We start from the raw sequence: 126,824 nt of genomic DNA on the forward strand, positions 1-126,824 counted from the left end.
CACATAAGAAGGCACAAACCCTTCAGTAGTTATGGTGATACCAGCTTACACGTAAAAACTTAACCAAGAAGTCGAAAAAGGGGCATAAGTATGCAAACAAGAGCTGTCAGTAGGACAGCACGCTCGACTATTCTAAGTCCTTGATATTAAAGGAGCCTTGATAATGTTAAATTTAGAGCTTTGATAATGTTAAATTTTCTAAGTTCACAAAAGGGCTAATTTTTTTTATAAATTCATGTTATAGGCCCAAGAGAGAGAGTCTAATTATACAGTATTGGCTTGACTATTCGGAAGGTAATATCACAAGGGTGTTTTATTGAGTAAAATAATACTAATTACCTATGAATACATAAAATTGACAGAAAATGTACAAAGGCTTGTTATTAAGATGTTTTATCAAGTAAATCACTGCTTTATTATTATGAATGCATAAAATTGTCCCAAAAAAGGCACAAACCCTTCAGTAATTATGAAGATAACAGCTAACAAGCAAAACTTTACCATGTATTTCTAAGTTGAAAAAGGGGAGAAAAATCAGCCTAAATGCAAGATAGAATTATGGATCTTTGTCAGTGACCTACAATTATGACCCTAAATGCATATGTGAAGTTTTAAATAAATATCTTTAATAGTTACTGAGATATGTAAAACTTGCATGTAAACATTAACCAAGAGACTAAGTAGAAAAGGGGATATGAATCAGCCTTAATGCAGGATAGAGTTATGGAACTTGGTCAGTGACAAAATATTATGACCCTTAAAGTATGACCGTAAGTACATGTGTAAAGTTTCATGTAAATATCTTTGAAGACCTTTAACCTTTAACCAAAATTTCTAAGTTTCAAAGGGGCAAATAATTCTGCAAATATTACAGGCAGAGTAATGCAATTTTGCAAACTGATGTACATTGTTACTTTAACAAAGTATTTTAAATTTCAATTGAATATCTCAAGCAATAATTGAGATATTTGACTTTACAAAGAAACTTTAACCAAAATTTCTAAGTTCCAAAGGGGCATAATTCTGTCAATATTGTAGGCAGAGTTATCCAACTTGTCAATCTGATGTACCTTGTTACTATAAATAAGTATGGTACGTTTCAATTGAATATCACAAGCAATAATTGAGATATTTGACTTTACAAAAAACTTTAACCAAAATTTCTAAGTTAAAAAGGGGCATAATTCTATCAAAATTTTAGGCAGAGTTATCCAACTTGTCAATCTGATGTACCTTGTAACTATAAATAAGTATTGTAAGTTTCAATTGAATATCTCAAGCAATAATTGAGATATTTGACTTTACAAAAAACTTTAACCAAAATTTTTAAGTTAAAAAGGGGCATAATTCTGTCAATATTGTAGGCAGAGTTATCCAACTTGTCAATCTGATGTACTTTGTTACTATAAATAAGTATTGTAAGTTTCAATTGAATATCTCAAGCAATAATTGAGATATTTGACTTTACAAAAAACTTTAACCAACGCAGACGCCGACGCGGACGCTGACGCCGACGCCGGGGCGACTACAATAGCTCTCATATTCTTCGAATAGTCGAGCTAAAAAGCACATCAGAGTTATGGGACTTGTGCCAATCATGTTAGATAATTACAGAGAACAAGTGTGCGAAGTTTAAATCCATACCCCTCAGTAGTTATGGAGATACCACCTAACACGTAAAAACTTAACCACAGGGACGCTGAAAACGACAAATGGGTGACTGCATTAGCTCGATTATTCTGCGAAAAGTCGAGCTAAAAATGAAAGGAATAATGGTAAAATGTAAACTTATTTTGACTTTCACCTGTTCACTTACTATATAGTATATATCCATGGATGGGCATTATGTCACTTTATGTTGAAGATGAATGGGTGATGATAGCAGACAAGACAGTTCTTCAAACATATCTTAATTTAAACATATGATAAATTGACTGATATCATGTACATGAACATTTGTATATTGATGCAATAACTTCTTATTTCAGCCGATTCATATTTCTAATTTCTTAAATTTATTTGTTTAAAATCTATTTGAGTAAGTTAGTCACAGCAAATTATATTAGTTATCACTAATAAAATGTCTGTATATACATGTATATATCTCTATTATTTCAACAGTGCTAATTTTGACTTTGATATAGTTGGCTACTATTTCTGACACTCTCGTTATTTTTAGCTTTTGTCTTGTGCAAACTGATATAATTTCTGATCAGTAAATGTTCTTTAAACTGAAATGATATTCCTAAAATGACGTGAAGATTGGGAAAGTTAAAAATTATTAAAGTCGCTATAAACATTGTATAAAATACTGTGTGGGGTCATAAAATATAAATCAATCTGGGAGTTGTGTGTATGCATGTGTGTTTGGTTACTTCACCCTTGCATCTGAATAAACCATTTGACCGGGCATTTCAGTTGTTATATTCTATGAAGATATGTTTATGAAGATTTTTAAGAAAATATGCTCGAAAACAGATGTTACATTATTCTTTTTTAAGTATACATGTATAATCTATTAAGGAAAACCCTTAAAGTTATTACTTTTGATTTATGATTTCTTCTAAAAGTTTGTCTGTTTTGAATATTAAAGGGCTTATGCAATTTTTTTCAGCAGAAGCACAATGACGCATTTAAAGCCAAAGTCCATGTACCCTGAGTGACGCATATTATGGTGACAATTGTGTGTGCGTATGTCCTTTCATCTGTTAATGGATGTTTTCTTCTGTGTTAATATATACCTGCGTGCATAGTTGTTTATGCAAAAATACATGTTAATCATAAGACAAATGATCGTCATTCATGAATTATCATGTTAAACCTCCTCAATACAATATTTTAAGAAATGCTCTCATTTCAATGACAGATCAATAGTCAAATGTTACCTACTTTATTTATACATTCAGGTAAGACTATAAACACAGCTATATTTTTTGTTATAAATTTTTTTTTGACAGGTTATATGGCCCCAAATAAATGGTTGTTTGCATATATAACCAAAGCCTCTAGGTAAAGTTTATACTGCAAACAACCATTTACAGTATGTACAGCCATATAAACTGTCAAGAATCTTTGTAAAGAATTAATAATACAGCAAACTTCCTTTTTTTTTGGAGGAAAAAAAAAGTTATTTCTTCATAAATTCAAAGCAGCCATGTATATAAAACTATATAAACATCATGATACCAGTATCCAATAAAAAGTAACAATACAAACGTGCAATATCATAAAATCTGTAATCTTTATTTACGGTCTGCTAAATTGAATAAAATATTTTCTGCAGCAAATATAAATAAAATTATCATAACAATGAAAATGTCCAATGAAAACTGATGTTACAAACCAGCAGTATTATATACTTACAAATATTGATATGTAAAAAAAATACACTGAATATCTTAATATTAACAAACAATATATATGGTCCATGACATTTGTGTATGAAGATTTTGAAAGAAAACATGCATAAATTAAATGTTAAATTTTCATTTTTTTAAAATATACATGTATAATCTATCAGGAAAAAACATTCAAAATTATAACTTAGGTTAAGACTCCTTCTAAAAATTTGCATGTATGTTCATCACAGCACAAAGTATCATAATTCATGAAATATCATGTTAAACCTCCATATAATATATCATGGAATATTCTCATTTTAATGACAGAGATAAAACAGTCAAACTGCTTCATTTATGCCTCATCAAGTTTTGTTCAAAAAAGTATTTAACAGTTGATAAACATAACAACATGTATATGTAAGTTTAACCCCCCTCTCCCCGCCCCTAAAACCAACCATTGACAGCCAATTAGTGATAACATCACTGTATACTTCCCAATTAAAGAGGTATTCACTGACTAGTCTTTAACTATTTACTACAACCATCTTTTATTATCATTTATTCACAGTGTTACAGTCTCTATTCCTTTACAAGACACTACATATTTCATCTTATTAAAAAATACTGGTTCTCCTATCATGAAAACAATTCTGCCGGTAGCTGGCTTTTTGTAGGATAACTGGTCTGAGTCCCGGCATGCTGAACACTTACTGATGCTATCTGTATAGCTCGTCTAGCAGATTCCACAAGGCCAAGCTCTGGTCGGGTAGCTAAGAAATATGCTAGACTGCCTATAAATGAATCACCTGCTCCCTGAAAAATCAAAACAATGACATTGAAATATAACCTGTTACTGTTATGGCAGTTAATTTTGTATTATTTATTTGTGAAATTCAACATTTTCAACAATCATATCTGAATAGTCTGACAGCTTGATCCACCATGTTCTCTTATTTTTTCAATATATATAATGCCAATATATTCCAGTTAAAACTTGGGTTTCTTTAGCATTTTACTACATGTACCATCTTTGTTTGTGTACAGACATTCTTTCAAAATAACAATTTTTTGTGTTTGGGGTTGGTGAGTGATCTATGTTTATTTTTAACACAGAGAAATATGCATTACTGGTCATACTGCTTGAGAAGGACAAAAGCATCTTAAAATCATCCAAAAAAAAAAAAAAAAATATGAAATAAAAATATCTTGATTTTACGAAGACGTTGTAACAGAACTGTCAATTTGACCAGTAAATATTTTCAAGATTTAATTTTACTTTAAACCCTATTTTTTTTTACAATTATGTTTTGGATATTTTGGCTAAAACACAGGCATTAATGCCAATTTAACTTTCAAGTTTAATGAACATCATATGATCTTGTCAAAAAAACTGTTTTATCTTAAAATGCAACAGAGACATACATACTGTAGTGTCTAGAGCCTCTACTTTCGGTGCAGGTAAATGAACAACATTGCTGGTATTGCCCTCCATCACAACACAACCCATTTCACCGAGGGTAACAATAACGTCTCTACATCCAACATCATGTAACTTCCTGGCTGCTAATTTGGCATCATCAATTGTTTTTACTGGAATTCCTAGTAATAATTCTGCCTAAAAGGTAAGTGAATTACTATTTTTTAAAATGGAATATACAAGATTACTTATAAAAATAATAATTTACAAAGTTGATACATAAAGGAAAATATAAAGGCAACTGAAAATAGTTTTCTAGTGCCCATTTATCCATCTTCACCATTTTTGTATATCCTATTATTCACCTTATTCCTGACAGCTGCAAGACCATTAATTTTTATGTAGATTATTTATCCACATGTAAATATTCTATCTAAATTGTGAGTAAGGTAGTACAGTAATAAGAAATTCTCCCTAAAACTCTACAGACTTCATCTTTTTATTAAATCAACAATTTCTCTTTATCCTTTCAGTCCAATTTAACACTGTCATGACGACTTTCCAATATCCAGCTATCCTGCTGGATAAAGACCTTAAGTGCCTCTCTATACGATATTTCAGTCAAATATCACTACAGGTAGGGATAGATTCTTTACATGAAAGCAGTCCAGTAAGCTCAATAGGTAGTGTTGCACTGTGAATCGGGTGACCCGGGTTTGATTCCCGGACAGTGCCTTGTGATTGTTAATAAAATCCTATCTACTATCATTAGCAATGTACCTCCGCTCTGGCATGTACAGAAGTCTCTTGGGAAAGTGAAAGCTAGTACTGGTAAACTATTTTGACAGCATGACCAAGAACAAGGCAGTGGCTGAACTTTTCTCTAGTAAATTCAATGTGGCTAACTGTCGAGATCCTGAGTGAAAAACTACCAACACCCACTGCTTCTTCACATAAACAATTTCATAATCCCTGGATGAAAATCAAACAGTGGGGAGGGGCAAGTCCTTTGATAGATTATATAACAAGAGGACCATGATGGCCCTAGAATGCTCAAGGTCATTATTCTTCAATGCTGTAAAAGATCACAGGCTAAGCCATTAATAACCCAAATGGCATGATTTGTAGAACTTTTGTAAAGGTTCCATATATTAAGCTTGCTACATTTGAAAATTGTAGGCACTGTAGTTTCTGTTGAGAAGATTTTAGAACTCTGTATACTACACAACTTAATGTAACAAAAATTACCATGGGGTACCGCCATATTTGACAACAGGGACACAATTTACATTACGTCAACTAAGCACTGCTGCATGCATCTTAGTTTATATTTAAGCTTTAAAATATGTAACTTCAAAGAAGTGACTCCCAATTATGAGCCTCGAGGGATGATTCATACAGATTTTACAGAGGACTTCAAGGCAAATATAAAAACTGTGGGCATCGTAGTTTCTAAAGAGAAAATGTTTAAATCTGATTCTTATACATGAACAAGTCAATGTAACAAGTGACACCAGAGTGGGGCCATTTTTGACCACCCCTTTCCCCCAGGAATCATTTATATAAATTTCGAATACCTCTACTAAACAATGATATATGCAAAATAACTAAGCTCTTGGACATGTAGTTTCAAAAAAAAATTATATGCCTGTCCCTGTATAAATTTGAAACTTAAGTGACCCCAGGGATTGGATCAATTTTGAAATTAGATGCATGAATTATATAACTTTCATAGAAGACCACAAGATAATATTGCCAGCCATACATTTAATCTCTGAGCATTGTTGTTTCACACATGAGGAGACTTATATACATTGGATATCATGCCATCACAAAAGCTCATCTCTAAGAACTTTGTAGGGTAGCTAACAACAGAATATATGTTGTACATGATCACAAAAGCTCATCTCTAAGAACTTTGTAGGGGTAGCTAAAAACAAGATATGAGCCGTGTCACGACAAAACCAACATAGTGGGTTTGCAACCAGCATGGATCCAGACCAGCCTGCGCATCCGCGCAGTCTGATCAGGATCTATGCTGTTCGCTATCAGTTTCTCTACTTATATAGAGCTGGTAAGCGAGCAGCATGGATCCTGATCAGACTGCGCGGATGGGCAGGCTGGTCTGGATCCATGCTGGTCGCAAACCCAATATGTTGGTTTTGTCGTGACACGGCTCATATATGTTGTACATGCCATAGAAAAATACCACTTTAAATATAATTACCTCAGATTCATTAGGACATAAAACATCTGTGTAACTGTAAAACTCTTTGTCTAGAGGAATAGCTGGTGCAGGATTCAGTATTGTCTGAACTGAAAAATTGTGAAATATCATGATTATTATAAAGCAGCATGCCTCCAAATTCATGCCAATTTTTCATGAATTTTTAAAAAAAAATGTTTTGAAAAGTAAAATATTGTGAAGTAAACAAAGATAGCAATTGGCACTGCAAATGGCAGCATTTAAAGTCCACATAAATTACCAAAAAGGGGTGAATATATACACAAAAAAGACACGACTGTATTTGTCATGCAGTAGAAATATTAGACAAATTGTGCAAAAGCAGTAATTATTCCATTATAATATATGTATGTAAGTTCTTAATCTAATTATGAATCTTTTTATTTTCCTTTAAAACTTTGTACATTTTTCTAAAGTTTGATTTTCTGGAAACATTTTGGCTCATCTGGAGACATGCAGCTTTTAAAGAATGTCAACTGACATCTTCAACAGCTTTGATAACTTAACTACAAGTTGTGTGCTCCAAGTGTTTATCATACTGTTTTTAACATGTTTTGTTTGTTTGTTTGTTTTGGGTTTTACATCACATCGACACAGTACAGGTCATATCGCGACATTCCAGCTTTACTGGTGGAGGAAGACTTCAGGTGCCCTTCCGTGCATTATTTCAGGCACGAACGGGCACCTGAGTAGAACCACTGACGTTCCGTATGCTAGCATATGAAAGAATCCAAAGTCCCTGTCGGGATTCAAACCCACAGCGGTGAGGGGCAAGTATTTAACATGTAGTACATAATTATTATAGTTCAAGATATATATCTAAATGTCCTTTCAGCATGATATAGGTTAATAACCTGACCTACTGCTCTTTAAAGTCTTTGTTCAAATTTTTTGCAATACTCATTTCTATTAGCACAAAACTAAAATACACTAGTCATTGCTGTAACTGTTAATAGACATGACCTTTATGTTATATGATATTTAAATTTAAAAGGTACCTTGTGCTTCAGAAAAAAAAATTCATTTAGAAAAAGAATAACATGAGTATCATAATGTTCAAATTTTAGAAATTCTGTAATTAATTCTATCAATTACCAAAATGTTTATCCTCAACAACACAATATATATTTTTATTGATTTAAAAAGTGGCATATAAATGTTTACATGACATTGTATCAAAATATATTACTAATGTATTTACAAGTTTGTAATGTATATGTATATGTATATTGTATTGACTTATATTTTGTATATTTTGTTATAAAAGTAGCAAAACGTAAACAAAGTAGTATTTTTATTTCCATACAAAATGCTTAATCAATATAACTGTACTACATGTAATTGCCAAAAAAGCAACAGCAGCAAAAGGTGGTACAGTAAATTGGCCATTAGTTACTGTTGGAAACAATAATAGGATACCATAAATATAAAGCTTTTGAGAAATCAAAATAAAAGCATTTCTGAAGCATAATGGGCCTTTAACATAACATCTTGTATAATATCCAAGCATATCTAAGATAAAATCTTAGCAAACCATAATAACATATTTTTAAATGAAAACCATAATATTATTGCAGACTTCCCGAAATATCATTGATAAATTTAGATTAGGTCCGATGATTTTTTATTCCTGATCGGTCCATCTGTCTGGCTTTTATCCAAGTCGCATGTATACAAAATGGCATGGCAAAAGGTGCCTAACCTGGGAAAAACGAAAATCTACGTCAGAGGAGCCCACAGAACAGCAGTAAAAGGATGAAAAGAATAGACCTGAGACAAAATTTAATGAAAAATGGAAGCAGGACCATATATTGTTGGTGTACAACAGGGAGGAGATGAAAATGCGCTGTACGGACTATGCCGATTTTTACGGCCAAAAAATTTAAACCAAAAAGTGTCTTAGAAATACAAACACAAGTTTTCCTTTGATTTTGATTAATTTTATTCGGTCTGAAAGATTTCGTTTTGGTCTGACAGATTTTCATGGTTTGTCAGACCGAATGTCTGACACTTTTTTTTATCTTTCGGGAAGTCTGTTATTGTTAAAAACATATATACAATATATATGCATCATCTATAAAAAAAATAGAATGATATTGTTCCTGAAATTATAATATTTCAATTACAGCAATTATAGGCCTATATATGTACATTTTGAAAATATGTTGCTTCAACTATGTTGATTCAACAATCATTGAACCAAAAGTGATTATCCTTTACCACAAGTATAGAGCCAGGCCAGCCTGCACAGACCAGACTCTTTACTATTGGCAGACAGATTTCAATTTATTATCCTGATTTCCCCAAAATTGATGATAAACAGTAGGACCTATCCATATAGAAATTCAGCAAGGATAAGAGTAAATCAGTGACAAACATTATAATTATAGATACCTTATGTTAAAGCTATGTTTGTTCTTAAATGTCAGCATCAAAAATATATGATATGTTCAAATATTTGATAGGGGGGAAATGCTTTTAATGGTTATTTAAAGCTGATAAGTCCAAGTCTAAAGAATGTGAAGTTCAAGTTGTTTAATAATTAACCTTGTAAAACTGGATCAATAGTTACATCAATTGAATATTTACATTATTTCTTTTAAATTATTTTTGAAAATTTTCACTTTTTGTGAAACTTTTCAAATAAAGGGGCTTAACCATTGAGTTGATTTAAAATGTCTGCTTGAGTTATCTCCCTTCCTTTAAATGTTGATATTTGAAAGCATATGATTGTGTGCGAAGAAAACATTATGAATAAACTTAATGATTATTTTTAAACAAGATTGCATTTGTAAAAAATGCTATGCCACCGCATAAATACAACACTAAAATAGTAATGCAGGAACACATTTTTTTTTGTTTTGACCCAAGGGCTTTAATTTGAATAATCTTGCTAAAGGTTCACTACACAATGTTTACTGCAAAATGTCTCACCTCTAGCCTTTGTCAATTCGAGAAGGTTTTTACTATATACATGTAAGGAAAACCTATGACCCCGGGGCAGGGCTAGTTTTGACACTAGAGGCAAAATTTGAACAACTTTGGTAGAGTACCTATAGATGATATCATATACCAAATATCAAAGCTCTAAGCCTTGTACCTTCAGACAATAAGATTTTTTAATTTTTTACTATATGTACATAGTGAAAATCAATGACCCCCGGGGGTGGGGCCAATTTTGACCCCAGGGCTATAATTTATTCAATCTTGCTAGAGGTTCACTACACAATGTTTCACGCAAAATATCTAACCTCTAGCCTTTGTCAATTTAGAGAAGATGATTTTTTAAGTTTTTACTATATACATATGAGGAAAACCTATGACCCCCGGGGCAGGGCTAATTTTGACACTAGAGGCAAAATTTGAACAACTTTGGTAGAGTACCTATAGATAATAACACATCCCAAATACCAAACCTCTAAGCCTGGTACCTTCAGACAAGAAGGTATTTTAAGTTTTTACTATATGTACATATAGTGAAAAATCAATGACCCCCGGGGCGGGGCCGATTTGGACCCCAGGGATATAATTTGAACAATCTTGGTAGAGGTCTACCAGACAATGCCTTATGCAAAATATCTAAGCTCTAGGTCTTTTGGGTCTTTACAAGAAGATTTTTTAAATTTATTCTTATAATTCCGTTTGGTTGCCATGGCAACCAGAATTCTGCATGGAATGAAATTCTTTGAACAACTTTGGAAGGCCTTCACCCAAGGAACAATCCTGCCAAGTTTGGTTGAAATTGGACTAGTGGTTTTTCACAAGAAGATTTTTTAAGTTCACTATATAATCTAAATAACACACACACACACACACACAAACACACAGGTGAATCGCTATATGCCACCGCAACGCAGATGCTGCGGTGGATGCCACCGCATCGCAGCTGCTGCAGTGGCATAAAAATAATCATTGCAACTAGACTCGATATAGAGATTTTCACTGTATAAGCATAACTTACTTTGTACAAAAAATAAACAATATTATATTGTAAACAAGTATTTGAGTAACACTTGTATCTAAATAATTCACTTCTTATGTCTATGTAATGTGTATTTGGAAGACCTAGTATGAACTTACATACAGTAATTAATTATGTGACATTTTTTTTAATTGTTTAGAAAAAAGCTTTTTTTATATACATTTATTATTCTTACCACCATGTTTTCTTCCCATTTTTAATGCTTCTAAAGTTATTTTTGGATTGATTTCCAGTTGACACAACATGACCTTTGACCCTGAAATGACCTTTTCAGCACTGACAAGGTCATGTTCATCAAGCAACAAGTTAGCTCCAGGTATAATCACAATAGAGTTCTGACCTAGAATGAAAATAAAAATAAAATTCAAGTGAACATTTCATCAAATGCCAAAATACATTATGTAGATGGACAGTGTTCTTTCAGTCATTTTCAGGAGGCAAACTGCTTTATTTATGTAACTATTTATAAAAAGTCAACCATTCATATTATAAGTAGGAAATAGATATCAATTTTTAAATGAGTTGTTGTAAAATTTGCATCAAATCTGATGTCATAGGACATGTAAGCATTCAGTTTTTATGCTACCTATAAAATTTATAATAATGCACTTGACTGGCCTATCTGTTTAAGAGGGGAATAGTGTGAAGTAAGTTAGAATTATCAATTTACCACTTATTGCATTGACATTTGAAGAAAGCCATTTATATGTAGTTTTTTCATTGAACAAACCTGATATCAACTAAAAGTTCTGCCCAAGTGCTATTTCTAGCCTGAAATTATGTAAGAGAGACATTGTCTTGTCATTGTCCATATTATAATAAATGTAGTATATAACAGTCATTAACAAAGTAGTAACAGTTGGATGAACATAGAAATGTACTTGCATACCACTTTCATTGACGCATATTGGTGCCGCCCCTGTTGATGCCTCGGTTGTTGTGTAAACATAGTCTAAAACAACATATAACATACATGTTTATATCATATAACATACAATACATGATAACTAACAAATAAGTTTCTCAACAATATATACATTACATGTATTAGATTCTTTTCAATTACGAAAATATCAAAAGATGTTTGTAGAACATGACTTTTGTATGCACCACTTACTGAAAATAAATTTGTCATTTTACATGGACATCTTAGTTCATGTTAACCTTTTAAGGATCAAGAATGTTATTAAGGTAATGTTGATCTTAATGATTTGTCCTTAATGCAATGCACTGGTGACTATAAGACTTTTATCTTACACATTTCATAAAAATAAAGGTTTGTTTTAGTTCAGGGCACCATCACAAACTAACCTTTGATGGGGCATAATCATGAATTCATGATGTAATAATATTTTCTTTTGAAATGATGTCTCAACTTTGACATAAAAATCAAAACAATATATCTGATTTCATTTAAAATAAGAAATGTAAAGCAACGAGTATTGTATCTTGAGCATTGTTATATAATGTTTAACAAAAAGCAACACAGTAGTATCTACCAGTATTTCTAATTGGTTTTATGGTAAAAACATGTTCAAAAAGTGGTAAAACAGATAAGTAAAGAGTTATTTCAAAATAAATGAATATTATCGAAAGTAAATATTTCAATTTGGATATCTCAATGTGCTGAAATTATACCTGTACAAATGCCAACATCTTTGAAATTTTTAATATGACCATCTCCAAAAGTGTCTTTACCAACCTACAAATGTGTATAATAATTGATCTCAAGTGTTAGTTTAACACACTTTATGGACTCATATTTTCCCTGCTGTTGCATAATTACTAGTTAATTGGATTATAAAATCCCAAAGCTGTACAAAGTACACACAAATTAGTTGCTTTTAAATGTTAACTCTATATTCTACTCAACCATAGATATTAGCAGTAAATCAACACATGTGACTTTTTCTACAAACAAGAGGGCCATGAAGGCCCTTATATTGCTCACCTGATTATCAAGGCTTTTAATTAATTTTGTTAGCAATGAATAAAAAGCAGATAAACTATCATAATATTAAACTGATGTCATAACATACACATGTAACTATTTTTTAAAAAAAAAAGCAATATGCAGGGTTTTTCTATTTTAATCCCCGGACTGCTATTTTACAGAAGTATTGCAAGCCACGGAAACCCTGGAAACTCGATATCCATTTTAGAATTTCCGTACCTTCAAGGTAATTTGGTAACTTCTTTAACTTTTGTATTATTAGGCACATTTTCTATTCAAGATACTCAGTTTACAAGCTCTACTGTTTATCACTAATATGTCTGTCCTTGAAATAGAAGCTTACATCTAAAAAGTAGGAACAATCTATATATGTTTGATTAACTTGATGAAATTAAGTTTCAATATGGGGATTTAAATATGGGGACCCTTTAAAAACTTCCAAAATCTCAAACAAGGGTGTTCGTGGACCCGATGTCTGAAATTCCTAGGGAAAAATCCTGAATAATATCCACAATTTGAATAATTAGCATTTTCAAAACCAAATCTTTCTTATTTGCAAAAAACACGAGGATTAAGCTAGTCAAGTTAAAATCAAACTACATGTAGTTTATAATGTTAGTAGAAGATATGATCTCTCAAACCTTTGATATCATTGCAGATTTAGCACCAAGTTTGGCAGTCATCACACACTGGTTAGCTCCCTTACCACCAAAACCCATTGAAAACTTGGTACCTTGTAGTGTTTCACCTGGCACTGGAAACCTCGGAACATAGCTGAAATGTTCATAGAAGTATATTTATTTACAACACAAGATGAATCAGAAACTAACCCAAGGCAATACTTTTAGCTATGTATATGCAATATCAGCTTTAAAGCTCCCCAAGATACACTTTCTCGCTCACCGGATAAACCTTCTCCATCCAGACATCAACCATGTATTCTCTATATCCAAATTCACAAATTAAGTCCATTCCCATTGCACTATATATTAAGTCTTTTTATAATTATTAGAATATTTTGTAATGGAAACATTAGTTATTCCTGTGACATAAAGATGATTGGGTATAAATATTTCAAAGCAACATATTAAATGTATATCTACATCTATGTCTGTATGTTAAACTGTCAAAAAACTTGACATTTCTCTAACGGTGGGCAAGAAAAAAAAAAAGAAAAAAAAAAGAAATAAAATAGAATAGAAAGAAAAAAGGACACGGACACAGTTTTTACCAGATAGAAGTTAAAAGAAATGAAGTAGCAGAAAGTAGTTGTACACAGTTACTTTTCAGCCATCTAGGCAAGACCAATCCAGCTTCCATGGCATTGCCCAGGTCCAAGACCCCGCTGGTATAGCTGAAGCCCTTCATTTGGCGGTACAGGTCTAACTGTGCATCATAACTGAGCATGCAAGTCCCCTTTAGAAGGTTAGCTTCCACAGCTCATTCTTGAAGGATTCCAAAGAATGAGCTGCAGCAACAGATGCTGGCAGGTTGTTCCACAGAGGAATACAACAAGGAAAGAAGTTGAACTTCATAATGTCCGTGGACATTGAATACTGCAGGAATTGGGTACTGTGTGGCAATCCTGATCTGGGCTAAGTTGGTGTTAAGAGTGGCCTGGATCTATCTCCACAAGTTGATAGATGACTTTGTAAAGCATATTGTTGGGAGCTTTTGACAGCGTGTTTCCAATGTTTCAAAATTTAGATGATGTAGCATATCTGAGACACTGCTGGTGTTATGGTACCTGTTTGTAGTGAAGTGTGCTGCTCCTCGCTGTATCATGGGCTTTTATGATATGGGTTCCAAACAGTGCAGCAATATTCTAAGTCAGATCTAACAAAAGATATGTAGGTGTTGGTTTTAGTTTCACAGCTTGTGTTTCTCAAATTACATTTTAGGAAGCCTACATGTAGCATGATGATGTTATTAGCTTTTTTGGTGATCTTGTCAATGATTGTGTTGTTTCCAGCCGAGTTCTGATTGTAAGTCCACACCTATATAAGTATTACAATGACTGTTCTTTAACAGGAGATATACCTTTCAGGATATAGTTGGTCTGAAGAGGAGATTTCACCCTGGTTACTCGCAGGACGCTGCATTTCTGAGGGTGAAAGTCCGTGCCCTACAAGTGTTCCCACCTGGCTAGAGAATTGCAGGTTAGCTTGAAGCAGCTGCTGGTCATGGATGGACTTGATCTGGAGATATAGGATGCAGTCGTCTGCAAATATTCATATCTTTGAGAGTAGTCTCTCTGGAAGGTCATTTATTAATATGAGGAACAAAAGCTGTCCCAGTACTGAGCCCTGAGGGATGCCTCTTACGACTGGGTCTGGGGCTTCTTCAGATGACTGGCCTTGGACCAGCACCCTCTTATATATAGATACAATATGTCTAACATAAACATTGTCTATCCATTTCATCAATGGATCACAAATGATCCTTGAACAAATGTGAATTACACTCTGAGTCGTACAGACAATAATTATTAAATATAAGGACCGAATCGGAAATGGTTCGAATTGACAACGGTACGAATGTAACAAAAAACAAACCCAGCAAATCAAAGATTTTTCAATCTTTACATAATGACAACAGAGTCAGTGTTTTGTGAACGTATTATTTAATTAATTTGACGATAAGAGTGCAAGTGTATCACTTCCATGCTACCTAATAAGATCAGTATTACATGATCCAACAACTGTCACATCCACTTTGTCGCCCATTTTGACAATACTGCACTAGTAGTCTCCCTTTGAAGCGGATTTTCGCGAAAACATGGGTCCCAAACAGAAAACAAAAACACCGACTAAACAGACAACTGATTCATTTTACGATGAAAGTTTTTCTCCTATAAAATGTAACTAGAAAGCTTTCCATCTTCAAACAATAGTCACTTTACTGTATAATGTATATTCAGCCTAACTCTGAACTTTCAAAAGACAAAGATTCGTACTCAATTTAATTCGACCTCGAAGACCGTTAATTTTTTTTTATAATTATTTTTTAAAAACTGTTAATAATTCTATGTTTTATGTATTGTTACACTTATGTCACGGTTCAGAACTCTTCACTATTTAGGGGAGAAGATGTGTAAGTGGCCGGATAGCTCACTTGGAGGAGCGCATTACGGAATTACAAGGGTTTCATACTGTGGTGAATCGTTGTTTAACTGTGGCGAATCATTATTTGACTATGGCGAATCGTTATGTGGTGAATTGTTATTGTGGCGAATCGTTACTTATTCCCATACATGTTCGAGTTTAGGTCAGGCTGCATATTTTTTTCACCCTGTGACACTTACAAACTTAAATTTCGTACTTTATTATATCACCATCATAGATTTTATATGATTCAAAATTGTAAATGGCATACATGTAGATGATGCAGACTACAATTCAATTTTAATGATAAGTACTAAAGGACATCTCTTCAAATTGATTAAACTGTATTCTAGAACAACTCCTAGGAAAAAAAACACATTCCTTGTAAGATGTATTGAAAGGATGAAGATATCATTCTAAGTAAAAGTGTTTTATCTTTCAAATGTAAACTTGATGAAAAGTGACAAAATCATAGGTTCTATACATACATATAGCCTACATGTATATACCAATCAGAACTCCTCAGCCTAAAAGAATTAATTTCTCAGAAGACACAGAAGATAAATGAAGATGTATAATACTCCCTGCATTATCAAACACTTATTTTTCAGTTAAAGAATCACCTATACAAAACAGACAAGGAAACCTGACAGGAAGTGCTAGGAAATTAAAAGATGGTGCAGCAGATTTACATAATCTTACACAAAAATGGCAAGTGCTGAATGTAGATGGTGCCAATGTTGTCAGTGAAATAGCAAACATTAAACTGGAAAAGATGTAAGATACTACCAACAAATGTCATTGCTCCATTCAAAAATGTTTAACCTTCTTACTTTAAAGGGTATAAAGCAGTATCTGATGAAATAATTTTTTGAAACTTATAAAAAGGTAAATTTATGTTCCTTTTATAATTTTGTGGTCCATTCTCATAGAATGTCTGTAAATGAACACACATTAATTTTGTACATAAACAGAATAAAATGTTCCTGAACAATACTATTCAGCTATTTCAAGTCATATTTTGTCAGTGAAACAATGCATTTCTCATTTGCTCTGAAGGAAATATTCAAATATATTGTATATGCGATGTGGAAGTTTCATACATTTCTTTTGTATTCAACTACAGACGGCAAAGATACAGCTTTATACACTTTAAGGGATATTTTACATAGGCATTCAACATTTTGAATGAAAAGCCTACTTGTCTAGTGTAATATATTAATTACTCAACAATCTAGTTGAAATTTCTCTTTTTATGAGAACTGTTATGATTACATTAGGGACTGATATGCTTTCATATGAGAATCAATATTTGAACATTTGTGGACCATTATGTTTACATTTGAGGACCAGTATGTTTATATATGAGGGTGATATGCTTACATATGTATGATGACCTATATGTTTACATATGAGTACCATTATGTTAATGTATGAGAACTGATATGTTTACATATGAGAAACAATATGCTTACATATGAGAAACAATATGATTACATATTATGATGTTAAATATGTTTATATACCGGTATGAGCTGATATGTTAACTTTTCAGGAAACATTATTGTTCTATCTGACATTGAGCAACAAAGTGTTTTTTTTACATTGACATCTTCAAAGTTATCATGTTAATAATAAATAAAATTAATAACTTAAACAACTAATATCTCTGGCATGGCTTGTCTTGAGACCATTGCTAGCATGAGCATATTGCATCAGCAATGCACCTTATATCACATGTTGTTTCACTGTGCTTCAAACATTAAAATGATAAACAAAATTTAAACAGAAATGGTTGCAGTTGTTACTAATTCATTTACTACAATTTGTTATCTTTAGATTAGGTCAAGATGAAGAAGGAGAGAAGGCAAGAGTTATGTTACCAGAGTCACTTCTTCACCTTTGTGAGAAATTAGAGAATCTTCTTAAAAGAATGGTAAAAACTTTTGCAGATTATTTTTATGGTAGGGAGACATTAAAACAAGTACATGTAGTAATTACACCTTTTAATTTTGTTGCATAATGAGTGATATACATTGTACAATATAATCAGAATGGAACATCTAAAGTTCCGATGCTCTACTAATTAGCAATTGAGTCATTGAGCTACATTTGATAATATATTGGCAATGCCATTATCATAATTATAAAAGTCTTAATAAAATGTAATATTGAAATTAATTTTGTAACAATGTGACGTAGATTTTAAGTAGTATATCATAGTTAAAAAAAGATTAATCAAACTTTCAAGATGTGCTAGAGAAAGAATATTATACCTTCATAATAAAGTGGCTATGTATTTGAATGTTTAACTTTGTGGTGGCCGTAATGGCAAGAGACTTGTGACACCAGTGCAGATTTCAGCTAGCCTGCATGGTTAAACCATATTGTGGTATTTCTATATAAGAATACATCTTTTATCTAAGAGAGATATACTGTTTTAGATTTAAAATAAAAAAAGACTTATCCTTTACACAGATCTAGCATTACAATGTACATAGAAATTTTGTAAAAGACCTATTTCAAATATTAAAATATGAAGCATATATTGAAATAAGATTGAAGCAAATTTGTTAATTTAACAGTACAGACTTAACAGTGTTGTTTTATTTTCAAGGAGAAGATTTGTGATCGTCTGTGTGGACTGTCTGAAATGTCTAAAGGTGTTTCACAATTAGAACATCACAGTAACCATGACGATGATGAAATAATCCTCTTTCAAACATGGAATGTTGATAGATTTGGTAAGACTTATCACTCAATTGTCAGAGAAAAGGAGTTAGAGAAGAAGGATATTAGCAATTTCAGCCATCTTTGTTTAAAAGACAGATGATTTGATTGGTTCAGTTTCTTTTATTTAGCAAAAATATGTATGACTTAATTAAACAAGAGGTTATTAAGGAGTTGTAATATAGTTATTTCCGTCTTCCCATACTTTTCTGCTCTTATCTAGGGAATGGTATGAGGATATTTTGAAGAAGAAAAATCATGTAAATGTATTAATTTTTAGCTCGACTATTCGATAAGAATAAGTAGAGCTATTGCAGTCACCCGAGCGTCGGCGTCGGCGTAACCACTTATGTTAAAGTTTTTGTAATAGTTCAAATATTTTCAAAGTCCATAGACATATGGCTTTGAAACTTTGCACACTTGTTCACCATCATGACCCCAACCTGTAGACAGGAGGAGGTAACTCTATCAAGCATTTTGACAGAATTATGCCCCTTTTTCGACTTAGAATTTACGTTAAAGTTTTTGTAATAGTTCAAATATTTTCAAAGTCCATTGACATATGGCTTTGAAACTTTGCACACTTGTTCAACATCATGACCCCAACCTGTAAACAGGAGGAGGTAACTCTATCAAGCATTTTGACAGAATTATGCCCCTTTTTCGACTTAGAATTTACGTTAAAGTTTTTGTAATAGTTCAAATATTTTCAAAGTCCATTGACATATGGCTTTGAAACTTTGCACACTTGTTCACCATCATGACCCCAACCTGGAAACAGGTGGAGGTAACTCTATCAAGCATTTTGACAGAATTATGCCCCTTTTTCGACTTAGAATTTACGTTAAAGTTTTTGTAATAGTTCAAATATTTTCAAAGTCCATTGACATATGGCTTTGAAACTTTGCACACTTGTTCACCATCATGACCCCAACCTGTAAACAGGAGGAGGTAACTCTATCAAGCATTTTTTTTACTATCAAGCACTAAGAACAGACGAGCATTGCTGTCCTACCGACAGCTCTTGTTAGCTTGATTATTTGAAGAATATGAAGAGCTATTGTACTTGACACCCGGCCTCAGCCTCACACTTTGGGAAAGTTTTTGCATGCAAGTTGGTATCTTCAGAAAAGCTGAAGGCAATGTTTTGAAACTTAACAAATGGATTTGGGAACATAAAAGGAGGTCACTGTTCAAGGCCCACAACTCTTAAACATGTATTTTGACAGATTTAATATGGTCTTTTTTGAACTTAGAAAATTCTACATTATCCAGGCTCTTGTTTTAATTTCAAGCACTGTTAATAGTGGTACATTCTGTCCTACTGACAGCTCTTGTCTTTAAAGGAATGAAAATTTCTTTAAGATGGCTATGGATACAGTTTTGACACTGGTAGTTAGTTACAGTATGATATATGAGACTTATTTGGAAAAACACAGTTTTTCTTAAAGATTATTGTAATCAAGCTAATTATGTTGGAAACTTTCTAATATTTAAGTTGTAAAACTATGGTCAGATTGATCTGAGCAAAGGTCTATGTTATGCAACTAAATTTAGCACTGTGTGGTGTGGAAATCACTAAATGGAAAAAAAAAAGTGTTATCATATTCTTCAGTTTTGTGTAAAAGTGGGCAATTATGCTTGTTGTAGTGTAGTAAGATATTGCTTTTTTTTTGCTGTGTGCTTTTCAACATATGTCTTCTGCTATTTTTCAGCGACAGTGTTTACAGAAATTTCAGAAATGTACAGTAAGGAACTGAAATTGAAACAGTGTATCAGTGAGAATATATGTCATGGGAATGACAGACAGACTATCATGTTTTACAATGCTGCATGGGTACATGAACCATATATTGAATCTAATATGAAACTTTTGTTAGAGAGTATGCTAGTTGAAACGAAACATAAAACATGATTTAAATCTGAAACTGAGTTATTAATATCCCTTGGAGAAATGTTAAAATGGCTTTTCATTGAATTTATTAGCCCCCATCAAGATGGAGGGATATAGATTTAGCATTGTCTGTCTAGCTTTTTGTCCATCACAAAATTATCCATCACAGAATTCAAACAAGATATGTTTGTAAAACATGTATGCACCCTATCAGCAGCCAATTAGTCATGTGGCTAGATTATTGTTACTGACCTTTGACCTAGATACCAAAAAAAAAAAAGAGGTTATCTACTCACCAGATCAGTGTGACTGTTAAGGTTGTGTGCAGCAATTTTGTGCAGCAATTTTATGACAAAGTTGCGCTTCACAATTTTTCGCACTATAAAGGGCCATAACTCTAATATTAATATGTTAATTGCAGGGAAAATCAATCTTGACTTGATATAACGTACAAACATGCCAAATTATACAAAATCATCGGTATCTTTTAAGGAAACCAATTGTGTACGGACAGACAGACTGGAATTGCTATTCATTATACATGTACGTCCAGAAGATCTTCGACCGTATAGAAAACAATGAACATATTAAAAGGTGTACGTGTAGTTAGACCAGAACAGAAATCATTCCAGGAGTACATAGCGCGGGTTAATTATTATGCCTCCCTTTCAAAATAAATAGGGTGTATATTGTTTTGCACAGCATCTGCCAGTCTATTTGTCCGCACAGCACATCTTGTTAAAAAAAGCTTTTGCATACAGTCCGTGGATTTGGTTATAAGGCTGGTTCTAACTAGTAGATGACCCCTTTTGATTATTTTGTCAGTTGTTACGCTAGACCAGATATCACCGATTTCCACAATCGTGCAGACAACCTGCTTGAAACCTAATGTCATTCTTGGCAGCAACTCGGTATACGCATTTGCAAAAAGTTTCTTCAATAGGACTACTTTTACAGAACAACTGCACATTTACTTTACTACCAACCGTCCGTTACCTCATTAAGTAGAGCGTTGAACTGTGAATCGGGCGACACGGGTTCGATTCCTGGACTGTGCGGGTCACTTTCGTTGTGATTGGTCCTGAAATCTTTTCTATGGTCATTTGCACTGTACCTCTGTTCTGGCATGTACAGAAGTTATCAGTGAGTTTGAAGGCTGATAGTACCGGTAAACTGCTTGACAGTCTGCCCATGGGGACTTTGACCTTCGACAGACTAACCTGAAAGTCAAAAGGGTTAATTGGTACTAATAATGACTGACCTCCATAATAAATCTCAGGATTTTAGGTCAAAGTATTCTCTAGTTATTGGCCTAGACTACAACAAGCTTGTCCGACTAGAGAATGCTTTAGTCTACACTCCTTAGATTTTGTGTAGAGGTAAGTCATCACTGTTAAAGCGACCCTGTTTATATTTAGGGTCAAATGTCAAGGCCACCATGACCTTCACTACAAAAAATCTTGCCAGACTAATTACTAAAGACGCTTTGGCGTACAGTATTGAGATGGTCATGAGTAGCAGACCAACCCAAAATGACCCTCGAAACAATACCTTGAAAATATTTGGCCTGTGGTCCTAAGAATTAGTGTGGAGGTTGGTCGTGTTTGTTAAACGACCCCATTTTACATTGAGGTCAGCCAGTCAAAAGTCTAGTTTAACTGACGTGTATTTTTGTGCTTAAATATAGCCACCAGTGTATTGCAATGAAGTCAACATGTTAAGGTGGCAGTGACCATGTCCTGATCTTAAAAAAGTGTGCATATAAGAAGTCCATGTCACATGACTACAGTTATTGGTTATATTGTTAATTAAGACATATGAGTAAATATGTGTTATTTCGTTTCAAACAATGATCGATGTTTTACTATAAATAGTAAAAAGACAAGGTGTGTAAATTATACATGTATAATATTTCTATTAAATTTTATTTACTGTATTCCAATCAGGGTCTTCTAAGCATGATGCCAACGCATAGGCTACCGATTACAAAGTGCTATAATTGTGTTAGAGTAACGCATGAATGGTTCACAAAATATCATAAACAAGAGGACCAAGACGGCCTAGATCGTTCACCTGACCCATCGAACTCATCCGAGCAATTATCAAAATAAACTTGCATACCAATTTCCAGGATATTTGGATAACAACAGTAGCCACTAGAGAGTTAGCAAGATTATTCTATTTTTAGCTCCTGTGACCTAGTTTTTCATCAGAGATTACCCATATTCAGACTCATCCAAGCAATTATCTAGGAAACTTGAAGACAAATGAGTAAAAAATGTGACCACTAGAGTGTTAACAAGGTTTTTCCATATTAGGGCGGTGTTACCTAGTTTTTGACCCCAGGTTATCCATATTTGAACTTGATCTAGAAATCCTGATCAAGTTTGATGGCAATTGAGTTAAAAATGTGACCACTAGAGTGTTAACAAGATTTTTCTATATTTGGGCGGTGTTACCTAATATTTTACCCCAGGTGACCCATATTCGAAGTTGATCTAGAAATCATCAAAACACACTTTCAGACCAATTTCCAGCATATTTGGATCAAAACAGTAGTCACTAGAGTGTTAACAAGATTATTCTATTTTTAGCTCCTGTGACCTTCTTTTTCATCCGAGATTACCCATGTTCGAACTAATTTGAGAAAATACATAGACAAACATCCTGATTAAGTTTGATGGCAAATGAGTCAAAAATGTGACCACTAGAGTGTTAACAAGGTTTTCCATATTTGGGCGGTGTGACCTAGTTTTCGATCACAGGTGACCCATATTAAAACTTTACCTAGAAATCATCAAAACACACTTTCAGACCAATTTTCAGCATATAAAAAACAGTAGCCACTAGAGCGTTAACAAGATTTGTCTAATTTTAGCTCCTGTGACCTAGTTTTTCATCCGAGATGACCCAAGTTCAAACTCATCAGAGCAATTACCTAAACAAACATCCTGACAAAGTTTGATGATGATTGAGGCAAAAATGTGACCACTAGAGTGTTAACGAACATATGTGGACGGACGACAGACGATCTGAGCTTGCTCAGGTGAGCTAAAAATCTGTAATAGTTACCGTACGAGGAATAGGTCTGCATAGTATTTACAGACCCGGGTGGCGATTTGAAGACCGAGAGAGCGTAGCGATCGAGGTTTTTAAAAGGCCACCGGGTCTGTAAATATTATGCAGACCTATTCCGAGTGCGGTAACTATCTTACCTACATGCTCTTTTGTTTTTCTATCCATACATCAGTTTTTAGCTCAGTATTTATTAACATTACTTACAAGAAACATATTATTTATGTACTTTATCATGTTTAAAAAAGCATTCCAAAGCCAAGCAAAGATACTATCTGCTACGCTCTTGTAATTCATTCGTTCACAAATCAGGTGTTATTTGAATATTCTCGTGATTTTCGTGGGGTTTCGTTATGTAATTAGGTCAGGTAATGTACTTGTTGAGTTGAGTCACAGAAAATTAAAACAGAACTGTTCGAGTAGGGAAAGGTGAGATCATTATTTTGATATATGAATACATTACATAATTATTAATAATGTAAACAAATACTGAGGAAGATAAAAATGTTTTCTAATCATAAAAACGGAACACTGTATCTTTATATATAATAAATTTCATGGTAATAGATGATCAGGCTATTTCTTATATACTCAAATATACAATATATTCAAAGGAAAGTAAAAGACGGGGTTCTATGAATAAATATTAGTAATACATGTAGTTACACGTTGTGTAAGTTGGGTTTTGTTGTTGTTGTTTTTTATGATGGCTGATTTTAAATGTTCTTAGAATTTCATCCATGTTTGGAAGAATTTTCTTTCGGTGAATTCTTAATTAGCATCATCCGTTATAAGACCGCATGTGAGCACGCGGTCTAGAATGGAAGCGCAAGTCGTTTTCTTGGTACTGGTATACAAAATTAAAATTGTAATGTAAAAATAACTGGGGAAAAATGGGGAAAACGGTCTTATACTTAAGATGAACTATACTCTCACTGAAAGTAATATTTTGGGAAGGAAAGATGCAGAAGTTGACTTTGATTTGATATGCACCAATAATATAATCGTCGTATATATCCCGTAATGCAGAATTGTTAAAATAATGCAGGATTGTGCAAATTCAGACATAGTTGTGGAAATAAATACCGAAAACTAGTATCTTATTAAGCTATATAGTTCGGCAAATGTGTTAGGTATACCGAAAAGCAAACTATAAAGAAAGGCTAAATGTCCGTTGTTATACTCACTAATATCGACGAAACACAAAACTTCAATCCAGTTCGTTTTTCTCACAAATAATCTGGAATATATGTTATAAGGGTCCTTACAGTCGTATGCACTAATTTATTTCTATTAATCTTTAAAATATATATCGACCCTTTTTCCTATTCAAAGTGGTCATTATCCCCCCCCCATAATTCAGCGTTATTTTACGGTGAATATTGTTTACTGTAATGCACGAGTTTCTCGACTTCACAAATTTTCTATTGTATAGAGAACAATAGAACAAAAACAGGTCGGTATATATTTGCAGACCTGTTAAGCGATCGGTAAGTGATTTACTAGACCGCTTTTAACAAAAGAGCCGGTAGGTAATCATAATTCTGTAGGCATTCGTTATTATCCCGGATTATCTTTACATCATCTGAAGAGCAAACATTCTTGTATGCATGTACAAACTTGTTATGTAAATTGACCTGCTTGACCGCTCTTAACTGTTACCATACGATACTTACAGATTTAGTTAACGTTTATGACACTTAAATACCAAGTCGTATAAATTATTTTATAACAGCTTATCCGCTAAGGTTATTTAAAGCAGCACGCCTCCAGATTAATGCTTATTTTCATGAAAATTTTGAAAATGAAATTAAACGTATATTATTGTATAGTAATCATCAATGGCACTTACAACCCACGTATATGACAAGTAGAGGTAAAAATATGCTAAAATGCCCTTACTGTGTTAGTATCGCAGTAGATATAGTTACACATAATGAAAAATTCACCATTAATCACTTATAACATGTAAAGTATTACTTGAGTCTTTGCCTAAATTTTCACAAATTTGATTTATTGAAATTGAAATATTTTCGCTCATCTAGAGGCATACTGCTTAAGCCTTTAATATGTTTTGTTGCTGTTGTATCAGATAAAAGAACGATAACAATAAGATATTCTTAACATGTCAGTTAAACTTTCATAAAAGTTGAAAAAAAGTATTTACTAAATGGTACTCGTGTCTCATAAAACCAATCGCTATTGATAACGCGGGTACAGTTAATCAGCTTACTACAGTTAATCAGCGTATAAGCTCCATTTCTTCGTAGGTGGGGTGGTCATTCGTATATAAGATAGTTAAAATGTCATCTAAACCACTTGCAGGAAAAGTTTGTGTCGTCACCGGGGCCACAAGAGGAATAGGTAAAGGGATAGCACTTCAATTGGCTGACAAAGGAGCAAAAGTGTACATAACCGGGCGAACTCTAGATCCACCAAAAGGTTTAAAAGTTGGAGGATGTTTGCGCGATACAGCACAAGAAGTCGAGAGACGCGGTGGAATTTGTGTCCCAGTACAGTGCGACCATTCAAAAGACCTGGACATCGAAAGGCTGTTTGAACAAGTTAAACGCGAAAATGAGGGACAGTTGGATATATTGGTAAATAACGCTTATTCGGCTGTTAATGCAATCTTCAGCTCCTTGAATGTGAAATTTTGGGAACAGTCGCCAACTATGTGGGATGAAGTAAATAATGTTGGACTAAGGAATCATTATATTTGTTCTGTTTATGCTGCAAGAATGATGGTTCCCCGGAAACGAGGACTTATAGTAAACGTATCGTCCGCAGGCGGTCTTAGATATCTGTTTAATGCCGCTTATGGTATCGGAAAAGAAGCTTGTGACAGAATGGCAGCAGATTGTGGATATGAGTTGAGAAAGCACAATGTAGCATTTGTAAGTTTGTGGCCTGGTGCTGTTGGTACGGAAAATGTTTTATCAAAACTACAGGACAATTTGAGTAATCCTGACTTTGAAGTGGATAAAAATTTACCAAAGTCGTTGCAACAACCTGAAAAAATGTTAGAATACTTTGAAAAGGCCGAAACAACCGAATTCGCTGGGCAGTGTATAACTGCGATGGCAACCGACGCTGACTTGATGAAAATGAGCGGGAAAATCGTACAGACGTGTGATTTGGCGCGAAGGTATGGACTACAAGATGCTGAAGGACACGGACCTTTGGATTACCGACAAATTAACGTTATTTTGAGACAGTTCGGACACCCTTGGCTAGCAAATTGTATTCCCGACTTTGTTCGTATACCAAAGTGGATTGTCGCTTTAGGTGGAAACAAGCTATTTTAAGTTGTTATTTTGAAGAGATAGTGTGTTGATGATAATTGAGTAACCGTGTTTTGTAAAAATATGTATCTTACAGAATGCATATAAACTTAGGTAAATGAAAAAAATGAAGAGAAAACTGATTTATAAAGAGTGCAATATCTCCAAAGTCATTGTTATTTTTAATTATTCATTGTTGGTGTATAACTTTTTGTATTGACATTTAGGTATAAGCAGGAACCTTTAGCTAGTCATATTCCTGATATTTTGTTTGTTTGTTGAAAGTGCGTTGCATACAAAGTAGTTTATGTAGTAGTTGTGGCCGGAGCGTCTGTCAATGAGGCGATGCTTAGCTGAGCTTCTCAGACAGTTCTGGAGATTGTTTACTCTTTTGGTATTTCTCTTCCACATTAATGCATGAATGTTACTTTTTTTGGATATCTGATTGCACTTCAATTTTATTTTTTTCTTGTTTTTTTTTTAACACATGTTACAAGTTTATAGTCAGTCATTAGTGGCAGTGTCCGCTATTTCTATCTTTATCCGTTCTGACTTTGTTTAAATGCGTCAACTTCTTCTCATGAATATGAAAAGAAAATGGATATGTTTAATAAAAAAAATCCATTCCAACTGAATATGAATTGTTAGAGTTCTGCAAAGTTTCAAATTTTAGAATTTTTTTTGCAAATTAAAGCATTAAAACATTGTAATTTAAAGATATTTATTTCAGAAATTTAATTTGATATAAGGTAAATGTGATTGGGATATTTAAATAACTACATGTATATACACTTTCATTTCATTCCAAGTTTCTCACACCGTACAATCAAATAGGTCTTATAGCAGTTAAGTCGATCTACAGCAATTGCCGTTTAACCCTTTACCTCATACGAGTATAAACGTGAAACAACGCATTATTGACCCCCCCCCCCCCCCTCTTTTAGGCCTGAAAAATGTCCTTTTTGGGCCCAAAACACATGTTTTACGTTTGAGAGATGTTGTTAAAAAAGTGGTCACTTTTTCGGCGCCGCCCCATCAAGAATCGCCAAGAAAATTTTGGACTTGTGAGAGGCTAAAAATGACACCAGGTCGATCATAAGGTAACGTGCAACCCACGCTGAAGAACTATAACTCTGTCATGTCTAATTTTGGAGTTATTGTTCTTTATTCATTTTTACACTTTGAACTTTGTCTATGAAAAAGACAATTGTCGGTTGATAGATCTCATTTGGTAGATATACATTGCAAAAGAACCATAACCATGCCTTGCCTTATTTTTGAGTTATTGTTCTTTGTTCATTTTTACACTTTGAACTTTGTTCGGGACATTACTGTGAAACTGCAAGAGGTATCGACAAGAAACTTAGTCGGTAGATAGATGTCATTGAGTAGTAACCTTAGTTTTGAATTATTGCATTTTTAACTTTGTCTTGGGCATAACTCTGAAACTACATAAGGAATACATTTCTGTGTCCAAAACCTATTCCGGGAGCATCACCCCGTTCAACCGGCTCTTGTTTAATTTGATTGCATATAATGTAACATTTTCTGATTTTTTTTATTTGAATTAAATCATAATTAAAGAATGATCAAAGTTTAGAAAAGTGAGTTTCAAATTTTGTTTAGTATACATATAACTATTTAGCAACATTAAATATATAATAACGACTAAATGTTTCTTGGATTATCTTAACAATAATAATAAGGTTGCTCTTTATTATTGTAAAGATAATAATGCAATAATAAGTTGTGTAAAATTGACTTGCTTGACTGCATACTAATAATTACCATAAGCTTAATAATTCCGGTATACTGTAACGAACAAAACAGAAGGTTTATTTAGTCGTATGCATTGTACAGCATATAGACATATACAAACAATATATACATACAATACATGGCAATAATATTGTTATATAAATAAACACGAGAGTGTTTAAAGCAAAAATATATGACACATACATATGCAACGGTATTATGAAGTTTAGGCGCCCACCGGTTTCCACCGTCGGGAGAAACAGCGCAAGCAGCAGTAATAACCCAGTTTTTTTGGGAAACAGGTTTATTATCGATGTCCATTTAATCAAACACATAAGGGAAACCGTATGAATTTGAACAGCATGGTATTAGAGATGTTTTTGTTTTTTTTACTTTCTGAACAGTACATCAAATGTTTCTTCTTTTAAGAGAATAATTCCGAATACTATTTTCCCCGATGTTTTAGAGCTTCATATATAAAGATAGTTATTTCAATTCTATATATAATGATAACCGGACATAAAAAAAAAACAAAAAAAAAAAAAAAAAAACAAACATGACGGATAAATGTTAGCATAAGATATAATTTATCCTGTCACTTGTATCAATTTCGGCCCGATAACAAGGTGCCGTATATTTTTACTGATCTACGGCACTTGATCACGTGGTTTGCCGGACTTCCTTTACAGGCCGTTCCAGTGGTATGAAAAAAACTGTCGTTAAATCTTCTGTGTGCAGAATAACGAATTTTGGAAACGTTGATTAAACTTTGTTTGTTTATTTTATTTCACTTTATAATTTTTCAAGCGAAATAAAAATTATAAAAAGTGAAATTAATGTATAACTTAACTCGTTTGCGACATTAAAATAGCGTACTTGATTTGATTGTTTTGCACGTGCTGTTTGGCGCTACATTGTGACGTCACGTAAACAATACTTTAAACGTCTGTACAGCGTTAACGACTGAATAAAAGATATTGGTGTTCGAATTCATTTTCTTAGTTAGACTATTTTCTTTCATTCTAGATAGTTTTTACAACAAAATTCGACAAAAAAATGTTTTTATTTATCACATTTTTCAAACAAAATGGCGCCTTCAATGTGAAAATACACAGGGAGATAATAAGAACGGCGAGTGCATTGTTGTAGAATAATGCACGCTTCGGGCCTTCTTTGTTTATATAAAAACATTTTCGATAGTGTGATTAAAGGTAGTTTGCCTAATAAAATTCTTTAAAAAAAAACGGTGACAGGATAAATAGAATAATAGGTTGGTGCCGTGGATGGAAAAGTTTATCTGGTTCTGCTCCGGAATTTATTGGGTTCGCCTTCGGCTCACCCAATAAATTCCTCCGCCTCGCCAGATAAACTTTCTCCGTCCACGGCACCAACCTATTATTCTCTATTTATCCTGTCACTTGTATCAATTTCGGCCCGATAACAAGGTGCCGTATATTTTTACTGATCTACGGCACTTGATCACGTGGTTTGCCGGACTTCCTTTACAGGCCGTTCCAGTGGTATGAAAAAAACTGTCGTTAAATCTTCTGTGTGCAGAATAACGAATTTTGGAAACGTTGATTAAACTTTGTTTGTTTATTTTATTTCACTTTATAATTTTTCAAGCGAAATAAAAATTATAAAAAGTGAAATTAATGTATAATGACACGGCTCATTATTTTTATTATGCGTTACGTTTAAACCTTACATAAGGCAATGATATTCATTTCATTTTCGTGTGTAAATATGTAGAAAGGTTTCAGCTTCTAAGTATGTAAATAGGTAGAAAGATATTTATTCAGGTTAAAACACACATATACATAATACAAATACTTATTCATTTTTATATAATAGTTATAACAAAATTGAAATAATGTACAGAATAACATAAATGATGTACAAAAATGTTCTCACTTCCAGACATCAGGCAGCTGGTTATTTAAAAACTTTGCTTCAAACGGACAAGTAGAACTAAGCACGTATCTCGTAGGAGAAAATAAAAGAACCTCAATCGATTCAAGTAAACGTTCAACGAGATGGTTCTTTGATCCATGTTGGCAACTGGTGTATTCCAATGATCAGAACGGAAAGGGTAATGCAGGGTCGAAACAGAAATTGATGAATGCCATCAAGGCTGGGCATCGTGTCAAAGTAATGATTCAAAACAGACTGTCCAAAGCCACTTATGTTATTGTTAATGGAGATGTGGTAACTGCGTTTCTACCAAATATATTTAAAAGTCTAGTGTAGAAACCGTTGAGGACCCAGTAGTCGCTGCGGGGAAATGGGATTGGATGTTGGTTAACAGAAATGGTAAAGTAGAGAAAGCAAAATACCTTGTTGGTGACACACAGGGGTCAGTGTCAAGTTCGACTGCTGTTATGAAGTGGTTTGATGACAGTCGATAATGGAATATGGTACTTGATGTTGGACCCAGTTCAGTAAACATTGGCTCTAAAGAGCACCTGGCAAAGGAAATAAAGGTACGGACTGGGTAATTGAAAACATGTTTGAAATATAAACTCTTTTATACTTTTAATTAGAAAAAGTTGCTCCGTACTTCACTTCAGTGTTGTTATATTTCTCTGGTTCTTCGGAATCATTGAGTTAAGCACTTTAAACTTTTGAGAATTGAGTATCGCTGTGGGGCGTGAGGGATGTTGTACTTTTCATTGTCCCTTATGTACAGACTCAATCAAGCCGAGTCTGCAATTTTCAAGTATTTTTGCTGTTTTTACTGCATCAGAGGGATCACTTTTTTCCAGATATCAATATAAATAAAAATTAAAACGATATGGTCGATGAAAAACTAATAAATAGCATTAAATTAAATACATTGTTGTACATGTATTGATAAACACGATTAAGGACTTTTTAAATTTTCTTTTTTGCCTTGATTACATCCCCGTTATATTCAATGTATGTAACGTATAAAATATGAACAACGATTGCCCACGATAAAGTCATTTTAAGTCCAAACACACCTCTTTCAGAATGGAGCTGATATCCGATGCTCTGGTTGGGAGTTCACTTTTATGGAAGCTAACAACATTGTATTTGATGGTTCAAAACCAGATTTCGGAGCCCAACGCATACGTTCTGTGCTTCTTAAACCAAATGGCAACGAATACAAGTTTGATGTCACATCTAATAAGCTCACCTGGTTGTTTACAATAACAACTAACTCCGGCGTAGTAAGGAGCAGTAAATGGGTTGTTGGCGACCATGCATCCCGTGGACATTCCACTGCTAACTACAGGGTGATGTGATTTGTCGCCAAATAACTGCTAAAGGAAACGTAGCTACATGTATGTGATTAAGGAAGGAAGAATATTAGATTTATTTTGATAATTGTATTACACACGCTTTTATGCATGTATATATTCCTTTTTGCATTACAAAGTGTTTTATTTATAATTCAAGGAAATGATTCACTTTTTTTCAGAATACACCGGTATCATCTAGCACGAATATAACTGAATCATGTCCACTCTAGATGACAGTTTTTGTATTTTCTGATCGAAGATTAGGAAATACAAAGCTGACATTCAATCTCTGACAAAGCGGTTAACGACAAACCTAACAACAAGTAGTTCTCAAAACAGCTTAAAATTAGCGATTGAAAAGAAATAGATATTTTTATTTTGTTACAAGTATCCAACAAAATACAACACATTCAAAGTTTAAAAGTAGCGTTGGCTTATAGACTTGTCAATAAATGCACAATCACAAATTACGCGGATGAATATGATTTTAATGATAATGCTATTTTTAGCGATGTCGATTACCGGATACTACACAAATAAATCTGACTGTCGAGTAGTGTAATATATAGATTCCACATGTCGTACTGTTTTGGCGAGAAGATTTTCGCTAAATTATTTACATAAATTTTAAACAACAGGTTTATCGTGAACAAAATTTCTCGAAATTAATAAGGATTACAAACCCGAAATGCAATTGAAATTCTAAATTTAGAGTTACTTGATTTTATTCAGGCTTTGTTCGTATAACTTCTCCGCGGTCTTTTAGTATGAGAGAGGTCTGGGGTTCAAATCCCAGTCGAGGCAACTATTTTTTTTTTAAATTTTAAGTGTCTTTGTTAAGGAAGAAGCCATGAGGATAAAGTGTGGCTGTCATAATACATGAACATAAATGATTTTTTGATGCAACTCTAGTTATGCAAAATTCCGTATGTATCAAACTCTGGTGCCCTGCAAGATGAATTGACATTACGCCGCATGTCAATCAAGCTGGCAGGGGTCTTACAGATAAGCCAGTCGGCGATCATTATCAGTTTCATGCTAAGATGTCTGAGAAGTCCGCCATTTTCCTTAGACAAGTTATGTGTATAAGACAATGGTGCAGTAGTTGAAATTTTGATTGTTTTGTCAATTTAAAGCTATTAAAACGGTATATCTAAGTTAAAAAATATCCTGACATATTGACAGATGGAGCCTGTAAGTTCATTTTACAAAAAACAAAAATATCAGTAACTTTCTATAATTATATGAAGATAATAAGTTATATAGCAGGTAGGAAAGTTAAAACTGGCTATACCACATTGCATTAAACAAGGAAAAAGTTTAAACAAATACTCTATTCCTTCCTTCATTACAATAATGTCTATTCATAATCACATAATATATTATAAGGTCTCGGAATATCCAGAAGATATGACATTTTTTGTTCGTTTATAACATATTGTCAATAAAATGCTGCAGTAGAAAAAAGTACTTGCAAATAAAATGAAAAAAGAATGCAATAAATCTTTCAGGTGAAATTATTCTACCTAAATATAGTCTGATTTTATTGACCTGTCAATTCTGAATACATTATAGCACTCATCTAAATATTCGATACCACTTCGTTTCTGTCCGTTAAGATTACGAGAATTAAATTGGAGTATATGACTAATGTTTTGAAAAGATACACTATCTGAATGTTTGTATTCTGGTCATATCCGCTATAGAACAGTCGGTTGAGTAATTACCTCATGTATTAGAGGTCTGTGGTTCGATCCATACTTTTGCCATTGTTCTTTTGACCCATTCTTTCTTTATTTTTGAACTATGTTTTCATGAATAGGGCTTGTAAAATAGTCTAAATGGATATGGAACAACTTAGAAGCACAGATTTGTCTCTTTCGTATTGAGTTTTATGACATTGAAATTTTAATTCTTAATCAATGCTATTCAAAAAGTGTATGGTCTTTGCCAAAATAAGTGCAAAAATTTAAAAAACAAAATGAACAACTTTAAAACCCCAGTCATACCTTCAATAATGTGGAAAATATAAATAAGAAAAAAAAACATAGACAATCGCGGTCTAGATCTTACAACACATGGGAAGTTTATCCTATTGCGCTATAACGGTCAGTATAGCTATTTCATAGAAAAAAAACTAATCAAATCTTACTGGGTACATCTCACGAAGTTTACCGATCAATTATCGAAGATTAATATATTGTGTGCATTGACTGTGTAATCAGTATGCAATTGACAGGTTAATAAAATCAAACAATATTTCTATTAAAGCTCAATGAATTAAGATTAAAGATTAACTATTTAAATACATCTGCTTCAATAACATCATATCTGATCACGGTTTTAATTTAAAGTTGAGGTATGGTATAATTATGTGAAATTTATTTTGAAGTGAATAATATTGCGTTTTATCACGAAAATATCTAATGTACAAATAAACATATAATCATATATCATACAATAAAGTTACGCAAGGGCAATTTTCTCAATTAATTTTGATAATTTATGCGCAAATGCATTATATATAAGTGATTTCGCACATAAATCCCCAAAAACATTTGTAAATGTTACTGTTTCACTGATATAATTTTACTATTATATGTTCCACTACATCAATTTTAACTATCTTTGAATTTGTAAACTAAAATGATATTTTGTCAGTAACATCTTCCTTGAAGTCAATGAGAAATATAACAAGATCTTTGCCAAACGTTTTATTCATCATGAATGCAGTTATTTGTTACTTTTTGAAATACCATAATACATTTAACTATTCAATAAAAGCATTAAAATTTTATATATAACAAATGATATAAGGTAAATTCATTAGTCACTTAAGTGGCATGACAGTTTCGCGTAAACGTTGGTACCGTCTTTTGTCTAAGGTTCTGAATGACCGGGTCACGTGAATCAGTGGGCGGAGCAATCTCTTCTTTGGCGTAATGTCAATTATAGTACATAAAAATAACAGGAAAATACATACAGATATACAGTACGATTTAGATTGCAAAGATCAGAAAATACTACTACAGAGCTTGCAGCCCTTTGATTTAAATAATTATGTCATGAATCAATCGACATTTCAGCTTCCATAAAATTGTATTAATTTAAACCAAGAGATGTGCATTTTATTATGGTTGCATTTACAAAATTCTCATAGAAGAAACTTAAACTGTATAAGGAGCAATTATTACACATATTTGTACCTGTATATGTGTGAATGGAATAAATGCTTTGATTCATAATTGCTTCCTAATACGTAAATAGTGAATTGTATTTTATACATTATTCGCTTTCCAGTTCGATAACATTGTACAAAGCTCAGTATTTTTCATTTGGAAATGTTGCAATACCTCTTTCAAAATATTTTTGTATGGGACAATTCGATTTAAATGTTATCATATCTCATGTCCAGTTCATGTGCAAAATTGCAAATAGCATATGTTCAATAATGTATACCACATTTGTATTTTAGCAGTTTTTGGCTAAACAGTCAAGTAGGTTAGGTCAAAATACTTTGTTTCATTGTAGGGCAAGATTACTTCCTACATCAAATTGACGTTATTGAAATATATTTCAACTTCCTTTTTAAGTTTTCTTAACACACAAAACAAACACTTTTCTTTCAAGTATTAACAGCTACGTACGTTTAAAAATGTATATCTTTTTAGTCATATATATTTACGCAGTTTTTTGGTTAAACGATTTAGTAGGATAGGCCAAAATATTTTGTTTTATTGCAGGGCAAGATTACTTCTTCATTCAAATTGACTTTATTAAAGTATGATTATTAACAAGCATGTCATCCCTGAGATATAAAGTTATTGTCGAATGATTTCCTAAAACAAGCACTTTTTATATAAATGTTTGTTTATTGAAATATTAACAGCTGCAAATTGTTGAAAGAAAGTAGAGTTGCATTTGTGTGATAGCTTTGTTGTTTACCTTGGTATGTGTTTGTAATGTATATACTAAACATTAGTCAATCACGGATGTTAATAGATTTGGTACCGTGACGTTTCATGCAATCAGCCAATCATGGTTACATTCAATTTAACATCAAAACTAGTAAAAATGCGAGTCAGCGATTTGATATATATTAGCAATCAGCCAATCATGGTTACATTCAATTTATCCAACCAAAACTAGTAAAAGTGCAAGTCAGCGATTTGATATATATTAACTTGCGTCAGCGAGATTTTATCGACCGTACAAAGTGTTGTTAATTTTTTCAATGTTTTCAAAGTGATCTACTACCTGATAAACAATCCAAAGTATGCTAGGATGTGAATATTCAAATGAAATTGACTTGTAATTATTCAAGTGAGAATGGATCATGCTTAGTTGTTGAAAAATAGAAACGGCAGTGGTTAAAATTTGAAAAGAAAAAACTGACGCAGTGGGGGAAAACGCGCTATAAAAGGCTTCTTTCGCAAACCAAAAATTAAAAACTTGCATTTCGCGATGGATGTATGCTTACTTATAGTAGTAGGGACTTTTGTTGCGGGAGGCGTGGCAGCTGTGCCCAACTTGTAAGTAAATGAAAATATTTATGTCTTTAATTCATTAATTGAATATTTTTTATACATGCTATCTAGATGAATTTCAATTAATTGATAATAATAATACTAATAATAATGATAATAATAATAATAATAATAATAATAATAATAATAATAATAATATATTTCAACTTCCTTTTTAAGTTTTCTTAACCCATTGCTTCATGAGCATTTTGTGAAAAATGGCTGTTTTCATTGAAAAGTCTCCCGTTACAAGTTCAAATTGCTATAATACTATAAAAACTGCTTCAACACTAATCAAACTTGGCACAAATGTTGACTGGACCATTGCCCTTGCAACAACATGCTCAGGCTTAAATTTTCTGTTACCATGGCAACGAGGGGACATCTCAAAATTGCCAAAAATCACTATTTTGCGTTGATTTTTTCCATCAAAATTGATTTCAAAGTGCTGCAACTTCTCAATGGATTGAGATAGAGTCAAATGCTTTTCAGCGTTGGTTACACGTTACCTTATGATCAATCTGGGGTCATTTACAGCCTCTCACAAGTCCAAAATTTTCACTTGTTTTTGTTTGGGGCCTAAATAAGGCATTTTTTCATCATTTGAGACAACAAAAAGGGGGGGGGGGTGAAAAAGGCGTTAAAAGGCGTGTATATGAAGTAATGGGTTAACACACAAAACAAGCACTTTTTCTTCTTTCAAGTATTAACAGCTACGTACGTTTAAAAATGTATATCTTTTAGTACAGAACAGAACAGAACAGATACTTTATTTTTGACTTGTACAATCATACATCGTCATACATAAATAAACAATTTTACAATACATACTAACATAAATCACAAGATCGGATCTAAACATGTCTCTTTCATATCAATATAGAGGATGAATTATTAATATATTAAGTTGTATCTACTATATCTAAATTATTTCTATGAGACATCGCATCTCGTACATACAAGGATAAATTTAAAAGTATACTTCTATTGTTTGATTTTAACATATCAGTGAATTTAAACATACTAGGTCTTATATAATAGTATCTTTTTATATATTTTTTTCTTATATCAATATAACAAGGACAAATTAAAATGAAATGGTATTCATCTTCGACGTCATGTAGATTACAATATAAACAATAATCTTTCATTTCTAACAATTCTATTTCTATGAAACCTACCAGTTTGCACATGTAATGAATGCGAAGATATTCTAATTCTTGTAAGATACTTCCTTAAAGTACTTGGTATTATATCAAGATAATTTTCATATACAAAAGAATCTTTAACATGATTATACAGATACAAAACAGGACTGCTCTCTTTACCAGAAAGCCAACTTTGTAAAAAACAATCAATTACCCTTTGTTTAAATATTGGTAAAAATATTTTACTATTTACGGAATCTGGAAAATCCCAAATATCACTAAAACCATGATTACATAATAACAATTTAAGATTTGATAACCAATTTGTCTTACCATTATTACAGTCTTCAAGAGCAATGCTATATACATTTTTAAGAATGATATTATCTGTCTCAAGCATTTTAAACCAGAATCTTAAAATCTTAACATATCTTGAAATATATAAAGGATAACGTGCTAGTTCACCATACACAGCAACATTACATGAATTAACTTTTACATTTAATATTTTTTTACAAAATTTAAGATGAAGTCTTTCAATTTCCTTTGATTTAGTAAAACCCCAGATTTCAGCAGCGTAATTTAAAATTGAACCAACAAAAGAGTCAAAAAGCTGACATAACACTTTAGGTTTTAACTGATATCTATTACAATTAATCAATAGTACATTTAGAGCTTTATGAGCTTTACCAATCAAATGTTCTTGATTTAAACTAAAACTACCAGTATAAGTTAATATTGTTCCTAAGTAATTGAAGCTATCGACAATATCTAAATGTTTCCCTTCGTAATAAAATAATTCATTGTTTTTTAAACCTCCACGTCTTCTGAAAACAACAACTTTGGTTTTATCAATATTTACTTCTAAGCTCCATTTTTTACAATAATCATTCAATAACGTCAAACTTCTATTTATATCATCTGGTGTATTTCCTAAAATTACCATATCATCAGCGAACAGTAACAAAATCAAAACAATATCGTTTAAAGTCAAACCACTATTTATATCCCTTTGTAAAAATAATTCAAAGTCATTTAAAAAGAGGGAAAATAAAATCGGTGAAATTACCTCCCCTTGACGTAGACCTACTGCATAATTAAAGAATTCTGAGTAACTATTACATAACCTTACACACGATTTTACTTTACTATATAATTATGTCTTTTACTAGGCGTAACAATTTACCCCTAATCCCACAATTACTTAATTTTAACCAAAGCGCGTTTCTATATATACAATCGAAAGCTTTCCTAAAGTATACAAAAACACAATACAAACGTTTATTATTATTTATATAATTTTGAACAACTGTCATAAGAATAAATAAAGCATCAATGGTTGATTTTCCTTTTCTAAATCCAAATTGTGCATCTGACAAAACATGGTTTTCTTCAAAATATTGTATTAATCTTTTATTTAAAATAGATGTGAATAATTTCGATAGGCAACTAACTAACGTAATTCCTCTATAATTATTAACATCATTTTTATCACCTTTTTTATACAACGGTATTATCACACCTTCAGACCATGTATCTGGGAAATATCCGCTATCAAGTACATAATTAAAAATATCACAAATATGCGAGGATAAAATATCAATACATTCAATAAAATATTCATTTAACAGGCAATCAATACCAGGTGATTTATTTGTTTTTAAAGTTTTGATTGCTTCCAAAATTTCATTTACAGTAATACGTTTATCTAAAATATCATCCGATCCATTTAAATTTTCAAAATCATTGTTGCGTGAAAAATCTTCGGACTCCGTATTACTTGATTGGAATATATCATTACCTAATTCTGAAAAATACTTTAAAAAATTCATCTAATGAAATGTCATGATTTACTTTATTATTACATTTAAATAATTTCCAAAAGTCTTTTCGGCTTAGAAAATCGTAAGCTCTCAATTTTTTTCAACTTTTTTCAATTTAAACAAACGTCTCTTTTTCTTAACCAAATTCTTATATTTAGCTTTATAAAAAACACAACTGCTCTCTATTTACAACACTATTATCTACTTTAAAATTATTTAATGCGTTTATATACAACTTTTTAGCTTGTGAACAATCATTATCAAACCACTCCTTATCCTTAACAACACATTTATCAATAAATGTAGGCTGATTATGTATACTATAATTCTTACAAAATAACGGATTGGCAATTTCTTGTATCACATTGTTAAAGCCTAATAAAAGAGAGTCTATCGCAGAACGATCAGTTAAATCTACATTATGACATAATTCGTTTAATACTGGTAATTTTCCAATAAGATTCGACCTGAAACTATCTCTAAGTTCGGGGGACCATACATATTTAACAAAATTGTCATTTTGTTCCCCATGTTTACACTTACACGTTTCACTACAATTAATATTGAAAGAAATAGGGCAGTGATCACTCCATGCATTCAAATCGTGCACACTGAAATTACTTATCAGCGAAAAATTACATTCTTTTGTTAATAAATAGTCTATGGTTGATGACCCCTGGCTAGAAATAAACGTGCATTTACCGTAAAGATCACCTATTCTACCATATTTAGTCATATATATTAACGCAGTTTTTGGTTAAACGATTAAGTAGGATAGGCCAAAATATTTTGTTTTATTGCAGGGCAAGATTACTTCCTCATTTAAATTGACTTTATTAAAGTATGATTATTAACAAGCATGTCATCCCTGAGATATAAAATTTATTGTCGAATGATTTCCTAAAACAAGCACTTTTTATATAAATGTTTGAAATTCTTTGAAATAATAACAGCTGCAAATTGTTGAAATAAAGTGGAGTTGCATTTGTGCGATAGCTTTGTTGTTTACCTTGGTATATTTTTGCAATGCATATATATACTAAAAATTAGTCAATCACGGATGTTGATAGACTTGGTACCGTGACGTTTCATGCAATCAGCCAATCATGGTAACAGTCAATTTAACATAAAAACTAGTAAAAATGCGAGTGAGTGATTTGATATATATAAACTTACGTCAGCGAGATTTTATCGACCGTACAAAGTGTTGTTGCTTTTTTCAATGTTGTCAAAGTGATCTACTACCTGATAAACAATCTAAAATATGCTAGGATGTGAATATTCAAATGAAATTGACTTGTTATTATTCAAGTTAGAATGAATCATCCTTAATTGTAGAGAAAAAGAAACGGGAGTGGTTAAAATTTGACGCAGTGGTGAAAACGCGCTATAAAAGGCTTCTTTCGCAAACCAAAAATCAAAAACTGACATCTCGCGATGGACGTATGCTTTCTTTTAGTACTCGGGACTTTTGTTGTCGGAGGCGAGGCAGCTGTGCCCATCTTGTAAGTAAATGAAGATATGTATATCTTTAATGCATTAATTGAAAAAAAAATATGCATGCTATTTAGATGAATTTCAATTAATTGAGATAATAATAATAATAATAATAATAATAATAATAATAATAATAATAATAATAATAATAATGAAAAGTGATACAAACATTTTTTACGGTCTCATCGATTCTGATTATATTCCTTATCATTTACATTTAATTTATCAATTCACTTTTCAAATACCACACGTTTTCAATAAATCGCAATTTCATTAAAAATTTCGCAATAAAAAAGTTTGAAATAAGTCCTTTACGTGCGAAAGAGGTTCTCGTTATTTTTAGTCTTATTGAATTAAAAATGTGACAAAAGATATAATTTATCTTACAGCGGCCAAGGAAACGGTGTACAGTCGCATGAAGGACAGGTATAACTTGATAGAGTTTAGTACACACATTTTAAGCTTTTGTAAAATTAGGTTAGAATCATCTTGTATTGAAATTAGTAAATCTTATTGAAATTTTAAGTTTTGATCCCAAGCAAATTAGATTAAACTGTGGATAAATTCAGGAATTTGAATTTCTATCGATATTATTTATATTTTCATCATTTGGTGAAATAATTAAAGGCACATGATGCCTCAGTAATCCATATTTTTTATTATTTAGAAACGTGAAACATGTGTTTTGTTGAGGTTGTAATTTTGGATTTAGAGTATGATAGATGTGTAACAAATGAAGATGCTATGGCTAAATGGCAGTAATGTGCTGTAAAGGTAGCAAAAATTTTAACAAACCAGTATTTTTGACTTCCGTACAAAATGCTAATTCACTGTAAAAATACCAATTGCCAACTGAGTAAATGAAGCAAAGGCTAAATAGTAATTGAGTTTATTTGGAAACTTTAACAAGATAACAAAAATAAAAGTATTTTTAGAAATAATAATGATAGCATTTCTGAGTCATAGTGGGCCTTTAATTCAGATAATTCCGAGATGTGATGTTGGTGAAACTTGCACAATTGACCGGAACTGTCGGGCACCAGATGGGACAAGTTATTGTGTAAAGGACATTTGGATAAAAGGCAAGATACTAGTATATTTAAAAACCACTCATATTCTTCTTTAAGTTAAAGTTCAAGCTGTCTATTGCTAATTTCAGGGTTATTATTTGATTAATTAATTAACTAATTAAAGATGCGAAAAACATAAATTGAGCGCCGTGAAGGCTCTATTCTAGTTGCATAAGCCTTTTATGCCATCATCATAATAGTTATCATGAATTTATGACAATATTGTCGTTGTTTAATGATTGTTATTTATTTATTTCAATTGAAAAGTTCATATGCTAGTAGAATATGAACTGTATGTAGTTCTTTATAAAATCGAATGTAAGAGAGATAGATAATTTCTATTAAATATTTTTCTTATTGATACCATTTGATTTAGAGTGTCTGTTGATTTTTCAGGGTGCCCTGCAGGACAGTCAGAATGTACCCTGTATAACGGTACTACCGGATGTTCATCATGTTTGTGACGGTGTTCCAGAATGTGCAGACCTGTCAGATGAAGAGCCTTGCAATAAATGTAATTTGCATATTTGTTCATCAGAAATGGAAGAGTTCATGGAGAGCTTTTTTTTGTATAGGCGATATGAACGGGCTTCGATCGTTCATACGTTCATAATTCTTTATTCGAGTTTTCCTCTGAAATTTTGGATATAAATTTACTTTAAAAGTTTTTAAGGGTAACACCCTATCTGCAATAAAAGCATCCACTTCTTACAAACCTATAGAAAAATCGTCAGCAAGCTGGTTTTTTTTTAATGAATAGAGATTTTTCAGTTCATCTAGGTCAGCTGTGAAACAATAACTTAATTTAAAATATTTTGAATGTTTCAGATAAATGTAAAACAACATGGCGGATGGTATTCGAACATGACTCAAAGGGAAATGTCTTAGCTGGAAGTAAGCCGGACTTAATGAACGCTGTCAGAAGGGTTATGTTATTTTTACGCACACGATTTCATCAAAATAAATTGGTGATTCCATTTGTTTCTCTCATGCAATATCTATATCATTGACATTTTCATCTTAACATTGTAGACTGTTTTCTTTTTAAATAAAACCGATTTCCAAATCAATAAAATAATGTCTTTAAACGCAAACTGTTTTCATTAATTGTATCAGTAACGAAATAACAATACAATCCAGCGCTATATTTTTTTACTAACGTATATATTTTTTTTTGAATCATTAAATTTGAGTACAAAAAATATAAACACCCACATTTTATTCAATTTGTTATTGAGGTGAAAGAAAATAAATATAATATGTAATTATTTTAGGGCGCTGAAATTAAAATGTTTAGAGGACAATATGTTGACAGCGCAGACACGACTCTGATAGTAGGAGACGAAGTATGCGCACAGAGCATTCATCACGTTTCTAAAGCATCATGGGCAACGTTCCAGGTAAATCACACATGCATGCAAAGCACATTAAGTTGATAAAAAATTTTATTGCTGCTTCAATCAAGTGGGGATGAAGTACGGAAGAGCATAAGTGCCAAGTGTGTGTGTTTTTATTAACTCGAAATTTCGAGTTAGTAAATCGAAATTTCGAGTAACCTATCTCGAAATTTCGACTTAGTAACTCGAAATCTCGACTAAGTAACTCGAATTTTCGACATACTAACTCGAAATTTTGAGTTACTTATCTCGAAATTTCGATTTTAGTAACTCGAAATATCGACTTACTAACTCGAAATTTCGGACATACTAACTCGAAATTATGAGATACTTATCTCGAAATTTCGACGTACTAACTCGAAATTTCGACTTAGTAACTCGAAATTTCGACTAAGTTACTCGGAATTTCGACTTAGTAACATTACTAGAATGGTCAAAGTTATGAGTTACAAGAGTTAACATAATATAAGATATAGTGGGGAGTGCGATTGAACAATGGATTGGGAGAAACGTGTGCCTTGACAAACTATTAAAGTTAAACTTAAACTTATTAGTGTGGTCACTTTTGACAATGGCATGTACACGCCCGACCTAAAAAAACAAACACAAGGCTTCCTTTAATTTGTACTTTCAGGCGTTCTTCAGGCGTTGTATTGTATCTCACCTGTTCGAACATATCTTTTCACTAATCATATTCTTCTCATCCCTGTGAATAAAATGATCCTATACTTCACGAGTTGGGCATCTGAGGAAAGTACCGCGGAGTGGCCAAAATAGGGCGTGCTGAGGCCTACTGTCTATATTTCTTTGTAAAATCGGATGCTTTAATATTATCCCCAACATGTATATAACAACAAGTTCCACTTTTATCAACACAATATGATTCAAAGTCTTAGTAAATAAATGAATATAGTATATTGACACCCCCACACAAAAATCAATCAAGAAAATGGGAAGAATATGTTTGGTATGTGAGGACAATTTGACCCTATTTAATTGTTCTGTTACATGCATAGGTACTCTGTCAATGTGCAACAGCTTCATATGAAAGAAAGTATCTTGAATTCAATCCTTGCTTTCACCGGCAACCAATGTAAGTCGTGCAATGTAAGTCAAAATTTCGAGTAATAAGTCGAAATTTCTGGTAAGTAAGTCTAAATTTCGAGTAAGTAAGTCGAAATTTCGAGTTAGTAAGTCGAAATTTCGAGTTAGTAAGTTGAAATTTCGAGTTAGTAACTCGAAATTTCAAGACAAGTAACTCGAAATTTCGAGGTAGTAGTTCGAAATTTCGAGATAAGTAAGTCAAAATTTAGAGTTAGTAACTCGAAATTTCGAGTTAATAACTTGAAATTTCGAGTTAATAAAAACATACACCTGGCACTCATGCTCTTCCGTAATGAAGCCAATCCTATTAATGCTTTTTATGGACCAGAAAGTAATTTACATTTATATCTAAATGAGTAAATCATTTAAATAATACAACATATGTTCGAAGACATAATCAATTTAATTGATGCAACATGTAATGAAAGACTAAATCATTACTTCTAATTATGGTGCAAGTGTTGTTAAACTAAATAATTTACTTCAAAATGTATGTATTGTAAGACTTAGCCATGACTTTATAATCATATATTAACATCATTTGGAAGAATGTGCCTTAATTATAGCTATAAAGTCATTGAGCATGTGTTGGACGGCTGAACAATTACTTTATCATCACTTAAATCATCCGAGGACTGAACCACAGAACGTGTATTCGAAGACAAGATTATTATTTCAATAAAAAATCGTAGAGAAAATATTGGTGGACAGAACTATTACTTTACATTCATAACATTGTGTCACTAATACAAATGCAGGGAAAGGCATATTGGTGGTTTACGGTTGCTTGTACGAGCGGAGATTTCTCGATGTCACGGTGGTATGTTGGAGACCGCACAAAACCAGCTGACAGTCAGGCGGCTTATGGATTCAAGTGGTTTGCAAGGTATTTCTTTATCATGAAGAAAATAGTACAATTCATCAGTATCAAGTTTAATGTCACAGACTTTGGTGTGACACACTATTTGATTAAGATATCTTTATTTTCCATATTCTCTACTTATTCAAGATATTTCGAAATTTTGAAATGAAATATACAAACAAATGGTATAACAAGAATGAATGACCCAATATTTATCTTGTGTACAATGAGTTACATATTGATTTGAGCTTTATTTCGGTAATGAAAACAGGAAGCGTTTTGTCTGCAATAAGATATCTTTTTCATGTTACTTAATAAATTTATTTGACCAGTACTTTACAATGAGATATAAAAATGTAATAAACTTAAAAATTCAGTAAGATTACTTTACAAGTTATATCGTATAGTAAGCACACATTAATTCATTCATGAAATATGCTGATCTCTGAAAAATATGTCAATATTTAGTCTTAAAATCGATCCACTTAAATACTTTTGGTAACGCCAGTTGTCTTCGTTACAAATAAAACAAATCAACGTATTTTTTCCTTAAATTTCCATTGTATTGGATTGTATGATAATTATTTAACACAGGGAGGTAGAAGACAAATATATGACTGTCATCCCAGCGACCGGAAATGATATCAGTGCAGTGAATGCACATATTCAAGCTGTTAAACAAAGTGGTTATGGTGTGACAGTTAAGCAAGAATCCAAATCTCTTAACACGGAAGAATATTACAGAGCAGATAACCTTGAGGTTTCGTCAGATGACAAAGAGATTGTTGCCCAAACAGTTTGGAACTTGCTAAACGAAAAATTCAAGACTGCAGTTAAAATTTCGGTAAACATGTTAAACCATTCAAGTTGAAAGTGTTATAAATATACAACAAACTATCTAATACACATTATGGATGTGTATTTCGTATCAAACTTTATTATATACAATGTACACTCAAATGTTTCCATTTTCACTTTTTCATGTCTAACAAAAGTTTACGTGTGTAATTCATTTAAACCGGAGAATGCAAATATCTAATACATTCCTTTTTTATTTAATTTCAGACATCTGGTCATTGGTTGTTTCAACACTTTGCTTCAAACGGACAAGTCGAAGAAAGTCAATATCTGGTAGGTGAAAACAAAAGGGTCTCAATCGATTCAAACAAACGGGAAACGAAATGGTACTTTGATCCATGTTGGCAGTTTGTGTATTCCCATGATCAGAATGGAATTCGTAAAGGAGGGTCAATACTCGAATTGATTAATGCAGTTAAAGCTGGACATCGTGTAAAAGTAATGATAAATAACAGAATATCTCAAGCTACTAATGTAATCGTTAAAAACAGACGTAATTTACTGCATTTCTTTACCAGATATACTTAAAAAAATCCAGCATAGAAACGCTAGAGGATCCGACAGGCGCTAAAGGGAAATGGGATTGGATGTTGGTAAATACAAACGGTAAGGTAGAGACCGCAAATTACCTTGTTGGCGAGGGAACAGGGCTCGGTGTCAAGCTCGGCTGCCGATATGAAGTGGTTTATAGACCGCCGAGAATGGAAAATGGTACTTGATTGTTGGACCCACTTCTGTAAACAGTGGCTCAAAAGAACATTTTGGCAAATGAAATTAAGGTACTAATTAGATGATTGGCGATTTTTAATGAAAACATAAACCAAATAAAACCAATTATGTTTTAGTTGTAAAACTGAATAAAGAATCTTAATTCAAACCAATATTTAAAGATTACAAAAATACCGACAACAAACAGGGATTTTTCCAGGATTTTGGGAACACGACCATACCCATGAAATTGGGAAATTTCAGCGGTGTTTTATTAAAATTGGGAAAAAATGCATGACTTGAAATTTTGCAGTGATTAAATGGATGCAAACAATTACTGTCTAGGATGGCATCTTATAGAATTTTAGCATTATTACAGTGAAGAGCTCTTATTTACAAAGATTTTAGAATTTTTATTCAATATTCATATTATTTAATGTTCAATTGGGAATTTTTTCCTGTGGATTGGAAAATATTATACTATTTTAAATTGGGAATATGACCCAATTACGGCTATAGAATAAGCCAAAAAATCCCTGACAAATATACGATATAAACTCCTTCATAACCATGTAATAGAAAAAATGATCGATTAAGATTTAGTTATATAAATACTTAAATTTACTTGAAATTTCTTTTCAGGATGGAGCAGATGTACGCTATTCCTGGATAGGTTCCACTGGGGAGTATACTTTTTTGGAAGCTGACAACATCGGATGTTGATGGTTCTAAACCGGACTTTGCAGTTGCCCCAGCACATTACGTTCTGTGCTTCTTAAACCAAATGGCAACGAATACAAGTTTTGATGTCACATCTAATAAGCTCACTTGGTTGTTTACAATAACGACTAACTCCGGCGTTGGTAAGGGAGCAGTAAATGGATTGTTGGCGACCATGTATCCCGTGGACATTCCACTGCTAACAACAGGGTGATGTGGTTTTTATCGCCAAATAACTGCTAAAAGGAAATGTAGCTACATGTATGTGATTAAGGAGGGAAATATATTAGATTTATTTTGATAATAGTATTACACACGCTTTTATGCATCTATATATACCTTTTTCCATTACAATGTGTTTTATTGACAATTCAAGAATTGGGTATCATCTAGCACAAACATTACTGAAACATGTCAACTTTAGCTGATAGTTTTGTAATAGAAAGAACATCGAAATACGAGGTTATCTGATTTGTACGAGGGGGCTTGAAGTGTTTTGATGTTTTTTCTTTTTTTGAATCATAGGCAAATATAAAAGCACATTCCTTGTTGTAACAATTTGAAAGCCAAGGAAAAAGTAACCAATGAAAGAGCATTTGAATACAATTCTTTTCTCTGTCGTCACAAAAAGTGAACACAAGATAAAAAAAAGTCAATCAATTGGCATGCTCTGGAGTGCGGTTTTCTAAAACCTGCATTCCAATTAACGCACTGTGCGTGCATATGTATGTATACGATTTAACTCTGACACATTTTCAACAGAAAGTCCCCCAAACTATGATACAATAAAATAATATTGTACCCATTACATCAACATTTCAGCTTTCATAAAAACGTTATCAATTTAAACAAAGATATTTTCATTTTATTAAGTTTTTAATTATGTTTACATTTACAAAATACTCACCTTGGTGGTAAGGTTTGTAGCCAAGTAACTGGTTTGTAAAAACGTAAAAAGACTTGCTCTTAAATTCATCAATAAGAATGATATTTAATTTGCTATATATTTATTAAAACTTTATAGACAAATGTTTAAACTTTTTTGCTTCACATATAGGATACAAATCTGAACATTATAATAAAAGCATCTTGTTACATAATTGTTTGATAAAATCATAAATATACAGTCTTTAAGTAAAATACACGTATGTCTAGTTTCAACATCCACTAGACTGATGTGCATATTTTGAATTATACATTTCTTTGTGTTTTCTATAAGTGGCAACTCAAAAAGACCATATACTGTTTAGCTAAATTTATTTATAATGCCTTTTTATTTAGAGAAAATTAGATCTTTAGATATCTGTTCATTTTTTTTTAATTTGCGCGCATCTAATAAAAGATAATGTATGATGTTAGTTGTTGTTTTTTAAACATCTCATGTATTCCAGAAAAATTCTCTGTAAATCTAATTGATATTGTACTTTCTCTGTTCAAATGTTTATATGCTGATGCTAAAAGAATTGTATAATGTTTAGAGCAATAAAGATTTTGAATTGAATTGAATATAACATCATTCTCAGCAAAAGATAATAGGTATTGTTTGTTTGTTTGTTTACTTTTTGTGTGTTTGTTTTCTTTTTAACATTTGAGAAAATGGCTAGAAAAACAGATTTTGAAATCATGTACAACACTTTCCTAATACTTAGATAAAATGTATTATCTTATATTTACTTTTTATTAACATATTTGATATTGCCTTAACATATTTGATATTGCCTTTTACTATTGTAAATATGTTCTTTTTTATACATTGATACAAGTAAGAATTGTGTATAAAAGGAGTTTACAAGAAACTCATGCGTTGATGTCTTTCATACATAGATACATTATAATTATTAGATTAGTTTTGCTTTAAAATATTATATTTCCAAAACAACCTTATAACACTATTTTTATTTCGTGACATCGATACTTAGACTGCATTTTACTGTGTCCCTTTTTTCACTATCTGTTTATAACTGCCCTTTAGCACCAACATATAATTCCCTTTTTTTTGTTCTTTGTGGTGTATGACTCCAAATTTTCAGTTTTGTCGTTTTGGGTGTTCTTTAGGGATTCCGATTTTCTCTATTTTCAAACTCTTACTTTATCGCCTTCTTGTGTATGCATATTGTTTAATTTTGAATGGCTATTTAGTATATGTATATGCGTATGTGTATGCATGCATTGCATGTAATTTCTACAATAAAGTTAAAGTTAACTTGGATCTTCTTGTATATCACGACTATTTTCATCAGGACTTCATGATCCAATTATATCAGAGGAAACAAATATAATATATCCTGACACCCTATTATATACGTTTTCTGGATTGTTTTCAGTGAATATACCGAAAATAACAGAATACAGATGTGCACTGAGATAATGAATGACATTTTCTTTCATACACCGAAGTTCATCTAGCGTAAAGGATAATACAAAGTCCAATTGCCAAAATATACATACACATATAATGGCAAATGTTTTCTGGAGAATTTTAACAATGTATTTACACAGAATACTGGTACATGTTTACTATGCTACAGACACGTTAGAATATATGTGTTTTCCAGAAATATGTCTCTGATTTACAGTTGTGGAAATTTGATAAAGAATTTAAAATTCCACAAACTCAGTTACCTACCAAGCTTTTAATCCTCCTTATAATTCAAATCAAATACATATAAATAGTACGTAATAATATAATAATGTATAAAGCATTTTAATAATTTTGTGTTAAAAAATCATGTTATATTTCTCACCGTGAATGCCACATGATCTCTTCACTGACTAGCTTTTTTCAGAAAGATATCTTCCTCTTGCTTGACAAAATGTAATACAACAAAGATCAACTGATTTATATTTACGAATCTGGAGCATTTCATATTGTAGTTTTATCCTTTCTGCGTAAAATATCTAGACTTCTCCGTCTTTCAATTTGGAAAAAAAAAACATTGTTTTTAAAGTACTGACTGAACAATGAATAGCAAATAGTATACATGTAATGCAGACCACAATCAGAGGCAACTGGTGCACCAGCTGATATCGGTCTGCATGGACCACAAGGGTTGATCAAGTTGCCACAAGAATGCTAACAGACAATCGGCAGTGGCTAAGCAATGGCTGAAGATGTTTCTCAAAGACCAAAGACATTATGATCTTACAAAGAATTGATGCGAATAAAGGACAAACATAAACACTATATTGTTATATACAGTACTTACACAACACTACATTGTTAAACTTGCACAACACTATATACAGTGTTATACTTACACAACATATGGAAGGGATGGAACAATAATTATTACAAAAGGCGTAATATAATGTACATGAAACACTTTTTTCTTTTCGTGTACAGTGCTATATTGTATAAAAGCTCCACATTTCGTATCAGTTTAAATATGATACATTTTTCTAGTCTTTCTGGGTCAGGTCGTGTATTGCTTTTGAAGTCATAAAAAGCTTACGTTTTCTGGTCCAAGTGAAATATTTCAAGCTATGTGTCAGATGCATTCCGTGATTGGCACAACTCATAGCTTTCTACATGATTTTTCTAGATGATTTAGCTTACTTGAGCACACATTGCTAAAGGCATTTTATTTCAAACGGGAAACGAAATGGTACTTTGATCCATGTTGGCAGTTCGTGTATTCCCATGATCAGAATGGAATCCGTAAAGGAGGGTCAATACTCGAATTGATTAATGCCGTTAAAGCTGGACATCGTGTGAAAGTGATTATCAATAACAGAATATCTCAAGCTACTAATGTAATCGTAAAAAAAGACGTAATAACTGCATTTCTACCAGATATACTTAAGAAATCCAGCATAGAAACGCTAGATGATCCGACAGGCGCTAAAGGGAAATGAGATTGGATGCTGGTAAATACAAAAGGTAAGGTAGAGACCGCAAATTACCTTGGGCTTGGTGTCAAGCTTGGCTGCCGATATGAAGTGGTTAATAGTCCGTCCAGAATGGAAATTGGTACTTTATGTTGGACACACTTCTGTACACAGTGACTCAAAAGAACATTTGGCAAACGAAATTAAGGTACTAATTATAGATGATTGGCGATTTTTAATAAAAACATATACCAAATAAAACCAATAATGTTTAGTTGTAAAACTGAATAAAGAATCTTAAATCAAACCAATATTTAAAAATTACAAAAATACAACAAATATAAGATATATACCCCATTCATATCCACGTAATAGAAATAATGTTCGAATAATAAGAATAAGTTATAAAATATTTAACTTAAAAATTAAAATCTACTTGAAATTTCTTTTTAGAATGGAGCAGATGTACGCTTTCCACTGGGGAGTATACTTTTATGGAAGCCGACATCATCGGATTTGATGGTTCTAAACCTGACTTTGGTGCCCAGCACATACGTTCTGTGCTTCTTAAAACCAATTGTAACGAATACAAGTTTGATGTCACATCTAATAAGCTCAACTGGTTGTTTCCAGTAACAACTAACTCCGGCGTAGTAAGAAGCAGTAAATGGGTTGTTTGCGAACATGCATCCCGTGGACATTCCACTGCTAACCACAGGGTGGTGTGGTTTGTCGCCAAATAACTTATAAAAGGAAACGTAGGTACATGCATGTGATTAAGGAGGGAAATATATTAGATTTAATTTGATAGTTGTATTACACAAGCTTTTATGCTTATATATATATATATATATATAATTATATATATATATATATATATATATATATATTCCTTTTTGCATTACAAAGTTTTTTATTGACAATTTAAGGAAATGATTTACTTTTTTTCCAGAACATACCGGTATTATCTAGCACGAATATAACTAAATCATGTCCACTCTAGATGATAGTTTTTTTTTAAAAAAATATGTACCCATTTACCTTCCAGCTTCCATAAAAATGTATTAATTTAAACAATGTATACCTTTTTAGTAATATATATTTACATAGTTTTTGGTTAAACGATTAAGTAGGATAGACCAACATACTTTGTTTTATTGCAGGGCAAGATTACTTCTTCATTCAAATTGACTCTATTGAAGTATGATTTTTAACAAGCATGTCATCCCAGAGATATAAAAGTTATTGTCGAATTATTTCCTAAAACAAGCACTTTTAACATAAATTTTTGAAATTTATTGAAATATTAACAGCTACAAATTGTTGAAATAAAGTAGAGTTGCATTTGTGTGATTGCTTTGTTGTTTCCTTGGTGTGTTTTTAAAATGTATATTCTAAAAATAAGTTAATGACGGATGCTAATAGACTTGGTAACGTGACGTTTCATGCAATCGGCCAATCATGGTTACTGTCAATTTAACATCAAAACTAGTGAAATGCGAGTCAGTGATTTGATATATACTGAACCGGACAGGCTACAAAGGCTGCCATATACAATTCCCTGCCAGCCGTTTGCAGCTTGACATCCCTTATCTTGGGGGGGGGGGGCTTGTGCTTCAGGGAATTGTAGACCTTATCAGAAATGATGGTCTCCTGGGCAGCAGTATCTACCATTGCTGTTTTACTTGGACATCCCCTACTTGGACCCCATAGTAACTGGGAAGATGAATTAACCTGACAGACAACAATAAGGTCTGATTCGACTCCCCCCGTGCCTACTTTGCTGAAATTGGCAGCCAACCGGGATTTTTTAATTTTGCAGGTCTTGTCTGCAGATAGGGACGGGAAACGACCTACTTTTTCACCGTCCCTTTCTAGTTTTACGACTTTTTGTTGTCGTTAAGCTTTGGGTAATTTCTTTTAATATGCCCTATTTCGCCACAATTGTAGCATCCGGCTGATTTGCGGGGTTGGGACAAATCTGACAAAAAAGTTTTTGTCAGTCTCTGCTCCAGGTCATTTAAGGTCTTGCTTAAATCACCAGTTGACTTAGGCTCTGCCTGCTGCTCCCGTGATGGCTGGGATGCAACAGCAAAAATCTTTTCGGTTTTTTCCTGTCACCATACATGGCTGCACACACCTGCTGATACTTGCGTTCCATTTGTATGTCTGCATGCACAGACTCCGGTCGCTGCATGCAAACAAAGTGACCGGCCTCTTTGTCAACCATACCCTGACAGAATCTGTTCACTGTTTGGACAGTGACAAACTCCTCTGGCAGCTTCTTAAAAGCTCTATAACTTAGAGTGAGCACTCGGTCAGCCCACTCATCTAGGGACTCCGTTGTCTCTTTTGTGCTGCATTCTGAAAACTTACCTGTGCAGCAGCTGGCAAACTCATGTTGGCCAAATCGGGTAGCCAACTTGCTAACCAGCCTCTTATATGTAAGCTGACCTTATTGTTCACAGATAAGCGCATAATACTCGAGCGCTTTACCATCTAAACACCAGACAAGGCAGCTAACTTGTTCTCCATCAGTCCACTGGCCTTGTTGGACATAGCGAGTGAACTTTAAAATAACGGTTCCCAAAAAATCTTACCATCATATGATAAGTGTTCGGGAAAGGCAGATATCCGGTTTCGAACCCGAGAACGCTATGGGCAGATGGTGCCCTAGCGAACATAGAGTCATCACTGCAATCACTATCGACTACCTGGTCAAAACGTATCGTATGTTTAGGGGTGGTATAGTCTGGTTGTAGTAAGGTGGGGGGGGGGGGGAGTATGGATTTTGACTTTTTATCAGTAAAATCCGCAGGAGTCATCAACTTCAGATTTTTATCTGGAAAAATCTTGTTGTCTGTTGCAAGGGTGCAAACAGATGAGAGTTGTTGCTGCTTGTGAGCGGCCAGAACATTGGTTGCCGCTTTCACCGACTCCACCATTTCCAACCAATCATGTGCACTTGGCTGAATATCTTCCTCCTCGCCCTCGTCTGTATCTACCTCCAAGCTTGATTGGCCTAGTTAGTCAGTATTCTGTGCTGACAGAGACATATTCTGTCCAAAGTCTATCATAGCAAGTATCTCAGGGGAGAATTTGCGACGACAGATGACCTCTAAAATTTCCCTGGTTATATTACCAGAGCTCTCCCTCACTGCAATGAGCGCCTTGCCTAGGCTTGGACTCACATTAGGTATTGCCTGTAACCTTTCCTCAGATGCAAAGTTAATGGCAACCAAGGGTGGCTGCACAACCTTTGCTTCCTGAAAAAATATCTCGGACTCTCCCTTCATATTGATATTCTACATGGCAACGGATTACATACCAAGAAATATTCAAGTAAAAATATGTTAAAACTAAATAAATCTCAATATCTATCTTCTCCCCCTTTATATGGCAAAAGGGCTAAATGGAGTTTATCAAAATATTACAGTAACTGTACCAGTGACAGCAGCATGAAAAGGAAATCCGAAAAATAAACAAATTCCAAAGAATTTGGTCCTTCAAGGTAACGTCTAACCTAAGCGGAATTTGATGGCTTAACTACGATTATTTACGTAGAAATTCTGGTTGAAAATCGTTCAAGCAGATTTGCACACTATGAACAAAACCAAGAATTCAGGTAGACTTCGTTCTATGAGTGCAGAATTTGACAGAAAATTTGTACACAATCGATAAAATTATGGAGCTTTGGTAGCGTCTATCTTTCAGAACGGAATTCGTAAAAATTACCACTGCCTCCAATATAGAACTGTCACGATTGATTATAAAGGGATTGACAATATAAACAATCGACTAACCTTCCACGTCTGGATCGTAGCCAAGCTAGGAATTGCCTAATTCTTCTAGTTATATATTACACTAATAGGGCGCCAATCGCAACTACTCGGCCCTTTCCGTCAGTCTTCGGATAAGGACCTCGAACACAATAGTATGAATACACAGAACGGATGCGGTATTCCGGTCTAACCTACGCTAAGAAACTAAACATGTAAACAAATAGTAATTTAATGCTGGGAGTTGTTGACACGTTTATTTCCAATATATGTAATAAAAGTCCACCTAAAATAAGTGAATTCATAGGTACAAAAGCAAACAATACATTATTTATATATTTACTAATATGGCTGTAGAAACCGAAAGTACAAAAAACCAACCTGTTGACATTTGGTCGGATTTATTTTATATTGAACATCAGTGGGCATATTTAAATTACAAATTGTTGTCAGACATATTTTCAAGCGTAAGAGTACCGGAACAGACATTAGATGTCAGATATATACATTCGTTTTACATTATCTCAGTTTCTGTTTACATCTGTAAACCACGTGGTAGAACTACTTTCAATTCGTATTGTTTCCGAGGTCAATATTATAGATAATGGCCGAGGCAGTTCTGAATGATAGGGCGCCCAACTGTCAAGCCTAACACACTAGTTCCGGTTGACTCGGTACCTTCCGTTAACTTCCGTCAACTCCCGTAACCAGTACCATACGGTACTACACTACGATGATTATCTGGCACGGGAGTTACTTCCCTTCTGTACTTCCTTCTACTTTCGTTTTTAACATGCGTTGTTGACAACAGAATTTTTAGTTTTTAATGCATTAAAATAGAAATTTATTGTATTTTTGTGCTTAAAACATCCCCCTTTTAAATATCAAATGTTTACAATTCCATTCTTCCAGCTTGTGTTTTGACTTTTTGTGATATTATTGACGTAAATAATCGTTGATTTTATTTGTTTTCCTTTGCATTTTTGTTTATTTTCTTTGCTTTTTGTTTTGAAAATACCGTTAAAAATACTGGTACTTTTTGAAATGGTAACCGGTAAATTTTGAAACGGTTTTCGATACGGTCTAAGTACCGGTTATCGGTATCCAACCCTATGGACAGGTAAAAGTACCTTTAGATAATTTTTAATTTGGAGAGTTATGGTATTCTTAAAAAGGTTTTACTGAAACCTTTTTAAGAATACCATAACTCTCCAAATTAAAAATTATGTTAAAATTTTACATTCTTCCTATTGAAGAGCACTCTAAATTAGATGCCCCGTTTTGATAGAGCTGGTCAATAAGTGTTTGCATAACTAGTTTATTGATGTTTAAGCTATAATTTGGTGGGTTAATCCATGCATATGAGTGCCCGGTGGAATAAAGAATTGATTTAATATGTTTTACCCATTACTTCATGAGCATTTTGTGAAAAATGGCTGTTTTCATTGACAAGCTCCCGTTAAAAGTTCAAAATGCTATAAAACTATAAAAACTGCTTCAATACTAATCAAACTTGGCACATGTGTTGACTGGACCATTGCCTTTGCAACAACATGTCTTATATTTCCTGTTACCATGGCAACGAGGGGACATCTCAAAATTGCCAAAAATCACTATTTTGCGTTGATTTTTTCCATTGAAATTGATTGCAAAGTGCTGCAACTTCTCAATGGATTGAGATAGAGTCAAATGCTTTTCAGCGTTGGTTACACGTTACCTTATAATCGATCTGGGGTCATTTTTAGCCTCTCACAAGTCCAAAATTTTCTTGGTGATGAGGGGGACTGCCGCCCCCGTTCAAACCCCCCAAACAGAAGGGGGCACATCCCCCTTCTGGCAACCCCCTGATGTATCTTTTGGTTGGGGTTAACCATAAGTTAGGATTGGCGGAATAGTGTGGTCAAAAAGTTTAAGCTGTAAGTCAATAGGTAATGATAGATTATTTATCTTTAACAGGATTTGGTGCATTGCTTTATTGGCATGGGCCGCTTGGTGCCTTCTACATGATAGGATACTACCCGAAGATGAGAAAAGAACTCCAAGGTATTTATAAGTAGAGACTGTTTCTATAGCTTGTCCGTTTATATTGAAGGAATAGTTACGTGGCTGATTTGTCCCAAATACTATGACCTTTGTTTTAGAATAATTAATAGACAATTTCCAATTTTAACAATAAGCATGGAAACTGTCTAAACATTTTTGGAAATTTGACTCACTATCTGCAAATAACACTGTATCATCAGCATATAATAAGACCAATATTTTAAATAAACATAAAGAATTATTATCAGTAAAATTAGGGTTTATACCATTATTATTTAACAAAAGAAACTCTTCAAGATCATTTAGATACATAGAAAAAAGAATAGGAGATAAATTTTCACCCTGTTTTATACCACATCCACTTGAGAAAAAGGCAGATGTTTTGCCATCTGGAGAGACACATGCTTTTATATCATCATACATTTTCTTAATCACAGTAAGTATTTTGCCTGTTATACCAAGTTTTAAAAGTTTGCACTATGGCCGGCTCACCAAATGGAATCAGAAGCTGAAAAATCTATAAAGGCCGCAAAAAAGTTTCTTTTTTTCTGATCTTATTTTCTCTATAAGGAATTGTAAACTAAAGATGTGGTCTGTTGTGGAATAGTGTTCCCTAAATCCAACCTGGTTCTCATTTAATAAATTATTTTCGAATAAAAAGTATTAATTCTTGTATTTAAAATAGATGTGAATATTTTACCAAAGCAGCTTATATAATGTTGTAATAGGTCTGTAATTTACTGGATCCTTGGGAGAACCTTTATTTTTCTATATTGGTTTAAATGTGCCTGATAACCAGGCATCTGGTATGACACCATGATCTAGAATATAGTTAAATAAAATCAGAAATAATGGGGACATTTGCTTTTTAAGTATTACAATTTGGTGTGACAAAAAAAAATAATTTAACTTACAGCGGTCAAGGAAACGGTGTACAGTCACATGTTGGACAGGTAAAACTTAAGAAATTTTTCATTAGAGTTAAGTACACAAATTTTAAGCTTTTGTATAATAAGCTTAAAATCATCATACATTTTTGTAAATCTCATTAAAATATTTTGTTTTGATACCAAGCATATGGGATTATAATGTGAATAAATTCAGCAATTTGAATTTCTATCGAGATTATTTTATTTATACTTTCATCATTTGATGAAATAATTAAAGGCACATGATGCCTCAGAAGTTCATATTTTTTAATATCTAGAAATGATGTCAAACATAAGTTTAGTAATGTTTTAATAATGGATTTAGAGTATGTTAGATGTGTAACAAATGAAGATAGTATAGTTGCATGGCAATTATGTGCCGTAAAGGAAACAAAATTTAACAAATCAGCATTTTACTTCCATACAAAAAATAATTTATAGTAATAATACCCATTGCCAACTGAATAAAAGAAGCAATGATATATCATATAGATAGCAAATGAGTATTTTTTTAGAAATATAAATGATAGCACTTCTGAGGCATAATGGGCCTTTAATTCAGATAATTCCCAGATGTGCTGTTGGTGAAACGTGCACAATTGACCGAAACTGTCGGGCACCAGATGGAACAAGTTATTGTGTAAAGGACACTTGGATAAAAGGCAAGATACTACTATAAGTTAAAACCACTCTTATTGTTCTATTAGTTAAAGTTCAAGCGGTCTAATGCTTATTTCAAGGTTATTATTTGATCAATTAATTAATTAACACTACTTAAAGATGCGAAAAACATTCATTGAGCGCCGCGAAGGCTCTATTCTAGTGACATAAGCCTTCTATGCTATCATCATAATAGTTATCATGATAATATTATCGTTGTTTAATGATTGTTATTTATTTATTTCAATAAAAAAGTTCATTTACTAGTAGAATATGAACTGTATGTAGTTCTTTATAAAATCGAACGTAAGAGATGTAATTGCTATTAAACCTTTTTCTGTTTTTATACCATTTTATTTCGAGTGTCTGTTGATATTTCAGAGTGCCCTGCAGGACAGTCAGAATGTACCTTGTATAACGGTACTACCGGATGTTCATCAAGTTGTGACGGTGTTCCTGAATGTGCAGAGCTGTCAGATGAAGAGCCTTGCAATAAATGTAATTTGCATATTTGGTCATCAGAACTGGAAGTTCATGGAAAGCTTTTTTGTATAGGCGAGATGACCGGGCTTCAGTCGTTCATACGTTCATAATTCTTTATTCGATTTTTCCTCTGAAATTTTGGATATGAATTTAATTTAAACGTTTTTAAAGGTAACCCCCTATCTGCAATAAAATCATCCACTTCTTACAAACCTATAGAAAAATCGTCAGCAAGCTTTGTATTTTTTTTTAAATGAATAGAGATTTTCAGTTCGCCTATATCAGCTGTGAAACAATAACTTAATTTAAAATATTTTGAATGTTTCAGATAAATGTAAAACAACATGGCGGATGGTATTCGAACATGACTCAAAGGGAAATGTCTTAGCTGGAAGTAAGTCGGACTTAATGAACGCTGTCAGAAGGGTATGTAAATTTTTACGCACACGATTTCATCAAAATAAATGGTGATTCCATTTGTTTCTCTTATGCAATACCTATATCATTGACATCTCATCTTAAGATTGTAGATTGTTTTTAAATAAAACCGATTTCCAAAACAATAAAACAATGCCTTTAAACTCAAACTGTTTTCATACATAGTATCAGTAACGAAAAACATTACAATCCAGCGCTACATTTTTACTAACTTATATATTTTTATAATCATTAAATTTGAGTACAAAAATATATACATCCACATTTTTTCAATTTGTTATTGACGTGAAAGAAGATAAATACTAAAACGAACTTTTAACATAGCACCATGTGATTTTATTGTTTTGTAGGAAAGGAAATGGCTTTATGTTAGGACCTCTACAAAATTGATACATATAATATGTAATTATTTTAGGGCGCTGAAATTAAAATGTTTAGAGGAGAATACCCGTATGTTGACAGCGCAGACACTACTCTGATAGTAGGAGACGAAGTATGCGCACAGAGCCTTCATCAGGTTTCTAAAGCATCATGGGCAGCGTTCCAGGTAATTAATATACATGCATGCAAAGCACATTAAGTGTACTGCTTCAATTAAGTGGGGATGAAGCCAATCTTTTTCATACTTTTTAAGGATCAGAAAGTAATTTACATTTATATCTAATTGAGTAAATCATTTCAAATTATACAACATATCTTGTTAGACTTTATCATTTTAAATGATACAACATGTAATGAAAGACTTAAACATGACTTTAAATTATGGTGCAAGTGTTATAAGGCTATATTAACAAATTAAATTATACAGTGCCTATTTTTAGAATGAACTTTGACTTTAAAATTTTATATGGAACATTATTTGGAAGACTGTGGAAGACTTTAACGTCATAGACCATGTATTCGAAGACTAAATCATTACTTTAATATAAAATCGTAAAGAAAAAATTGGGGGACAGAATCATTACCTTTAGTTAAGTTCGTAATATTGTGTGGCTTATGCAAATACAGGGAAAGGCATATTGGTGGTTTACGGTTACTTGTACGTCCGGAGATTTCTCGATGTCACGGTGGTATGTTGGAGATCGCACAAAACCAGGTGACGATCAGGCGGCTTATGGATTCAAGTGGTTTGCAAGGTATTTATTTATCATGAAGAAAAAGTACAATTCATCCCATTATCAAGTTTAATATGCCAGAGTTCGGCGTGACGCACTATATGATTAAGATATTTTTATTTTCCATATTCTCTACTTATTTAAGATATTTCGAAATTCTGAAATGAAATATACAAACAAATGGTATAACAAGAATGAATGACCCAATATTTACCTTGTGTACAATGAGTTACATATTGATTTGGGCTTTATTTCGGGAATGAAATCGGGAAGCGTTTTGTCTGCAATAAGATATCTTTTTCGTGTCACTTAATAAATGTATTTGACCAGTACTTTACAATGAGATATAAAAATGTAATAAACTTGAAAATTCAGTAAGATTACTTTGCAAGTTATATCGTAATAAGCACACATTAATTCATTCATATGCTGATTTCTGAAAAATATCTCAATATAAAGTCTTAAAATCGATCCACTAAAATGCTTGTCTTCGTTACAAATAAAACAAATCAATTTATTTTTCATTTGTATTGGATTATATGATAATTATTTAACACAGGGAGGTAGAAGACAAATATATGACTGCCGTCCCAGCGACCGGAAGTGATATCAGTGCAGTGAATGCACATATTCAAGCTGTTAAACAAAGTGGTTATGGTGTGACAGTTAAGCAAGAATCCAAATCTCTTAACACGGAAGAATATTACAGAGCAGATAACCTTGAGGTTTCGTTAGATGACAAAGAGATTGTTGCCCAAACAGTTTGGAACTTGCTAAACGAAAAATACAAGACTGTAGTCAAAATTTCGGTAAACATGTTAAACCATTCCGATTAAATTTGGAAAGTCGAAAGTGTTATATCTTTTGTTTACAACAAAATATCAAATACACATTTTGTATTATGTATGTGTATTTCGTATCAAACTTTATGATATACAATGTACACTCAAATAATTTCATTTTCACTTTTATATGTCTAACAAGAGTTTACGTATGTAATTCATTTAAACCGGAGAATGCAAATATCTCATACATTACTTTTTATTTTGCCCCCCGCCATGTAATGGCCGGGGCATATAGTGATACCCTGTTCCGTCATTCCGTCCTTCAGTCATTCTGTCATTCCGTCATCATCAGTTTCCGTTCATTATCTTAAGAACGGTTGCACACATTCAACTCAAATTTGACATATGGATATGTCATGAGAAAGTACAGGTCAAGTTCGAATTTGGTTACGGTTCGATGATTTTTTGGCAGAGTTATGCCCCTTTTACTTTGAAAATAAATATGAAATTTCAGTTTCCGTTCATTATCTCCCCAACGGTACAACAACATTCAACTCAAACTTGACATATGGATATGTCATGAGAAAATACAGGTCAAGTTCGAATTTGGTCCTGGTTCGATGATTTTTGGCAGAGTTATGCCCCTTTTACTTTGAAAATAATATAAAATTTTCAGTTTCCGTTCATTATCTCCCCAACAGTACAACACATTCAACTCAAACTTGACATATGGATATGTCATGAAAAAAATACAGGTCAAGTTTGAATTTGGTCATGGTTCGATGATTTTTGGCAGAGTTATGCCCCTTTTACTTTGAAAACAATATGAAATTTTCAGTTTCCGTTCATTATCTCCCCAAAGGTACAACACATTCAACTCAAACTTGACATATGGATGCGTCAAAGGAATGCGCAGGTCAAGTTCAAATTTGGTCATGGTTCAATGATATTTGGCAGAGTTATGCCCCTTTCACTTTGAAAGTAATATGAAATTTTCAGTTTCCGTTTTTTATCTCCCCAATGGTACAACACATTCAACTCAAATTTGACATATGGATATGTTTTTGGGATGCCCAGGCCAAGTTCGAATTTGGTCATGGTTCAATGATTTTTGGCAGAGTAATGTCCCTTTCACTTTGAAAATAATATGAAATTTACAGTTTCTGTTCATTATCTACCCAACAGTGTTACATATTCAACTTAAATTTGACATATGGATATGTCAAAGGAATGGGCAGGTCAAGTTGGAATTTGGTCATGGTTTGATGATTTTTTGGCAGAGTCCTTTCACTTTGAAAATAATATAGATACATCTAAGGAATAAGCAGTTTAAGTTTGAATTTGGTCGTGGTTCAATGATTTTAGACAAACTTATCTTTAATGAATGTTGGAAAAATTTTGAACTTTCAGTTTCAGCACTCATACTTTTAGCCATTATTTTGGCTACAAATATGCAATATGCTATTTTTAAAAGGTTAAGACTGAATAATTTCAGTGCCTTGAACATTGTATGAAAATGGTTTGTGTTAACATTGAAAAGTTTTAAGGGCTTTGAACTTAAAATGAAAAAAAATAATTAATGCACCATCTGAAATTTTGGCTGCATGCGGGGGCATGAAGACACATTTCTAGTTTATTTTTAATTTTAGACATCAGGTCATTGGTTGTTTCAACACTTTGCTTCAAACGGACAAGTCGAAGTAAGTCAATATCTGTTAGGTGAAAACAGACGGGTCTCATTCGATTCAAGCAAACGGGAAACGAAATGGTACTTTGATCCATGTTGGCAGTTCATGTATTCCCATGATCAGAATGGAATCCGTAAAGGAGGGTCAATACTCGAATTGATTAATGCAGTTAAAGCTGGACATCGTGTGAAAGTAATGATAAATAACAGAATATCTCAAGCTACTAATGTAATCGTAAAAAAAGACGTAATTACTGCATTTCTATCAGATATACTAAAGAAATCCAGCATAGAAACGCTAGAGGATCCGACAGGCGCTAAAGGGAAATGGGATTGGATGCTTGTAAATACAAACGGTAAGGTAGAGACCGCAAATTACCTTGTTGGCGAGGGACAGGGCTCGATGTCAAGCTCGGCTGCCGATATGAAGTGGTTTATAGACCGTCGAGAATGGAATATTGTACTTGATGTTGGACCCACTTCTGTAAACAGTGGCTCAAAAGAACATTTGGCAAATGAAATTAAGGTACTAATTAGATGATAAGCGATATTTAATAAAAACATATACCAAATAAAACCAATTATGTTTAGTTGTAAACTTGAATAAAGAATCTTAAATCAAACCAATATTAAAAAATTACAAAAATACGATAAGATAGCCCTTCATAATCACGTAATAGAAAACAATGATCGATTTTAAGATTTAGTTATAAAATATTTAATTCAAAAATGAAAATCTACTTGTAATTTCTTTTCAGGATGGAGCAGATGTACGCTATTCCTGGATAGGTTCCACTTGGGAGTATACTTTTATGGAAGCCGACAACATCGGATTTGATGGTTCTAAACCTGACTTTGGTGCTAAACACATACGTTCTGTGCTTCTTAAACCAAATGGCAACGAATACAAGTTTGATGTCACATCTAATAAGCTCACCTGGTTGTTTTCAATAACAACTAACTCCGGCGTAGTTAGGAGCAGTAAATGGATTGTTGGCGAACATGCATCCCGTGGAGAGACCACAGCTAACCACAGGGTGATGTGGTTTATCGCCAAATAACTGCTAAAAGGAAACGTAGCTACATGTATGTGATTAAGGAGGGAGATATATTAGATTTATTTTAATAATTTTATTACACACGTTTTTTTGCATGCATATATATATGTTTTTGCATTACAAAGTGTTTTATTTATAATTCAAGGAAATGATTCACTTTTCCCCCCAGAAAATACCGGTATCATCTAGCACGAATATAACTGAATCCATTCCACTCTAGATGATAGTTTTTTAAATAATTAAGAGCAATTATTACACATATTTGTACCTGTATATGTGTGAAAGGAATAAATGCGTTGATTAATAGTTGCTTCCAAATACGTAAATAGTGAATTGTATTTTATACATTATTCGCTTTCCAGTTCGATAACATTGTCCAAAGTTGCTAAGTATTTTTCATTTGGAAATGTTACAATACCTCTTTCAAAATATTTTTTTTGTATGGGACAATTCGATTTAAATGTTATCATATATCATGTCCAGTTCATGTGCAAAATTGCAAATAGCATATGTTCAATAATGTATACCACATTTGTATTTTAGCAGTTTTTGGCTAAACAGTCAAGTAGGATAGGTCAAAATACTTTTATTGTAGGGCAAGATTACTTCCTACATCAAATTGACGTTATTGAAATATATTTCAACTTCCTTTTTAAGTTTTCTTAACACACAAAACAAGCACTTTTTCTTCTTTCAAGTATTAACAGCTACGTACGTTTAATAATTATGTATACCTTTTAAGTAATATATATTAACGCAGTTTTTGGTTAAACGATTTAGTAGGATAGGCCAAAATATTTTGTTTTATTGCAGGGCAAGTTTACTTCCTCATTCAAATTGACTTTATTAAAGTATGATTATTAACAAGCATGTCATCCCTGAGATATAAAATTTATTGTTGAATGATTTCCTAAAACAAGCACTTTTTATATTAATGTTTGTTTATTGAAATATTAACAGCTGCAAATTGTTGAAATAAAGTAGAGTTGCATTTGTGTGATAGCTTTGTTGTTTACCTTGGTATGTTTTTGTAATGTATATACTAAACATTAGTCAATCACGGATGTTAATAGATTTGGTACCGTGACGTTCCATGCAATCAGCCAATCATGGTTACATTCAATTTAACATCAAAACTAGTAAAAATGCGAGTCAGCGATTTGATATATATTAGCAATCAGCCAATCATGGTTACATTCAATTTATCCAACCAAAACTAGTAAAAGTGCGAGTCAGCGATTTTATATATATTAACTTGCGTCAGCGAGATTTTATCGACCGTACAGAGTGTTGTTAATTTTTCAATGTTTTCAAAGTGATCTACTATCTGATAAACAATCCAAAGTATGCTAGGATGTGAATATTCAAATGAAATTGACTTGTAATTATTCAAGTGAGAATGAATCATACTTAGTTGTTGAAAAATAGAAACGGCAGTGGTTAAAATTTGAAAAGAAAAAACTGACGCAGTGGGGGAAAACGCGCTATAAAAGGATTCTTTCGCAAACCAAAAATTAAAAACTTGCATTTCGCGATGGATGTATGCTTACTTATAGTAGTAGGGACTTATAAAAGAGAAAAGATACAAACATTTTACGATCAAGATTCTTTATCATTTACATTTTATTTATCAATTGACTTTTCAAATGCTATACGTTTTCAATAAATCTCACTTTCATGCTAGATCTGATTTCAAGATTTAAAGATCATTTGACTTGTTTTCCAATCCCCGAAATATATCAGTGTTATTGTATATGCTTACTGTATATATTTATGTTGTAAAATAGAAATAAAATATTGTTTAAACTAAGATTTAAAGATTTCTCAATAAAAAAAGTTTGAAATGAGTCGTTTACGTGCGACAGAGGATCTCGTTATCTTTAGTCTTATTAAATAAAAAAAACCGTTACAATTAGGTGTGACAAATGATATAATTTATCTTACAGCGGCCAAGGGAACGGTGTGCAGTCGCATGATGGACAGGTAAAACTTGAGAATTTTTTTCACACAAATTTTAAGCTTTTGTATAAATAGTTTTATAATGCAGAAAATTGTGATAAAATTTTATACATTACTATATAATTTTATGTCATATTTATTTTTCATATGTTTTTGTATTTTTGTATTTTTAAGTTTTAATGTAATATTTCTTTGTCTTGCGTTTTTCATTTCGACTCTAAATTAGATAAAATTTTATCACAATTTTCTGCATTCTCTTTAAGGAAGTATTTACCAGGTATGGTGCTCCGCGAGTACTTGTTTCAGATAGGGGTCGCAATTTTATGTCTAAATTAGTGAGTGCATTGTGTGAGATGTTCGACATAACCAGACATCACACCAGTGCATATCAGCCTCAGACAAATGCGACCTGTGAGCGCTTAAATTTGACTCTGGAACAAATACTTTGGGTCTATGTCAACGAACACCAGCAAAATTGGCCTTCCATCTTGCCAGCAGCAATGATGGCCATCCGTATGTCACCAGCAACACAGTCAACAGGGTTTTCACCATTTTTCATGCTTTTCGGTAAGGAAATGAAGTTACCTGTAGATACATCCCTTATTCCTAAAACAAATATGGGAATGGATGCTCAGTGTTTCTTTGAACAACAGCTTCAAAACTTAACAGTTGCCAAAGAGATAGCTGGATCCAATATGAAAATTGCCCAGGAAAAGTCAAAGAAACGGCATGATATTAAAGCTAAGGAACCAATTTTATCGTAGGAGATTGGGTTCTTCTGAAAATCATGAGAACTAAAAAAGGAATTTCACCAAAACTCATGCATAAGCATATTGGTCCTTACTATATCATTAGACTCGAACCAAATTTCTCATATCGCTTGATTGATTGCAAAACTCAGATTCCTCTGAAAGACTTGATCAATGCATCACGCATCAAAAAGTATGTGAAGCCTGAAACTGTAAGGCAAAAGCTTGCCAAGGCTGTTCAACCTGCTGGGGCCAAAGGCTCCAGTGTTGGTCAGTCACCTCCTGAAAAAAACCAAATTGGTTAAAGATTCAGTAAAACCCTCTGGGAATTCTGAAGAAGGTGGTAAACATTTGCATTCAGGTTCTATTGTAAAACAGAAAACCATCGATGGACGGAAGCATTACCAATTCAAGGATTCTACTGAATGGATTCCCTTGGAAAAATGCAATCCTGAGGATATTCAAAAACATAACATCCACAAGGCTGAACGTAAGCAGTCTAGGCATGGTATGATGACTCGTAGCAAAGCACGTGTTGCAGAATAATATCAGTAGGGTCAAATTCAATTTTCAATGAAAATTCTGGAACAATTAAGTGGCTTGGTGCTTCAGTTCTCTAGTCTAATTGGTACACCAATCTTTAATTTTCAAAATCTTTTTTTATGTAGTCAGGCCAACCATAACAAATTCACATTTGTTGTCTTATAGTGTTATCAGGTGACTGATCCCCACCTAACCCGGCTACGCTACATACAGTTTTTTTACGTTTATTGTAGGTCCGACTGGAAAACTGAAAGCAATGAAACTACTTCTTTGGGCCATTGTCCTTCTGAATTGTTGTGTTAGGCCTACCACGTGTGCGAAATCATTGTCCAGGCTCAATTGTGGAACTATGTTTAAGTCGGCCGCAGATCTGCATCTTTCGAATGACTATTGTTTGCATACTTTTGAGTTGCAAATATCACAATCACTTAGTTTAGACCCACTTGTAACATGTAACAATGATACGTGTTTAATAATAAACCATATTATGGTTCAAATTAACACTATTATGGCTGAGACATCTGTTCGACTGAACGATACCTTAAATGCAAATAAATCTGAGTGGCCACATATGAATGATATTTTAATTTTTGTTACCATGAGTGTCACTGTGCTTTCTACATTAATTACGAATTTGTCATTTTGTAAAATAAGGAAACTTTCTGTCGCACTAGTGTTTCTTCATAAAGCCAACTATGTAAAAGGGTTCACTTCAAATGTACCATCTTTTATTTACAAAGCACCACCTAAACCAGAATCAAGCAACAGTTTTTCAACAAAAACCATGTTACATTTGGAAATAACTTCTGGTGACTCATGCATTATTATGCCTGTAATGCATTTGCCTTTATCGTCCTACCTATTGCAAAATCAAAGCACCGTCTGATATATGTAATTTTGCTTTGCATGGACCATGGTACCAAAAAGTGTTAACCTTTGACTGGCCAAATTTTATCATTACTGACTGTCGTAATAACATGCCAGTTTTGGTGCCAAACAAAATCAGTCTCAGTTTGAAACAGTACTTCAAAATACGCTCTATTTTAAAGAAACCCTTCTTTGTTTATGTACACATTCAACATAAGGGGTTCCTAATGCCAATAAATGACCGAATTCAAACAGATTTCACCTCTGATACTCTTTAGAGAAGCTACATTATAGAGTCTAACCAGTCTTTTGCATTTGGCCACAAATATGTTCATGTTTCCTTGTGTTATATCACTTGTATATTTACATGTATATATGTTCTTTTGTTGTTTCATTTCAACTTTTGAGTCCAAAGTTAACGGACCATAGGAGACTTTTATAATGCAGAAAATTGTGATAAAATTTTATGAATTATTATATAATTTTATGTCATATTTCTTTTTCATATGTTTTTGTATTTTTGAATAAGTTTTAATGTAATATTTCTTTGTCTTGCGTTTTTCATTTCAACTCTAAATTAGATAATATTTTACACACATTTTGCATTTATTTTAATCAAAGTATTTCGGCTTAGCAAAACAAATATCCTTAACCATCTTTGTTGAAAAAATATTTTTCACACATTGAAGCCAAATTGTTTGTTTGCTACTGATAGCTAGTCAGACTTCAGGTTTTAGCACCTTTGACATTTCCTCCAACTTCAAAGACTTTGTCACTCAGAAATCAAATTAAGCCCTTTGGCTTTGCTTAGCAGATTATTAATTACACATTTTTTGTTAAAACTCCTTATCGGTATTGTTTGGACAGTTTGGCAGATTGAGTAACTCTCCTGGAAACCTTCCATAAAAAGGACTGTATTTGCAGTCAAAGTTACATTCGCTCACTGTAACTTTGACAAAGAACTATTTTATTAAATTGTGATTCATCAGTCTTTTAAGTTTGTGTATTTATTATTCCAGGAATAATCCTAAGCCGTCCTTAATAGACGCACTATCCCAGTGTTATATTAATAGCTTAGAATCATCATATATTGAAATTAGTAAATCTCACTAAAATATTATAAGCTAAAAATCATCATGTATTAAAATAAGTAAATCTTATTAAAATAAGTTTTGATACCAAAGATATGATATTTTACTGCAATAAATTCAGCAATTTGAATTTCTTATACTTTCGTCATTTGATAAAATAATTAAAGGCGCATGATGCCTCAGAAATCCACATTTTCAATATTTAGAAATATCAAACACGTGTTTAGTAATATTTTTAAAATGGATTTAGAGAATGTTAGGTTTGAAACAAATGAAGATATTATAGACCTTTTTACGACGCGGTCCGTTGCTATGAAAAATTGACCGGAAGTAGTATTTTCTCGCGCATGCGCAATCTGCGTAGGGCAAAAAAGCGTTGCCCTAGTAGAAGTTCATAGATAATTCCGAGTTAGTTTAAGGCAAAAATTAAGAAATCATATAAAAAAGCTTTTTACACAAACATGAAAGATACATTTATAGCTTTGTACAAAAAGGCACGGAAAAGACGATTGTTTAAGAATCCCCCCTTTCGATAACGGACATGACAGTGAGATAATTGTTGTAAAAAATGTCGAAATATATATATTATCAAATAAAGAAGTCAATTTAATTGTTGTTGAAATTGTTCTTATAAAAACTAAAGAAATTTATAACATATAAAATAGAGGTTTATTATTATTCTGAAAATAAGTCGGAACACGTGATAATTAATGCATTTTTAGTTTTCAGCTTACCTAATATTATCCTTTATCCGACTTGACTGTGATGCCAAGCAGAAACTTTTTAAGACACGTGCACATAGATATATTTAAATAATGTTCCAAACTCTTGATAGGTTAAGATGAGTTATGAAATAACACACATTTTATCCGGTTTCTCGTAAAATATTAAAATGCACGTCACGTCACGTACGTACGCTATTTAATTGTCGCTTCACAAAAATAATAAACATTGATGGTATAAACTTAAAAAGTAACTTAAATTACGATAATTCCATAATTTTATGTGATTAACTATGTCATGGTACTAAAACGTCCCGGTTGAATGATACTGAAAACTATAGCTGGCAAATAACAATTTTAATTGTCACTCGATCACGTATCAATCCGTTTGAAAATTACCGCCTTGCCAATCCACTTTCAAATGAATACCGATTGTGTAATATTATGTAATACATGGGTAATAAAATTGTATCTTTGATACCCTGCTGTTTTAAATTTTAAATTTTACTGTTTAAAAAGTCATTTTAGATACATTGAACAGAATTTTTGGGTCTTTTAAAAATTATTAGTCCCGCAAATTTTGGTATATCTGTTAAAAATTATCAATTCACTTTTGAAGTGATGTACTTCCCGGGTTTAATTCTTCAAAAAAAATTCTTTTTTTCTGATTACATAATTTATATAAAATTTCACTTAAAGGTGGGGCCAGCAAAAGTAGTCTTTTTCCATTTTTTTGGCATTTTTGCCCCACGAAAAATTTGCGCATTTTGCAAAATGCAACTTTATTGCTAGGGAAAAAATCGTTTTGAAAAAAAAAGCCCTATAGCTAAAAATGGCAAATGCCGTAAAGGTATAAAATTTTAAAAAATCGGTATTTTGACTTCCGTACAAAATACTAATTCACTGTAAAAAAAATACCGATTGTCAACTGAGTAAATGAAGCAAAAGATAAATCATGTATATAGCAACTGAGTATTTTTGGAAACTTTAACAAGAAAACAAAAAAAGAGTATTTTTTAGAAATATTAATGATTTCTGAGTCATGAGTCATAATGGGTCTTTAATTCAGATAATTCCGAGATGTTGGGGTTGGGTAAAACTGCAATTGACCAAAACTGTCGGGCCCAGAGGGGAAAAAGTTATTGGTAAAAGACATTTGGATAAAAGGGGGAAAAAATATTTAAGTAAATTTAAAAAAAAAAACATTTATTATTTGTTCTTTAATTTTTAAATTAAAAGCTGTCAAAATTTGCAAAATTTCGGGGGTTTATTTTTTAAATTAATTAATAAATTTAAATTTAAAACAAATTTTAAAGGGATAAGGAAAACAAAAATTTAAAGCGCCGCAAAAGGCTCTTTTTCTAGTGGCAAAAACCCTTTTATGCTATCATCATAAAAATTTTTTAAAGAATTAAGGGACAATAATTACGCTTTTTAATGATTTTTTTCATTTTTTTTCCAATTAAAAGGGTTCATATACTAGTATAAATTTGAACCTTTTATTAGTTCTTTTTTTAATCGGAAAACGTAAGAGAGGTTTAATTTCTATTTGATCTTTTTCTGTTCTTACCATTTGAATTAGAGTTGTCTGTTATATTTCGAATGTTCCTGCAGGCAATCACAGAATGTACCCTGTATAACGGGTACTACCGGAGTTTCATCCATTTGTTGAAGGTGTTTTCCCTGAATTGCAGGACCTGTCAGATGAAAGAGCCTTGCATTAAATGTAATTTGTTATATTTGGTCACAGAACTGGAAGTTCATGGAAAAGTTTTTTGTTATAGGCGAAGATGACCGGGCTTTCGGTCGTTCTACGTTCATAGTCCCTTTTTGCAATTTTTTCCTCTGAAAATTTTGGATAATGAATTTACTTTTAAACGTGTTTAAAAAGGTAACCCCCTATCCGCAAATAAAATCATCCACTTCTTAAAAAAAAGCTATTAGAAAAATCGTCAAGCAAGATTTGTATTTTTTTTTAAAATGAAATAGTGTTTTCAGTTTTGCCTATGTCGTTTGTTGAAACAATAAATTTTTAATTTTAAAAAATATTTTGAATGTTTTCGATAAATGTAAAAACAACATGGGCGGATTGGTATGTTCGAACATGACTCAAAGGGAAATGTCTTAGCTGGAAGTTAAAGTTCCCCGGACTTAATGAACGGCTGTTCAGAAGGGGTATGGTAAATTTTTTTACGCACCACGATTTCATAAAAATAAATGCGTTGATTCCCCATTTGGGGTTTCTCTCATGCAATAACTTATACCTTTTGACATCTCATCTTAAAATGTAGACCTGTTTTTATGCCCCCTTCAAAAGAAGTGGGGATGGGGGGGGGGAATATATGCTTTGCATTTTCGCTTTCTGTCGGTCGGGGCGTCGGTCCGTAGACCAAATGGTTTTTCCGATCAATAACTAAAGAACCCTTAAGGCCCTTAGGAACTTTATACTTGGGTATTTATGATGATTGATCATGACCAATAGATGTACCCCTATTGATTTTGGGATAAGGGTCAAAGGGTCAAGGTCACATTGATCTTGAAGGTAAAAAAACGATTTGATCAATTACTAAAAGAACTCTTGAGCCTTAAAACTTACCACTTGGGAATGGGATTGGGGCCATGACCAGTAGAATGACCCCTATTGATTTTGGGGTCAAGGGGGTCAAGGGTCAAGGTCACATTGACCTTGTAGGGTTAAGAACTTTTTCCGATCAAATAACTGAAAAACGCCTTAGGCCTAGGAATTCAAACTTTGGTATGATGATTGGTCCATGACCAGTTGATGGACCCCTATGGAGCTTTTGGGGGGTCAAGGGATAAAGGCAAGATCCAATTGACTTTGTAGGTTTAAAAACAGTTTTCGAATCAATAATTAAGATTGCATAGCCGGGGGAACTTTAAATTTTGGTATGATAATCCCATGACCAGAGGATGACCCCAAACAGATTTTGGTGTTAAGGGGGTCAAGGTCAAGGTCACATTAACCTTTGTAGGTAATAACGGTTTCCAAATCAATAATGAAGAAACATTAAAGGCAAGGGAACTTCAAAACTTGGTAGATGTTGCCTGAATTTTTTGGTCAAAGGGTAAAGGGTCACATTGACCTTTTGTACCCGTGACCAATAATCAACCAACTCGAGTTGCCTTTGGATTTGATATTTTTTTATTAAAACTGATAATGCTTTTTGCTTTACACATTTTCAAGGGGTTTTAAATGTAAAAAACAATTTGGCCCCGTCATTAAAGTTAGGCCTACATTAAGAAGGCCTACATAAAATTTATACAGACAATATTTGGTTAGATTTTGGTGAATAATTTTCAATAAAGTTGCTCTAGGAAACACAACCCTTTACATCACAAATTACCGTTAGTTACTATCATGGACCTTTAGATTGATTCCCTATTGGATGTTTGGTCACAGGTCAAAAGGGGGCAGGTCATAATAACCTGACCACATGGACTAATTGGCTGCGATAGGGGGCCAACTGTTTACAAACCCATATCTAGTTTTTTTAAATAAAACCGATTTCCCCAAAAATTAAAAATAATGGTCTTTAAACGCAAAACTGTTTTCATTAATTGTTATCATGTAACGAAATAACATTACAATCCACGCCATATTTTTACTTAACGTATATATTTTTTATAAATAATTAAATTTTGAGTACAAAAATATATACACCGCATTTTTTTTTCAACTTGGGTTATTGGGACGTTGAAAGAAGGGATAAAATACTAAAAACAAAACGTTTTAAACAGCACTGTGCGGATTTTATTGTTTTGGTGGTAAGGTTAAACCTCTACAAATTTGAGACATATAATATATAACAACATAATATGTTAATTATTTTTAGAGGGCGCTGAAATTTAAAAATGTTTAGAGGACAATATGGACGGGCAGACCGATCTGATAGTAGGAGACGAAGTTGCGCACATAGAGCATTCCACGTTTCTAAAGGGCATATGGGCAACGTTCCGGTAAATCACACATGCATGCAAAGCACATTAAATGGATAAAATTTTAATACTGCTGGATGAAGTACGGAAGAGCATAAGTGCCAAGTGTGCGCTTTTTATTAACTCGAAATTTTGAGTTGGAAAGTCGAAATTTTGAGTTAATAACTCGAAATTTCGAATAACCTATCTCGAAATTTCGGGTTACTAACTCGAAATTTCGACTTTGTAACTTGAAATTCCGAGTAACTTGTCTTGAAATTTCGACAAAGTAACTCGAAATTTCGACATGGTAACTCAAAATTTCGACTAAGTAACTAGAAATTTCGACTTACCAACTCGAAATTTCGACATACTAACTCGAAATTTCCAGTTACTTATCTCAATCTAGACTTAGTTACTCGAAATTTCAACTAAGTAACTCGAAATTTCGACTTAGTGACTTAGTTACATTACTAGAATGACCAAAGTTATGAGTTACAAGAGTTTAGATAATATAAGATATAGTGGGGAGTGCGATTGAACGATAGAGATAGAGAAACGGGTGCCTTTGACAAAACTATTAAAAAGTTAAACTTAAACTTATTAGTTGGTCCACTTTTGACAATGGCTGGAACACACCTACCTAAAAAAAACACAAAGGCCCTTCCTTTAATTTTACTTTTACGGTTCTTCAGACGTTGTATTGTTCCCACCTGTTCGAATATAATCTTTTCACTAATCATATTCTTCTCATCCCTGTAATAAAACGGATCCTTTACTTCAGTGTGGGACATTGAGGAAAAGTACCAGGGAGTGGGGCCAAAAAAGGGCATTGCTGAGGCCTTTTGTTCAAATTTTGGTTGGACCTGACTATATCTATTTGTAAAAATTCGGAATTGCTTTAAATTATTCCCAACATGTAATATAAACAACAAAAGTTTCCACTTTTTATCAACTGTTTTATCAACCAAATATAAATTCAAAGTCCGGTAAATAAATTGAATAAAGAATATTGACACCCCACACAAAAAAGCAATCAAGAAAATGGGATAGGATAGGTTCGGTACGTTGGACAAATTTGACCCTAAATTAAATTTTTCTGTTAAAATACATAGGTCTCTATATTTGCAACGCTACACAGGCAAAGAAAGTATCTTGAATTTCCACCTGCAACCAATGAACCGTGCAATGTAAGTGAAATTTCGAGTTAATAAGTTCGAAATTTTCAGGAGTGAATAAGTTCGAAATTTCGAGTAAAGTAAGTCGAAAAATTTCGGAAAACTTAATAAGTCGAAAATTTCGAGAAAATAGTTAAAATTTAGAGTAAAGTAACTCCGAAATTTCGAGATAAATAACTCAAATTTTCGAGTTAATAACTCAAAATTTCGGAAATTAAGTCGAAAATTTCGAGTTAGTAACTCGAAAATTTCGAGTTTTAATAAAAAAACTTACACCTTGTTCAGATGCCTCTTCCGTAATGAAGCCCAATTTCCTATTTCATACTTTTTATGGACCGAAAGTAATTTTACATTTATATTCTAAAATGTGTAAATCATTTAAATAAATACAAAACATATGGTTTTCGAAAACATAATTCAATTTAAATTGGATGCAACCATGTAAGACAGGACTAAACCTTACTTCAATTTGGGGATGCAAGTTGTTGTTAAACTAAATTCATTTACTTGAAAAAGTATGTATTGTAAACTTAGCCATGAACTTTTAATCATTTATTTGAACCATTTCATTTGGGGAAGAAAGTGCCTTATACAAAAATTTCATTGAGGATGTGTGTTTTGGACGGCTGAACATTTACTTTATCATCACTTTAAATCATCCGAGGCGAACCACCAGAACGTGTATTCGAAGACTAGTATATCATTAATTATTTCAAATAGAAAATCGTTAGAGAGAAAATGAATTGGGGGACAGACTATTATTTTACATTAATAATATGTGTGGACTAAATCACAAGATGGCAGGGGGAAAGGCATATTGGTGGTTTACGGTTACTTGTACGACGGAGATTTTCTCGATGTCACGGTGGTATGTTGGAGACCGCACAAAACCAAAGCTTGACAATTCAGGCGGCATTTTTATTGGATTCAAGTGGGGTTTGCAAGGTTTATTTTATTTATCATGAAGAAAAAAAAAGTACAAGTTCAATATTACAAAGTTTGGGCGGTTGCACCACCACATGATTAAGATATCTTTATTTTCCATAAATTCTCTTACTTATTCAAGATATTTCGAAATTTTGAAATGGAAATATACAAACCAAAAATGGTATAACAAGAATGAATGACCAATTTTTAACCTTGTGTACAATTGAGTTTACATATTGATTTGGGCTTTATTTCGAGAATGAAATCCGAGAAAAGCGTTTTTGTCTGCAATAAGATCTTTTTTCGTGTCACTTAATAAATTGTAATTTTGACCAAGTACTTTACAATGAGAATATAAAAATGTAATAAACCCTTGAAAATTCCCAGTAAAGAACTTTTTGCAAGTTATATCGTAAAATAACTACACCACATTAATTTCATTCATATTGCTTGATTTTCTTGAAAAATATTCTCAATATAAAGTCTTTAAAAATCGATTTCCACTTAAAATGCTTGTCTTCGGTTACAATAAAAAAAATTCAATGTATTTTTCCATTCCTTAAATTACCATTGTATTGGGGTTTATATGATTTAATTATTTGACACAGGGAGGTAGAAGACAAATATATGACAGCCGTCCCAGCGACCGGAAATGATATCAAGTTTGCAGTGGGAATGCACATATTCAAGGCTGTTTAAACAAAGTGGTTATGGGGTGTGACAGTTAAAGGCAAAAATCCAAATCTCTTAACACGGAAAGAATATTTACAGAGCAGATAACCTTGAGGTTTCGTCAGATGGACAAAAGAGATTGTTGCCCAAAACAGTTTGGAACTTGCCCCTTAGCGGGAAAAATTCAAGACTGTAGTCAAATTTCGGTAAAACATGTTTTTCGTTAAAACCATTCCCGATGAAATTTGGAAAGTTGAAAGTGTTATATATATATATATATATATATATATATATATAATATATATATATATATATATATATATATAATATATATATATAATATATATATATATATATATATATATATATATATATATAATATATATATGGTTTACAACAAACTATCAAAATACACATTATGTATGTGTATTTCGTATCAAACTATATGATATACAATGTACACTCAAATGTTTCCATTTTCACTTTTTCATGTCTAACAAGAGTTTACGTATGTAATTCATTTAAACCGGAGAATGCAAAAATCTCATACATTCCTTTTTTATTTAATTTTAGACATCTGGTCATTGGTTGTTTCAACACTTTGCTTCAAACGGACATGTCGAAGTAAGTCAATATCTGGTAGGTGAAAACAGACGGTTCTCAGTCGATTCAAGCAAACGGGAAACGAAATGGTACTTTGATCCATGTTGGCAGTTCGTGTATTCCCATGATCAGAATGGGAATCCGTAAAGGGAGGGTCAATACTCAAATGATTAATGCAGTTAAAGCTGGACATCGTGTGAAAGTAATGATAAATAACAGAATATCTCAAGCTACTAATGTAATTCGTAAAAACAGACGTTATTACTGCATTTCTACCAGATATACTTAAAAAAATCCAGCATAGAAACGCTAGAAGGAATCCGACAGGCGCTAAAGGGAAATGGATAGGTGTTGGTAAATACAAACGGTAAGGTAGAGACCGCAAATTACCTTGTTGGCGAGGGACAGGGGCACGGTGTCAAGCTTCGGCTGCCGATATGAAGTGGTTTATAGACCGTCGAGAATGGAAAATGGTAACTTGATGTTGGACCCACTGTAAACAGTGGCTCAAAAGAACATTTGGCAAATGAAATTAAGGTACTAATTAGATGATTGGCGATTTTTACAAAAACATATACCAAATAAAAACCAATTATGTTTAGTTGTAAAACTGAATAAAGAATCTTAATTCAAAACCAATATTTAAAGATCACAAAAATACGACAACAAACAGGGATTTTTCCAGGATTTTGGGAACACGACCCATACCCATGAAATTGGGAATTTCAGCGGTGTTTTATTAAAAAATTGGGAAAAATGCATGACTGAAATTTTTTGCAGTGATTAAATAGATGCAAACAATTACTGGCATCTTCAAAATTTTAGCATTATTACAGTGAAGAAGCCCTTATTTACAAAGATTTAGAATTTTTATTCAATATTTTTATAATTAACTTTCAATTGGGAATTTTTTCCTGTGGATTGGGAAAATAATATACTATTTTCAATTGGGAATATGACCCAATAACGGCTATAAAATAAGCCAAAAAAATCCCTGACAAATATACGATATAAACTCCTTCATAACCACGTAATAGAAAAAATGATCGATTAAGATTTAGTTATAAAATACTTAAATTTACTTGAAATTTCTTTTCAGGATGGAGCAGATGTACGCTATTCCTGGATAGGTTCCACTGGGGAGTATACTTTTATGGAAGCCGACAACATCGGATTTGATGGTTCTAAACCTGACTTTGGTGCCCAGCACATACGTTCTGTGCTTCTTAAACCAAATGGCAATGAATACAAGTTTGATGTCACATCTAATAAGCTCACCTGGTTGTTTTCAATAACAACTAACTTTGGCGTGGTAAGGAGCAGTAAATGGATTGTTGGCGACCATGCATCCCGTGGACATTCCACTGCTAACTACAGGGTGATGTGGTTTGTCGCCAAATAACTGCTAAAAGGAAACGTAGCTACATGTATGTGATTAAGGAGGGAAATATATTAGATTTATTTTAATAATTGTATTACACACGCTTTTATGCATGTATATATACCTTTTTGCATTACAATGTGTTTTATTGACAATTCAAGAATTGGGTATCATCTAGCACAAACATTACTGAAACATGTCAACTCTAGCTGATAGTTTTGTAATAGTAATAGAAAGAACATAGAAACACGGGGCTATCTGATTGGTACGAGGGAGACTTACCCCCCCCCCCCCCCCCCCCAGTATAAATTAGATTGCCGAGTGTTTTGATGTTCTTTCTTTTTTTTGAATCATAGGCAAATATAAAAGCACATTTCCCTGTTGTCACAAGTTGAAAGCCAAGGAAAAAGTAATCAATGAACAAGCATCTGAATACATTTTTTATCGCTATTCTTTTCTCTGTCGTCACAAAAAGTAAACACAAGATAAAAAAACGTCAATCAATTGGCATGCTCTGTAGTGCGGGTAACTAAAAATGCACTCCAATTAACGCACTGTGCATGCATATGTACGTATACGATTTAACTCTGACACATTTTCAACAGAAAGGTCCCCACATTATGATACAATAAATAATATTGTACCCATTTCAGCTTTCATAAAAACGTTATCAGTTAAAACAAAGATATTTGCCTTTTATTAAGTTTAAATTATGTTTACTTTTACAAAATACTCACCTGGGTGGAATGGTTTGTGGCCAAGTAACTGATTCCTAAAAACGTAAAAAGACTTGCTCTAAAATCCATCAATAAGAATGACATTAAATTTGCTATATATTTATTATTCAAGCTTTATAGACATATGTTTAAATGTTTTTGCTTCACATATAGGATACAAATCTGAACATTATAATAATAATAGCATTTTGATTTATAATGACGGAGTACTTACTTGCCCGTGTGACATAATTGTTTGATAAAATCAGTCTTAAAGTAAAATATGTCTAGTTTCAACATCCACTAGACTGATATGCATATTTTGAAATATGCATTTCTTTGTGATTTCTATAAGTGGCAACTCAAAAAAGACCATATACTGTTTAGCTAAATTTATTTATTATGCCTTTTTATTAAGAGAAAATTAGATCTTTAGATATCTGTGCATTTTTACCTTAATCTGCCCGCATCTAATAATAGATAATGTATGTATGTTAGTTGCTTTTTTTAAACATCTCATATATTCTAGAAAAAAAATCTTTGTAAATCTAATTGATATTGTACTTTCTCTGTTCATATGTTTATATTCTGATGCTAAAAGAATTGTATAATGTTTAGAGCAATAAAGATTTTGAATTGAATTGAATATAACAACATTCTTAGCAAAATATAATAGTTATTGTTTGTTTAATTTTGTGTGTTTGTTTCCTTTTTAACCTTTGAGAAAATGGCTAGAAAAACAGATTTTAAAATCGTGTACAACACTAGAGAAAATATATTGTCTTATATTTACTTTTTATCAACATATTCGATATTGCCACTTACTATTGTAAATACATGTATGTTCTTTTTTATACATTGATACAGGTTAGAATTGTGTATAAAAGGGGTTTACTAGAAATTCATGTGTTGATGTCTTTCATACATAGATACATTATATATTATAATTATTAGATTAGTTTTGCTTTAAATATTATATTTCCAAAACAACTTTATTACATTACCATTATTTTTATTTCGTGACATCGCTACTTAAACTGCCTTTAATGTGTCCTTTTTTCACTATCTGTTTATAACCGCCCTTTAGCACCAACATTGTGTTGTGTGACCCCGAATCGAGCCTGCATCATTTTCAGTTTTGTCGTTTATAGCGTTCTTTAGGGATTCCGATTTTCTCTATTTTCAAACTCTTACTTTATCGCCTTCCTGTGTATGCATATTGTTTAATTTTGAATGGCTATTTAGTATATGTATATGCGTATGTGTATGCATGCATTGTATGTAATTTCTACAATAAAGTTAAAGTTAACTTGGATCTTCTTGTATATCACGACTATTTTCATCAGGACTTCATGATCCAATTATATCAGAGGAAACAAATATATATATCCTGACACCCTATAATATACGTTTTCTGGATTGTTTCAGTGTATACCGAAAATAACAGAATACAGATGTGCACTGAGATAATGAATGATATTTTCTTTTCATACACGAAGTTCATCTAGCGTAAAGGATGATACAAAGTCCAATTGCCAAAATATACATACACATATAATGGCAAATGTTTTCTGGAGAATTTTAACAATGTATTTACACAGAATACTGGCACATGTTTACCATAGCACAGACACGTTAGAATATTTCTATGTGTTTTCAAGAAATATGTCTCTGATTTACAATGTATAAATGGTGGTTGTGGAAATTTGATATAGAATTTAAAATTCCACAAACTCCTTTTAATCCTCCTTAAAATTCAAATCTATTACGTAATAATAATATAATAATGTATAAAGCATTTTAATAGTTAATAATGTGTTAAAAAATCATATTTTATTTCTCACTGTGAATGCCATATTATATCTTCACTGACTAGCTTTTTTTCAGACAGATATCTTCCTCTTGCTCGACAAAATGTAATACAACAAAGAACAATTGATTTATATTTACGAATCTGGAGCATTTCATGGTGTTTTATCCTTTCTGCGTGAAATACCAAAAGCAGTCTTGTCCGTCTTTCAATTTGAAAAATAATCATTGTTTTTAAAGTACTGACTGAATCAAAAAATGAATAGCAAATAATCCAGACCACAATCAGACGGCACGGGTGTACCGGCTGATATCGGTCTGCATTGACCACAAGAATTGATTTAGTTGCCACAAGAATGCTAACAGACAATCGGCAGTGGCATAGCAATGGCTGAACATGTTTCTCAAAGACCAAGGACACTCTGATCTTACAAAGAAGGACAAACGTAAACACTACATTGTTATGTACAGTACTTACACAATACTACATTGTTACACTTGCACAAAACTTCATTGTTATACTTGCACAACACTATGTACATTGTTATAGTAACACAACACATGGAAGGGATGGAACTATAATTATTACAAAAGGCGTAATGTAATGTACATGAAACACTTTTTTCTTTTCGTGTACAGTGCTATATTGTATAAAAGCTCCACACTTCGTATCAAATTATATATGATATATTTTTTCTGGTCTTTCTGGGTCAGGTCGTTTATTGCTTTTGAAGTAATTGATAGGGACGTGAGAGGTGTATGCTCCATTTTAGATAATCTCTCATGAACAAAGACTATCAAACAGAGTCTGCAAATACCAATTATGAATTTACGTTATATTTGCTCAAGAGGGATTTTTTTTCCAGAACTTTTTATCAAATATAAATAGCATTTCCGAAAGGCTCACTTATCTGCCAAATACGCTTTTAACAATTAAGGAATCAGTTCATGAAATAATCACTATACATGTATAGAGAACATAGTGCGTATCAAAAAGAAAGATGTTCTTTGATCATCGTAAATAAAACGCGCTTTCCTACAATTTGAAGGTTGTAAACCTTGTAATATTTTTTTGCAACATGTTAACTATCGTCTTAAAATCTTACCCATTTTCAATCGGTTGAAATACACAAATTAAAATAATTAAATTGCTGGCTTTGTTAGTGCCATGAACTTGAAATTGAAATCACCAAAATTTTCATTGAGATAAGCCATTTTATTTACATATTAGTGACTTCTGATCCAAGTGAAACATTTCAAGCTATGTGTCAGTAGCATTCCGTTATTGGCACAAATCATAGCTTTCTACATGATTTTCTAGATAATTAAGCTTACCTGAGCACAATCTGCTAAAGGCATTTTATTTCAGAACTATCCTTTACATTTTACTTTATATAGGCAATAACTATCCTTACAATTTAGGTTTAGACTTATCTTTAATAGAATGACAAGAATTATCCTTAACATTTTATCGAGATTCAAGGATTTCATTTTGTAATTTCAAAATGACCAATGAAAACTGCTCTCATATATTTAGTTCTTCCCTGTTATTTTTACAGGAAGTCAAGCTGAAAACAGACCAGCATCTTGCCGGAAAATCTTTATGAATCTGTTAAGTTTCCCATGGTATTCACCCACTAACTTTCCGTCTACAGAACGCGATGGAATGTTAATTATTTCCTTTACAGTAGAGTATTTTTGTATGATGTAAATATGTTCGAATTATCAAGTGATTTTGACTTGTTTTAAAAAAGGTGGCGCTGGACAATAGATTTACATTTTTCCGACGCACCAAACAACACTTAAGATAGTATGATAGCAATCATATTTCATCTCTTTTTTAAAAGATACGTCTTTCTTCACATGTTAAACTGACGTATCACAATATGATCTTTTAAGGCGTAACTTTAACTCCTGTCCTTCATCCACTTAAGAAAAACAATGAAAAGACATGTTCTTACTTCTTCCTCATATTTTACGGGGTTTACAAAAGAACATCAGTAAAGCCTTACTTTTCTAAACAAAAAAATCAAAATATTTGTTTTAACTTTTTCACCATCTAAAATGACATGTCGTGATATATATGCGAATATCTGCCTATCGAACGAATCTTGAAGTTTCTTTTATGTTAATGATAACATGATAAACTTGCTTTGTCGCTACTTAAGATGCTGGAGATGATAAAATATGAAAAGTCGACACGGAAGAAAATACAAATCAGCAATATAATAGACATATTATGCAATAATATTTCATTTAGGTTTCAATTCACGTAATGGATGTATACTTTGTTTTTGTGCTAGGGGTGTTGGTTACCGGAGGTGAAGCGGCTGTGTATAACGAGTAAGTTTAAAATAAAAATTCATTGTTAATATAATAATTTATTCTGCGATCAGTTCGTGTTATTTTCCCATTGCTAGTTAATTCTCTGGGTGATATGTAAGGCAGTGGTCACTGATATAGGACCCATTGAATATCTATAAATCTAATAAGGGGTGGTTTGATGAAGTGATTCATGAAACATAATTCTTTTAATATCATTGTTATTGATTTATCAGGAAAGGTAACTTAATTGGGATATCCTTCAATATTTTAAATCATTCTAGTAGAAATTTTCTTCGGGTCACTGAAACTGGTTCTTTGACTGTATAACTAACTTTATACATAGTATGACCATGTAGTGACATCATAATTTTACAAATACTATGTTCTTATTAATCTACTGTAGAATTTCATGCTTTGTTCAACTTATCTCCAGTGAAGCAGATAAACACGTCAATGAAATGCTCTGTTTTCATATACATGCATAAGAAATGCAGACGAATATGTCTACCTTCATAGGCACTTAGTGTCAACTCGATTGCCATATACTGCTGAATATCCCCGTATACTGAAAAGCTACATTTTCACTATAAATCTTCAGTATAAACTAATAAAGTTAAAGTAGGTGCCATGAATCTGATAGCTGAACAATGCAGTCGGATGACGGATACATGAAGATCCAGTCTTATTTCTAGCATCAAATCAACAGGATGCGCGTCTCTCACAAAAACTAGATTTTAATACTGTGTCGTCAAACAGTCGGGTTTTCTTTAAGCTTACTTTGTTACATGGATTTGATAGTAAAATAATTACCCATGACAGAATCAATTGAATTATTTTTTCAGTGGCGAAGGGAACAGTGGACCATCGCAAATAGGACAGGTAAAACTATTAAATTTCTCACCCAACTTTTATCAACTTATCTCATAACATTTTGTTTTGTATAATTTGTCTTTTCTAGTATATTTATATTTAAACCAGAGAATAGTCAAGAAGAAATACCCTTTTCCACGTAGATATTTTGATACGTTATATAATATAATATGTAGTAGAATTTTCTTGAGTAGAATGGTGTTCATAATGATAACTTTTGATAAGTTTTGTTATAAATAGTATGCCATTTTTGTCTTCTACGAGATAATTAATGCATATACCACATGACTTTGAGATTTAAATGATCTGCCTGGAGCCGAAAAAAAAACAAAAGAAAAGACCGGTCCTAGCTCCTCTGTGAATGTATTGGACCATTGGTGCAAAATACACCCTCTCGAGTGTCCAGATCTATTGTTAATCTTTAACATGATCATTGAATATAAGCTAGATAAATGAAATGAAGAATTGAAATATTTGATATATACTCGTAGAGTATAAAGTCAAAATGACTTAATGTGTGTATATACATGGAAAATATAAATTTATGCTGGTTTATTTTATGTTTATATTTTGTCAAGTTATTACTATGAATACGACCGCCACACCAACTGTATTTTCCCAACACAATAAGCAATTTGCTTCTGGTGTTTTTTTGTTTTTTGTTTTAAATTATCTAAACACATTCTAGCTACGTTTTTCTAGTATGCAATTTAAAAAATCAATTTTAAAACATTTCATACACATTGCTTCCATTATTATGATTATTATGTTACGCGTAGTAAATTGAAAATGTTCCTCTTTTTTGATAGTCATGGAGGTCGTGCTTTCAGTAAAAAGTGTTGAAAAAAATGTTGTTGAACATAAATCGAGGAGTTTCTTTTTGGTTGATATGAAACTAGTTTTCTCTTTAGCGTTAACGCAAACAAAAGCTTTATCAACCGGTTGCATACAAGCGCCCACTTAGACAAAAGAAATAGGATAAGATTGTGAAATCGGAATATATGATAGTAGACAGTACTGATTTCTGTATTCTTTGATAAAAGCTGGTCTCGATAATGAAGATGCTGCATTATAAATTCAGATTTTTCCAAGATGTGATGTTGGTGAAACTTGCACTATTGACCGGAACTGTCGGGCACCAGATGGAACAAGTTATTGTGTGAAAGGTAAGATACTACTATGTTTTATGAAACAAAACCACTCTTTTTGCTCTTTAAGTTAAATTTCAAGCTGCCTATTGCTAATTTAACGGTTAATTAATTAATAAATTCGGTTAATTAATTAATTAATTAATTAATTAAACAACATTAAATGGCCGCTGCGGTGGCTCTTCTAGTGGCATAAGCCTACTATGCTATTATCAGTAGTTGTTCTCAAGAATTTATGATAATGATATTGTTGTTTTGTGGTTGTTATTTTTTTATTTAAAAAATCATATTCTAAAATAGGATATAAACTGTTTGTAGTTCTTTATAAAATCGAAATAAGAGAGAGAATTCCTATTAGATTCTTTACTGTTTGATACCATTTGATTTACAGTGTATGTTGACATTTCAGAGTGCCCTGCAGGACAGTCAGAATGTACCCTGTATAACGGTACTTCTGGATGTTCATCATGTTGTGATGGTGTTCCAGAATGCGCAGACCTGTCAGATGAAGAGTCTTGCAATAAATGTAATTTCCATATTTGGTCATCAGAACCGGAAGTTCATGGAGAGCTATTTTTGTATAGGCAGGCGAGAATACCGGGCGTCGCTCGTCCATACGTTCATAGTCCTTTATTCGATGTTAACATTGGATTTTTCCTCTGAAAGTTTTGATATGAATTAACTTTAATGGTTCTTACGAGTATTCTCCCAAACTACAATAAAAGCATCAACCTCTTACAAACCTATAGAAAAATCGTCAGCATCTAGGCCAACTATGAAACAATAACTTAATTTGAAATATTTTGAATGTTTCAGATAAATGTAAAACAACATGGCGGATGGTATTCGAACATGACTCAAAGGGAAATGTCTTAGCTGGAAGTAAGTCAGACTTAAAGAACGCTGTCAGAAGGGTATGTTATTTTTCACGAACACAATTTCATCAAAATAAATGGTGATTCCATTTGTTTCTCTCATGCAATACCCATACCATTGACATTTCATCTTAACATTGTAGACTGAATTGAAATAAAACTGATTTCCAAATCAATAAAATAATGTCTTTAAACGCGAGCTGTTTTCATTTATTGTATCGGTAAAGAAAAACATTAAAACATTACAATTCAGCGCTATATTTTTAATGACATATACATTTTTTTATAATCATTAAATTTAGTACAAAAGTATATACATCCACATTTTTTTTTCAATTTGTTATTGACGTGAAAGAAGATAAATACTAAAACGAACTTTTAACATAGCACTTTGTGATTTTGTTGCTTGTAGGTAAGGAAATGGCTTTATGTTGAGACCTCTACAAAATTGATACACATAATAATTATGTAATTTTTTAGGGCGCTGAAATTAAAATGTTTAGTGGACATTATGTTGACAGCGCAGACACTACTCTGATAGTAAGAGACGAAGTATGCGTACAGAGCCTTCATCAGGTTTCTAAAGCATCATGGGCAGCGTTCCAGGTAAATCATACATGCATGCAAAGCAAATTTTGATATTCATTTAAAATGGATGAAGATTTCATTGCTGCTTCAATCAAGTGGGGATGAAACTAATTCTATCCATACATTTTATGGATCGCATAGTAAAAAACAGTTATATGTAAATGAGTATGAATAGAAAATCTGAAACTTTGTATCATACAACATATGTAGAGAAAGACTTAATCATTTTAAATAATACAACATGTTTTGTAGACTTAATCATTTTAAATATTACAACTTGTATTGTAAGACTAAATCATTTTAAATAATACAATGTGTTTTGTAATACTTAAACATTTTAAATTACACAACATGTATTGTCAGACTAAATCATTTTAAATTATACAATGTGCAACGTGTATTGTAAGACAGAATCATTTTAAATGATACAACATGTAATAAAAGACTTAACCATTACTTTAAATTATGGTGCAATTGTTATAAGACTACATCATTTTATTAACATCATAGAGTACATATTGTCAGACTGAACCATGACTTTAAAATCATATATGGAAGATTATTTTGAAGACTGTGCCTTGTAGCTATAAAATCATTTAGCATGTGTTGGATTCCGGCTGAACAATTACTTTACCATCACTTTACAAACGTTTAACGGAGTAGTGAGCCGTTATTGGAAGACTAAATCATTACTGCAATATAAAATCGTAGAGGAAATATAGGAGGAGAGAACTATTTAAGTTCATAATATTGTGTGACTTTTACACATGCAGGTAAAGGCATATTGGTGGTTTACGGTTGCTTGTACGAGCGGAGATTTCTCGATGTCACGGTGGTATGTTGGAGACCACACAAAACCAGCTGACAGTCAGGCGGCTTATGGAATCAAGTGGTTTGCAAGGTATTTATTTATCATGAAGAAAAATTACAATTCATTAGTATCACGTTTAATGTCTTTGGTGTGACACACTATTTGATTAAGATATCTTTATTTTCCATATTCCCTACTTATTCAAGATATTTCAAAATTTTGAAATGAAATATATAAACAAATGGTATAACAAGAATGAATGGCCCAATATTTACCTTATGTACAATGAGTTACATATTGATTTGAGCTTTATTTCGGGAATGAAATCAGGAAGCGTTTTGTCTGCAATAAGATATCTTTTTCATGTCACTTAATAAATGTATTTCACCAGTACTTTACAATGAGATATAAAAATTTAATAAACTTGAAAATTCAGTAAGATTACTTAACAAGTTATATCGTATAGTAAGTACACATTAATTCATTCATATGCTCATCTCTGAAAAATATCTCAATATTTAGTCTTAAAATCGATCCACTAAAATGCTTTTGGTAACGCCAGTTGCCTTCGTTACTAATAAAACAAATATATTTTTCATTCCTTAAATTACCATTGTATTGGATTATATGATAATTATCTAACACAGGGAGGTAGAAGACAAACATATGACTGCCATCCCAGCGACCGGAAATGATATCAGTGCAGTGAATGCACATATTCAAGCTGTTAAACAAAGTGGTTATGGTGTGACAGTTAAAAGAGAATACAAATCTCTTAACATTGAAAAATATTACAGAGCAGATAACCTTGAGGTTTCGTCAGATGACAAAGAGATTGTTGCCCAAACAGTTTGGAACTTGCGAAGAGAAAAATTTAAGACTGTAGTCAAAATTTGGGTAAACATGTTTCGTTAAACCATTCCGATGAAATTTGGAAAATTGAAAGTGGCATATGGTTTACAACAAAATATCAAATACACATTATGTATGTGTATTTCGTATCAAACTATATGATATACAATGTACACTCAAATGTTTCCATTTTCACTTTTATATGTTTAACAAGAGTTTACGTATATAATTCGTTTAAACCGGAGAATACAAATATCTCATACATGCCTTTCTTATTTAATTTTAGACATCAGGTCATTGGTTGTTTCAACATTTTGCTTCAAACGGACAAGTCGAAGAAAGTCAATATCTGGTAGGTGAAAACAGACGGTTCTCAATCGATTCAAGCAAACAGGAAACGAAATGGTACTTTGATCCATGTTGGCAGTTCGTGTATTCCCATGATCAGAATGGAATCCGTAAAGGAGGGTCAATACTCGAATTGATTAATGCAGTTAAAGCTGGACATCGTGTGAAAGTATTGATAAATAACAGAATATCTCAAGCTACTAATGTAATCGTAAAAACAGATGTAATTACTGCATTTCTACCAGATATACTTAAAAAATCCAGCATAGAAACGCTAGAGGATCCGACAGGCGCTAAAGGGAAATGGGATAGGATGTTGGTAAATACAAACGGTAAGGTAGAGACCGCAAATTACCTTGTTGGCGAGGGACAGGGCACGGTGTCAAGCTCGGCTGCCGATATGAAGTGGTTTATAGACCGTCGAGAATGGAAAATGGTACTTGATGTTGGACCCACTGTAAACAGTGGCTCAAAAGAACATTTGGCAAATGAAATTAAGGTACTAATTAGATGATTGGCGATTTTTTACAAAAACATATACCAAATAAAACCAATTATGTTTAGTTGTAAAACTGAATAAAGAATCTTAATTCAAACCAATATTTAAAGATTACAAAAATACGACAACAAACAGGGATTTTTCCAGGATTTTGGGAACACGACCCATACCCATGAAATTGGGAATTTCAGCGGTGTTTTATTAAAAATTGGGAAAAATGCATGACTGAAATTTTGCAGTGATTAAATAGATGCAAACAATTACTGGCATCTTCAAGAATTTTAGCATTATTACAGTGAAGAAGCCCTTATTTACAAAGATTTTAGAATCTTATTCAATATTTTTATTATTTAATGTTCAATTGGGAATTTTTTCCTGTGGATTGGGAAAATAATATACTATTTTCAATTGGGAATATGACCCAATTACGGCTATAAAATAAGCCAAAAATCCCTGACAAATATACGATATAAACTCCTTCATAACCACGTAATAGAAAAAATGATCGATTAAGATTTATTTATAAAACACTTAAATTTACTTGAAATTTCTTTTCAGGATGGAGCAGATGTACGCTATTCCTGGATAGGTTCCACTGGGGAATATACTTTTATGGAAGCCGACAACATCGAATTTGATGGTTCTAAACCGGACTTTGGTGCCCAGCACATACGTTCTGTGCTTCTTAAACCAAATGGCAACGAATACAAGTTTGATGTCACATCTAATAAGCTCACTTGGTTGTTTACAATAACGACTAACTCCGGCGTGGTAAGGAGCAGTAAATGGATTGTTGGCGACCATGTATCCCGTGGACATTCCACTGCTAACAACAGGGTGATGTGGTTTATCGCCAAATAACTGCTAAAAGGAAATGTAGCTACATGTATGTGATTAAGGAGGGAAATATATTAGATTTATTTTGATAATTGTATTACACACGCTTTTATGCATGTATATATATACCTTTTTGCATTACATGTGTTTTATTGACAATTCAAGAATTGGGTATCATTACTGAAACATGTCAATTTTAGCTGAAAGTTTTGTAATAGAAAGAACATCGAAACACGAGATAACTGATTTGTACGAGGGGGCTTGGCCCCAGAGTATAAATTAGATTGCTGAGTGTTTTGATGTTCTTTCTTTTTTGAATCATAGGCAAATATAAAAGCACATTCCCTGTTGTCACAATTTGAAAGCCAATAAAAAAAATAGTAACCAATGAACGAGCATTTGTATACAATTTTCTATTGCTATTCCTTCCTTTGTCTGTCGTCACAAAATGTAAACACAAGATAAAAAAGTCAATTAATTGGCATGCTCTGGAGTGCGGGAAACTAAAACTTGCATTCCAATTAACGCACTGTGCATGCATATGTATGCATACGATTTAACTCTGACACATTTTCAACAGAAAGGCCCCCAAACTATGATACAATAAAATAATATTGTACCCATTACATCAACATTTCAGCTTTCATATAAACGTTATCAATTTAAACAAAGATATTTGCATTTTATTAAGTTTTAATTATGTTTACTTTTACAAAATACTAACGTGAGGGTATGGTTTGTGGCCAAGTAAATGATTTCTAAAAACGTTAAAAGTCTTGCTCTAAATCCATCAATAAGAATGACATTAAATTTGCTATATATTTATTATTCAAGCTTTATAGACATATGTTTAAATGTTTTTGCTTCACAGATAGGATACAAATCTGAACATTAATTATAATAAAAGCATTTTGATTTATAATGACGGAGTACATAATTGTTTGATAAAATCAGTCTTAAAGTTAAATATGTCTAGTTTCAACATCCACTAGACTGATATGCATATTTTGAAATACATGTATGCATTTCTTTGTGATTTGTATAAATGGCAACTCAAAAAAGACCATTTACTGTACAGGTAATTTATTTTTTATGCCTTTTTATTAAGGGAAAATTAGATCTTTAGGTATCTGTGCATTTTTACCCTAATGTGCCCGCATCTTATAATAATGTATGTATATTAGTTGTTTTTTTTAAACATCTCATATATTCCAGATAAAAATCTTTGTAAATCTAATTGATATTGTACTTTCTCTGTTCATATGTGTATATGCTGATGCTAAAAGAATTGTATAATGTTTAGAGCAATAAAGATTTTGAATTAAATTGAATATAACAACATTCTCAGCAAAATATCATAGTTATTGTTTGTTTATTTTTGTGTGTGTTTTGTTTTCTTTTTAACCTTTGAGAAAATGGCTAGAAAATCAGATTTTGAAATCGTGTACAACACAAGAGAAAATATATTATCTTATATTTACTTTTTATCAACATATTCGATATTGCCACTTACTATTGTATAATGTTCTTTTTTATACATTGATACAAGTTAAAATTGTGTGTAAAAGGGGTTTACTAGAAATTCATGCGTTGGTGTCTTTCATACATAGATACATTACATTATTAGATTAGGTTTGCTTTAAATATTATATTTCCAAAACAACCTTATTACATTATTTTTATTTCGTGACATCGCTACTGAAACTGCCTTTAATGTTTCCCTTTTTTCACTCTGTTTATAACCCCACCCCCCTTTAGCACAAACATGTTATACTTTTTTTCTTTCTTTCTTTTTTGTGTTGTGTGACCCCGCATCGATCCTGCATCATTTTCAGTTTGTCGTTTTGGGCGTTCTTAAGGGATTCCGATTTTCTCTATTTTCAAACTCTTACTTTATCGCCTTCCTGTGTATGCATATTGTTTAATTTTGAATGGCTATTTAGTATATGTATATGCGTATGTGTATGCATGCATTGTATGTAATTTCTACAATAAAATTAAAGTTAACTTGGATCTTCTTGTATATCACGACTATTTTCATCAGGACTTCCTGATCCAATTATATCAGAGGAAACAAATATATATATCCTGACACCCTATAATATACGTTTTCTGGAGTGTTTCAGTGTATACCGAAAATAACAGAATACAGATGTGCACTGAGATAATGAATGATATTTTCTTTTCATACACGAAGTTCATCTAGCGTAAAGGATGATACAAAGTCCAATTGCCAAAATGTACATACACATATAATGGCAAATGTTTTCTGGAGAATTTTAACAATGTATTTACACAGAATACTGGTACATGTTTACCATAGCACAGACACGTTAGAATATTTCTATGTGTTTTCAAGAAATATGTCTCTGATTTACAATGTATAAATGGTGGTTGTTGAAATTTGATTTAGAATTTAAAATTCCACAAACTCCTTTTAATCCTCCTTAAAATTCAAATCAAATACGTAATAATAATATAATAATGTATAAAACATTTTAATAGTTAATAATGTGTTTAAAAAATCATATTTTATTTCTCACCGTGAATGCCACATGATCTCTTCACTGACTAGCTTTTTTTCAGACAGATATTTTCCTCTTGCTTGACAAAATGTAATACAACAAAGAACAATTGATTTATATTTACGAATCTGGAGCATTTCATATTGGTGTTTTATCATTTTTGCGTGAAATACCAAAAGCAGTCTTGTCCGTCTTTCAATTTGAAAAATAATCATTGTTTTTAAAGTACTGACTGAATCAAAAAATGAATAGCAAATAATCCAGACCACAATCGGCTAATTAAAATTAAATTGCTGGCTTTGTTAGTGCCATGAACTTGAAATTGAAATCACCAAAATTTTCATTGAGATAAGCCTTTTTATTTACATATTAGTGTGAAACATTTCAAGCTATGTGTCAGTAGCATTCCGTTATTGGCACAAATCATAGCTTTCTACATGATTTTCTAGATAATTAAGCTTACCTGAGCACAAACTGCTTAAGGCATTTTATTTCAGAACTATCCTTTACATTTTACTTTATATAGGCAATAACTATCCTTACAATTTAGGTTTAGACTTATCTTTACTAGAATGACAAGAATTATCCTTTACATTTTATTGAGATTCAAGAATTTCATTTTGTAATTTCAAAATGACCAATGAAAACTGCTCTCATGTATTTAGTCCTTCCCTGTAATTTTTACAGGAAGTCAAGCTGAAAACAGACATCTTGCCGGAAAATCTTTATGAATCTGTTATGTTTCCCATGGTATTCACCCACTAACTTTCCGTCTGCAGAAAGCGATGGCATGTTAATTATTTTCTTTACAGTAGAGTATTTTTGTATGATGTAAATATGTACGAATTATCAAGTGATTTTGACTTGTTTTAAAAAAGGTAGCGCTGGACAATAGATTTACATTTTTTTCGACGTACCAAACAACACTTAAGATAGTATGATAGCAATCATATTTCATCTCTTTTTTGAAAGATACGTCTTTCTTCACATGTTAAACTGACGTATCACAATATGATCTTTAAAGGCGTAACTATAACTCCCGTCCTCCATCCGCTTAAAAAACTCAAAATGAAAAGAAATTAAGATAGTTCTTCCTCGTATGGTACGGGGTTTACAAAAATAACATCATTTAGTAAAGCCTTACTTTTCTAAACAAAAGCTTGAAAATATTTGTTTTAACTTTTCCATCATCTTAAATGACAGGTCGTGATATATATCCCTGCCTGCACGAAATGTTTATCGTACGTATCTTGAAGTTTCTTCTTTTATAGCTAAAGTTAAGAATAAGTTACAAAGTTCATTTGCTTTGTCGTTACAAAAGATGCAGAGGAGATGTTAAAATATGAAGAGTTGACACGGAAGATATTATAAATCAGCATTTTATAATAAGAGACATATTTAGCAAACATATTTCATTTAGGTTTCAACTCACGTAATGGATGTATGCTTTGTTTTTGTGCTAGGGGTGTTGGTCACAGGAGGTAAAGCTGCTGTCTATAACGCGTAAGTTAAAAAAACTAGTTGTTCACTTTCTATAACTCGAAATAAAAAATTACATAACTACATTATATAAATTTAATTGATGAAATATTTTATTTTTTTGGTAACATGACATCATGTAACATCAATGCAATTCTAGATTCGAACAATTATTATTTTTCGTAGGATGTCCTCTTTTAGTTACGGTCAAATTTCAGTGACCGTTTGAAAAAACAACAACAACAAAGCAATGCTGCAGTTTTGAAAAACCGATGCTTTTATTTAGTATCATACTAGGACTGTTAAAAAATACATGTAATACTAATGCATCTTTAAAAATGGTTAAAAAACCAGCATATCGTTTCCCCTGTAAAACTTTTATACATTTATTATTTTTTATACTAGCAGATTCTGTATATGATATGTTTTCAGAAGAAAATTTAAATTATTTTTTTGGGGGCTTTTTTCTGGCTTCTGTATCAGTCAATTTTCCTGAATGTTCAATTCGCGAAGCTATCAGCAAACGAAGATACTAATCTAAGGTACACGCTTTTCATATTTATGAGACACAAATCGGAAGCAATATCAGAAAAGGTTTTATATTGCCACTGGATTTGCTTAAAAAGTGTGGTTTTTTTTGTAATAATTTAAGATATAATGTAACCAGTGAATACAAAGGCAATTTTTTTATTTTTTCTGAAAATATAAAACTTATGACCATATCTTGCTGAACATCTCCGTATACTGAAAAAGTTACATTTTCACTAAGCCTTTGGGGGATGTTCATTACAAAGTTGAAACTTATAGTGCCTATGAATCTGAAATACAGCCTTATTTCTAGTATCAAATCAACAGAATGCGGGTCTCAGACTAAAATTATATGGTTTCAAACAGCCATTTACCTTGTTTTTATCATTTAAATAATGGATTGAATAAATTTGATGGTAAGACAATAGGCTATGGCATAATTAATTAAGTTATTATTTCAGTGGCGAAGGAAACAGTGATCTGTTGCAAATTGGGCAGGTAAAATTATTAAATTTCTCACACTAGTTTTATCAACAAATCTCAAAGCAATTTTTATAATCAGTCTATTTTAGAATAAAAACATTCTTGTTTAAACCGGAGAATAGTCTAGAAGAATTACTCTTTTCCACGAAGATATTTAGAGGTAAATCGCCATTATGCGATAATAGCCCTCGAATCCATAATGTCATTTGGGCCTGCGGCACTCAGGGTATTTTGCTCATAAAAAGTTTTGTTGACTGCCTATTTCTAGTATGCAATTTAAAAACTTAATTTCAAAACATTTTATACACAGTGCTTCCATTATTATGCTACGCGTAGTGAACTAAAAATGTTCCTCTTATTTTTTATAGTCATTGAGGTCAAGTTTTCAGCAAAAAAAGTGTTCAAGAAGTATTATAGGAAATAAAATTGTACTGCTTTGTTGATAGAAAGTAGTTTTCTCTCAAAGCATCAAAAAGTTAACAAAGCAAACTAAAGCTTTAAAAACATTTTATAACAACCGATTGCATACAAACGCCCACTAAGACAAAAAATAGGACAATAACAGGTATACATGCATTGTCATTTATTTTGAAAAATCTATGTCATTTCCCGGAAAGTCTATGTCATTTCCCGGAAAGTCTATGTTACACGAAGATCAAGACGGCCCTGATTTCTGTATTATTTGATAAAAGTTGGTCTCGATAACGAAGATGCTGCATTATAAATTCAGATAATTCCGAGATGTGTTGTTGGTGAAACTTGCACAATTGACCGAAACTGCCGGGCACCAGATGGGACAAGTTATTGTGTAAAGGACACTTGGATAAAAGGCAAGACCAACTTACTTTCTTTACTGATCTAATTATGATTTCCATTTAAGTTTTACAATGTTAACGATTAGCATTTATTGAGCTGACCCTCTAGAGTGTGTCCTTGTACATTTTTTTATCCTAATAGCAAGCGTTACCTAGACTGCTTGCTTTTCAAGGAAAACAAAAACACGAAGCTCTCATTAGAGAAATTATCTAGAAGATTATGGTACATAACTTTCAATTGTAGTACTTCAACCATTTTCGTGCTGCTTGCGGACATTTTTTTTCTGTGCAGCAATATTTTAATGCCAATATGCGCTAATTTTTGTGTCATAATTTCTGCAAACATATCTTGAAAAGTGCAAGAGTGGTATTTGGAAAAATATGAGCCATTTGAATCGGACAATATTTTCTGGGACATGGTATAATCAGACCGTATTCTCCTTGTCGGGTAAAATGCGAAAAATTGCCGATTTTGGAATGGAAAATAGAAAAATAAGTTCAATAAAGATCAATCATTGAGGAATTGTTACTTTTATAACTAGGAGTTACATAAAAGATATTATTTCTTGTCTAGGTCCTTCCTTAATCCCTATTTTCCAAAATAATACGATTTCTCACCCCGATTCCAAAAAAAATGTCGCCATTGTTGACCTCGAACACCTATATACGAAATTTGAAATGGGCAAATACCTCAACATTGTACAGTTAATTGATGTAATGATTTGCATTAAAACTGTTCACATTTGTTTATGGAATGTTTTATTTGCATGAATTCTTGTTTATGGAATGTCTTATTTGCATGAATTCAAAGTGTGTGTCTTTTGTGTTTTTTTTAAACTTTTTGGCTGATCTAATCGTTTACAAATAATTAATGTACTTAAAACCATAATGTATGGTGGCTGATTTGTGCCATCCGTTTTTTTTCCCGCGAATCCGCCAAGCGAAAAGTCGAGAATTAACAAGTGAAAATAGCAGGGGCGCGGAGCGAAAACACGCTTATTAGCGTGAGCGCGGGCGAAAATATTTATTGTTATAGGATACTAATTAGCGTGCTGTTGTTCGCGCCCCAGCCAAATTATTCTTAAAAGCTCGACTTTTCGCCCCGCACTCCCTCTAATTTCTTTAAAATATATGAGACACGTTTTTCAAAGGATCTTCACGTGTTCTTAAAAAAATCTTTAATAGGGGACAATAATAATAATAATAATAATAATAATTGTTTACAAGTCGTCTTTCGATCAGACATAAAAACCGTATTTCAAATTACAAGCAACCTTACAGTGAACTCGCGAGTAACCGGACAACTGTTTTTTTTAGATTATGCAAGCAACTGTACAGTGAGAAAACTTCAACGGTAGCAATTTCAGTGTCAATATTTTCTTAACGAACGCGTAATCCTTAAATATTCCATCATGATATACTTGTAGTAATATATAAAATAGTCAACCAAACCAAACATTATCTCTTTTGTGCTACATATCATCAATTTTTTGAAGTATCACTAAAAAGAGCTTTATCTTATGGATTTTTTTTATAAAATTTATCAACTGCAAAATTGTATTGTTTCCATAATGTCATGATTGATTCAAAAAAGAGTTGTAACATAGAATGTCTCTGTTATTTATCACATATGGACATTGTATGTAAACAGAATAAATTATTTCGGAACAAAATATTATTCTACTATTTTATGAAGGGTCTTTATCCATTTAGCAATGTTTTCGTGCCATTTATTATTATGAATATTTACTTCGATATTTCTGTTATACAAGCGCATTTTTTTAAGTTTAACAATGATTTTTGCAGTAGCTATAAAGCTTTATACCCTTTAAAACTACGTTTTTTATTCTTTTATCTTTATATTGTGATTAAATTATAGAGTGCCTTGTGGGACAGTCATTGTGCAAACTATATAACGGTACCACCGGATGTTCATTATGTTGTGACGGTGTTCCAGAATGTGCTGATCTGTCAGACGAAGAACCTTGCAATAAATGTAACTTGTAACATTACTTGTTAACACTCGATGAAGTCTTTTGATAATTATCAACTGGGCAAATAAAATTCGTTATCGTTCTCTTCATTAGGAATGTTTGTTATTAATGTTAATAGAATGCCATTCATTTAAAGATAATATTCACTTTCACATGAAAAATATATTGCTTACTAGTATATCGTGTCAAGACTCGCAGAGTAACCCGTAACCTTACCACTTCCACTCGGAGCGTGCACGTCGCTGAGAAGGTATAGGACATCGGCAGAAGATTTGAATACTTGGGATGACAAAACAGCGGCCGTTGTCCTGACTAATGCCGACGGGAGTGGCCCTACGATGTAGACAGAAAGACGACAAGGATGGTTCACGCTCTTTAGTACAGGTTAGACGCCGGCTGGAAAGGCAGGCCCTTAGCTGGCATAACAGCCCTTTTCAGGGCTACCTTTTTCATATTGTCACTGGTTACTGCAGATTAAGGTTCTCATTGGCCGCCGTACGGTGACATACTTTTGACTCAAAATTCATATCTTTGGGTAATAGTCAGTGGAAATTGTATTAAGGTAAATTCTCACCACTTTGTGCTTCAAAATTAACCCTCTAAGGGTTTGACTGGTCCGCTCTCGACAGCGAAAGATGCTTTTTGTGCCCTTGCGGACGAATGGCCCTTTATTACACGTAGACTACCTACCTATCTAGTAACCCGTAACAGTTAATTATTTTTTCAAGTATGTAAAAATATGCATGTTTTCAACGTTTAAGACAAGTGTAAGGCGGCATGGCGAATGATATTTGAACATGACTCTAAAGGAAATGTTATTGCTGGGAGAAAGTCAGACTTAAAGAACGCTATTAGAAGGGTACGTCTTCTCAGAATATGTTACAAGTTTAGAATAATATTTCTATTTTTGTTAATCACATGTAATCTCAGTAATAATTATACCTTAATATTCCGCTCTTCGGTATTTTATCAATCATAGTACACAGTGGGTTATTATGTGTGTTATTCCTTTACCTTTAAATAGAATGATGACCTTAACATTGTGAAAGTCCGAATATCTATTTATAGAAGTAGTTTTAGTTACCGAAACGGTCATTCGTGTCGCGCAATGGTATTAAATCACGAACTGGAGAATTTTGCAGGAAATATTAAAACAATTAATTGTACTCTTAAAGTAGGCATGTTAACGAATTGTTACATCATAGGATTATCAGTTTTCGTCTGCAATTTTAACATGATTTGTTATGGGTTTATTGGCAGGAACACACTGATGGGTCAGAATAATTTATTAAAACACTAGATTGACCTCCCAAATAAATCAATTAACAGACTTTGTTCATTTCGACTATTATTATGTATGTTCCAAAGAAAATACCACATGAACTTGAAATTCTATCAAATAACCAATATTTATGATAATATCCAAAAATACCCCCTATATAGTATAAATAAACTTATACCATAGACGGGGGTATATTTTGGATATTATAGACCTGTATATTTTGGATATTATCGTTAATATTGATAGAATTAAAGTTCCTGTGAAAACATTTAATGTTCAAATCTCTAGCATGCCTACCAAAGTTCATGATGAACAATGTCTTTCGTCCGCCCATTCATAAATAATATACAATACTGGTTAAAACCAATTAATCATTGAAAAGTTTATAAGAATATCTGGTCATCAGATGTCTACTAGTTCATCTTCACTTGCTGCATTTCTTGCTCGGACGCCCTTTGATGCTTTGCATCAATACTTTTTAAGTTATCACTTGAAATGTATTATCGGTCTCAATGACACAAAAATAGGGGGTCATCGACTCGATTTTCTCGGCACACGCGATTTTAATTCTCCCATTCCATGCGTAAAAATATTACAGTGCATAGTGAAATAAGCTTCTTAAAAACTGGTGAGTGATACAAGTCAATCGTAGCCTTCTTGTATTTTACATTAATAACTACTATGTAACAACATTTAAATGTAACACCAATTAATGAAAGCGATTAAAGCGATTAAAATAATTGAGTAATTGAGGTCTACTCAGTGTTAAGTTAAAATCAATAATATATGTTGGGTTATGTATTTAACCTTACACTGGGTAGACCTCAATTACCCAATTACTTTAATGTATATGTGCTAAAGTACAGTGACACTAATTATTAAAATTACAAAATTTACAGATTTTTTTATACACACGTGTAATGCCTTTGTTAAGTATGGTGCTTTTAAGTTTTCACATCGAATGTAGGAACAGCGTTTTAGGCATGAATCTTTTGACAAATAATATATCTCATTGTGTAAAATCAAATAAATTTTCATGAATATATTTTCATTTTATTTTAGGGTGCTGAAATTAAAACTTTAACTTCAAATGACGAATATTCTCATGTCGCAGACACTATTTTAATAATTGGCGATGAGATTTGCGGACAGAGAATTTTCCACATGTCCAGAGGTTCAGGGGCAACGTTTCAGGTAATTAAGAATACCCGCAAAATTAAGAATACCCCGCGCTATTTGTTTTATTGGAGTGGTCATCAGACAAACCTCTTCAAAGTGTTGGAAATGACTGCTGGTGGCATCCATTTAAAATTGCTTATTAATTTGAAGTTAATGAATCTTAAAGCCTAAAATTACTAGAACCACTCAACAAAAACTGTAATGCGCATGCCCCGCTTCAAAATACGACTTTACTTAAACGAAATATTAACATCAAGATGAACGAATCGGTAAAAGGAGAAATAAGACAATGTCATTTACGTTACATTTATCACTTTGAATAGTGGTTGATCATAAATTGCAATACCTTTTTGTGTTTTCATGCTGCTAATATTCTTGCTTTTTTTGATGAAATATCATTGTGTTTTTCATTATTTGTCATGGACTTGCGATCAAACTGAGGAGGTTTTCATCTATCGGATAAGTATATGTTTTCATGTCTGGTATCTCCCATTTTCTAGATTTTTATGATATTAATTGCTATTGATCGATCTATCAAATAATGTAAGAAAACTAATACTCAACACTTGAGTACATGGAAAGATGCTTTATATTGTAGGCAAAAGTATATTGGTGGTTTACGGTTGCTTGTACGACCGGAGATTTGTCGATGTCACGGTGGTATGTTGGAGACCGCACAAAACCAGCTGACAGTCAATCAAATTCTGGGATGAAATGGTTTGCCAGGTAGCTAATTTTTACAAGCTAAACATTTAATAGATGACATTTACAATTATTACATTTGTATTATTACGATCTTTATAAATTGCACATGATCAGTAATAATTCAATTTATCATTTAATATGAAACGTCGGTTTTCCGACCGGAAAAGGGCATTTTACTCATAAAACATGCACACTATACAAATGTTTACATGATGCTGGGACGTTTGGTAGGAACGTATCAACCATAGCCATCCTGCAGCGAAGTTTAGGCAACTGAATGGAGTGTATGACGCCCCCTGGTTGCTTCCATAAGATTATCCTCACCAGCGTTAGATGCATGGATTGTAGCTGATTATTTGCAAAAACGTTAAAGGATAGCTATAAATAATTTTTACAAGACTGGCAAAGCAGACAGTCCTGAGACGGCTTCGGGTTACTACTCTAAACATTTGTTAATTTTGATTTTACAGAGACATTATTCTTTATTTAGTTTTTATATATTTTGTGATACACGTAAAAGACATTTATTTATACGAAGTCTGAATTATGCGTTTATTTATTCGCTATAAGAGTTTCTAAAAGTATGTCAGATATAACAAATTATACGAGTGTCAGGTAAGCGGAACCAAGTGAATATTAATTCTACAAATAGCACTGAGATAGAATCAGCAGACGTTACACCAACAAACCAATAAATTATTTCTTTCTATCGTTTGAGAAAGAGCACAGAGAGAGCATTTAACTGGCTGTTTTCATTGAAAAGCCTCCTGTTACCAGTTCAAGCTGCTATGAAACTATACAAAATGTTTCAATACTGATCAAACTTGGTGCAAATGTTGACCCTAGCCATTGTAGCAGCATGCTCAATCTCAAATTTCCTGTTACCATGGCATTGGGGCCAAAAATTACTATTTTGCGTTGATTCAAAGTGCAACTTCTCAATGGATTGAGATAGAGGCAAAGGCTTTACAGCGTTGATTACATGTTACGTTAAGATCGACTTTAAAACATTTTTAGCCTCTCACAAGTTCAAAACTTTCACGGCGATGAGGGGGCCTAATGACCCCTTCAAACCCCAAAGGAGAAGGGGGGCACATCCCCCTCTGGCACCCCCTTGATGCACCTTTTTATAGAGGCCGGCGCCGAAAATGTGATCAATTTTTAATCAACATCTCTCAAAACGAAATCAAGTGTTTAGGGATAAAATAGGGTATTTTTCGTTATTTGAGGCCAGAAATTTAGGGGAATGAAAAGCCGTCAAAAGACGTCTATATATGAGGGTAAAGGTCACGTTTAAAGAGTAAAAGCACTTCAGTCCTTACAAAAATTACTTTATTAGTTAACTAGATGAATGTAATGATAATAATTTTAAGTTCAGCAAGATGTCATTATATTTCAATGAACTTGATGTTCGAGTGTATTAATTCATCGTTTATAAATTCATTTTCTAATCGATTATACAACATAAATATTGTATTTTGGAATCATACGTGTAACATACATTTGAACTATTTTAAGTGTCATCAATGTTATTTGAAAAACTTTCAAGTCTGTTTCCTAAATTAAACGGTACCGGTGTAATTCATGAAAACCTGTTCAAGCCTTCAATTCTAATTGGGATTAGTAATAAGACAATCCTTGGGGTTAGTAATAAGACATAACAGCCAAAAACCAATTATCCTGTTTTTATAATTCATATCACTATAAATAACATTATTGCTTTAGCAGGATTCCAATACGTAAAAGGTCTACGTTAATTGATTTGATAAAGCCGTTGTTCTTAAAACTTAATTATCCTCCGCCGATGGAAATGTGAGGGGGATATTGTTTTGGCGTTGTCCGTTCGTCCGTCATTCCGTCCGTACCAATTTCGTTTCATCCCTATTTCTCTTCAACTACTCGCTAAAATTCAACAAAACTTGATGGCAGCCATCAATTCTAAGAGGAGATGCGCATATCCTTGTATTGTTCCGGTCCGACCATTCAACACAGAGTTATGGCCCTTGATAAGTTACACGTGTGTAGTATGCATATAGAGCAATATTTCTATTTTGCAATTGCTGATTTGATTTCAACAAAACTTTACGAGAACCATCAATACAATTTGCATCTTATTGGCATGTCTAGATTATACTATTTAACATGGAGTTATGACCTCTGTTATTGCCCTGATTTTTTTATCATGTACAAAGAATATTACTGTTTATGTTATAATAAATATATAAATAAAGCCTTGTGTCTCCAGTTGTTGTGTAATAAATAAAAGCCTTGTGTCTCCATTTGTTGTGTTAGTATTAACCTGTACTCGGTGGGGGTATAAATTCAACAAATTTGCTTGTATAATGTTTTTACATAGGGAGGTGGAAGACAAATATATGACTGCCGTCCCAGCGACCGGATATGGTATCAGTGCAGTGAATGCACATATTCTAGCTGTAAAACAAAGTGGTTATGGTGTGACTGTTAAGCAAGAATCCATATCTCTTAACAAGGAAGAATACTACAGAGCAGATAACCTTGAGGTTTCGTCAGATGACAAAGAGATCGTTGCCCAAACGGTTTGGAACTTGCTAAACGAAAAATACAAGACTGCAGTTAAAATCTCGGTAAACATTTGTTTAATTTAAGAATTGGATTTGCAATAAATGTTGACCAATTGATTTAACCGTAAAATATAATTGTCGATATTTATATGCGTTATATTTAAACCTGTTTTTCTGACCTTACATTATGCAATGATGTTCAATTCATTTTCGTGTGTAATTATGTAGAAAAGTTTCAGCCACTAAGCATGTACAAAAATGTTCTTAATTCCAGACATCAGGCAGTTGGTTATTTAAAAACTTTGCTTCAAACGGACAAGTAGAAGTAAGTACATATCTCGTAGGAGAAAATAAAAGGACCTCAATCGATTCTAGCAAACGGTCAACGAGATGGTTTTTTGATCCATGTTGGCAACTGGTGTATTCCAATGATCAGAGCGGAAAAAGTAAAGCAGGGTCGAAACAGAAATTGATGAATGCCATCAAAGCTGGGCATCGTGTCAAAGTAATGATTCAAAACAGACTGTCCGAAGCCACTAATGTTATGATAAATGGAGATGTGGTAACTGCGTTTCTACCAAATATGCTTAAAAAGTCTAGTTTAGAAACGGTTGAGGACCCAGTTGTCGCTGCAGGGAAATGGGATTGGATGTTGGTAAACACAAATGGTAAAGTAGAGAAAGCGAATTACCTTGTTGGTGACACACAGGGGTCAGTGTCAAGCTCGGCTGCTGTTATGAAGTGGTTTGTCGACCGGCGAGAATGGAATATGGTACTTGATGTTGGACCCAGTTCAGTAAATATTGGCTCTAAAGAGCACCTGGCAAAAGAAATAAAGGTACGGGCTCGGTAATTGAAAACATGTTTGAAACATAAACTCTTTCATACATGAATAAGAATGAATTTCAGGTTAACAGTTGCCCCGTACTTCATATCAGTGTTGTTTTATTTTTCTGGTCCTTCGGGATCATTGAGTTCAGCACTTTAAACTGTTGAGAATTAAGTACTGCTCGGGCCGGTGCTGGGGGCGTGAGGGATGTTGCATTTTATATTGTCTCTTAATGTACAGACTCAATCAAGCCAATTCTGCAATTTTAATGTAATTTTGCCTTTTTTAATGCTTCCGAGGGATCACTTTTTTCTATATATCGATATAAATATAAATTAAAACGATGCGGTCGCTGACAAACTAATAAATACTTTTGATAATTGTATTAAATTACATGGGTAAAATTTTTAAGGATTATTCCTGAAGTTCAGGATTTTCATTTTCCTGAAAGCCTTAAATTGCTGTGTAAAACTATAGAAAAACTGCTTAATTCAGTATTTCAGGATTTTTTTAAAATTTCCAACTTTTAACCAAGTAATACATTGTTGTACATAATTGATTGACACGATTAAGGCATTTTAAATTCCTTTTTGCCTTGATTACATTCCCATTATATTCAATGAATGTAACTTATTAAATATGAACAACGATTGGCCACGATAAAGTCATTTTAAGTCCAAACACACTTCTTTCAGAATGGAGCCGATATCCGATATGCATTGATAGGTTCTGGTTGGGAGTTTACTTTTATGGAAGCTGACAACATTGCATTTGACGGTCCCTCAGATTTCGGAGCCCAACACATGCGTTCTGTGCTTCTTAAACCAAATGGTAACGAATACATGTTTGATGTCACATCAAATAAGCTCACCTGGTTGTTTACAATAACGACTAACTCTGGCGTAGTAAGGAGCAGTAAATGGGTTGTTGGCGACCATACATCCCGTGGAGAGACCTCAGCTAACCAAAGGGTGATGTGGTTTGTCGCCAAATAACTGCTAAAAGGAAACATAACTACATGTATTTGATTATGGAAATGTCGCAACACCTCTTTCAAAATATTTTTGTATGGATAAATTCGTTTTTTTTTGTAATAATATCGTACTTTTATCAATTTGCTAGTTCGACCCCTAACTAATATTTTCCATTTCATGCGCAAACTGTCAAATAGCATTTGTTTAATAATGTATACTTATTGTAATATATATTTAGAAGTTTAAGTAGGATAGGCTAAAATACTTTATTGTAGGGAAAGATTACTTCCTCCTTCACATTGACGTTATTAAAGTACGATGATTAAATGGATTTCAAACTTTCTTTTTAGGTTTTCTTAACTTAACACACAAATAAATCAACTTTAAATATTAATATTTACAAAAAGAATACAAAGGTCATTGTGCACTGTAATTTAAAAAAAAAATAGTAAAAATAGCAACATTATCACACCTTCAGGGCACATGTTTTGTGTCAAACCGGTGTTATCGCTGTCTTGACAGCCAACAACTTATAGCAAAATAGAACGTGTTCTAATTTCCTCGCAAGGAATTATCTTTATGGATGTCACATAATTCTCAATAAAATGATTCAAGTAGGGTTTCTACATTATGCAAGACAAGAAAAGATGATACTTGCATGGCCTAAAGTGATTCTAAAAAGCGCTTTTCCTTAAGGCCTCAACAGACGGTAGGATTTTGAAGTACAACACCAATTAAAACTAAGATGTACAGACAAATCTTAATGTGTGAAGGCTACTATTTCTTGATTTCGGAAACCTTATGTCAAGATGTAAGGGATAGGACATGTTCTATTTTGAAAATCTTGTCGTAGGGATTTTTACAGACCTCCCACAATGACAAGTAACAGATAAGCAAATTATCTCCTGATAATGGGTGTAATGAATGAAATTCCAGAACAATTAGGGCTGAAACGTAAACATAGTAGTAAGATGGGGTAAAAATGATGTTGAAAAACTCTTCAGGAGACCCAAAGTTGTGTTATGTTCGAATCCCAAATTATTCCGAAAATGATTATGTCACGGTATTCAGTTGTTCTCTAATAACATGAATTATGGGAGGGGAGGTAGTTTGTAGGCGGCCAGATAGCTTAGTCAGTAGAGCCGCAGTACGGTATTCCGAGGGTCCCAGGTTTGAGTCTCGGTCAGGCTTCACATTTAAAAAATAAAATATATATATATATATATATATATATATATATATATATATATATATATATATATATATATATATATATATATATATATATATATATATATATATATATATATATTTAAAATGGGTGTGTTTCAATCATTACTCATGGCGAAAAAAAGTATTTAGTGAGTAAAGTATGTAAAGGATCAATGTAAAGGGATCCTTTTTAGGGAAAACCTCAGATGATTCCTACAGTGTAGAATTACCGTCTGAATGCAAGTGTTGTATTGTTTTGAAAATTGTACATTTTATCTCTAATTAGTGCTGTACAACTAAATCCTACCGTCTGTTGAGGCCTTTAATTGAAATATTAACAGCTATAATTATATTATTAAAATTAAGTACTGTTGCATTTGTGTGATACTCTTGTATAGTTTAGCAATGATTTGTTTTTTTTAAACACTTATATACTAAAAATAAGTTAATTTTACAGGATGTTGATAGCCTTAAGGCCTTAACAGAAAGTAAGATTTAGTTGTACAACATTAATTAAAGATATGATGTACACTTTTCAAAACAATTCAACACTTGCATTCAGAAGAATTTATTCACTATAATTACTGAAATATGTGTAGATGTTATATAATTGCTGGCATTGACCAATTGATTAAGAGATATGCCGCGGATAGTATGGGCAGTATTTAGGAAATTACCATGTTCTGAAATGAATAACATAACTAAGCACCCTATAGCCTGTTCTGTATTTTGTTGTCACTGTAAAAAAATATTTTTTGCAATGAGTAATGATGGAAACTCCTCCATTTTCCAAAAAAAGTCTATAACCATTTTTTTTAGTAAAATGGGATTACAACATGCCACAACTTGGGGGTTCCCCATGAGTTTTTCAACAGCCTTTTAACTCCATCTTACTACTATGTTTACATTTTAGCCGTAATTGTTCTGGAATTTCTTTCATTAAACACATTATGAGGGGATAATTGGGAAATATGTCACCTGTCATCGTCGGAGGTCTGTACAAGTAGAATTAAGAGATAGAACATGTCCTATCCTGTAAATCTATTGTACATCAAATCCTAGCTACCTGTCAGCGAGATTTTATCGACGTACAAACAGTTGCATTTTATTGTTGTCAAAAAGATGTACTGTTCCAAAATATGCTAGGATGTGATTCATAAGTGAGTATAAATCATCCTTTATGAGAAAAATGAACCGGGAGTGGTTAAAAGAAAACACTAACGCAGTGAAGAACATATATAAACCAAAGGAAATCTCATGATGGACGTGTGCTTTCTTTTCGTAGCCGGGGTTTTTGTTGTCGGAGGCGAGGCAGCTGTGGCCAACTCGTAAGTTAATGAAGATGTTTATATCTTAAGTTTATTAATTGAATTAATTGCATTCATTCTATTTATATGAATTTCAATTAATTTAAACAAAAATAATTTAACATTTAATGGTCCCATCGATTCTGCTTATATATTCTTTAACATTTATATTTTATTCATCAATTCCCTTTTCAAATGCTATTGCTATATCTAATGACACAATTTAAAGATTTCAATTTCAGTTTGAAATATGTCACTTTGCGTGCGACAGAGGATCGCGTTTTCTTTCGTATTATTTGACTAAAAAAAGAATCATGACTATTTGGTTTGACAGTAGGTTTGTCAATTAAAGAAGATAAAATTTATCTTACAGCGGCAAAGGAAACGGTGTACAGTCACATATAGGACAGGTAAAACTTCACAGTTTAGTGCTTTGTATAATTAACTTAAAATCATCATGTATTTAACTTCATCTTATAACACTTCAAGCTTAAAATATTAAGTTTAGTTTTTTATACCAAACATTTCAGAATATACTGTGAATGAATTATTCATAATTTCATCATTTCGATGAAATTTGATGAATTCAGATAATTGCAAGATGTGCTGTTTGGTGAAATGTGCATAATTGACCGGAACTGTCGGGCATATACTCGTATATAAGTTAAAATCCATTTAAAGTGTGTTTTTAATGAAATTTCAAGCTGCCCATTGCTAGTTTCAGGGTTATTAATTAATTAAAGATGCTAACAAATTTGGCGCCGCGATGGCTCTATTCTGGTGACATAACCGATTTTAAGTGAGAAAATTTCTATTTTATCTTTTTCTGTTTTATACCATTTTATTTCGAGTGTCTGTTGATATTTCAGAGTGCCCTGCAGGACAGTCAGAATATACCCTGTATAACGGTACTACCGTATGTTCATCATGCTGTGACGGTGTTCCAGAATGTGCAGACCTGTCAGATGAAGAGCCTTGCAATAAATGTAATTTGCATATTTGGTCATAAAAACTGGAAGTTCGTGGAGAGATTTTTTGTATAGGCGAGATTACCGGGCGTCGGTTTATAATTCGATGTTTACTCTGAACGTTTTGATTTGAATTTACTTCAAAATTCAAAGGGGTAACCCCCTAACTGCAATAAAAACATCCACTTGTTACAAACTATAGAAAAAATTATCAGCAAGCTCGTTTTTTTACCAAACGAATAGAGATTTTCAATTCATTTAGGAACAACTTCATTTAAGATTTTTTTAATGTTTCTGATAAATGTAAAACAACAAGGCGGATGGTGTTTGAACATGACTCAAAGGGACATGTCTTAGTTGGAAGTAAGTCGGACTTAAAGAATGCAGTCAGAAGGGTATGTTATTTTTCTAAACAAACGAATTCATCGAAATAAAAGGTGATTCATTTTGTTTCTCTTTACCATTGACATGTTGACATCATCGTGACATTGTAGACTAAATGAAAAATAAAACCAAAGTCCAAATCAATGAAGTAATGTCTTTAAACACGAGCTGTTTCAGGAAAATCCAGCACTATATTGTAACTGACGTACCAAAATAGGTACATCCACAATTTTTTAAATATGTTATTTGTCACACAAAAAATCGTTATAAACGTGAAACAAGACGAATATTTAAACGTACTTTTAACATAGGAAAAGCAATTGACAATGCAATTACCAATGGGTGATTTTGTTTCGTAGGTATGGTTATCAGAAATAGCTTTGTGTTTAGACCTCTTCAAAATTGATAACATGATATGTAATTCTTTTAGGGCGTTGAAATTAAAATGTTTAGAGGACAATATGTTGACCGCGCAGACACTACTCTGATAGTAGGAGACGAAGTGTGCGCACAGAACATTCATCACGTTTCTAAAGCATCATGTGCAATGTTCCAAGTAAATCACACATGCATGCAAAACATATTTTAATATTCATTTAAAATGGATAAGAAATTTTATTGCTGCTTCATTCTAGTGTTTTGAAAGAGAAATTTTCAGACTGGGAATGAAGCAAATCCTATCGATAACTTTTATGGATCAGAAAGTTATATTATATACATTTATATCTAAGTGAGTACGTATCGGACATCATAATTATTACTTTAAATCATATAGCATGTATTGTAAGACCACATCAGTATTTTGTACTGTAAGACTAAATCATTACTTTAAGTTATACAACATGTATTGTAAGACTTAATTGTTATTGTGTATCATACAACATGTATTGTAAGACTAAATTGTTATTGTGTATCATACAACATGTATTGTAAGACTAAATTGTTATTGTGTATCATACAACATGTATTGTAAGACTAAATTGTTATTGTGTATCATACAACATGTATTGTAAGACTAAATTGTTATTGTGTATCATACAACATGTATTGTAAGACTAAATCATTACTTTAAATTATAGTGCAACCGTTGTAAGACTACAACATCAATTTAAATTCATTTGATACGTATTTTAAGACTGTACCATAAATTTAAAATCATATAATTATATAACTTCATTTGGAAGACAGTGACATAATTCTATAAAATCATTGAGCATGTGCTGGAAAGCTGAACAATTACTTTATCATCACTTTAAAATCGTAGCACATTTATCGGAAGACTGAGCCATTACTTTAACAAGGCGATCGGTAAACCCGACATATGCTCCCCGAAGCAGGTGCCAAATGGTTCATGAGCAAGACAAGAACATATATATGGCAATGTTATTAAGTGGGCACATTGTATTTTTCATAAACAAAGATGTAAAGTGAATGTTTAACAGTTTATTGTCTCTCGGTACTGCACTCTGGCTCAATGCCCATTTACATTTGGAACGTTGAAAGTGTTATATATATGGTCTATGGTTTACAACAAAATATCAACTACACATTATGTATATGTATTTCGTATCAAACTACATGACGCACTGTGTCCATGCAAATGTTTCCATTTTCTCTCCCATATGTCTTACAAGAATTTACGTTTATGATTTATCCAAACCGGAGAATATTAATATTTCATACTTTCCTTTTTCCCGAATTTTAGACATCAGGTGATAAGTTGTTTCAACACTTTGCTTCAAACGGGCAAGTCGAATTCAGCAAGTATATGGTAGGTAGAAATACAAGGGTCGCAAACGATTCAAGGAAACGGGAAACGAAATGGTACTTTGATCCATGTTGGCAAATCGTGTATTCCAATGATAAAAATGGAATACGTACAGGAGGATCACTACTTGAATTGATTAATGCAGTTAAAGCTGGACATCGCGTAATAGTAATAATCAGTCTCTTTGTATATCATAAAATGAAAATATCTCAAGCTACTAATGTTATCGTAAAAAAGACGTAATTACTGCATTTCTACAAGATGTGCTTAAGAAATCCAGCATAGTATTCACGGGTCCGACAGGCGCTAAGGGGAATGGGATTGGATGTTGGTGACCGCGAATTGCCTTGTTGGTGAGGGACAGGGCTCGGTGTCCAGCTCGGCTGCCGATATGAAGTGGTTTATAGACCGTCGAGAATGGTAAATGATATTTGATGTTGGACCCACGTCTGTTAACACTGGCTCAAAAGAACACCTGGCAAGTGAAATTTAGGTAATAAGATGACTGACGACTTTTTAATTAACAACATGTACCAAATAAAACCAATTATGTTAAATTGTAAAACTGAATGAAAGAAATCTTGAATCAAACCAAAATTTATAAATGCTTGTTTAATAAGTACGAAAATACGGTAACAAATATTAGATATATATTTGTTAAAACAATTTATACATTATCCTTTGCCCAAATCATATACCCCATTATGTCCATGTAATGGAAAAAAAGATCGGTTAATATTAAGTTATAAAATATTAAATTTAAGAATTAAAATTTACTTGAAATTTCTTTTCAGGATGGAGCAGATGTACGCTATTCCTGGATAGGTTCCACTGGGGAGTATACTTTTATGGAAGCCGACAACATCGAATTTGATGATTCTAAAGCTGACTTTGGTGCCCAGCACATACGTTCTGTGCTTCTAAACCAAATGGAAATGAATACATGTTTGATGTCACATCTAATAAGCTCACCAGGTTGTTTACAATAACGACTAACTCCGGCATAGTAAGGAGCAGTCAGTGGGTTGTTGGTGGTCATATTTCCCGTAAATGGACAACTGCTAACACTAGGGTGGTATGGTTTGTTGCCAAATAACTGGTTTCTAGAAACCTAAATAGACTTGATTTAAAAAAAGCATCAATTAGAATGATTTTTATTTTGCTATATAATAAGTAATCAAGCATTTAAAGTTTAAATTTATGTATATACGTTTTTTGCTTTACATATAGGATTAAAATCTGTGACATATGGATTATCTATTATAATCATAACATCTATAATTAAAGATCATGCATGTTGTAATGAGGGATGTAACAACATTTAAGTGATTTTTTCCCGAATATAATTCTTCTAAAACAATTTCCAAACATCCAAGAATATGTTAAATATGTACTGTAAATCTTTAGCCACATTATAAGTAATCATCAAAATATGTGCATTCATTTCTTATTGAAAAATTTGGCTTAGACGTTATCGGAAATAAATTTCTAATTACCTCCCTTTATTTACATGAAATTTAAATTCGGTAAAACCTTTACAACTGATGCTGTTTTGGAACATACAATATTGATAAATCTCCATTTGAGCATCATATTTATGATATAAAACTATAAAAAATGAGTTACAGGATCATAAAATTTATAATACCGATCGACGTACTTATATGTGACATAATTGTTCGAATAATCATACATGGTTAGTCTTAAAATAAATAGGTCTAGTTTCAACATCCACTAGGCTAGAGTACAATTTGTAGATTTGAAGATTCATTTGTTTATGTTTTCGACAACATGCTCATAAAAATGTTACAGTTGTTGTTTTTGTTTGTTTTGCATTTAACTGTTGATAAAATGGCAAGAAAAGCAACTTTTGAGTTGAATATGCAGAAATCGTGTGAAATACTTGCCTAATACCAAGAACAAATATCATGTCTTAAATTTACTTTATTTATCATCACATTCGATATTGCCAATTGTTAGTATTCACTGCATATTGTGAATATTTTCTTTTCTTCTTTATACCTTTGTACAAGTCAAAATTGCGTATAAATGATTTACTAGAAATCAATGCGGACATAGATGCCAGATAATATGAAATTAGTTTTGCTTTAAAATATTTGATTTCAACATCAATCTTATTACATTATTTTTTTTTTATTTCGTGAGGTCGCTACTTAATTAAACCGTCTTTAATATGTCCCCTTTTGACTATCTCAATCTGTTTATGACCGCCATCTAGTGCAATATATAACCGATTGAAAGACGGTTAAGTCTGAAGCATTAGATTGTTTCATGCTCCAGATTCATAAAAAGAAATTATTTGGTCGCTGTTGTATTACATTTTGCATATTGGTAAGCAAGCGGAAAATGTCATTCTGAAAATAGCTAGTCCGAAGTCGGCGAAGAGATCACGTGGCATGTACGGTGAAAAATATTTTTTTAAACTCAAAACTAGTACAATGTATTATACATATTTTATACATTTACGTATTTTATTTGTATTTTAAGCAAATTAAAGGCTTGTCAAAAACATGTAGCTGATTTTGCAGACTTTTAAAATCCTTTATCAAACTATGAACTTCCTCAACCATCATTTATATAGTGCAAATCAGAAACAAATTTCCTGAAAATACATACATTGATATGATACGTATAAAAATGTACCAGTATTCTGTGTCTTTGGGTGTATGATAAAATTCTCCAGAAAACTTTTTGATAAACTTCGTGTTGGAAAAGGAAATATTATATTCATTATCTCAGTGCAGTCATTGACTTTATTCTGTATTTAAGCAGCATTTTTTTTATTTCACATTTCTATGCCTGCATAAATACAACCGGAAAATGCTGATTCAAGAGCTTTCATTTAAAGAGAAAAAACTTTGGATATGGATATGTTTTTAAATTATGATGTTTATTTTAATTATTTTGTACCATAATGATTCAATATCAATCTATTAAAAAAAATTAAATTTTACATGATATTCATGTGATTATATTTATTTTACAGGGATTCTTATTATATTTACAACAAATATTTAAACTGTTAAAGTACCTATGTTTATTTGCAATTGGTTAATTATTGTTCCTATACACAGTTATGTATATTAAGTCACAATGGTATATAGATGGTATTACCATATACATTGTCGGATGTAGCGGCTGATCTTAGTCAACGACGATAGATAGATCGGCGATATAAAGATTGTATCAATACAGTTAGGTTTTGTGAGAACAGCAATTTACTTTCTACTACCACAAGTTTATATTGATAAATTATATATTGGTAAAGAGAAAATTGGATTTGAAACATAAAACATGACAAAGAACGTAATGACAATATTTCAGCTACTAATATTGTTATTTCTAGTCATTTGGGATCTTAATAGACAATTTTAGCAAAACTACCTTGCTATATGTGTAGCGACTTGTGCTTCTGTCTGACCTGGCTATCAGTTGTTCACAATAAGTAGGGCTGTATGACAGCTAAAACACATAATATTTCACATGAAACAAAGAAATTGCAAGAGAGATTGCTGCGGTTTTTTTTTAACAAACATTGTCGCTGTGTATCCTAATTGTCGACGAAGCAAAGTGTGCTCTAGGGAGCTTCGTGTACACATTTACTGCAATAAACTTTTTCCTATCTTTCATAAATTACATGACACTTGAAAACCACTTTTAATTTACAAAATCTAGTAGTCGTACTATATATCGCATATTCAATAGCGACATGAAGAACAAATGTTCTGATTTATGAAAATATTTGGCAAAAACAACATAATTATTGTCCTAAAGCTCAAAGTTCAAAACAGTACATTCACACCATCATTTGAATTCGACAACAACAGAGGTTATTTGAAATAAACGCATTTAAAGAAAATTGCTGGCTTCGATAGTGCCATGAATTTGAAATTAAAATCACCAAAATTTTCCTTGAAATAAGCCATTTTACTTACATATTAGTCACAACAAGTTTACGTTTTCTGGTCGAAGTGAATTATTCAAGCTTTCGTTAACATTCTCTATAAATTGCATCAACCATGGCTTTCAACATGTTTTTTTTTCCATATCAGATACAGAATTGAACTTTTTGTTGTTCCTGTGACATATTTTAGTAACCAGAGCTAAAACTATGAAATTTGGACTCTACGATATGCATAGATTCAGATAGAGAATTGAAATTTGACCTTGATTTGAAACAATGAACTACTTTTGTTTTGAGAGCGACATTTTTGAAAATTGAACTACCGCCAGTATCAGATGCAGATTTGAACTTTGATATAAATTGGTTTAAACAGTGTTTATTTCATATAATGCAAAAATTTACAATTCTGGTACAACAACATTATATAAGACAGGATTGAAAAGGAAGTCAAAGACATTTAGATTTCTTTCCTGTAAATTGTAAAAGTAAATTAAATTATAATGTAACAACACGTACAAGTACACTAGTTACTGACATGAAATAATTACATAATTACTCAAAGAAAGAATGAAGGTGAGAATATCAACTAATTTGCTATCATATTGAATTGTATATGTAAAAAAGGGTACGGATGAAAAAATAGACATGCGGAAATCTCCTGGACATGTTCCTTGGGTTAGGGCTTTAAAACTTAAAACATGTTAAGTAGACACTCCATAGTTGTACAAAATTAAATTTGCAACGGAATTGATCAAATGGTTTTTGAACGGTAGGCTCGTGAAAATGATGTTTTTTCCGAAATTTACATAGAGAAAGAACAAATCGCCGGTGCAAAAAATGACCAAGCCATGCGGAAATCTCCTGGACATGTTCCTTGGGTTAGGGCTTTAAAACTTAAAACATGTAAAGAAGACCCTCCATAGTTGTACAAAATTAAATTTGCAACGGAATTGGTCAAATGGTTTTTGAACGGTAGGCTCGTGAAAATGATGATTTTTCCGAAATTTATATAGAGAAAGAACAAATCGCGGTGCAAAAAAAATGACCAAGCCACGCGGAAATCTCCTGGACATATTACTTGGGTTAGGGCTTTAGGCCTTATAATGTTCAAAGAAGACCCTCCAAAGTTGTACAAAATCGAATTTGCAACGATATTGGTCGAATGGTTTTTCAACAGTTGACACGAGAAAATGATGCGTTTTTTTACGAAATTTCTTAAGACTTTATATAAATAAAGAACAAATCGCAGGTCCGAATAGCGACTATTGAACGTGGAGTAGTTGCTCTTATTTTCCTTGAGTTAAATCTCTGTGCCTTTAAGCCTTATATAGCAGTGAAGAAGATCCTTTAACTAATACAATCTACTAGATTTTTTTTAAGTACGTAGCGTTCATTTTGTAATTGCTAACTGTACATTAGATAAATTACTGCTCTGTCAATCGCGTTTTTTTTCCACACACACCAGAACTGATTTACATTTATATGAATTTGGAAGACATCTGTATGAACGGTTGGCTCTTAATAATGATCATATTTTGAAAATCAATTTATACACTTTATATACAGGAATAGCAAATCGCCGGAAAATGACCTAGCCATGTGGAAATCTCCTGGACATGTTCCTTGAGTTAGGGCTTTAAAACTTAAACATGTAAAGAAGACCCTCCATTATTGTACAAAATCAAATTTGCAACGGAATTTATCAAATGGTTTTTGAACAATAGGCTCGTGAAAAAGATGTTTTTTCCGAAATTTACATGGAGAAAAAACAAATCGCCGGTGCAAAAATGACCAAGACATGCGATAATCTCTTGGACATATTCCTTAGGTTAGGGCTTTTAAACTTAAAACATGTAAAGTAGACCCTCCATAGTTGTACAAAATTATATTTGCAACGGAATTAATCAAATGGCCCTTGAACTCGTGAATATAATAATTTTTCCGAAATTTATATAGAAAAAAAAAGCGCGGTGCAAAAAATGACAAAGCCACGCAGACATCTCCTGGGCTTATTACTTAGTTTAGGGATTTAGGCCTTTTTATGAACAAAGAAGACCCTTTTATGTTGTACAAAATCGAATTTGCATTGGAATTGGTCAAATGGTTTTTGAACGGGAGGTTCGTGAAAATGATGTTTTTTCCGAAATTTATATAGAGAAAGAACAAATCGCGGTGCAAATAAATGACCAAGATATGAAAATGGAAGACATCTGTATGAACGGTTGGCTCTAAATAATGATATTTTTCTCGAAAATTTATACATTTTATATACAGAAAGAGCAAATGGCCGGAAAATGACCTAGCCATGCGGAAAATTCCTGGACATTTCCCTTGGGTTCGGGCTTTAAAACTTAAAACATGTAAAAGTAGACCCTCCATAGTTGTACAAAATCAAATTTGCCACGGAATTGATCAAATGGCTTTTGAACGGTAGGCTCGTAAAAATGATGATTTTTCCGAAATTTATATAGAGAAAGAACAAAGCCATATTATCCTTTTAAAAGAATTCAATTTATTTTAGTATACTTAAAGCAACAGAAAATAGGACAGTGGTATCGTATGTTTTAATCTAGGAAGGGTTCATCAACTCCACAAAAAGCAAGAGACTCAGGGGAGGAAAGAAGCAAGAGATCTCGAATAGAACTTGATGATTCGGTACTGTAAAGTGAGTTGTTTCAGTTATCAGCTAAGAAAGGCCGTTCTACATAAAAATGTTATTATTTCATGCTTTCCAGTATTTTATTGCAATATACCAGATGATTATATAGAGGATATTTGTTTAGTTCAGTGTAAGATCGGAATATATTTCACCGAGTGAGCACCAAAAGGTATATTTCACGAGTGGCGCAGCCACGAGTGAAATATGAACTTTTGGTGTTCACAAGGTGAAATATATTTCAATCTTACACTAAACTAAACAAATTTTCTTTTTATTATATGCAAAGAAACGTTTTAAAAAGACATTTAACCTAATACTGAATGAAAAGCGCGCCAAATGATAATATAACGTGACGTCATTTACGACGTCACGTCATTAAGTTGGTTCCCAGTACTGTGCACGCTGGTATTTCACTGAAATAACGTAAGGGGCTTAAATTCAAAACAGTGAAATTATCAAAGTGGTAATTTCACTGTTTCAAACAGTGAAATTACCATTTTTATATCACTGATATATTTCTATAAACCACCGAAAAGCATGTAATAAATTCTGATAAACCACTAGTGAAATTTATAAAATTTATTACATGCTTTTCGGTGGTTTATAGAAATATATCAGTGATATAAAACTGGTAATTTCACTGTTTGAAACAGTGAAATTACCAATATGATAATTTCACTGTTTTAAATTTAAGCCCCTTACGTTGTTTCATTGAAATACCTGCGTGCACAGAACTAGGTACCAACTTAATGACGTGACGTCGTAAATGACGTCACGATGTATTATTATTTGGCGCGCTTTTCATTCAGTATTAGGTTAAATGTCTTTTTAAAACGTTTCTTTGCATATAATAAAAAGAAAATTTGTTTAGTTTAGTGTAAGATTGAAATATATTTCACCTTGTTCATATTTCACTCGTGGCTGCGCAAAATGTCAGCTTATCTATTTTAGTGTTTATCCTGCGAAGAATGTATTTTATGTGTTTATAAACCGAATAAGCAGTTTTAGAGATCAAAGCAAAAAAAAAAAATCAATAATGTAGAAAGTTAACATGTACAAGTATGTCGTATATCTGCGGCTTCTTGTTGTAATCGGTCATGCATGAAATCTTATATATATGTAACGGTTAACAGTGTGATTTACTAATTTGCATTAGTATATGATTGTCCGATAGGTATTTTAGTTTGAATTAGTCATGAAATTATCTTCCATTATAACACTTTACGTGTTAGTATGTTGACATCAAAGTTGAAACTGAAGACCAAATGCAAATTAAATAATATTTTATGCCACATTTTTTACTACAGATATTCATCTGTACTATAGCGTAACATTTTCTTCTTCTTATTTTTCAACATTCCATTTATATTGTTCCCCAAACACATGCTCTATTTTTTTTCATTTAAATATAATGTTTCTTTTTTTTCTTCCGTATTTGTTTTTTGTTTGTTTAGTTATACTTTTTCATATTGTTCTGTTTTTAAGTTCGTTGCTTCTCTTTTTTCTTGTCTTGTCTATTGTAGACTGTTATATTATATATGTTTGTGCTGTTACTTGTAGTCCATGGCCGCATGTTCAAAACCTATGCTTAGTTTTATTACCTAAAGGGTAACGATTTAGCTTCATACAGAGCGAGCATTGGACTTTTAACTGTAGAATTCAAAAGCTTCATAAGAATGAATTATTTTTATCTCAATTATTCCCTTATATTTCGACTGAAAATTTCTTTGCTTTACTTATAACTCTCAAGTTATATTTCAGTATGTTTTTACGGAAAATTTTAACTTGCGTCTTAAATCTAGAATTTGTATTTTTATTAATGATATTATTGATAAATTCAGGAGACGTTGAAATGAATCCGGGTCCTCTAGTTCAAACTTCTGATGAATCAAGCATATCAATTCTTCATCTTAACATTAGATATAAAGGAAAACTTGTTAGACTACGATATTCTTTGTTTTACTGAAACACACCTTACAGACAGTATAGGAACCAATTAGTTATTACTAGAGAGTTCACACACTTGTGTTTATCGTAGAGATGTAACTGCTCATTCTAGTGGAATTTTGATTTATGTATCTGAAAATTTACTTTCATGTAGAAAAGTAGAGTATGAAATGCATTTTGTGGACGCAATATGTTTAGAAATTAAGTTTCGTGCAATTTCCTTTTTACTTTGTTGTGTATATAGAGCTCCCAGTAAACCCGTAGCTTTCTGGAATGATTTTGGAATTATGATTGACAATGCTTTAGATAAATATGAAAACATAGCAATTGTAGGTGACATAAATGAGAACCAACTAATAGACAATACCTATCTTAAACAAATCATGCTTTTATACAATCTTACAAATGTTATTTCGTCACCAACTAGAGTAACAAACTCAACATCTACACTTATAGATCCTATACTCATATCTGATGGTTTAATATGTTTACATAGTGACGTGTTACCAGTTCCTTCTAACATTAGCGACCATAAAGCAACAAATATATTTTTAAAATCTCCTTTAATATGTCATAAAACAATAAAAAGAAAAGTTTGGTTATACAATAAAGCTGATTTTAATAGTTTAAATAACTGTATATCAAATACAAATTTGAATTTTATTAATAATATGAATATTGACGATGGTGCTGTTCTATTTACAGACAAGTTAATCGAAATGTCTGAAAAATTTATTCCACATAAAGAAGTAACAATTCGGCCGTATGATAAACCATGGTACGACTCTAAAATTAGATTATATTCAAGAAAAAGGGATAGACAAAAATCAATAGCAATTTCTACAAAAAATACTAACCATTGGACAATGTATAAACATTTAAGGAACAAAGTAAACAATCTAAAGAAAAAAGCCAAAGAAGAGTTTTATTCTAATTTAGAGAACACTTTAATAGAAACAAATGCAAATAATCCTAAACAATATTGGAAGTTAATACGCCAGTTCATAAAAACAGAAAGATGTTCAGAAATTATTCCACCTTTGAAGACTACAAATAACGATGGAACAGAATTATTATATTTCTCAGACTTAGAGAAGGCCAATTGCTTAAACCAATATTTTGCGTCCATTTCTCATTTAAACGATACAAGACCCTTCCCACTTTAGATGATTACACGCATTCTATTATTTCTGAAATAGCTATAACCGAAAATGAAATAATTGATATTATAAGGTATTTAGATATTAATAAGGCAGTCGGTGAAGATCTTATTAGTCATAAAATGCTCAAAAATATATGTAGTACTGTGTGTAAACCCCTATGTTTATTACTAAATAGGTCACTAGCAGAGTGTATATTTCCTTCCATATGGAAATCCGCTATTGTAATGCCTCTTTTTAAGAAAATTAATTATCGTCCGATTTCATTATTAAGTTGTATAGGAAAATTAATGGAGAGAATTGTTTATAAACATATATACAATCATATAATAGCCAATAATTTGATTTATTCAAAACAGTCAGGGTTCCTTCAAGGTCATTCAACGATTTTTCAATTATTAGATATATACCACCAAATAGTTAAATCTTTAGATGATAGAACATTTACTTGTGTCGTGTTTTGTGACATATCTAAAGCGTTTGACAGAGTATGGCACAAGGGTTTACTTCTGAAACTTCAGAAAAATGGTATCAAAGGTAACTTGTTGCAATGGATTGAAAGTTATCTAATTAATAGAAGTCAAAAGGTCTTTGTAGGGTCTTCTTTATCACAACCACTGACTGTAAACGCAGGGGTCCCCCAAGGCTCGGTGCTTGGGCCATTATTCTTCCTTGTTTACGTTAATGATATTGTAGAAAAATTGCTATGTATAACTCGTTTATTTGCAGACGACACCTCTTTGTCTTGTACAACATCATCAATATTCGATCTAGAAGGAATTATTAATCATGATTTAGCTTTGATAAACTTATGGTCTAAAAAATGGCTTGTAGATTTTAATCCTAACAAAACAGAAGCGATTGTTTTTACTTTACAATCCAACGTTAACAATCCAAAATTACAATTTGATGGCATACCGGTAAAATTTGTTGAAAGTCATAAACATTTAGGCTTAACTTTTAGTTCTAATGGAAAATGGCACGATATCATATTAAAAGTATAACATCATCGGCTTCTAAATTACTAGGTACAATGAGAAAACTGAAATATTTCCTTAATAGAGAAACCCTAAACCAAATTTATATTTCATTTCTTAGACCTCTTTTAGAATATGCTTCTGTAGTCGGGGATGGGTGTACAAATTATGAAAAAGATACATTAGATAAAATACAGCATGAGGCAGCCAGAATCGTAAGCGGTCTAACCCGTTCAGTTTCTCTCCAAAATTTTTATAAAGAAATTAATTGGCTCTCACTATCTGATAGAAGAACGTACCAAAAACTTATTTTAACATATAGAATTCATAATGGAGACGTTCCTGATTATTTAAGTAATATTTTTCCAGAAAGAGTTCATAATACAACACCATACAATCTTAGAAACTCAGAAGACTTTGCAACTTTAAACAGACGGACTCATATATTTTCTTCTTCTTTTGTGCCTTCGTCCGTAATGCTATGGAACAACTTGCAACCTGAAACAAGATCTGTAGAAACTCTGTCACATTTTAAATCTCTATTAAAGAAATCAACCTTTCGATCTACAGACACTCCAAAATGGTACCTTACAGGTGAAAGAAAACTCTCAGTTTTACACTGCAGACTGAGAAATGCATGCAGTAACTTAAATTTCCACTTATTCTGCAATCATTTGTCACAGGATGCAAATTGTTTATGCGGTTATGAGATAGAAGATGTTAACCATTTTTTGTTTACTTGTCCGAAATATCGAAATGAGAGAATTGATCTTTTTAACGAATTAAGGCAATTTCACCCTTTAAATGTCCAATTACTTTTAGTTGGTAACAAAGAGTTGTCTTTGGAAAATAATAATAAAATATTTTTGACTGTTTTCATAAAAGTAAGCAAACGCTTTTGATTTTGAAATCAAACCAGCACAATCCCAATAAATATTAATGTATTTTTCTTTCATTTTTTGCAAAACAACAGACAAGATTCTTTCCTTTCTTCTTCTATTTTTTTCCTTCTATATTTCATTTTCTCAAAATCTATTTGCGCACTCTGTTAATTTGTTTTTGTTATATTCGGCAAATGTACATGTTTTCTAAGTCATTGTAACGCAAATATATAAAAATCAGTAGTAACACCGTTAAATACTATTTAAGCTAGAGAACATGTACACCCAATCATTTTTATTGTTCTTTCTTACCTAAAATCATTTTTAAAGTCAAGTACTATATATGTGTGAGCTTTGTTACTGCTATCTAACTGATAGTCATTCTTGTAAAATATGTTATTGTAATTTATTGCATCAGGGAAGACCCGTTGCTAATGTTGAGAGAACTTGTGGGTCAACCCTTTTGCCAAATATGTCATGTCATTGTATTGTAACTGTCTACATGTATGTATATGTCTTATTTTTGGCAATAAAATATGTTTAAATCATACCTTTTGGTGTTCACTCGGTGAAATATATTCCGATCTTACACTGAACTAAACAAATATCCTCTATATAATCACGGATTGCAATCTGGACGATAAAATGTACCAAGGTGATTATTTTTTGTGCTTAAGTTTAATTTCAATCCAAATACAATCTGTGTTGGATATTTCTAGATCGAATCTTCTAATTACATTTATACTATTTTTAACGTAAACAAGAATTCCGCTATAATTAACAGTAATTCTGTCTTTTCTGTTTGGTGTTGAATAGTTTTCGAAATGAATAGTCAAGGTCTGGGCTTAACCATGTTTCAGTAAAAGCTAAAATGTCAATATTGGATAGCTCTGTAAGAAGGGTGTTTTTTGTTTTGTTTTTGTTTAAATTTTTTTTATTTATTTATTTTTTGCTTAAAAAACTCTGGACATTGTAAAGAACTATTATTGTTTAATTATTAGCAAAAGTGTCATGAAAATGATGAGTTTGTAATTGTTGACTTAGACATGGATGTTGTTGATTCAGACACAGGGTTGGGATGTTCACCACCACATAAGATGATCAAAAAGGATAACCACATTTTGAAAATCGAGATTGTCCTTTACGTTTACAGTGGAGAGCAGAGAAAAGACCTATTCTCACCCTATGTATAAGAATATCAATGGACATTAGGTTATTCCTAAGAAGGGTAGATATTGAGGTGAGAAATCTCTACAGAGACAATAGCCAGCAAAAGAAGAAATATTGAGAGAAAAAGTAAAGTATGTTGCTTAGTAGGTATGGGACGTGCATTAATACCCATATTATTGATAATGAAAATAAATCAAGAAGTTTGTAGAAGAGATATACATATATATAATAAGTTATATGACAACCAGCGGTTACACGACTTACCGGAATCGGCCGAATTACCGGAATCGACCGGAATCGGCGGTGAATTACCAGAATCGACCTGTAACTTTGTAATAATTAAACTTTTTAAGTTTTTTCTTGCAATTTTATAAAATATAAACAATATCAATGATTTATGAAAAGATTTTTATAAATAAAATCGCTTTTAATTAATTTAACAAGAGATCTAATATCGGCGAGCTACTGCCAAACTGCCCGTGACCGGAATCGGCCTGTTATTTCGTTGTTTATGCAACTTTTAATGTTCCTTTTGCATGTTTTTATAAAACCTAAATATTAACATTAATCTTCCTAGAGATTGTGAAAAAAATCGCTTTTAAATAATAATAATAAACAAATATTTATGATCAGCGAAAACGGGCAAACTGCCGGAATCGGCAAAGGATTACCGAAATCGGCCTGTAATTTGCTTATCTTTATACTTTAAACAAAATATTTGCACCCTTGATATTAAATAAAATATAGCAATGATATGTAATCAGATTATTGTCAATAAAATCACTTTTTATTAATTAAACAAGATATTTAATATCGGCGAGTTACTGCCATACTGTCGGAATCGGCGAAGGATTACCGAAATCGACGTATAATTTAGTCTATTGTACATTTTTAACGTTTCTGTTGCATTGTTAATATTCGTCTTATAAAATATAAATATTATGAATGATATTTAAAAGTTTCTTTCATTCTTTTATTTTGTAAATTTCAATTCGCCTTTGGTTAATAAAGCAAGAGATCGAAGATCGGCGAGTTACATATACTGTCATACAGCCGAAATAGCCGAATGATTACCGGAATCGGCCTGTATTATTGTAATTTATGGACTTTGCAAGATAAACAATATAATAGATATCTAAAAAGATTTCTGTAAATGAAGAATCCTTATTAAATAATAACCTAGAGATCTAAGGTCAGCGAATTACTGCCATATCGCATAATTATATGCAGTGCCAGGGCTATCGGACAATTACCGGAATCGGTCTGTTTTCCCCCACCAATATTTCAACGTTTAAAAAATAACCTTGACTTATTTTATTAAATACAAACAATTTAAAAGATTTTTTATAATGTTTATTGAAATCGGTATTAAATAAGAAGCAAAAGATTTATGAAAAATTGCTGTTATAAATAATAAAAAGATTAATATTGAAGATCGGCAAAAACAGGAACCTGTCGGAATAGGCGATAGATTACCGGAATCGACCTGTAATTTGGTTATTTGTGATTTTTTTGAATATTTCTTTTGCATATTTTTATAAGATATAAACATTTTCAACGATATTCATTTTTGTAAATAAATTCGCTTTTGATTAATAAAACACGAGACCTAAGATCGGCGAATTACTGTCATTCTGCCGATATAGGGGAAGGATGGGCGGAATCAGCCTGTAATATAGTTATTTTTATGTTATTTTATTGAATGCAAATAATATCATTGATATACGAAGATTTTTTTGAGAAATAAAGATCACTTTTTTACTATAAACTAGATATCTAAGATAGACTAATTACTATCACAGTGCCTGAATTAACAGGTAAATACCGGAATTAGTCTGTTTGTTTTTTTTGTTATATTTCAGCGTTTTAAAAATATCTTGCCATACAAACAATTCAAATGATATTTAATAATATTTATTGCAATTGCTATTACATAATAAACAAGGTGATCTATGATTTCTTCCATACTACCGAAATCGACGAGCGATTACCGGAATCGGCTTCACTTCGTCTAGGATTACTGGAATCGGTTCTAATTTTGTTATGATGAATGTGAACTCAATATTATTATTATCATTTATTTTTGCATGTATTTACAAACATTATCATTGATCTTTTATGGAATAATGCAATATCGTCTTTACATTATATTTTTCAGGACATTGCTAACAGAGGATTGTTTGAAATGACGGATAACAATAGGTCAGTTTTGTCTTTCTTTCTTATGTTTGCAAAAACTCAATTCTTGATTTCATA

General features: G+C 32.4%; 6 protein-coding genes across 9 annotated transcripts; 5 read left to right on the top strand and 1 right to left on the bottom strand.

Annotated features, from left to right (window-relative positions):
* Positions 1-3,227: 3,227 nt before the first annotated feature.
* LOC132713753 (ribokinase-like) lies at positions 3,228-15,740 on the bottom strand. Of its 2 annotated transcripts, none has more exons than XM_060696440.1 (8): positions 15,610-15,740; positions 13,581-13,713; positions 12,624-12,687; positions 11,875-11,937; positions 11,161-11,325; positions 6,986-7,074; positions 4,768-4,956; positions 3,228-4,154 (listed from the first exon to the last, which is right to left on the bottom strand). In XM_060696440.1, exons 1-8 carry the CDS (start codon positions 15,663-15,665, stop codon positions 3,978-3,980), a joined length of 936 nt encoding a protein of 311 aa, XP_060552423.1. In that variant the 5' UTR covers positions 15,666-15,740; the 3' UTR covers positions 3,228-3,977. The 2 variants fall into 2 exon arrangements, with proteins under 2 accessions (XP_060552423.1, XP_060552419.1); XM_060696436.1 differs by lacking the exon at positions 15,610-15,740 and adding an exon at positions 14,980-15,555.
* On the top strand, positions 15,671-20,701 carry LOC132713771 (cyclin-dependent kinase 2-interacting protein-like). Its single transcript, XM_060696450.1, has 5 exons — positions 15,671-15,799; positions 16,655-16,820; positions 17,883-17,979; positions 18,661-18,787; positions 20,489-20,701. Exons 1-5 carry the CDS (start codon positions 15,718-15,720, stop codon positions 20,686-20,688), a joined length of 672 nt encoding a protein of 223 aa, XP_060552433.1. The 5' UTR covers positions 15,671-15,717; the 3' UTR covers positions 20,689-20,701.
* Positions 20,702-25,990: 5,289 nt separating this feature from the next.
* On the top strand, positions 25,991-27,709 carry LOC132713742 (dehydrogenase/reductase SDR family member 1-like). Its single transcript, XM_060696426.1, has one exon. The coding sequence runs from the start codon at positions 26,046-26,048 to the stop codon at positions 27,048-27,050; it is 1,005 nt and encodes a 334-aa protein (XP_060552409.1). The 5' UTR covers positions 25,991-26,045; the 3' UTR covers positions 27,051-27,709.
* An 8,454-nt stretch (positions 27,710-36,163) lies between these two features.
* LOC132713796 (uncharacterized) lies at positions 36,164-106,553 on the top strand. Of its 2 annotated transcripts, none has more exons than XM_060696476.1 (10): positions 36,164-36,582; positions 66,515-66,551; positions 96,620-96,719; positions 98,584-98,700; positions 99,460-99,557; positions 101,043-101,174; positions 101,758-101,885; positions 104,221-104,470; positions 104,682-105,245; positions 105,932-106,553. In XM_060696476.1, exons 1-10 carry the CDS (start codon positions 36,515-36,517, stop codon positions 106,229-106,231), a joined length of 1,794 nt encoding a protein of 597 aa, XP_060552459.1. In that variant the 5' UTR covers positions 36,164-36,514; the 3' UTR covers positions 106,232-106,553. The 2 variants fall into 2 exon arrangements, with proteins under 2 accessions (XP_060552459.1, XP_060552467.1); XM_060696484.1 differs by lacking the exons at positions 36,164-36,582; positions 66,515-66,551 and adding exons at positions 94,742-94,902; positions 95,868-95,904.
* Positions 40,731-65,249, top strand: LOC132713780 (uncharacterized). Of its 2 annotated transcripts, XM_060696460.1 has the most exons (11): positions 56,468-56,490; positions 57,327-57,413; positions 58,330-58,366; positions 58,905-59,004; positions 59,384-59,500; positions 59,814-59,911; positions 60,339-60,470; positions 60,932-61,059; positions 61,598-61,847; positions 63,473-64,036; positions 64,269-65,249. In XM_060696460.1, the coding sequence occupies exons 1-11, from the start codon at positions 56,483-56,485 to the stop codon at positions 64,569-64,571; spliced, it is 1,824 nt and encodes a 607-aa protein (XP_060552443.1). In that variant the 5' UTR covers positions 56,468-56,482; the 3' UTR covers positions 64,572-65,249. The 2 variants fall into 2 exon arrangements, with proteins under 2 accessions (XP_060552451.1, XP_060552443.1); XM_060696468.1 differs by lacking the exons at positions 56,468-56,490; positions 57,327-57,413; positions 58,330-58,366; positions 58,905-59,004 and adding exons at positions 40,731-41,052; positions 41,434-41,470; positions 42,027-42,126 and having other exon boundaries at positions 64,269-64,756.
* LOC132713815 (uncharacterized) lies at positions 83,860-91,109 on the top strand. Its single transcript, XM_060696491.1, has 10 exons — positions 83,860-84,064; positions 84,889-84,925; positions 85,998-86,082; positions 86,474-86,590; positions 86,881-86,978; positions 87,420-87,545; positions 88,301-88,428; positions 88,986-89,235; positions 89,477-90,037; positions 90,596-91,109. Exons 1-10 carry the CDS (start codon positions 83,997-83,999, stop codon positions 90,896-90,898), a joined length of 1,773 nt encoding a protein of 590 aa, XP_060552474.1. The 5' UTR covers positions 83,860-83,996; the 3' UTR covers positions 90,899-91,109.
* Positions 106,554-126,824: the final 20,271 nt, after the last annotated feature.

This window comes from Ruditapes philippinarum, unplaced genomic scaffold (assembly GCF_026571515.1).
Source record: "Ruditapes philippinarum isolate M1 unplaced genomic scaffold, ASM2657151v2 ctg635_1_1_1_1, whole genome shotgun sequence".
NCBI lineage: Eukaryota > Metazoa > Mollusca > Bivalvia > Venerida > Veneridae > Ruditapes > Ruditapes philippinarum.

Bases quoted from the DNA above. Each gene is read 5' to 3' on its own strand.
- LOC132713753 (XM_060696436.1), bottom strand. From the start codon at position 15,041: ATGCAGCGTCCTGCGAGTAACCAGGGTGAAATCTCCTCTTCAGACCAA. The intron at 11,326-11,874 runs GTATGCAAGTAC...TTTTCATTCTAG, and splicing joins AATATGCGTCAATGAAAGTG to GTCAGAACTCTATTGTGATT. The intron at 7,075-11,160 runs GTAAGAATAATA...ACAATTTTTCAG, and splicing joins AATGGGAAGAAAACATGGTG to TTCAGACAATACTGAATCCT.
- LOC132713771 (XM_060696450.1), top strand. From the start codon at position 15,718: ATGGGTCCCAAACAGAAAACAAAAACACCGACTAAACAGACAACTGAT. The intron at 15,800-16,654 runs GTAACTAGAAAG...CTTATTTTTCAG, and splicing joins AAGTTTTTCTCCTATAAAAT to TTAAAGAATCACCTATACAA. The intron at 17,980-18,660 runs GTAAAAACTTTT...TTTATTTTCAAG, and splicing joins AGAATCTTCTTAAAAGAATG to GAGAAGATTTGTGATCGTCT.
- LOC132713742 (XM_060696426.1), top strand. From the start codon at position 26,046: ATGTCATCTAAACCACTTGCAGGAAAAGTTTGTGTCGTCACCGGGGCC.
- LOC132713796 (XM_060696476.1), top strand. From the start codon at position 36,515: ATGGATGTATGCTTACTTATAGTAGTAGGGACTTTTGTTGCGGGAGGC. The intron at 36,583-66,514 runs GTAAGTAAATGA...TTTATCTTACAG, and splicing joins GTGGCAGCTGTGCCCAACTT to CGGCCAAGGGAACGGTGTGC. The intron at 101,886-104,220 runs GTAGCTAATTTT...GTTTTTACATAG, and splicing joins GGGATGAAATGGTTTGCCAG to GGAGGTGGAAGACAAATATA.
- LOC132713780 (XM_060696460.1), top strand. The intron at 58,367-58,904 runs GTAAAACTTAAG...CCTTTAATTCAG, and splicing joins TACAGTCACATGTTGGACAG to ATAATTCCCAGATGTGCTGT. The intron at 59,912-60,338 runs GTATGTAAATTT...TAATTATTTTAG, and splicing joins TAATGAACGCTGTCAGAAGG to GGCGCTGAAATTAAAATGTT.
- LOC132713815 (XM_060696491.1), top strand. From the start codon at position 83,997: ATGGATGTATACTTTGTTTTTGTGCTAGGGGTGTTGGTTACCGGAGGT. The intron at 86,083-86,473 runs GTAAGATACTAC...TTGACATTTCAG, and splicing joins AACAAGTTATTGTGTGAAAG to AGTGCCCTGCAGGACAGTCA. The intron at 86,591-86,880 runs GTAATTTCCATA...TGAATGTTTCAG, and splicing joins TGAAGAGTCTTGCAATAAAT to ATAAATGTAAAACAACATGG.